Genomic DNA, 106,730 nt, shown 5'->3' with positions numbered 1-106,730 from the left:
AACCTAACCCCACCGATTTAAACCTAACCCCACCGATTTAAACCTAACCCCACCGATTTAAACCTAACCCCACCGATTTAAACCTAACCCCACCGATTTAAACCTAACCCCACCGATTTAAACCTAACCCCACCGATTTAAACCTAACCCCACCGATTTAAACCTAACCCCACCGATTTAAACCTAACCCCACCGATTTAAACCTAACCCCACCGATTTAAACCTAACCCCACCGATTTAAACCTAACCCCACCGATTTAAACCTAACCCCACCGATTTAAACCTAACCCCACCGATTTAAACCTAACCCCACCGATTTAAACCTAACCCCACCGATTTAAACCTAACCCCACCGATTTAAACCTAACCCCACCGATTTAAACCTAACCCCACCGATTTAAACCTAACCCCACCGATTTAAACCTAACCCCACCGATTTAAACCTAACCCCACCGATTTAAACCTAACCCCACCGATTTAAACCTAACCCCACCGATTTAAACCTAACCCCACCGATTTAAACCTAACCCCACCGATTTAAACCTAACCCCACCGATTTAAACCTAACCCCACCGATTTAAACCTAACCCCACCGATTTAAACCTAACCCCACCGATTTAAACCTAACCCCACCGATTTAAACCTAACCCCACCGATTTAAACCTAACCCCACCGATTTAAACCTAACCCCACCGATTTAAACCTAACCCCACCGATTTAAACCTAACCCCACCGATTTAAACCTAACCCCACCGATTTAAACCTAACCCCACCGATTTAAACCTAACCCCACCGATTTAAACCTAACCCCACCGATTTAAACCTAACCCCACCGATTTAAACCTAACCCCACCGATTTAAACCTAACCCCACCGATTTAAACCTAACCCCACCGATTTAAACCTAACCCCACCGATTTAAACCTAACCCCACCGATTTAAACCTAACCCCACCGATTTAAACCTAACCCCACCGATTTAAACCTAACCCCACCGATTTAAACCTAACCCCACCGATTTAAACCTAACCCCACCGATTTAAACCTAACCCCACCGATTTAAACCTAACCCCACCGATTTAAACCTAACCCCACCGATTTAAACCTAACCCCACCGATTTAAACCTAACCCCACCGATTTAAACCTAACCCCACCGATTTAAACCTAACCCCACCGATTTAAACCTAACCCCACCGATTTAAACCTAACCCCACCGATTTAAACCTAACCCCACCGATTTAAACCTAACCCCACCGATTTAAACCTAACCCCACCGATTTAAACCTAACCCCACCGATTTAAACCTAACCCCACCGATTTAAACCTAACCCCACCGATTTAAACCTAACCCCACCGATTTAAACCTAACCCCACCGATTTAAACCTAACCCCACCGATTTAAACCTAACCCCACCGATTTAAACCTAACCCCACCGATTTAAACCTAACCCCACCGATTTAAACCTAACCCCACCGATTTAAACCTAACCCCACCGATTTAAACCTAACCCCACCGATTTAAACCTAACCCCACCGATTTAAACCTAACCCCACCGATTTAAACCTAACCCCACCGATTTAAACCTAACCCCACCGATTTAAACCTAACCCCACCGATTTAAACCTAACCCCACCGATTTAAACCTAACCCCACCGATTTAAACCTAACCCCACCGATTTAAACCTAACCCCACCGATTTAAACCTAACCCCACCGATTTAAACCTAACCCCACCGATTTAAACCTAACCCCACCGATTTAAACCTAACCCCACCGATTTAAACCTAACCCCACCGATTTAAACCTAACCCCACCGATTTAAACCTAACCCCACCGATTTAAACCTAACCCCACCGATTTAAACCTAACCCCACCGATTTAAACCTAACCCCACCGATTTAAACCTAACCCCACCGATTTAAACCTAACCCCACCGATTTAAACCTAACCCCACCGATTTAAACCTAACCCCACCGATTTAAACCTAACCCCACCGATTTAAACCTAACCCCACCGATTTAAACCTAACCCCACCGATTTAAACCTAACCCCACCGATTTAAACCTAACCCCACCGATTTAAACCTAACCCCACCGATTTAAACCTAACCCCACCGATTTAAACCTAACCCCACCGATTTAAACCTAACCCCACCGATTTAAACCTAACCCCACCGATTTAAACCTAACCCCACCGATTTAAACCTAACCCCACCGATTTAAACCTAACCCCACCGATTTAAACCTAACCCCACCGATTTAAACCTAACCCCACCGATTTAAACCTAACCCCACCGATTTAAACCTAACCCCACCGATTTAAACCTAACCCCACCGATTTAAACCTAACCCCACCGATTTAAACCTAACCCCACCGATTTAAACCTAACCCCACCGATTTAAACCTAACCCCACCGATTTAAACCTAACCCCACCGATTTAAACCTAACCCCACCGATTTAAACCTAACCCCACCGATTTAAACCTAACCCCACCGATTTAAACCTAACCCCACCGATTTAAACCTAACCCCACCGATTTAAACCTAACCCCACCGATTTAAACCTAACCCCACCGATTTAAACCTAACCCCACCGATTTAAACCTAACCCCACCGATTTAAACCTAACCCCACCGATTTAAACCTAACCCCACCGATTTAAACCTAACCCCACCGATTTAAACCTAACCCCACCGATTTAAACCTAACCCCACCGATTTAAACCTAACCCCACCGATTTAAACCTAACCCCACCGATTTAAACCTAACCCCACCGATTTAAACCTAACCCCACCGATTTAAACCTAACCCCACCGATTTAAACCTAACCCCACCGATTTAAACCTAACCCCACCGATTTAAACCTAACCCCACCGATTTAAACCTAACCCCACCGATTTAAACCTAACCCCACCGATTTAAACCTAACCCCACCGATTTAAACCTAACCCCACCGATTTAAACCTAACCCCACCGATTTAAACCTAACCCCACCGATTTAAACCTAACCCCACCGATTTAAACCTAACCCCACCGATTTAAACCTAACCCCACCGATTTAAACCTAACCCCACCGATTTAAACCTAACCCCACCGATTTAAACCTAACCCCACCGATTTAAACCTAACCCCACCGATTTAAACCTAACCCCACCGATTTAAACCTAACCCCACCGATTTAAACCTAACCCCACCGATTTAAACCTAACCCCACCGATTTAAACCTAACCCCACCGATTTAAACCTAACCCCACCGATTTAAACCTAACCCCACCGATTTAAACCTAACCCCACCGATTTAAACCTAACCCCACCGATTTAAACCTAACCCCACCGATTTAAACCTAACCCCACCGATTTAAACCTAACCCCACCGATTTAAACCTAACCCCACCGATTTAAACCTAACCCCACCGATTTAAACCTAACCCCACCGATTTAAACCTAACCCCACCGATTTAAACCTAACCCCACCGATTTAAACCTAACCCCACCGATTTAAACCTAACCCCACCGATTTAAACCTAACCCCACCGATTTAAACCTAACCCCACCGATTTAAACCTAACCCCACCGATTTAAACCTAACCCCACCGATTTAAACCTAACCCCACCGATTTAAACCTAACCCCACCGATTTAAACCTAACCCCACCGATTTAAACCTAACCCCACCGATTTAAACCTAACCCCACCGATTTAAACCTAACCCCACCGATTTAAACCTAACCCCACCGATTTAAACCTAACCCCACCGATTTAAACCTAACCCCACCGATTTAAACCTAACCCCACCGATTTAAACCTAACCCCACCGATTTAAACCTAACCCCACCGATTTAAACCTAACCCCACCGATTTAAACCTAACCCCACCGATTTAAACCTAACCCCACCGATTTAAACCTAACCCCACCGATTTAAACCTAACCCCACCGATTTAAACCTAACCCCACCGATTTAAACCTAACCCCACCGATTTAAACCTAACCCCACCGATTTAAACCTAACCCCACCGATTTAAACCTAACCCCACCGATTTAAACCTAACCCCACCGATTTAAACCTAACCCCACCGATTTAAACCTAACCCCACCGATTTAAACCTAACCCCACCGATTTAAACCTAACCCCACCGATTTAAACCTAACCCCACCGATTTAAACCTAACCCCACCGATTTAAACCTAACCCCACCGATTTAAACCTAACCCCACCGATTTAAACCTAACCCCACCGATTTAAACCTAACCCCACCGATTTAAACCTAACCCCACCGATTTAAACCTAACCCCACCGATTTAAACCTAACCCCACCGATTTAAACCTAACCCCACCGATTTAAACCTAACCCCACCGATTTAAACCTAACCCCACCGATTTAAACCTAACCCCACCGATTTAAACCTAACCCCACCGATTTAAACCTAACCCCACCGATTTAAACCTAACCCCACCGATTTAAACCTAACCCCACCGATTTAAACCTAACCCCACCGATTTAAACCTAACCCCACCGATTTAAACCTAACCCCACCGATTTAAACCTAACCCCACCGATTTAAACCTAACCCCACCGATTTAAACCTAACCCCACCGATTTAAACCTAACCCCACCGATTTAAACCTAACCCCACCGATTTAAACCTAACCCCACCGATTTAAACCTAACCCCACCGATTTAAACCTAACCCCACCGATTTAAACCTAACCCCACCGATTTAAACCTAACCCCACCGATTTAAACCTAACCCCACCGATTTAAACCTAACCCCACCGATTTAAACCTAACCCCACCGATTTAAACCTAACCCCACCGATTTAAACCTAACCCCACCGATTTAAACCTAACCCCACCGATTTAAACCTAACCCCACCGATTTAAACCTAACCCCACCGATTTAAACCTAACCCCACCGATTTAAACCTAACCCCACCGATTTAAACCTAACCCCACCGATTTAAACCTAACCCCACCGATTTAAACCTAACCCCACCGATTTAAACCTAACCCCACCGATTTAAACCTAACCCCACCGATTTAAACCTAACCCCACCGATTTAAACCTAACCCCACCGATTTAAACCTAACCCCACCGATTTAAACCTAACCCCACCGATTTAAACCTAACCCCACCGATTTAAACCTAACCCCACCGATTTAAACCTAACCCCACCGATTTAAACCTAACCCCACCGATTTAAACCTAACCCCACCGATTTAAACCTAACCCCACCGATTTAAACCTAACCCCACCGATTTAAACCTAACCCCACCGATTTAAACCTAACCCCACCGATTTAAACCTAACCCCACCGATTTAAACCTAACCCCACCGATTTAAACCTAACCCCACCGATTTAAACCTAACCCCACCGATTTAAACCTAACCCCACCGATTTAAACCTAACCCCACCGATTTAAACCTAACCCCACCGATTTAAACCTAACCCCACCGATTTAAACCTAACCCCACCGATTTAAACCTAACCCCACCGATTTAAACCTAACCCCACCGATTTAAACCTAACCCCACCGATTTAAACCTAACCCCACCGATTTAAACCTAACCCCACCGATTTAAACCTAACCCCACCGATTTAAACCTAACCCCACCGATTTAAACCTAACCCCACCGATTTAAACCTAACCCCACCGATTTAAACCTAACCCCACCGATTTAAACCTAACCCCACCGATTTAAACCTAACCCCACCGATTTAAACCTAACCCCACCGATTTAAACCTAACCCCACCGATTTAAACCTAACCCCACCGATTTAAACCTAACCCCACCGATTTAAACCTAACCCCACCGATTTAAACCTAACCCCACCGATTTAAACCTAACCCCACCGATTTAAACCTAACCCCACCGATTTAAACCTAACCCCACCGATTTAAACCTAACCCCACCGATTTAAACCTAACCCCACCGATTTAAACCTAACCCCACCGATTTAAACCTAACCCCACCGATTTAAACCTAACCCCACCGATTTAAACCTAACCCCACCGATTTAAACCTAACCCCACCGATTTAAACCTAACCCCACCGATTTAAACCTAACCCCACCGATTTAAACCTAACCCCACCGATTTAAACCTAACCCCACCGATTTAAACCTAACCCCACCGATTTAAACCTAACCCCACCGATTTAAACCTAACCCCACCGATTTAAACCTAACCCCACCGATTTAAACCTAACCCCACCGATTTAAACCTAACCCCACCGATTTAAACCTAACCCCACCGATTTAAACCTAACCCCACCGATTTAAACCTAACCCCACCGATTTAAACCTAACCCCACCGATTTAAACCTAACCCCACCGATTTAAACCTAACCCCACCGATTTAAACCTAACCCCACCGATTTAAACCTAACCCCACCGATTTAAACCTAACCCCACCGATTTAAACCTAACCCCACCGATTTAAACCTAACCCCACCGATTTAAACCTAACCCCACCGATTTAAACCTAACCCCACCGATTTAAACCTAACCCCACCGATTTAAACCTAACCCCACCGATTTAAACCTAACCCCACCGATTTAAACCTAACCCCACCGATTTAAACCTAACCCCACCGATTTAAACCTAACCCCACCGATTTAAACCTAACCCCACCGATTTAAACCTAACCCCACCGATTTAAACCTAACCCCACCGATTTAAACCTAACCCCACCGATTTAAACCTAACCCCACCGATTTAAACCTAACCCCACCGATTTAAACCTAACCCCACCGATTTAAACCTAACCCCACCGATTTAAACCTAACCCCACCGATTTAAACCTAACCCCACCGATTTAAACCTAACCCCACCGATTTAAACCTAACCCCACCGATTTAAACCTAACCCCACCGATTTAAACCTAACCCCACCGATTTAAACCTAACCCCACCGATTTAAACCTAACCCCACCGATTTAAACCTAACCCCACCGATTTAAACCTAACCCCACCGATTTAAACCTAACCCCACCGATTTAAACCTAACCCCACCGATTTAAACCTAACCCCACCGATTTAAACCTAACCCCACCGATTTAAACCTAACCCCACCGATTTAAACCTAACCCCACCGATTTAAACCTAACCCCACCGATTTAAACCTAACCCCACCGATTTAAACCTAACCCCACCGATTTAAACCTAACCCCACCGATTTAAACCTAACCCCACCGATTTAAACCTAACCCCACCGATTTAAACCTAACCCCACCGATTTAAACCTAACCCCACCGATTTAAACCTAACCCCACCGATTTAAACCTAACCCCACCGATTTAAACCTAACCCCACCGATTTAAACCTAACCCCACCGATTTAAACCTAACCCCACCGATTTAAACCTAACCCCACCGATTTAAACCTAACCCCACCGATTTAAACCTAACCCCACCGATTTAAACCTAACCCCACCGATTTAAACCTAACCCCACCGATTTAAACCTAACCCCACCGATTTAAACCTAACCCCACCGATTTAAACCTAACCCCACCGATTTAAACCTAACCCCACCGATTTAAACCTAACCCCACCGATTTAAACCTAACCCCACCGATTTAAACCTAACCCCACCGATTTAAACCTAACCCCACCGATTTAAACCTAACCCCACCGATTTAAACCTAACCCCACCGATTTAAACCTAACCCCACCGATTTAAACCTAACCCCACCGATTTAAACCTAACCCCACCGATTTAAACCTAACCCCACCGATTTAAACCTAACCCCACCGATTTAAACCTAACCCCACCGATTTAAACCTAACCCCACCGATTTAAACCTAACCCCACCGATTTAAACCTAACCCCACCGATTTAAACCTAACCCCACCGATTTAAACCTAACCCCACCGATTTAAACCTAACCCCACCGATTTAAACCTAACCCCACCGATTTAAACCTAACCCCACCGATTTAAACCTAACCCCACCGATTTAAACCTAACCCCACCGATTTAAACCTAACCCCACCGATTTAAACCTAACCCCACCGATTTAAACCTAACCCCACCGATTTAAACCTAACCCCACCGATTTAAACCTAACCCCACCGATTTAAACCTAACCCCACCGATTTAAACCTAACCCCACCGATTTAAACCTAACCCCACCGATTTAAACCTAACCCCACCGATTTAAACCTAACCCCACCGATTTAAACCTAACCCCACCGATTTAAACCTAACCCCACCGATTTAAACCTAACCCCACCGATTTAAACCTAACCCCACCGATTTAAACCTAACCCCACCGATTTAAACCTAACCCCACCGATTTAAACCTAACCCCACCGATTTAAACCTAACCCCACCGATTTAAACCTAACCCCACCGATTTAAACCTAACCCCACCGATTTAAACCTAACCCCACCGATTTAAACCTAACCCCACCGATTTAAACCTAACCCCACCGATTTAAACCTAACCCCACCGATTTAAACCTAACCCCACCGATTTAAACCTAACCCCACCGATTTAAACCTAACCCCACCGATTTAAACCTAACCCCACCGATTTAAACCTAACCCCACCGATTTAAACCTAACCCCACCGATTTAAACCTAACCCCACCGATTTAAACCTAACCCCACCGATTTAAACCTAACCCCACCGATTTAAACCTAACCCCACCGATTTAAACCTAACCCCACCGATTTAAACCTAACCCCACCGATTTAAACCTAACCCCACCGATTTAAACCTAACCCCACCGATTTAAACCTAACCCCACCGATTTAAACCTAACCCCACCGATTTAAACCTAACCCCACCGATTTAAACCTAACCCCACCGATTTAAACCTAACCCCACCGATTTAAACCTAACCCCACCGATTTAAACCTAACCCCACCGATTTAAACCTAACCCCACCGATTTAAACCTAACCCCACCGATTTAAACCTAACCCCACCGATTTAAACCTAACCCCACCGATTTAAACCTAACCCCACCGATTTAAACCTAACCCCACCGATTTAAACCTAACCCCACCGATTTAAACCTAACCCCACCGATTTAAACCTAACCCCACCGATTTAAACCTAACCCCACCGATTTAAACCTAACCCCACCGATTTAAACCTAACCCCACCGATTTAAACCTAACCCCACCGATTTAAACCTAACCCCACCGATTTAAACCTAACCCCACCGATTTAAACCTAACCCCACCGATTTAAACCTAACCCCACCGATTTAAACCTAACCCCACCGATTTAAACCTAACCCCACCGATTTAAACCTAACCCCACCGATTTAAACCTAACCCCACCGATTTAAACCTAACCCCACCGATTTAAACCTAACCCCACCGATTTAAACCTAACCCCACCGATTTAAACCTAACCCCACCGATTTAAACCTAACCCCACCGATTTAAACCTAACCCCACCGATTTAAACCTAACCCCACCGATTTAAACCTAACCCCACCGATTTAAACCTAACCCCACCGATTTAAACCTAACCCCACCGATTTAAACCTAACCCCACCGATTTAAACCTAACCCCACCGATTTAAACCTAACCCCACCGATTTAAACCTAACCCCACCGATTTAAACCTAACCCCACCGATTTAAACCTAACCCCACCGATTTAAACCTAACCCCACCGATTTAAACCTAACCCCACCGATTTAAACCTAACCCCACCGATTTAAACCTAACCCCACCGATTTAAACCTAACCCCACCGATTTAAACCTAACCCCACCGATTTAAACCTAACCCCACCGATTTAAACCTAACCCCACCGATTTAAACCTAACCCCACCGATTTAAACCTAACCCCACCGATTTAAACCTAACCCCACCGATTTAAACCTAACCCCACCGATTTAAACCTAACCCCACCGATTTAAACCTAACCCCACCGATTTAAACCTAACCCCACCGATTTAAACCTAACCCCACCGATTTAAACCTAACCCCACCGATTTAAACCTAACCCCACCGATTTAAACCTAACCCCACCGATTTAAACCTAACCCCACCGATTTAAACCTAACCCCACCGATTTAAACCTAACCCCACCGATTTAAACCTAACCCCACCGATTTAAACCTAACCCCACCGATTTAAACCTAACCCCACCGATTTAAACCTAACCCCACCGATTTAAACCTAACCCCACCGATTTAAACCTAACCCCACCGATTTAAACCTAACCCCACCGATTTAAACCTAACCCCACCGATTTAAACCTAACCCCACCGATTTAAACCTAACCCCACCGATTTAAACCTAACCCCACCGATTTAAACCTAACCCCACCGATTTAAACCTAACCCCACCGATTTAAACCTAACCCCACCGATTTAAACCTAACCCCACCGATTTAAACCTAACCCCACCGATTTAAACCTAACCCCACCGATTTAAACCTAACCCCACCGATTTAAACCTAACCCCACCGATTTAAACCTAACCCCACCGATTTAAACCTAACCCCACCGATTTAAACCTAACCCCACCGATTTAAACCTAACCCCACCGATTTAAACCTAACCCCACCGATTTAAACCTAACCCCACCGATTTAAACCTAACCCCACCGATTTAAACCTAACCCCACCGATTTAAACCTAACCCCACCGATTTAAACCTAACCCCACCGATTTAAACCTAACCCCACCGATTTAAACCTAACCCCACCGATTTAAACCTAACCCCACCGATTTAAACCTAACCCCACCGATTTAAACCTAACCCCACCGATTTAAACCTAACCCCACCGATTTAAACCTAACCCCACCGATTTAAACCTAACCCCACCGATTTAAACCTAACCCCACCGATTTAAACCTAACCCCACCGATTTAAACCTAACCCCACCGATTTAAACCTAACCCCACCGATTTAAACCTAACCCCACCGATTTAAACCTAACCCCACCGATTTAAACCTAACCCCACCGATTTAAACCTAACCCCACCGATTTAAACCTAACCCCACCGATTTAAACCTAACCCCACCGATTTAAACCTAACCCCACCGATTTAAACCTAACCCCACCGATTTAAACCTAACCCCACCGATTTAAACCTAACCCCACCGATTTAAACCTAACCCCACCGATTTAAACCTAACCCCACCGATTTAAACCTAACCCCACCGATTTAAACCTAACCCCACCGATTTAAACCTAACCCCACCGATTTAAACCTAACCCCACCGATTTAAACCTAACCCCACCGATTTAAACCTAACCCCACCGATTTAAACCTAACCCCACCGATTTAAACCTAACCCCACCGATTTAAACCTAACCCCACCGATTTAAACCTAACCCCACCGATTTAAACCTAACCCCACCGATTTAAACCTAACCCCACCGATTTAAACCTAACCCCACCGATTTAAACCTAACCCCACCGATTTAAACCTAACCCCACCGATTTAAACCTAACCCCACCGATTTAAACCTAACCCCACCGATTTAAACCTAACCCCACCGATTTAAACCTAACCCCACCGATTTAAACCTAACCCCACCGATTTAAACCTAACCCCACCGATTTAAACCTAACCCCACCGATTTAAACCTAACCCCACCGATTTAAACCTAACCCCACCGATTTAAACCTAACCCCACCGATTTAAACCTAACCCCACCGATTTAAACCTAACCCCACCGATTTAAACCTAACCCCACCGATTTAAACCTAACCCCACCGATTTAAACCTAACCCCACCGATTTAAACCTAACCCCACCGATTTAAACCTAACCCCACCGATTTAAACCTAACCCCACCGCCCGGGCAATATTCGTCTACTTGTATATTTTGTATTGCGAGTCAATATCGCGTTTTATTTAGTGTTCAGCGCCATCTTGTGACATTTTGTAAAATTGAATATGAGAAGTGATAGTAGTAAATGCGCGCTAGTTTAACATTTAAAATATTTAATTAAAAGTGTTTCTTCTACCTTGGCATGTTTCTATCCTAGTTGCACTTTCCGGACTTGGCCGGGAGTCCGCTTTTCTGCTTTAAATGACATTATTGAAAAAATGGTATCCGTGTGGTCACATAGTTAGTTTAAGGTCTGGTCATAAATTAAGAAGATATTCCAGGGAACATCTCAAAAATCAACGGAACAAAATCTGCAGTTATGGTAATATGTAAATAATGGTGTATATGGCAAAGGCCCCTATAAAGAGCATTATGCACATTTATCTATATCTGTGACTAGTTAAAACTAGAAGGTACAGTCAGCAGCGTTTTAAGCTTACTTGAAAAGAGCTAATAGAGAGAAAAGGAGCTGATGTTAAGCAATCACGTAATTTACGTAAACTAAAAAGCATCTAATAAAAAAAAATATGAAAGATTAAAACCGACCAAGGACTTAATTTTTTTATTATGGCTATTTCGTAAAATGCAACTAAGTAGGTATGGTTAAAGTAAATTATACCCAGTGTAACACACACGATCGAAGCTTGCTTACGTTTCTTTGTTTACAGAATGTCGATCGACGTGAGTAGAGCGAGAGTACTCGGGCATAGGGTATACAGATAGACTTTGAATCCAGTTAGCTTAATTCAAGGAAATTATTCAATAAGGTAAATAAAAAATACATGTTCTTAAAATACCCCGAAAATCGGAGACACAGCTTCGCGGAATAATCAGCTGCGCGTAAACTAGACAGGTAGGTACTTACATACTACGGCCGGGCGGCGAAGTTCGTTGACCGCTTCAGTCTTACCATAACTAATTACGAAAATTGTCAGTAATAAAGCTAGATCCATAAGTTGCAATATCCCTTATCGTTCACCGTATCCTTCGCATTACTCAAAGATTTCATCTTCTCTTCGACGATCAAGCGACGAGCAGCTGGTCCACTTCCAAAATTGTCCCGAGGATAAGGGAATCGTGGGATTTGATATTCCCTGAGCACGACAGCGGGAAATACTCTTAGTCTCTACGCGCTTCGTGTTATTTTCTCCACTTAAAATGACAATCGAACACATAGTAAATACATACTCTTTAATTCGAACCATTTCGTAGTACCTACTTTCGCGAAGAATAACTACGACATGACGTATGTTCCCGGTTCGCGGCAATTACAAGAAAAATTGCCCCTGCGCACAATGGTCTCGTGACAGATGCGTGTGGGCGACTAATTGAATTGATTGGCCGGGGGCGGGCGGGCTGCGAGCGGGGCGTGCATTGTGCTCGGCGGGAAGGGTTGAGATGCGGCGCGGTAGAGCAAAGCTATGTAATATCTGTGCTGTGCTGTGCCATGTTTCGGCACAGAGCGGCGCGTACCTACGAAGATACCTAGCGACAAAACTAGGTCATTGAATATATTGCTAACCATTTGTTTTGCGAATTAGGGAATTTAATAATACAAAAATTTAAAAAAATACAAAACAATTGTTCAAAATTCATATCTAGGTAGTGCCGATTCGTGTATCGGCCTCGTGGGTTACTCGGTCGCGGCATGTTTACTAACACTGCAATCGAAAACTTCGCGGATTCGGAAACAAAAGCAAGTGATATTTTTTCGGGAGCGTCAAACGCGTGTGCGCAATTCGATTGTTATCGGGTCACTAGTAGGAATGTGAAAAAAAAATCGATTATGGAAAAAATCGATTAAAAATCGATTTTTTAAAAGTAAAAATCGATTTTTATGAGTGATTTTTTTTAAATTAATAATCGATTAAAAATTGATTTTTATAATTATGCAATAAATGCACTCCGACATTACGTTTTTGTCTTCTGGCTTGGAGCCCGGAACGCCAACTGACAAAGAATACTATCATAGCTCCATAATATTACAATTACGCCATCTGTGCATTCTTTCTGTGCTTTTGCAGTTTAGATGATTCATTTAATTAAAAAAATCTCTAGATGGAGTTAGTTGATGAACAGTATTTTACCGACATTCGGTTGATATGTTATTCATTATTCGTTGCTGAAACTTCATTTTTCAAACTTGATTGGTAAAAACTTTTATTTGTGTTGATTATATAAGAACTTACTGTTTCTGTTTCATGAATATCTTTTTTAATGAATAAATCTATTGATATTATGTATACAGGGTGACATTTAAAACAACTGCATCCTTTTAAACATAGACTATACCATGCTTCTGAGCCGTTTGAGCCTATTTTTTATTTAAATTAAACGTCATCTTTTTCACATTTAAAAAACCCTTTAAAACTACGTCACACGCTTTATTAATACTACAAAAAAAAAACTAAACATGTAAATAAATGTCTGAAAAATAAATTATTTTTCTAGTATCAAGATCAAGTCAAGATTCACAGTGCGAAATGGTTACTAACCCTTTACGCTATCTACTGAACTCCGCATGGCCATAGCGTATTGCGACATTCAACCTAAATTCCATTACATTGAGATTAAAATCCTATCAAATTGCACGATAGCAATTATTTTTTTTTTCGTAGTTTATATATTTAATTATGAACCGATATTTTTCTTTAAACGTTTTTAAATATCCTTTAGATGAGTACACTTAACAGTTAAATTTATGCAGTTGAATTTAAAGTCACCCTGTATAGCGTTTATTTTGACATTAATTGAAAAATTAGGAAAAAATCTATTAATATAATAAAATCGATTATTTTCTTAAGAAAAATCGATTATTTATTAATCGATTTTTCATACTTAAAAAATAAATCGATTAGATAAAAATCGATTTTTTGTCAGCAATGTCACATCCCTAGTCACTAGGCCAACTCGTGTCAGGTGCCGGCGGGATCGCGGTTGCGGTCGGGGATCGGGGTGGGACTTTCCGTGCAATTTGATAGGATTTTAATCTCAATGTAATGAAATTTAGGTTGAATATCGCAATGCACTATGGCCATGCGGAGTTCAGGTAGATAGCGTAAACGGTTAGTAACCATTTCGCACTGTAAATCTTGACTTGATCTTGATACTAGAAAAATAATTTATTTTTCAGACATTTATTTACATGTTTAGTTTTAATTTCTTTTTGTAGTATTAGTCTTTAATAAAGCGTGTAACGTAGTTTTTGAGGGTTTTTTAAATGTGAAAATGATGACGTTTAATTTAAATAAAAATAGGCTCGAACGGCTCAGAAGCATGGGTATAGTCTATGTTTAAAAGGATGCAGTTGTTTTAAATCACCTGTATAATACATTTTTCTTTTATTAAAAAATAAATTAAAAGCTTGGTTGTTAAATAATGTTTTTTTTATAATTTGATTGAATATTTTGATCACTGCACAAATTAAGCATAAAAACTTAGATTAGATTATAAACAATATTTCATGTAAGTAATGTTATGTTTTGAAAGAACTTTTAAATCTGTATAATTTTTTATATAAGTAGGCACGTTAGTATTTTTAATACTTAAAATTACTGCATGCCTGAAGGGGTAAACTGTGCAAACTGTTAAATGTTTTTCCATCTACATGTCTTCCAAGTTATACAATAAACATTTTGAGTTTGAGTTTACGAATTTGCGGGCAAAGTATCCAAGGTCTTTGGGAGTACTGAGAAGAACAAGAATATAGTAGGTACCTTTCACCTAGGGTTGCCAACTTTTTTTTACAAAAAAAAAAATAAAAATTGTTTGAATGGGAAAGAAATAAAGTATTTGGAAAATAAAAAAGTATTTTTCAAATTTAATGGTTTATTGCCTTAAAAAAAGTATTTTTGTGTGCTTTTAGCCTATGCTAACAATTTCTTGCCTTTAAATGTTTCGAAGGTTGTTTGACAATCAAAATTTAAATAAATAAATAATTAGTTTTTTATTAAATTTAATAACGCCCTATTTCTCTCTTCTCGCCACTTCTGATTCATTACAGAAAAACTCTCTCAATGAAAGCTGAATTGGAGGGAACGGACAGTAAATAAGAATTTTTTTTTTACATTTGGTGAGTTATCAGATGAATTTTTAAGTAATTATAAATAGTTTCCATCATCTGGTTTAACTTATATGTACAGTTAAATAGTTGTACTTATAAATACTTACCCATAATGAGTGTTTTGTTTTACGCACCACAGTAAAAGTTGGAAATAAAGTATTTTCGCATACTTTATTTGTATGCTAAAGTATAATGTATTATTACCAAAAATAAAGTAGGATACGTTATTGTAAAGTATGGTTGGCAACCCTACTTTCTTCCAGCAAAAATACTGTTTAGGTAGGTACATAGGATTTGCGCAAAACAACAATATCCGTGAGCGAAGCCGCGGGCAACAACTAGTACCTAAATAAATTGACTGCAAACCATACCACATATCAAAGTTTAAAAACAAATTATAATTGTTATTGAGATGTCAATGTCACAGACATCGGGTTATTCGTACACTTGTCTTGTCATTGTCAAAATATCAATTGTCATGTCATTGCTACGTCACGGGTGCGATGCAGACGTAGATAAAATTAAATACTAAAAAATAGCTGTATCAATTTTCCTTCAGATAAATCGCAGTGACGGAGTCGCTTCTCTGCGGCTGTTGCGTTATTCTCAGTCATCTATAATGTAATCGAAATGACGAATAGCAAAGAGCGTATAGGGCGGTGAGCGACATGTCTATTGAGTACGTGCCGGTGAGTGAGGGCGAGCAAGATGAGCCCATCGAGCTGCCGACAGAAGAGGACGGTTCGCTATTGCTGAGCACGGTGGCGGCGCAGTTCTCGGGCGCCAGCGGCCTCAAGTACCGCGCGGGCGGTCGACTGCGCGGCGTGCGGTTGGTTGACGAGCGCCTGTCTCCACCGGCCGAGGGCTGGGCCGCTCACCGCTACTGGTGCGCCTTTCCGCGGTCCTCACCCGCGCCTGAACCTCGGCCGCGCTGCTCGGACCTCATTGTACTCGGCTTACCCTGGAAGACAGCCGAGGATGCCGTTCGTGACTATTTCTCTACGTTCGGAGAATTACTCATGGTGCAGGTGAAACGAGACGCCAAGACCGGGCTGTCCAAAGGTTTCGGGTTCATCAAGTTCGCGGAATACGAGGCGCAAACGCGCGCGTTAGGCCGGCGCCACATGATAGACGGACGGTGGTGCGACGTGCGCATCCCTAACGGCAAAGACGGCGGGGCGGCGGCGCACCGCAAGGTGTTTGTGGGCCGCTGCACCGAGAGCCTGACAGCAGACGATCTGCGCGAGTATTTTGGTGCGTTTGGACAGGTAACTGACGTATTCGTTCCACGGCCATTCCGCGCGTTTAGCTTCGTGACTTTCCTAGATGCTGAGGTGGCACAGTCGCTGTGCGGACAGGACCACATCATCAAGGGCGTGTCAGTGAACATCTCGACAGCGTCACCGAAGCGCGAGCGCGGTCGCGGCTCGTTGCTGGGCTGGGGGTTGCTGGAAGGTGCGCCTCGCGTGCTGTGGCCGCCTGCGGACTGGCCGCCGCCTGCGCAGCCGCCACCGCCGCCCCTCGATACCAAGCTCTACCTCAAGTACGAGTGAACTCGCTCATACCTGTCTTGTTGATCACTATCAAATTTTATAAGAAGCTAAATGTGTAAATAATATAATATAGTATGAAGTTATCTAACCGCATTTTGGTTCCAAAGCCTCATTGTGCCTATGAAGTGTTATTATGATTAAAGACATTTAGTGTAGTGCTGCCCATTTTAGTAATAATGCCCACTCACTGTTTTAGTTCCCTGGTGAGTAAAGCAATGAGATAATTCTAGTTCATCCACTTTGACCCGGTAGACACATTGACTAAACAGTGTCATTTGTACCAGTGGTACAGTGGTCCAGTCCATGTCTTGTCTAAGTCTCTCTCAGTCATGTCTAAAGTCAACTTATACATTAAGAGTAATCAACACTGATATTAGTTAATATCTAAGGGTTATATTGTGAGGTGGGCTATTCATAGAAACAAATGACACAGCAATCAGCTAGTCATTAATCAGATTTATAAAGAAAATTTAAAAATGCAAGAAAATTCTGAATTATATATAATATATTTTTATTAACAAATAAATTATATCTACATACTACTTTTTTACCTTATTTTAAACAACAACAACTAAATAAGCTACAAAATCCTTCACTCAGACAATTGAAACTAGTAAAAAGTTAAAAATATTACAATGGAACCATACATAATTATCTTAACAGGCTGAAGAGGACTAACTGCTGCTTTTAAAGCATTATTTTTATTTCATAACTCACTTTGTGTGACATTGCAGATAGACAAGTAATATTATTTCTATTTAGATGTCAGCCCCTACTTTCCAACTTACATTATGGAATTAAAAGTATGTACTTCCCTTTCCAATATTTGAACTTGGAGAAACCAAGGGCGCTCTAAAAAAAGGCCTAGTTTGTGATGTATATATGTTTTTGATTTTATTTTGAAACTATTTAGATATTTCCATCAGAAAGTAGGTATACATATTAAATTGAAAAGAAAATAAAAAGTATATTTTTGAATCTTATTTTTATTCCTTTCCAAGTCAATTTCAAGAAGCTGTTGATAATTGTTAAGTACCTACCAATTTATGTGGTTCTTTTTTATCCGACCTTGAAAGCTGACCGTTAGGTCACATACAAATTTTGGCCTAGTAGTTTTGATACTTAGACAATATAATTTTGTGTGTAAGATAGAGAGAAAGGTAAAATGTATGTCTTAGGAATTTACGTGAATAAGCCCACAAACCGCCCAAACAGGGTTCTTATCACGAACCTTGACATGTCGTATAATCTTTCTTTGTCTGACTTCGGTTAATCTCAAAGGAAGACGAGACATTGCTTCTTCAACATTTGTGAATATCCCGCAGGAGCGACGACTTTGTTACGGAGCCCTGCGAACCTTTGAGAAGTGAAACCCTAAATACACATTATTACGCTTTCTTATGTCATCGATAGCCCGGGGTGTACGCGGCTTAACCCTACTAATTTTCTATCGTCTAAACGGCCATTGATAATGTAGGTACCTACATATATATAAACAAAACATCTAGTAATCGTACTTAACATGAAATAAAAAAATATGCGAACCAAAATTTATTTTGGCCTAGCGGCAGTTATGGATTACGATTTCCATAAATTTTTGCATTAAATAGAAAAGTTGTATGGAAAGAACGCCATTTTGCAGTTATTTTTCAAAGAACTGCCACGTATTTACATATGTACTCTTTGGAACAGGGAACATGGCAATAAACCTTTTCTAATGGGTCACTTTTTGTGCAAAACAACGATGTCAAAGTGATGTTATTTTTTAATAAATTATAGATAGACCTTAATTAAACCAAGAAGACAAATTAATACCTAAACTAGGTGTATTAATACAAAATCCGTCATAATGTACAGTTTCTACCGTTTATTTTAGTAAAACATCGCATCTTAAGAGGCTACAGAAGTATAACTAATATATGAACGTCTCTTTATCGTAAATACTTGGCCGCCCAGTCCACGCGCGAGGCGCCACTTCCCACCGTAGTAGCTTCTGAAACAATAAATAATTTAATTTTTTTCAAATATTTTAACGTAGGTAACTAGGTATCACTATTTTACCTATTTAAGTGTTCGTCCTAATGTTGGTTTCTATTAAACGCTTCGCCATCAGGGTCATAAGGCCTTTTCTTCTCGTTCGTTTCTAGGTACTTGCCTGGTTAATACTGCAATACTCAATTGAATGATGCGATTAATAATCTCTCTAACAATCTTCCGACATTTTCGCTAAAGCCGGGAACACACCAGTCAACAAACGTTGCATGGTTGGGACGCACGTTTGTTCTTTGTCCAAACAGGAACGGTCGAACAATTTGTTATAAGGTTTATTTTCATAATGCTTTAATCATGCGGCCAATAATTTATTTTATGGTGCGCTAACTTATGATTGTGTAAGTAATCTCATCGTACCATGGTGCGATCGTATAGGAAGCGGGCGAAATAACGAAGTGTCGATGCGAGCGCCCGCCACGTACCGCGCCGCGCCGAGGTAGGCGGCGGCAGCAGGCGGCGGCGCCCCGGGCACGCGCACCCCGGCGCCCCCGACCCGCGCGGCCAACACGCTGCGCCCGCCCGCTGCCGTCACCTGCCGTAGCGGCTCCGGCCGTGCGCCCGGCTCGTGGGTCACCTCACCCCTGACATTACAACTTTTAAATTAGTGCTAATATTATTTTTTTTTCAGGAGAAACGTTTTAAGGTTTTTATAGATTTATATTATGTTTTTCTACCCATACTAATATTAATTTCACATTAGTATGGGTAGTAAACAAAGTGACAAAATATGTGACGTTTATTATACAACTACCCGAACGACTTTGTTCCGTCAAATATGTACTTTCACATTAGGCATAAGTACCAAAATGTGACCATGTCATTCCAAAATATGAAACAAAAAAGGTCATATTTACCTCAATGACCTTGACGCTCCAGTACACAACCATTACTCACGCGATACTTACGCGGGCGATGCCGCAACTGACCAATGAGATTTGGTCGCGCCAATATATTAAAAAAACCAACGAATGGTACAAAGGCACTACTGCCCTCTGGCGAAAATAAACTGAATTTAGTGAATGACTTTGTTCCTACAGGTAGAAATTAGTATTTTAGGCACGTTGGCATATTTAATTCATTTTCGGAAATTTTAGCACTTCGGCCCTTGTCTTACCAGCGATCAGTTTTCAGTCACATTCAAGTCACCACACGCTTCAGGATAGTCAGTTACCACTAATTTATTACAACTGATGCTCGACCTTGTGGAGCAGTAATATATAGAACCACATTCTTCTAGGTCTACCTCCCCCTTTTAGTTCTACCCTCTGCGCGGGAATTGTTAATGGGCATATCCTTATATCTTATGATCGGGAAAGAAAACATTTTCTTTATTATAACATACTTAAAATGTTGAAATGTGTAGGTAAAATACAGGTTTCTAGAAATTCAATTCAGATACGTGTTCATATTTTAAAAATTTTTGTACGTTTGACTTACAACCAAATGGACTTAATGCCAACATTCTTTAACACGTTATAGGTATGTGAATCGTGGCTCCTAGAAGGAAAGATGATTACATAAGTATAGTTACATATACCGGAAAACCTCACAAACCCCAAAATATCAGCAAAGCGATCCCTAAGCGGCAGCGCAGCGGCAGCTGGCGGGGCGGCCGGCGGTGGCAAGAAGGAGGCAGCCGGTGGAACTACCGACACAGTTTCAGAATCTTCTCGCTCGCGGCCGCTTCTTAAAAAATGATATAAAATCTATATAAAAAAGATATTTACGTAACATAAAATAAATTCTCCCTATATGCGATGCACTAGCTAGCCACATGTCCGTTAAAGGCAATAATATTACAATTCCTATGGATGTGTTTGTAAACATATATATATACATGATTGTATCAATCAGCATACCTTCTAGCTCGAGAAGCTGGTGGTGGCAAGATTAAAGCAGCTCCCACGGCAAAATAAGGAAATCTGAAATAGAAACAAATTGAAATTAAGTACACTAGATGTGCGTGCTATTTCAGCCAAGTCAAGGCATATGTCTTCCCCTCTCTAAGTCATTATTTGACCAAAAGTGTGTTATGGATGAGATAAAACGATAAAAATTAGGATTAAAAATCAGCATAATAATTTAGTGGCGGAATTGACAATACGACAATAAAAACAAAATGGGCTCAAGAGTTCCCAATATTTAATCAGGTAAAAGATAACATGAAAATAAGATTGTAGTAAGTATAGATTGATTTTACGTGGGGGAGTGGTAGCCAGAAAGTATTCTCTAGTTCTACTTCACGACAACGATTAGGTACCTAACATTTCGGATGAAAGTGTTTCGATCTCCTCCTCATTTCCTTTCAAATAACATTCCTTGTTACTTTGACTTGATACACATCTCTAAAAAAGGAGCTACCTATAAAATTCAAAAAATTCAAAAATTCAAAATTTTTTATTCATTATTATAGGATATTATTATATCGCTTAATAATTGTCGTATGGTTTAACAACTTGGTTGACGTCAAATAAATTACTTAAAAACTAAGTTTACTGCCGCTTCCAAGGCGTCAGTGCAGAAGAAGCGGTAACAAACTGCACTGCAGCATTTTCTTCAACAACGTCAACTTCACAATATTAAATTATACTTAGAATATTATATGTTAATTAATAGTAAATAAAACTTTAGTTATGAACCTTAGAGCCTGCGGTGCAGTCGGGCGGTCTCTGGGCGGATAGCGGAGCAGCGCCGTAAGCAGCGCAAGCGCGGGCGGCGAGGCGCTCGGGACCACGCGCGCCAGCGGCACGCCGGCCGTCACCGGAAAGCGGAAGCGGAGCGCCTCAGCCAACGCGTAACCCTCGGGCCACTCCTCGCGATCCGGGGTGCCCAGCACAGCGCACACTTTATGTAGCTGGTCGATCTCCGAGTTTCCGGGAAACAAGGGCCTACACGTGTACAGCTCGGCGGCGATACACCCCAGAGCCCACAGATCTATGGGCGCTCCATAGCGGGTGTCATGCAGGAGCACTTCGGGCGCGCGGTACCAACGGGTCGACACGTAGTCCGTGTACGGTGGCCGCGAGCGCACCTCGCGTGCGAGTCCCAGATCCGCAATCTTCACTAACTCTGGTCCAGCACATAATAAATTTTCAGGTTTAAGATCACGATGGAAGAAACCATGACGGTGCATGTGTGTCAGTCCTTGAAGAACTTGATACAGAATGTTACGCAGCACAGGTTCAGGAAACGGGCGTTCTGCGTCACGTATAAGTTGATATAGATTGCCCCTCATATATTCAAACACGAAATATAATGTATCGTTTTCGCGAATGACCTCACGGAGCTTAACTATATTAGCATGATTGAGTTTTTTCAGTGATTTAACTTCTCGCAAATTCATGGCCTCGTCCCACGAATAGTATTTGCGCTTCATACGTTTGATGGCGACCTTCTCGCCAGTGTCGCGGCGCTGCGCCAGCACCACCGAGCCGTAGGTCCCGTCTCCCAGCTGCTGCAGCACTACGTACCGATTCATGGCAGCTCCACTACCTTTTATTATTTTTAACTTCTATGACATAAGGGACTTTCTTTTTAGGAATAAATAAAAATCATAGAGCACTTATACAACACCTCGATAAAACCCTGCCTTGTGATATATCCCTTCCTAACTATGTAACATTCATAGTGTTTGTAATTTTATTTCGCGACAAAACAATAAATAATTCAAATAATTTATACATATTTGTTTCTATTTTGAGGACAATCCAGAAATCGAAGTCATCTAGAGCAAGTATTATTATTTAGTTCATTATTTTATATTGACACCAGGAAAAAGATTTTATATATTAATACTATTTCGTCACAGATAAAATAATGATGATGATAACGTTATCTCTCTATGTAGGAATTACTTTATGAATTAACATAAACAAAGACTGCAACAACCAACAAAACAATATTTTTGTGAGTATTAACGGTTGCTATGGTTTCTGTTTCCATGGAATCCAGCTCATTATTTAGTAATCATTGAATATCTCTTTCTATTTAGCCTTTGTAGGTAATATGCATGACTAAGAAAGAGACAGAATTATTTCAATCAATGTCATTTTTAATCTCAATACCATCAATAAGCCAGAACAGTCGAATGTGGTAATAGCCTTTTCAAAAACTGTTGGCTCTGTCTACTCCATGGGATAAATACGTAATTAATTTGAGCGCTGTGGTTCCCGGCACTTCAGAATAGGACCGCTCCATATGTTTTAGGAATGTGAAAAAAAAATCGATGATGTAAAAAATCGATTTTTTTAAGTAAAAATCGATTTTTTTACGTGATTTTTTTAAAATTAATAATCGATTAAAAATCGATTTTTATAATCATACAGTAAATGCACTCCGACATTACGTTTTTGTCTTCTGGCTTGGAGCCCGGAACGCGAACTGCCAAAGAATACTATCATAGCTACATAATATTACATTAACGCCATCTGTGAATTCTTTCTGTGCTCTTAAAACAGTTTAGATGATTAATTTACTTCATAGACGGCCTCTGTGGCGCAGCGGTAGTACGCTTGTCTGTGACACCTGAGGTCCCGGGTTCGAATCCCGGTCAGGGCATGATGAGAAAAGAACTTTTACTGATTGGCTTGGGTCTTGGATGTTTATCTGTATAAGTATTTATTAAAAAAATATAGTATCGTTGAGTTAGCATCTCGTAACACAAGTCTCGAACTTACTTCGTAGCAAACTCAATCTGTGTAATTTGTCTCGGATACATTTATATTTATTTATTTATTTAATCAAATATTCTCTAGATGGAATTAGTCGATGAACAGTATTTTACCGACATTCGGTTGATATTTTATTCATTATTCGTCAGCAACTTCATTTTTCAAACTTGATTGTTAAAAACTTTAATTTGTGTTGATTATGTAAGAACTTACTGTTTCTATTGTTTATTTTTAATGAATAAATCTATTTATTCATTAAAAATAAACAATCTATCTATTCTAATTTAATCTTCTTTTAATTTATCTATTCTAATAATTTTGACTTAAATTGAAAAATTAGGAAAAATCTATCAATATAATAAAATCGATTATTTGTTTATCGATTTTTCATACTTAAAAAATAAATCGATTATATAAAAATCGATTTTTTATCAGCAATGTCACATCCCTAAATTATGTTTCCTATAGTTGTCACAAAAGGAGACTTAGTATATATAGAGGTGTAAAAGTAACGAGAAAAAGCAAACCCGTATGTATTCGTTACTATAAAAATGAGTACTCGTTACTATCGTATTGTTACGTTACTCGTTACTTTTAATACCTCAGTGTAACCCAACGAAACGAATTGATTCGTATGTTGGTGCTTGTCAAGCATCCACTTACCTGCGTGAAATGAACCCATTATACAATAAATGCGAGGAACGAAATCGTGCGATTAACGAAATACATTCGAGAGTAACGTTTCGTTACTCGGTACCAGCGCGCACACCCGTTACTCAGTACCGAATACATACAGTTTGTTACAGCTCTAGCGTTGTTTGAGTATTATTTTTACTTACTTTAAGTTCTTAAAATGTAATAATTATTAAAAGTGAAGTGTATAAAATCAGTATTTGCAATAGTTAAATTCCACCACATTTCTCTCCCGGCTATGTATCTGCGAGATGAGCGGAGTTTTCAACCGCTGTAGAGTGAGCACGGAGCAGCTGGACATACTGCTAAATTTTATGGAAGAACACCCCGAGTTTGCGGCGGGCAAGCAGTCGATCTACTCGCGGTTCAGCTCATCCAAGCTGTGGCGGTTGTTGGCCGAGCGTCTCAACGCGGCTGCGCCCGACTCCGGCGGCGCTCGCAAGAGTCCTGACAAGTGGTGCCGGGTCAGTCATAGATTCTCGTTTCAATAGCTGGACCCTAACCGATTGATTTTAAACTTCCACATTGCGTTTTACTATTTATAAATAATACAGGTATTATTAATTAGGGTCGCTTGGTGCCCACATTTTAATATACATTTTAATATGATTTGATATGTCCAAGATAAAATAAAGGTATGTTATACCTTTATTTTATCTTGGACATAATACCTAACCTAACCTAATACCTGTATTATTTATGAATTTCAATGATTACTGAAAATTAATCTTAATGAAGAGGAAGAATGTTCTATTGATAAATATTATCACAAAGCAGTATTGCCAATCTGTTTTTTTATGGAGTGCTGGATATCTTACTTTACTCTAAGGTACCTAATGATAACATTTACACTTATAATATATTGGCTTTAACAGGCAATTTTAGCATGGACAGTATTTTAGATGATGTATAGTTTCAGCCTGGTATACTATTCAAATTGTAAACTTGTTAGATTGTGTTGTTGTGATTACCTGATATAACAACCAGCATACTACTCTGTCAAGAAAGTAGCGGGAAAAGATCAATAATACACAAACTGTTTGTTATTCATCCAAATTTATTTTATCACCTTCAAAATATACTCCTTTAGAAACGATACACTTACGCCAACGAATAATCCAATCATCAAAACATTTTTTAAACGCTGTTTCCGGAATTGAGGTCAGTTCTCGCCGCGAATTCTCTTTTATGTCTTCTACCGATTGAAAACGGGTGCCACGAAGTGGTAATTTGAGTTTAGGAAAAAGAAAAAAGTCGGCTGGAGCCATATCTGGTGAATATGGTGGTTGCTCGATGGTATTTGTTGAGTGTTTGGTTAAAAATTCGTTCACAATGATGGCCTTGTGCGAAGGTGCATTATCATGGTGCAAAATCCAAGAATTTTCTTTCCACAAATCTGGCCTTTTTCGTCGGATTTGCTCTCTTAAACGCCGCATAACACTCAAATAATATTCCTTATTTACCGTTTGACCTTCCGGCAAGAATTCCGAGTGCACAACACCGCGATAGTCAAAGAAAACAGTCAACATGACTTTGACTTTTGAACGACTTTGGCGTGGTTTTTTCGGTTTCGGTTCAGTTGGAAGGCGCCACTCCGAAGCTTGTTGACTAGTTTGCATGTCAAACTCGTAAACCCACGTCTCGTCACCAGTAACAATGCGTTTCATGAATGTTGGGTCGGAATTGACTCGTTCTAGCATGTCCTCAGCGACTCTCATGCGATTTAGTTTTTGAAAAAAATTCAGGTCTTTTGGGACTAGCCGAGCGGCAACATGTTTCATACCCAAATTATTAGTTAAAATGGTACGGATCGACTCGTAAGATACAGAAAGTTCGGTGGCTATCTCTCTCAAAGTTGAATGAGGATTTTCAGTCACTATTTCCTTCACTTTTGCGATGTTAACTTCAGTTGCAGACGTTGATGGCCTACCAGAGCGAGGCAAATCTTCCATCACATCTCGACCGCTTTTGAACGCTTTGTACCACTCATAAGCACGAGTTTTTGATAAAGTCGATTCACCGTAAGCCTTCTGTAACATTTTCAGTGACTCCGAACACGATATTCCATTGGCAATGCAAAATTTAAGACAAACTCTTTGTTCGATGTTTTTATCCATTATGAAATTAGCAATACATACTAGATATGATATAACTAAAAATAGCACTGTATTTAATGTAAACAACAGATGCAACTCAAACTCCGCGCCAAAATGGAAAACAGTTGTGCCAATCTAACAACAACAAAAAAAAACAAAAATTTGAATTTGGAACCATAAATAAATAATCCATTCCCGATACTTTTCTGACTGAATGTATATCATCAATTACCATATTATCAAGAACAATCACAGAATAAATAAATAATTAAAAGAACGTAATAGTAAGAAACAAAATTTGTTTTTAGTTCTGATTTTTTCGCATGAATACTGTGAATTATGTCAAATACTTGCTACTATACTATTATTCACAAATTATTCTCCTCCTTTCTTCTTCCTGGCTTTAGTCACGGTTGCATCCTCACCACTCTGGAGAGGAGCCCGTGGTATACCTTTGACCATGGATCCTAGATTGGGTGAGTCAGGTTTATACACAACCAGTTGCCTGAATGTGCAGGTTTCCTCATGATGTTTTCGGTTATTGGTTAATATTCAAACTAATGTACATAACTTTGAAAATAGTCATTAGTACATGGCCAAGGTGGGATTTGAACCTGTGCCTTCCTGTGTGCATCAGGAATTTAAACTGGGCACCTTACTGATTTCACTACAGATGCTGTAGTGATATTATTGTAATTGTATTTAATTGTTGTTAACAGTATTGGGCAGATATAAAGTACAAGGCAAGAAAGAAGTCAGCTGCTGGAGGTGCACTGGGAGATCTGTCTTCTGCGGAGGAGCGGCTGCGGAACATACTCAACAGTGGACTTAGAGAATGTAAGCTGAAAAATGGTTCTAAATCATATAATTAACCTCTTGGTTCTTTATTTATAAACAAGTAGCCGAAGCATTTCACGGAAGACAAAAAAGAAACTTGTCCACACTCTGGTCTTCTCCATATTTAGCTACGGCGCCGAGACATGGGTCCTGAAAAAGGCTGATAGAGACCGCATAGATGCCTTCGAAATGTGGTGCTGGAGGAAGATGCTACAGATACCCTGGACTGCCTTCCGTACCAATGCATCTATCCTGCGTGAACTCCAAATCAAAACGAGACTGTCCACCACCTGTCTCCGCAGGATACTGGAACTTTTCGGCCACATTGCACGGAAAGACGGTCACAACATGGAGCAGCTAATGGTGACAGGCAAGGTTGACGGAAAAAGACCTAGAGGTCGCAGCCCTACAAGATGGTCGGATCAAATCCGATCGTCACTAAACACCGATCTCCATAAGGCCCTCCACGACGCAAAGGATCGCAACAGGTGGAAGGAAGAGATCAAAGAGAAAGTGATTCGGCGGGGGAGTCACGACCCTCAGCAATGAGGTATACGACGCGAGGAGGGAGGACATGATGACCAATTGGGTGATCCGGCAATTGGCGACACGTTACCCGAGCAGATTATTGGATTTCGCCGGAGTCTTGCGATAAAACAATTTTATACACTAAAGTGAAAATTTCTGAAACTATGGAATGCACATTTTCAAAACTTTTGTCGCATTTACTAATTATCCAGTAACATCGCGTTTTGATATTCAGCACTTTTTTGCTGGCGTAATGCACACATGTTGCGTGGGCAACGTTTTTATTCTAAGGTTCAAGAGGTAGTCCACTTCAGACTGAAATTACTGTTAACAATTAGTTCAATCGAGTACAATAATGAATCGTCAGGGAGAGTACTTCGAAAAACAATGAAAATAAAGAATATTGTTCAATCTTTGTACTTTTTGTGAGTGAGTGGCTCTCGAAAAATATCTTTGCTTAATAATTTCATGCCATGTTAGTGGTCATAAGCGTATTTAAAATTTTAAGGATTGCTACAGTGAATGCATTAAACATCCCAACAAGTCGTGTTCATTGATATTGTGTTGTCGTTGTGACGCAGCGGGCGCGGGCCAGTCGGACGAGGAGCGCAAGCCGCTGGAGGAGGACATGTGCTCGGAGGGCTCGGAGCCGGCGCCGCGCCTCGGCGGCGAGGAGCTGCTGGCGGAGGCGGCCATGCGGCAGGCGCTCGCCGCCGAGAAGCAGGCCGAGGCTGTCACACAGGTATGTACACACGGACTTACAACTTTACTTCTTATCACTTTCGTAGGCTGCTTTTTTTTTTTGGAAAAAATAATAATATAGTATTTTCGAAATCAGGTTTTTTTTCAAGTGGTTGGTGTGATGAAAATGTATGTTTAAGTTAAATTAAAATATTTGTCAATGTCTAATAATGTCCATGGTGTTTGTCGTCAGGCGGTGGAGCTGCTGCGCGAGCTGGTGTCGGTGGTGAAGGAGCGCGTGCTGCCGCCCGACCACCTCGCCCTGCACCACCACCGGCTCTAACGGCGCTGTTCCTCGTCAGCAGATCCTAATCAAAATTTGATCGAATCGGGGACTTTGTTGGTGAAAGGCAAATAATCAGGGTATCCCAAAATAACACCTGCATGAAAGATGAAAGTGATGGACGAAGCAAAAAACGTCCCTAAAAAATATCTCAAATTTGCCTTATAGGGGATCAGGTGGTGGTTCAAAGTCGTCGTAAAGTAACAGTGGGTGCGAGGTATTGTGAAATAAAAGAAGCAAGAACGATGTTAAATATTTAATTTTTGAGAAGTACTTTGGTGTGTTTGTCGGGCGCGGTGGCGGCGAGCCCCAGCGCCTCGCGCACCAGCCCGAAGGTGTCGTCGGCGCGCAGGCGCGCGGTGGCGGCGCCGGCGCGCAGCACGTCGCGCAGCATGTCGGGGCGCGCGCGCAGCTCGAGGAAGCGCTCGCGCACGGGGCGCAGCTTGTCGCACAGCGCGCGCGCCACCTCCAGCTTGAACTGCGCCGTGGAGAGCCCGGCCGCCTCCTCCACGGCCTCCTCGGGCAGGCGCGCGGCCGCCAGGCAGTACAGCTGCACCAGGTTGGACACGCCGGGCCGCTCCTCCGGCGCGTACGTCACCTGCCGCACGGACTCCAATGTTACACTGTTGGTCACCATAGCAATCATAATGCTGGACACGCACGCCTGCGACTCTGAATGGAATGTAGTTTAGGATACGTTTTGGAAATAAACTTGAATATTTTTTTTTTCAAATACAATAGTATCAGCCCAATCAATTTATACAAATACATCATAGAATATAAGAATGAGTATTGCATTTTAACAATAAACGTTAATGTAAAATAAGTGTGTTTAATTTCAGTTAACTACCAATACTCTTTGGACGACCTGACTTAGTAAATATACAAACATACATTTATCAATCCAGTCTCCCACTTTTGTTGAGATTTATTTTATTGGAAAGCAAAATGTACATTACCTATATTTAGAACTCAACTTATAAATAAATAAACATATAGCATAATATCACGATTAACATATGTGTCTTATAATGATGACGAGCAAAAATAGTAGTCTGAATAACTAGAGTGAAGTTCTTTGTTTTCTTAGTAAATTGACACTAGTGATAAATGAGCATAATAAAACTTATCTCAATCTTATCGAATATAAATCGAGTGTAACCTGAGGATTGCAATCGGTGACTGCCTTCCTGATTTTAAGGGTGATGACGTCATCGGGGTCTGTGAGCAGTATCCGCGACTTGGGGTCCGGATCTGACTTGGACATCTTCTTTGTGGGGTCTCGCAAACTTCTCAACCGCTGGCTGCCATCGTCTGAAATCACAGTCATTACTATTCATTTTCAATAAATACACGAGAAACCATATAAAATTAAGTTGTCATTATGTTATCTGGAAGATAATTTCAAAACGGTAGCCCGATCCGTTTAATGTATAACGAAAACCATGGAAAGGAACACGCGGCGGTAGCGGTGGTGGAAGGTGCGCACGAGTGCTGCAGCAGCAACAAGCAGAGAGTCACTGACCGGGCAGCAGCGCGCGCGGCACGGGGAACACGCGGCGGTAGCGGTGGTGGAAGGTGCGCACGAGTGCTGCAGCAGCAACAAGCAGAGAGTCACTGACCGGGCAGCAGCGCGCGCGGCACGGGGAACACGCGGCGGTAGCGGTGGTGGAAGGTGCGCACGAGTGCTGCAGCAGCAACAAGCAGAGAGTCACTGACCGGGCAGCAGCGCGCGCGGCACGGGGAACACGCGGCGGTAGCGGTGGTGGAAGGTGCGCACGAGTGCTGCAGCAGCAACAAGCAGAGAGTCACTGACCGGGCAGCAGCGCGCGCGGCACGGGGAACACGCGGCGGTAGCGGTGGTGGAAGGTGCGCACGAGTGCTGCAGCAGCAACAAGCAGAGAGTCACTGACCGGGCAGCAGCGCGCGCGGCACGGGGAACACGCGGCGGTAGCGGTGGTGGAAGGTGCGCACGAGTGCTGCAGCAGCAACAAGCAGAGAGTCACTGACCGGGCAGCAGCGCGCGCGGCACGGGGAACACGCGGCGGTAGCGGTGGTGGAAGGTGCGCACGAGTGCTGCAGCAGCAACAAGCAGAGAGTCACTGACCGGGCAGCAGCGCGCGCGGCACGGGGAACACGCGGCGGTAGCGGTGGTGGAAGGTGCGCACGAGTGCTGCAGCAGCAACAAGCAGAGAGTCACTGACCGGGCAGCAGCGCGCGCGGCACGGGGAACACGCGGCGGTAGCGGTGGTGGAAGGTGCGCACGAGTGCTGCAGCAGCAACAAGCAGAGAGTCACTGACCGGGCAGCAGCGCGCGCGGCACGGGGAACACGCGGCGGTAGCGGTGGTGGAAGGTGCGCACGAGTGCTGCAGCAGCAACAAGCAGAGAGTCACTGACCGGGCAGCAGCGCGCGCGGCACGGGGAACACGCGGCGGTAGCGGTGGTGGAAGGTGCGCACGAGTGCTGCAGCAGCAACAAGCAGAGAGTCACTGACCGGGCAGCAGCGCGCGCGGCACGGGGAACACGCGGCGGTAGCGGTGGTGGAAGGTGCGCACGAGTGCTGCAGCAGCAACAAGCAGAGAGTCACTGACCGGGCAGCAGCGCGCGCGGCACGGGGAACACGCGGCGGTAGCGGTGGTGGAAGGTGCGCACGAGCTGCGCCGCCACCTGCAGGTGCTGCAGCTGGTCGGCGCCGACGCACACGCGGCGCGCGCGGTACAGCAGCACGTCCGCCGCCTGCAGCACGGGGTACAGCAGCAGGCCCATCCCTACCTGCCACCACCCAACCGTTTATACTTATTCAATTCACGTCAGATTGTAGCAATCGTCAAAATATAATTGAAGATAAGAACATTTATCTAGTGCAGGCTCCCGTGCTGATCTGATAGCAATGAAAAAAGCATAGTATGTACCAGTTGTTCTGCCTATCGCACCATTAGAAATCAAGAAAAATCAAGCATTTATCGGTATTTCTGGCTCTACCTACTTCGCAAGGGAATTACATGTGGGATGCTACCTGCTTCCTTTCTGTCCATGATGACTTTGCGGAGCAGCAGAGCCATAATGTGTAATAGTATGTCGCATGCCATCATTCCATGCCGCACGGTATAAAAAGATTAAAGTGAAGGCTCACTGCGAACATTACCTCTTTGTGCGCTTCCACGCGTTCCTTGTACTGCGGCAGATGCGCGAGGCGGGCGTGCGTGGCGAGGCACGCCAGCAGCCAGCACAGCTCGGCGTGGCGCGGCACGGCCGACTGCGCCCACAGCACGCTGCGCGCCGGCTGCACGCCCGCCGCCAGCATGCTCGCCGTCAGGTCGAGGATGTTCTCTTGCAGGGCCGCCGGCTCCTGTAAAGGGGTACAAACACCTACAATAAACAAGTGGCGTTTTAATCGACGACGAAGAGTTTCAGCCGTTAAACAGATTTCCAGGTGGTTTAAAGTAGCATGTGTTAGGCAGAGTATACACGTACATCTTAGTCAATCTGAAAGCTTGTATAGTATAAAGCGTAAGTGGGGTTTTATAATAAAATCTTTCACGCAGGTAGGACGGGTAAGAGGGGTTATGGAGAATGTTGTAAAAGAGATTAAGAATTCTAGTGTTACGTCAGTAGTGGATAAGAATCCATTTCAGTTGTTTTCGGAATTCAGACATGTGATCAAACTTTTTAAGGCCAAATATGAAGCAGATGCACAAATTTTGCAAATTTTCAAGTTGGTTCAACAAATCCTCGGTCACATCCAGAAAACAGACGTCAACATAGTCCAGAAGAGGCAAAATAAAGGAGTGCCAAAGCAAAATTTTGGTCTGAATTGGTAAAAAATTTTGAAGTGAAGTTGCACTTGTCAATCCAATAGTCTCTTTAATCTTTTATTCATAACAAAATGTATTTTTTGATTTTAAAACAATCTTATTTATTGAGATTTTATTAACTTGTGTTGAGATTAATTAGAAGAGTACCCTTCACTATGTATTTTTACCTGATAGGTAGTAAGTGCATGCAAGTCTGCAATGAAGATCATGAGGTCATCGCCTTTGTCCTGCAGTTCCACACAGCGTTGCAGCGCCCCAAAGTAGTTCCCAATGTGCAGCGCGCCCGTGGGCTGCAGCCCGGCCACCACACGCCTCGGGAATGGACCATCATCATCCAGTTCTTTCTATCAAGACATTTCTAGAAGTTATCACAAGTATCAGGGTATTAGGGCCGATAGAGTGAGAATTCAAAAGTTTGTAGCGGGAGATTAACAAGGTACCCCTGAAGGTCTAGTTTTTTGTTCAATTCTACTATTGATGATATTTATATATGTAAACAGCTTTTTTTTCAATTCTAATATCGATGATATTTATATATGTTAACAGCCTTTGAATCTTTATTCTCTAAGATTTTTGTCAGAATAACTGACAATCAGCTGAGTATCAGAACTGAGGTTATCAAATTATAGATGAAAAAGGTATCAGATAATAATGAATAAAGATATAACATGACTGAAATTACTGTCACAGGTACATTTAATTTACAATACTTGAAATTTATTCAAACCTTTACACTATATTTGCACCGCAGACCAATAGAACCTACACTGTGTGAACATCGTCTACAATTATATAAACTACGCCTTATTATCTCCATATCGGCTAATTTCAGGTAAAAGGAGTATGTAAAGATTGTCTGTTGAACGATCTTAACTTAAAACATTTTTAAATTTACTATTTTCTATTATTAAATATATTGATCTATAATGATTGAATAATAACAAAGAAGTACTAGTTACTGTACTGAACTGACTGACCACGGATCACGTACTATTTGGTAGGTTAGGCAGGCACGAGTAAAATTGACATTGACAAATGTCAAACATACCTTACGGATACAGGGAAACAACAGTCAGGCCAAACCCTTTAAGAAAATACGCCATGGATACAAGTTTTCTGAAATGATTTTATGACTATAGTATGAAGTGATGATAATAAATATATACGGGACATATTACACAGATTGAGTTAGCCTCGAAGTAAGTGCGAGACTTGTGTTACGAGATACTAACTAAACGATACTAGGTATATTTTGTAATAAATACTTATATAGATACGTATTCAAGACCCAGGCCAATCAGAAAAGTTCTTTTCTCATCACGCCTTGGTCGGGATTCGAACCCGCGACCTCCGGTGTCACAGACAAGCGTACTACCGCTGCGCCATAGAGGCCTTTACGGCCTTTGTGGATTAATATCCGATTGACTTCAATGCAAGTAATAAAAGTTTGGCGAACCGCAAAATGAGCCGGGTGGGTATGTTGAACACTTGGAGTGGAATTGCTACCCATGCCGTACCTATTATGAACCGTATTGTTATTAATGACTAGCTTTTAATCGCAGCTTCGCCCACCCGAATTTATCGCCACCTAAATATGCGAATTAAGCGCCCCAAAAAAATATTATAGGATTTTCGCAAATTCCACGGGAACTGTAGTTTTTACGGGAAAGTCATATATATACATACATATAATCACATCTTTAATCATAAGGATTAATATCCTGGTGTAGTAATAAAGCTCAAAAGGTTTATCAACTCGAGATTCCACTTAAAGGCGATGGGCTAGCAACCTATTGCTATTTAAATTTCAATTCCAACGTAGCCGTTCAGTCTTTTCAAGACTGTTGGCTCTGTCTACCTCGCAAGGGATATAGACCTGACTTTATGTTTGTATGTATAAACTATCTCATAAAATCATTTAAGACAAATTACGGTTGTAATTTTCTATTAAAATCACTCATATTTTATTTTCTATCTGGGTTATGCATATCTCCACCAAGCGACCTTTCGAGTGACGGTGACGGAGCCCGCGCTGACACGAGATGACGTCTCCGGCCATCCTTGACATTGGGTTACGCCTGTAGGTATGTAAGGCAACAATGAAGCAGTTTTTTTAGCTATTCATTTTTTTTAATATTATGATTATGAGCGCGTGCGCGTCATGTATTTTTTATTCTAAATATAATCACCTATGTACAAGAGCACCTAACTAATTATGTACACACTTGTATTTACCGAATTTAATTAACAAAACTACATATTTGTTTACCGCCCGTGTTGTGTTGGTCGCAGCTTCGGCAGCGTGAATCTTTTTTCTCGTACGAATTCCGTTGCTCCTAATCTATACTAATATTATAAAGCTGAAGAGTTTGTTTGTTTGTTTGAACGCGCTAATCTCAAGAGCTACTGGTTCAAATTGAAAAATTCTTTTTGCGTTAAATAGACCATTTATCGAGGACGGCTTTAGGCTATAACATCACGCTGCAACTATTAGAAGCGAAGAAATAATGGAAAATGTGGAAAAAAAAACGGTGAAAATTATCCATCTTTGAGGGCCTTAATGATGTCCAAAATAACTGTTCCACGCGGACGAAGTCACGGGCACAGCTAGTCTTATGATATTTGTAGTTGTAAAACTTACATCCTTTAAAATTGTCTTTCATAAAATTTCAGGGCAACCTAGCAAACCAGTTCTCTACGCTAACCTCTGGATCCAGAATATGTATAATAGTACTAACTTAGTGCTATGGTGTAGCGGAAGAGATTTCTATTGAAATTAGTAGCACCTTTGTACTAGAATTACTGTATTTAATGCTCCTGTATATAATTTTGTGTTCCTACTTGAATAAATAAATAATAGTATCTAATCAGTACCACACCATCCCTCCAATGGGGCAATAAAGGGTCAACAATACACATCAATAAAAGGTTATTTTATATTTCGGAAAGTGAGCCCTAAATTGTAAATGTGGCAAATAAATCACGTTTCCACTTAGGAATCCGTTAATTTGTCTAAGTTTAAAATATATAAATGAGGACATTGACTAAAATATAAACGCACATCCCAAGATTTGAAACAGAAAAATAACAAAACACTATTTTCAGGAGATAGATTAGATAGTTGTAGAGAATTTCTCTGAATCGCCGCGGGAATAGAAATTAACGAGATTTTTTATTTACTTATTTATGTACCTATACTACACAAGAAACAAAAAAAAAATATAATTGTTTGTATTTTTGACCGGGAAATCGTAAGTGTATTTACTTACTCTAGTCAATGAACAAATGAAGATGATTGTATGCAAGTTATAAGATCATGCCTTATTATTATCCACGAGGAGAGTCGACAAGTCTTTAACCTAAAACTGTAATCCATATTTTCATTACTGATATTTAAACTGATATAAGAAAAATATTGTATGTATAATTGTCTGAAACGAATAAATTCAATAACTAGCCATCCAGGGGCCCTCCCTACCCGCGGTACACCAGTATGACTAGTCCCGTAAAAACGGAAAATTTCTAGTACACAAAAAATAAAGACACGACATACTAGACAGAATGTCATGGCGAAGAAAAATGAGAAGAGCAGACTCCACGTGACGGGATAAGGCAAAGAGGAAGAAGAACTTCTCATACAGCTGAACGTGGCCCTTTAGTCTTTTTAAGACTTTTGGCTCTATCTACCCCGCAAGAGCTATAGACATGATTATATGTTTGTATGTCACAAGATACCTACATACAGAACAGACTTAAACCTTCAGGAGCAAATAGAATAACTACTTTGGCTACCTAAACAATGCCGTACTGGGTCCAAAAATGAAACTCGGAATACGAAGAAACCTGTATTAAAGACTGTACATATATAAATTGTCAAACACTATACAAACAACCATGAAAATAACTAAAGCGCGTTCTAATACGGCAGCACGCCATCTGTTGTGAAAAATAGGAAAACTAATCGGACATCCCGCCCGCCAAGAACTCTGTTCTTCTCTTCTACCTTTCCTTTTGGTTAGGTTCACCATCTTGGTGTGTATTCTATACTTGAGGTAACATTATTAATTTTGATGTAGGGCGTTTCAGAACTGAAGTTTTAGTCTTTAATGTTACCACTCTAACTCCTCCGTCTGGTCCTGGATGTACTGCAGTTATTCTACCCAACAACCATTTTGCTGGCGGCATGTCGTCTTCTCTAATTATTACTAAGTCACCTAATCTGGGTGCTTCTGACTTAGTTTGCCATTTGCTTCGTTGTTGCATATTGTGGAGATAATCCTTCGACCATCTGTTCCAGAAGCTACTTGTCATCTTTTGGGTAAGCTTCCAGCGTTGTAAAGGACTAATTATTTCATTGACATTAATTAATTTTTCAGGTAATAGGATCAACGGTTCTCCTACTAAAAAGTGTGCTGGGGTTAATGGTGTCAAGTCATCCGGATGATCACTGAGCGGGCAAATGGGTCTGGAATTGAGGCACGCCTCTATCTGACAAAGAACGGTCGACATCTCTTCATATGTTAGTGTTGAGTCGCCGATTGTTTTTAACAAGTGCGTCTTCACTGACTTCACACCTGATTCCCATAACCCCCCGAAATTGGGACTTTTTGGTGGTATAAAATGCCATCTCGTGCCATCGTTCTCTAACAATTCCGCTATCTCTTTGACTACACCAGACATACTTTGACCAAACATTTGTGTCAGTTCGTTGGCCGCACCAACGAAGTTCAAGCCATTGTCGCTCCACATATCTAAACAGTATCCTCGACGTGACACAAATCGGCGAAATGCCGCGATAAATCCTGGTGTAGTGAGGTCGCTCACTGCTTCCAAGTGAATCGCCTTTGTTTTCATGCATACAAATAATGAAATATATCCCTTAGAAGACCTTTGTCCTCTACCCTTTGAGACTCTCATTTGAATAGGACCTGCAAAGTCAACACCACAAGCTTCAAATACTCTCCCTGGGTTGACTCGTACACTTGGGAGTTCGCCCATAAGTGGCTGTTTTGGTTTAGAATTGTATCTTATACATCGTATGCAATTACTGATGTGTCTTTTCACTGATGGTTTCAAGCCTATTATCCAATACCGGGATCGAAGCAAATTCATGGTAGAGGCTGTTCCGCCGTGCATCAAACGTTCGTGAGCGTCCTGGATCAACAGCTCTCCGAGGTGAGTATTCTTTGGTATTATTATTTGATGTTTTTTATCATGTGTTATTTTAGCTGCTTGCAACCTGCCACCTACGCGTAACAATCCATTTTCGTCTATGTATGGGGTGAGTGATATTAATTTACTTCGCTTTTTAATCTTTCCTTTTTCTTTCAGATCTACAAGTTCTTCAGCAAATTCTGTTTCCTGAATCATTCTTATGCAAGAGTCAAGAGTTGTCTTCATTTCATCAGCGGTAAGGTAAGTAGGATATTTTTCTTGTAGTTCTTTTTTTGTTTTCAGATTGAGAAATCTTCGGCAAAAGGTAAGTACTCTAAGCATTCTTTTTAGCGTAGAAAAACTTTCTAAAATTGTGTGTTCTTCTTTTTTGTTAAAAAATGCCTTTGTAGTTTGTTTTCTTTCTTCTAATTTTGTTTCTGGTATGTGTTTCTTATTTGTGTTAATTGTCTTTCTTTTCATCCACTGAGGTCCCTTCCACCACAGCTGATTGTCTTTTAATTCTGAGGGTTCAATACCACGGGATGCAATGTCAGCAGGATTTTCTTCAGATGCTACATGGTTCCATCTATCATTATCTAGTCGAGTTTGAATTTCTGTGATTCGGTTGGCTACAAATGTTTGCCAACGTATAGGTTGTGATTGTATCCAGGCTAAAGCAACAGTCGAATCAGTGTATGCATAGACGTTGTGTTTTGGAATATTCAATATATTTGTTGCTTCAGCCAGAAGTTTCGCTAGAAGTACTGCCGCGCACAACTCTAAACGAGCGACAGAGATTTGTTTCAGAGGTGCCACTTTTGTTTTACTTTCCAATATTGTTACATGGACTTCATCTCCTTGAATTACTCGCACGTATAAAACTGCGGCATATGCTAAAGTTGATGCATCTGCGAATCCGACAAGCTCAACTTTATCATTGTCAGGGTGAGTATGAATCCACCTGTCTAGTTGTATGTTTTGTAGGGTGAGTAGTTGTTTTCGAAACTCTAACCATTCTTCTCGAAGATTGTCTGGTATCTGGGCATCCCAGTCAGCATTGGAAAGCCATAGTTTTTGAATTAACACCTTTGCGCGTATTATAACTGGAGCAAGCCATCCGAAGGGGTCGAAAAGGCGTGCTACATCTGATAGTATACTTCTTTTAGTGATTGGTAAAGTTGGTTCAGGTAAGTTAACGGAAATTTTAAACTTATCATCGTTTCGGTCCCATGATATCCCTAGAATCTTTATGATTTTGTCAAATTTGATTTCATATGGTTGTAGTTGATCTTTTGTTTGTTGTATCGTATTAAGTAAATTGTCAGAGTTACTAGACCATTTTTGCAATATAAATCCTGCACTTTGAAGTAGTTCATTTACTTGTTTGTATATTTCTATAGCTAGAATATCATCATGTGCACCGGTCATTAAATCATCCATATAGAAATAGGACTTTACAATTTCAGCTCCTAATGGATATTTGTGTTTTTCGTCTTCAGCTACTTGAAATAAGGTGCGAACAGCAAGAAATGGGGCGCATGCAGTACCGAATGTGACGGTAACTAAGTTGTAGGATCTACAGTCTTCGTGAGGATTGTCTCTCCATATGATACGCTGATAATTTGAGTGATTTTCGGAAATCAAGACTTGACGGTACATTTTTATTATGTCACTTACTAGAGCTATTTTGTGTTGTCTCCAAAGTATTATTAATGAACGTAAATCTTTTTGTATTACAGGTCCAGTAAGTAGTGTATCATTCAGTGACTGTCCTTTAGAACCCTTTGAAGATGCGTCAAAAACGACTCTTAATTTACTAGTATCTTTATCGTTACGGATCACTGCATGATGAGGTAAGTATATTACATCCCTTTCTTCTGTTTTAGCTAAAGTCATATGACCTAAATCTTCATACTCTTTGATGACCTTTGTATATTCTTCTTTTAGTTTACTGTTTTGTTCTAACTTTCGCTCTAGTTGTAAGAATCTTGAAGTAGCTATGTCTTTTGTCATCCCACATTTGTCTACCGGTGTATTTATCCCTTCTTTAAACGGTAATTGTACTTTGTATCTTCCAGATTCTGTTCTAGTTGTAGTTTCTTTGTAAATCTCTTCACATCTTTTCTCATCTTTAGTTAATTTTCTTTCACAGGTAAGTATTTCATTCTCTACTTCCCAGAACTTTCTTAGTATTTCATTTTCACATACACATAGATGTAAACTAATAATTTGTTTTTGTTTTATGGGTTTTGTGTTATTAGTATCGCCCGAAAGAATCCAACCCAGTTGTGTTTTTTGCGCTATAATCCCGGATGGACTCTTCATCAATCCAGCTTCTATGATTTCACTATATACTTCAGCTCCTAGCAGAAGGTGTATTTTATTCGGAACATGGAATGTGGGATCTGCTAGTGTTATTTCCTCCAGCTCAGGCCAGTTAGAAACTGTGATTGATTGTGTAGGTAAGTAATTTGTAATTGTTTTCAGAATGTATGCTTTAACCAGGATAGTGTTGTTCGGGTTGTATCTTGACTGTAGTTGTACTTCAACCATGTATTTAGTATGAAGTTGTTTTCCCTCACTCAATCCTGAGACCACGCCGCTGATTTTTGTTTTCTTCAAACCCATCGTTTGAACTAGATCTTCTGTGACGAACGAGGCCTGTGAGCCTTGGTCAATGAGCGCGCGGTAAACGTGTTTCTGACCATGACGTGACGTCACGTCTACCAGCGCTGTGGCTAGAAGTATTTGACCAGGTTGATTTACAAAATGTGATACTATGTTTGTGCTTGAGTCTTTATGTTTTTCTTCCCTTACAGATTCTTCTTTCTTCTCCGGGTGCAACAAAGAGTGGTGTTTTTTATAGCATATCCGACATGACGTTCTTCTCATACATTTGTTTGCAGAATGATTGGGTATTAGACAATTGAAGCATAAATTATTATTTTGTACAAAGTCATGTTTCTCTTTGTATTGTAGTTTTACAAATTGTTTACATTGGTAAATGTAATGATCTTCTTTACAGAATGCGCACGAACCAGATTCTACAGTAGCATGAAATGTTTTACTCTTATTTGTCTTAGTTGCAGGTTCTATCATTTCAAGAGATCTAAATCTGCTTTCCATAAATTGTTTTAGTGTATCAAATGAAGGAAAATCCTCTCTTTCAGCCGAGATTCCTTGCTCCCACAAGCGATGACTTTCAGGGTCTAATTTTGAAACTGTCAAATAAATTATGATAGCATCCCACTGGTCTGCAGGCAAACCCAAGTTCTTCAACGAGGTTAAGCATTCGACAGTAGTATCCAGTAGTTGTTTGATATGAAAAGCTGATTCTGACGTTATGTTTCTAATATTAAATAATCTCTTGAAAATGCAGTTGGATATGAATCTTTTATTATTGTATCGGTTTTTCAGAATTTCCCATGCTTGACTGTAATTTTGGTTTGTTATTGGTATAGATCTCAACAGCTGTTCAGCTTCACCGGTCAGACTAGATTTAAGGTAATGTAACTTCTGTACATTGTCTAAGGATTGATTTGTATGAATGATGGAATTGAAGAGGTCATGAAACGATGTCCACTCAGTATATTTGCCAGAGAATTGTGGAAGTTTGATATGTGGCAGCTTGATTTCGGTAGTTGCTTTCTTGGGTTCTTGTAAGGCAGGTGTATGTGTAGTAGCAGTCAAGTCACTTAGTTTTGTTTTTAAATCGCTTTTGTACATAATGTATAATTCTTCACAAGTGTCGTAAGTATCGCTTAAGAAGTAACTCAATGTCTTTCTAGTTTCCTTAGAAATGTTTGAAATTAGGTACTCATGAGATGATTTGAATGAATTCCATGTCGCCTCTAAGTTTTCCAAGCGAGTGTCTAAATAGCTCGGTGTAATTCTTGCCTTTGGAGTTTTACCATAATTAACCTGAGCTTTTTTAATAGACTCCATTCGTTCATCTTGAAGACTGAGTAATTGGTTAATTTTCTCCATTGTTAATTGTATTTATGTTGCAGATAAACAAGAAATTTCTATAGAAATTAACACAAGTCGAAGTTCTTGACAAAGTTAAATAGTTCATACACAACTGTTATAACATATGTAAATTTTTCAAAGTTCTTATTATAAATGACCAATGAATTTTTCAAAGTCTTTTGCACTAGTAAAATTTCAAAGTTAATCAGAGTTCAGTATGGAATTTTTCTAAGTCTTTAGCACTTGCAAAATTTTAAAGTTAATAATAAGATCACTATGAAAATTTTCTAAGTCTTTTTTTTAAACACTTGTAAAATTTATAAAGTTCAATCACTACGGAAATATTCTAAGTCCTAAAACACTTGTATTTTTTTCAGAGTCTACTCACGGTTACCAAGTCCATTCCACACTGTAATCCGTTAAGTCCAGAGTTCATTCACTTAACACTTCACTACACTGCACGCGAAAGTCTACCTTACACACCCGACTCAAAGGACCAAATGGCTACCTAAACAATGCCGTACTGGGTCCAAAAATGAAACTCGGAATACGAAGAAACCTGTATTAAAGACTGTACATATATAAATTGTCAAACACTATACAAACAACCATGAAAATAACTAAAGCGCGTTCTAATACGGCAGCACGCCATCTGTTGTGAAAAATAGGAAAACTAATCGGACAACTTTTTGAAAATTATTAGGAAAAAAAGCTTTTAAAATTAATCTGTGTAAATTTAGGCGAATCATTCAACACGCACATTTTGTTATGACGGATGCATCCAGAGCATTATTATGAATACCTACCTAGGTAATCAGGTATCAATTTAAGTATAAATTATAGAATGTCGGTGGTCGAATCGGTAAGGTGCCCGTTTTAAAATGCGTGTGGCCCAAAAAGGTACAGGTTATGTACATTAGTTTGAATATTAACCGATGCTATTACGGTGAGGGACAACATCGTGGGAAAATTAGCACATTCAGGCAACAAACCATGGTCGATCAGACGGGAGTCGCTTCGTGTAAAAACCTGACTCACCCAATCCAGGATCCGTGGTCAAAGGCATACCCCGGTCTCTCTACAGAGTGGTGAGGATGCAACCGGGACTAAAGCCAGGAGGAAGAAGAATGTAAGTATAAATTATGTACTTACGTTAAGAAATAAAGAATAATAAATATAGGCTAATAAACTTGGGATTCTTCTTGTAGGCTAGCAACCTGCCACTATTTGAATCTCAATTCCATCATTAACAGCAGAACGTCGCTTTTCAATATTTTCGGCTCTTTCTACCTCGCAAAGGATGTAGACGTGATAAGATACTGTTGTTTTTGTTGTTGAAATATAGTGTGGCGACATATCTACGCCACTCGTCACAACATCCAATCACACAACAACTGTCAATCATCGCGAAGAAATTGACGCGCTCAGCCAATAGCAGCGAAGAATCCAAATCGCGATTTCAAAGATTTCATGGATTGGAGCTTATATATGCAACCTCCGACACAAAATCGTCGGAGCCGCGGTTCCCCAGGCATAACACCTAGCCTGGCGGAAGATCTTTCCTTTGGTGGCGGTCGAGCCGAATCATCGCTCCCGCTTCAATAGAAATGAAGCCTTGATAAAAATCGTTCAGCAAGCGAAAGAAGTTGTGGGTATCAGCTAGTATTCTATGAAATAGTGCTGAAGAAATTTCTTCAAAAACCTCCGTGCATTTCAGCAACTAACTTTACAAACATCATTAAATCTGTATTCGTGGTCACGAATATAGACGACACGTGGTATCGTAGTGAAAGAATGGACCATTTATGTTAGATAGACGGAACCATCGAAACAATTAAAATAGTCGCATTTTTTTTCATAAGAGAAATGCAAATGACATAGGTTAAATATCTTTGGGAGTAGGTAGGTTGCGTCATTTCTTAGAATCGGAGGACGAGGCACCGCCTCGCGCCTGCAGACCGCAGCACTCGCTCAGCACTCGCTGCTCGCTCGCTCGGCCACCGCGACGCTCATCATCATACACTTGATCGCGCGTACCTTAATGTGACTACTTTCCAAGTGTAGCGACTAAACATTTTTGTCCTGAGTCGAGGTGAGCAATAGAAACCACCTCCAACTATAGAGTATAACATAGCAGTGATATTTTTCAAACTATTGGTGTGAAGAATTAAATTGCAGGTAAATAAAGTGACAGCATGCCAGTGAGCGGATTAACTGACGCGAGGCCGGAGGATGACATCGTGATGACGGGGCTGTCGGGCCGGCTGCCGGAGTCCGACAGCATCGAGGAGTTCGCCGCCAACCTGTTCGGGGGCGTCGACATGGTCACCGCCGACGACCGCCGCTGGCCAAAAGGTAGATCCTTTTTAAATAAAGTTTATATAATGTAAGTAAGGCAAATCTTTATGATTAGCCAGTTGCTCTACTTGTAGCTTGTTGATGATTATTTAAATTTGCACTACCTACTTAAGCGCTTACACCTGTTCTGCCAATGCAATTGTTTCTTTCTGAAATGATGGTACTATAAAAGTGTATAGAATAGAATGAACTTCATTGCCTAATTAAATACTATAACAGACGCTATTAAATAATTGGATAAATTTTCCAAATTTAAAACATAAATAACTGAAGCAAAAGTTTTATTTTTTACAAATTAACCGGGCTCACCTACCCATTCAATTCAATTCAAAATCTTTATTGCAAATCATAAAGTACATCAGTTGGCAATTGGCCTATATTTGATATTCACATCTTTTGGAATCACTCCAGCCTCGTGGTCATAGACCGACCTCCAGTTCCTCTTCAGAGAGGTTAGGACGCGACCGGGACAAGCACCAGGACGATGCATACATTATTGGCACTAAAAAGTCAATGAAGTAAATCATACTTTTATTACAGGAGAAACGGCTAAAAACGAATCGAACTAACGGTAAAATAGTAACGATACAAATTAATTTAGTTCCAAAAAACGTTTAATCACATGTTCTGGATTAGTATACCGAAACTACTTGGATCTCCGAGCATTTTTAGAGATTTGTAGACTGTTTTATAGACAATGCAAATAGTAAATTTGTAGATATAAAGTTTCAAAATTCAAAAAATTCAAAATTTTTATTCGTTATTATAGGATACTTCATATCGTTTAATAATTGTCAAAACGTATGGTTTAACAACATTGGTTGACGTCAAATAAATTACTTAAAACTAAGTTTACTGCCGCTTCCAAGGCGTCTGTGCAGAAGAAGCGGTAACAAACTGCACTGCAGCATTTTCTTCAACAACGTCAACTTCACAATATCAATTAAACTTAAAATAGAATGTGGACGAGAGAATACATTGTTCAGATTAATATATTTAAGTATATGAGATTTTAATATTAAAAAAAGAGGTAAAAAAAAGGTTTCCTCCGCTTGATCACAGTTTTCGCCGTGAGACCTATAATTACTAAGTCATTATGACTTAATTCTTTACCTATGAGTATTATAATATTTTCATGAACTGTAGCATGCATACCAGTAGCATGATCTTTCTCTATGCGAGTTTTGGACTACAACATGAAATTCATAGTAAGTAGTACCATCGAAATGAACCCATGTTGAGTCTCCGCCGGCGAGGTTGCACGTCACGTGTAATTAATAATGGAAAGACCTTGTTAGATGTAAAAGCATTCCATAATATTTATGTAGTATGTTTGAGTGCTTCTCGTATGCAGGATACTCGACCCATGTTAAAAATAAAATACGTGAATTTCCATAATATGTGACCGAATTACTTCATGTTTTGGGCAACCGTGTACCTCACAACAGGCAGTAGACTTAGTCATACGCACGAAAAATATTGTTTTTTCCTCCAGTGTATGTAATTTTAATTATATTCAGAAACGTGTGCTTTTTTAAACACAATTTTAACATTACATACGAGGAGTTCAACACGAGTAAGCTCCTAATAGGTACCTATTTCTTTCTCCCATATTACTTTTCTGTTATTATCCTCAGCAAAGCTTAAATCAACTAAAGCTTGTATGTGATACCTACTTTACAAAAGATTTAGCTAACTTTTTACTGTTAGCCTTACCTATTAACGGTAACAACCCAATTTCTGACACACTAGTCGTAGTATAAGCTTTTGTCTTTCAATGACTTGCATAGGATAAGGTGGAATGCAGCTATGAGGTTGGTGGCATACTTGTGTTTTAATGATTGTAATATGTTTTATGTAACTATTAAATAAAATAAAAATAAAAAAGTACTATTTCAGTCGCGTAATAGTATCGCTGTCCTGTCTCACGTCATACTCGTAATAATAACACGCTAAGTTCCAATATTAATAACACAATTACAATCAGGTCTTCACGGACTGCCAGAACGCAATGGAAAACTCAAAGATCTGGCGCACTTCGACGCTACATTCTTTGGCGTACACGCCAAGCAAGCGCATCTCATGGACCCGCAACAGCGCATACTATTGGAGCTTACACACGAGGCCATTGTCGATGCTGGTTTCAATCCTGTAGAACTGCGCGGCTCGCGAACAGGCGTTTTCGTGGGCGTGTCCAACTCCGAGACGGACGAGATGTGGACTCAAGATCCCGACAAGATCAACGGTTACTCACTGACTGGTTGCTGCCGCGCCATGTTCCCGAACCGCATCTCGTACACGTTCGACCTGAAGGGGCCGTCGTACGCCATCGACACGGCGTGCTCCAGCTCCATGTTCGCGCTGTCGCAGGCGGTGGCCGCCATGCGCGCGGGGCACTGTGACGCCGCCGTGGTCGCCGGCGCCAACCTGTGTCTCAAGCCCGGCAACTCCCTCAACTTCCACCGGTTGAGCATGCTGTCCCCGGAGGGTCGCTGCGCGGCGTTCGATGCGGAAGGACGAGGTTACGTGCGTTCGGAAGCAGTCGTAGTGGTGCTCCTTCAAAAGCGTATGAATGCAAGGAGAGTGTACGCTACAATTCGCGGTGCACGAACAAACACAGATGGTTTCAAAGAACAAGGAATAACGTACCCAACAGGTGCCATGCAGAAGCGACTCGCAGCAGAAACATTCGCGGAAGCTCGTCTGCAACCGCAGGACGTTACCTACGTCGAAGCCCATGGCACCGGTACTAAGGTAATTTATACATTTCAAAAGAATGTAGTAGGTACCTACAATTTTATTTTCTACTTCTTAAACTTAAGAGCTAACTCTTGTCAGTAGTGTATATACTGAAGATATACATAAATGCGATAGAATTACAACGCGCTGACTTTGAAAGAAAAATTATTAAAAAATCAAAATAAGAAACCAAAGAAGTATCCGCATAATTGCATCCACAACTTGTTTCGTCATCAAAAGTATTAACTGATTTTTATATTCTTCTCCATAATAATTCTCAGGTAGGAGACCCACAAGAAGTAAACGCCATCGCCGACCTGTTCTGCAAGGACCGCAAGACGCCGCTGCTGCTGGGCTCGGTGAAGTCCAACATGGGCCACTCGGAGCCCGCCTCGGGGCTGTCCGCGATCGCAAAGGTTCTCATCGCAATGGAACGGGGCGTCATTCCTGCAAACCTTCATTTCCAGAGTCCCAATCGGGAAATTCCCGCTTTAAATGATGGAAGAATCAAGGTGCGATCCAATGAATAAAAAAAAAACAAATGAATAGCAAATGAATATTTTTTTTAAATTACGTTTTTCTTTTTTATAATAAGGTGGTAGATACACACACAAAATGGGATGGCGGGCTCGTGGCAGTGAACTCGTTCGGTTTCGGTGGAGCCAACGCTCACATCATCCTGGAATCAGAACGCAGCAAGCGGCCGAGAGTGACGCACAGCGGGGCGTTGCCGCGCGTCGTGGTCGCGTCGGGCCGCACGGAGGAGGCCGTGACGGCCTTGTTGCGGCAGGCTGCGGCTCACCGCGACGACGCCGAGCTCCACGCCCTGATGGACGCCGTACACGCGCAAAATATTCCCGGGCACTCTTTCAGGGGATACTCCATCCTTACTGATACTCCGGTCGAAGAGATCGTGGTGAGTTACCTTGATGATGAGTTTTTCCCATCTTCCCACAATGTTACAATGTATCGCTCTTTTTATTAACATATTTTTTCTTGTGAAATTAATTAATGACAAGACTTCCCCAAAAATAAATGAATAAAGTCGCCATGCCTGCGAACAGGAGACAGAGGGCAGCGGCGAGAGGCGCCCGCTGTGGTTCGTGTTCTCCGGCATGGGGTCGCAGTGGGCGGGCATGGCGCGCGACCTCATGCGCCTGCCCGCGTTCGCGGCCACCATCGCGCGCGCGGCCGCCGCTCTGCGTCCTCATGATGTAGACCTCGTCCACATCTTGACAGAGGCGCCCGAAAAGGCCTTCGAGGAAGTCATCAACTCCTTCGTTTCCATTGCCGCCGTGCAGGTGGCGCTTGTAGATGTATTGCGTGCGGTCGGACTGCGGCCAGATGGCATTGTTGGACACTCCGTCGGAGAATTAGGTTAGTCACTAATAACTTTATGTAAATATTATCTAATGGAACTAGGAATAGTTAAATTAAGGTATAATGAAAGAATTTTCAACAACTTATTTATAATGGATTTGAGTGCGTTTGACCTCAATCTGCCTGGCGGTAAGCAAGATAAGGCCTAAGGTGGTACAAGCAAGCTCAAATAGTGCCTATTCACTAGGCATTTCCTTGGAAATCGCCAAGTTATATCTATATCTATGTATGTATATCCCTAACAACATTGTTTAGTACATGACAGGTTCAGAGGTCGCCTGGTGCTTTGATAAGCATTGCATTTATTTTTGGATTGCGATTTGTTTGGATTGTAATCAACTCATTCCACTAACGTACGTTGTTTACAGGTTGCGCTTACGCTGACGAAACTCTAACAGTTGAACAAACTGTGCTGGCGGCTTACTGGCGTGGCCATAGTATTGTAAACGCCAAGCTGGCGCCGGGCGCCATGGCCGCCGTCGGCCTCACGTGGGAGCAGTGCGAGGAGCGCTGTCCTCCGGAGATCATACCGGCCTGCCACAACGCGAACGACAGCGTTACAGTTTCGGGTCCAGTCGCTTCTATAGAAAAATTTGTTGCGGCTTTATCTTCAGAAGGGGTTTTCGCTCGTCGTGTTAACAGCAGTGGTGTTGCGTTTCATAGCAAGTACATTGCAGCTGCGGCGCCACTGCTGCGCAAGCGACTTGAGACAGTTATTTCCAACCCCAAACCACGATCTAAGAAATGGATCTCCTCCTCGTTGCCTCAAGATAAATGGGAATCTGAAATAGGTGAGTAATAGGTAGTATACAGAAAATTTACGATTTGTTCAGTCATCATTACAATCAGCAAGCCTTATTGCCATTATGATTCCGCTGGAGCACACTATTAATAAAGAGAACAGATTTGTATTTTTGTATGTTTGTAACGAATAAACTCAAATACTACTGAATCGATTTAAAAAATTCTCTCACCATCCGAAATAAGAAAATATTTTTATGAAGTAAATTACATTTCAGACAGATTAAATTAAAATTAAAGATTTTTGTTTAACCTGACATTTGTCATCCCTCGAAACAAATTAAAATTTAATTCTCTTCCTTAACAGGTTCACACCTTAAGTTAATATCAAATACAGTTATTATATTATGTAATTAACTATTGGTGGCAACTGAGCTTTTAATATTCATCTTGAGATTTGTTTCGATCCGGGTATCACCTATGACCAGGATCCAAATAACAATCATATTGAAGGAATAATTTCCGAGTAATGTTGATATTTGAATCATTCTAAATTTTTTTTCTATAAAACAATTCGCAGCGAAGCTGAGCAACGCGGAGTACCACGTGAACAACCTGCTGTCGCCGGTGCGGTTCGCGACGGCGCTGCGGGCGCTGCCGGAGCGCGCGCTGCTGCTGGAGGTGGCGCCGCACGCGCTGCTGCAGGCCGTGCTGAAGCGCGCGCTGCCGGCGCCGGCCGCGCACGTGGCGCTCGTGCGCAAGGACGCGCCCGACGCCGCGCTGCATCTGCTCGCCAGCATCGGCAAGTGAGTGCCGCTCCGCCGGCTCGTCGGTCTGCGTCTCGTGCCCGCGGCTCACCCGTGCTGTCGTTCTGTGCAGGATCTACGCGGCCGGCGGGCAGCCTCGCGTGGGGCAGCTGTACGAGCGCGTGGAGTTCCCCGTCTCCCGCGGCACGCCGGGGCTGGCCTCCAGCGTCCTGTGGGACCACTCCACCGAGTGGAGCGTGGCGCACTTCGGCAACAACCAGCGCACGGGGGAGAGCGTGTTCGAGTTCGACCTGAACCGTGCCGATGACGCTTTTCTGGCCGGACATCAGATTGATGGCCGCGTGCTTTTCCCCGCCACCGGCTACATTGTAAGTATTTCATAAATGATCAAACCAAAAACAATTTTTTAAAGCAACAGTGTTTGTAATGTTTTTTATTCTCTCTATCAGATGCTTGTCTGGAGAACGGTTGCGAAATTACACAATAAAAACATCGAAGATACCCCGATAGTCATCGAAGATTTGAATTTGATTCGTCCCACTATAATCAACCGGGAGACACCAGTACGTTTTTCAGTTAACATCCTAGATGGCACCGGCCAGTTCGACATCTGCGAGGGCGGCAGTGTTGCTGTCACCGGAAGGGTACGGTTCACTGACGAACCGAAGAAGGAGTGGTTAAATTTAGAGATGCCCAAAGCGGCGAACGAGCCGAACCTATTGCCTCTCACATCTCAAGATGTTTACAAAGAATTGCGTTTACGTGGCTATGATTATAAAGATATTTTTCGTGGTATTAAAACGGCTAACGCACGCGGTACGGATGGCGAGTTATTCTGGCATAATAACTGGATTTCTTTCACGGATACATTACTGCAGTTTCATATAATCACTAAGGAAACACACGAGCTGCCAACGCGCATCCAACGGGTGCTTATTGACCCAGAGGCACAGAAGGCGGCAGTCAATGCTGCAGTGAATCAAGGAGCCCCCTCACTCGTGGTGCGCCGCTGTTTGGACACTGATATCACTGTGTGCGGAGGCGTTGAGTTGCGTGGAGTTAAGACTAGTATTGCACCTCGCCGTCTCAACCCGCAGGCACCACCAAAACTGGAGAAGTACGTGTTTTTGCCATACGATAACGCAAACGTTACTACAGAGGATACTTCGCGTTCAAAGCGAGATGCATTGACTGTGAGTCTTCAGCTGCTGCTTGAGAATGCGGGCACTTTACGGCTGAAGCTATGTGAAGCAGCATTGGAGCGGCCGGTGGAAGCGCTGCTGATGCCGCTGACGATACAAACACTGGAGGCTGAGCCGCAAGTACGCGTGGAGGCGAGCGTGGCCGCCGGGGCAAATACGGCACCATACAATGCAGTGTTGCAGGAATATGGAGTTAAGGTAAAGAAAAATGGCCAGTGACACTAACATTCAGTTTTTTTCAGGCTACTAACCCGATGAGTTAAACTTGACTTATGTTACCAAAAACTGCACATTTCGTAGTATCTCATTTAAATGAGAAAGTTGAAATCCAATTTACAATTGAGTCTATCTCTTAAGAGAATATACTTTAAATACTGAACGTTTTTATGCAGGTGACATCCAAAAACGGTACGGATGTAGCTCCTGATAGCGAATGCCACTTGGTATTGGCAACCGATGTGATATCTCGACATAAAGCTGGCGTGCTCGGCAACCTGGTGGCCGCGCTCGGCGCCGGCGGCATGCTGCTGCTGGAGGAGCCGCACGGCGCCCTGGACGACCGCGCCGCCGCCGACATGCTGGCGCGCGCCGGCCTCGTGCTCGTCTCCCGTCAGGTCACCGCCACCTGCGACTATATCATGTTGCGCCGCAAAGTCACGCTTCCTAAGGAACAGGTCGTCATCGAGATCGGAGAAGACGACGAGTACAATTGGGTAGGTACTCGAAACAGATTTGGAATGAGTCAACTCAGTAATCATCAACTCAGGTTTTGATGGCCCAACATTTTTTGTTGTAACTGAAGGTGGAGCCCCTGCGCGAGGCGATGAAGCGCGCTGAGAGCGAAGACATGCGCATCTACGTGGTGTCGCGCGCGGCCAGCAGCGGCGTGCTGGGGCTGAGCACGTGCCTGCGCGGCGAGCCCGGCGGCGGCGCCGTGCGCGCGTTCCTGTTGCCGGGCGCCGCCCACGCCGTCACCGCGCCCGCTTACAGCGCGCAGCGGGACAAGGACCTCGTGTCCAATGTGCTGCGCGCTAATGTCTGGGGCAGCTACCGACATCTGCTACTCAATGACTCCGCTGAAGCTAAATTGCAGGTATGTTAAAACCACAAGTCAAGTAAAGGCAAAACCATCCACTTACACCTCCGCCAAGAAAAATGGCAAGATAATTAAAACTGTTAAAAAACCAGGCACCTTTAATTGCCATCTCAATGTTTGTAGGTAGAGCACGCCTACGTTAATGCCCTTGTTCGCGGCGACTTGTCCTCGCTGCGCTGGATAGAGAGCCCGCTGCGGTTCGCGGGCGAGCAGCAGCGGGGGCCGGGCTCCGAGCTGTGCCACGTGTACTACGCGCCGCTCAACTTCCGCGACGTCATGCTGGCCACCGGCAAGCTGCCGCCCGACGCGCTGCCCGGCAACCTCGCCGGACAGGTAACTGTCATGTGCCAACATACATACACATAATCACATCTATATCCCTTGCGGGGTAGACAGCGCCAGAGCCAGTTTTGAATAGACTGATAAGCCACGTTCAGCTGTTGTTTGGCTTAATGATAGAATTAAGATTCAAAGTAGCCCATCGCCTAAAAGAAGAATCCCAACTTTACAAACCTATCTTTTAGTCGCCTTTTACGACATTCATGGGACAGAGATAGTGGTCTTATTTTTTTTTCTATTGGTGGTGGGAACCAGGGCATATTATAATTAAAAACCCGTTGTTATTGTTATACGACAGGAATGCATACTGGGCCTGGAATTCAGCGGCCGCTCCTCGTCAGGCAAGCGCGTGATGGGCATGGTGGCGGCCCGCGGGCTGGCCACTACTGTCGCCGCGGACAAGGGCTTCCTGTGGGAGGTGCCCGCCAAGTGGACGCTGGAAGAAGCCGCCACGGTCCCCGTCGCCTACGCTACGGCCTACTACGCGCTGACAGTCCGCGGGCGCATGCGCAGCGGAGAGTCCGTGCTGATCCATGCGGGCACGGGCGGCGTCGGGCAGGCGGCCATCGCCATCGCTCTGCACGCGGGCTGCGAGGTGTTCACCACCGTGGGCACGCCCGACAAGAGGGCCTTCCTCCGCCAGCGCTTCCCGCAGCTGGAAGACGCCAACATCGGCAACTCCCGCGACATCTCGTTCGAGCAGCTCGTGCTGCGACGCACTCGCGGCCGCGGAGTGGACCTCGTGCTCAACTCGCTGGCGGGAGACAAACTGCTGGCCTCGGTGCGCTGTCTGGCGGAGGGCGGACGGTTCCTCGAGATCGGGAAACTCGACCTCTCAGAAAACACGCCCCTGGTGAGTCGGCGATCGACATGACATACGAGGCAGGGGGCGAACAGTATCGTATTGTGAGTGAGAGTGGTTGTTGCGTTCCGCAGGGCATGTCCATCTTCCTGAAGAACACGACGTTCCACGGCATCCTGCTGGACGCGCTGTTCGAGGCGGGCGGCGAGCACCCCGAGAAGGCGGCCGTGTGCCGCTGCCTGAGCGAGGGGCTCGCGAGCGGCGCCGTGCGGCCGCTGCCGGCCACCGTGTACGGCGACCAGCAGCTCGAGGCGGCCTTCAGGTACTGCTGCCGCGTCTCGTCCGCGCGGGGCACAGTCTGCCGACACGACGAGCACGATAATACAAGGTTGCGACGTGTGCAGGTACATGGCGACGGGCAAGCACATCGGCAAGGTGGTGCTGCGCGTGCGCGACGAGGAGCCCGGCGCCGCGCCCGCGCGCCCCTCCGCCAAGCTGCTCTCTGCCATTCCCCGCACATACTTCCATCCTGCCAAGAGTTATGTCTTAGTCGGTACGTACCTCACAACTTTTTGTACTTCATACTCGTATAAGTACTTCTTCTTCTTCCTGTCTATAGTGCCGGTTGCATTCTCACCACTCTAGAGAGAAGCCCGGTGTAAGCTTTTGACCTTGGATCCTGGATTGGGTGAGTCAGGTTTTTTCACGAAGCGACTCTCATCGGTCCTCCATAAACTTACAGGGGAACCTAACCCGTATTGGATCATATGATTACACATCCAGTTGCCTGAATGAGCAGGTTTCCTCACGATGTTTTTCCTCACTGTAAGAGCATCGGTTAGTTATCTAACTAATGTACATAACTTCGAAAATAGTCATAGGTACATGGCCACGGTGAGATTCGAATCGGTGTCTTTATGCGCAATCGCGTTTTGACCTTACCGCTTCGACCACCAACGCTCTCTACTACCATAGACATATACCTAGCTAGGTTAATTATTATGCCAACTCCTCGGTTATATAGAACAAAATGAATATTCTTTGCTTTACGTCGTCTCGATCGAGCTTTATTTATTTTCAATTCACTTAACCTATTATAACAGTTTAACCCAGTTATAATAAAGATACTCGTATTATACGCGATCGAGACGAAGTGGAAGGTGTAATAATTAGCGAATATTATGATAAAACTAATATAAAATTTGATGTGAACTAGGTGGTCTGGGCGGGTTTGGCTTGGAGCTGGGGTCGTGGCTGGTGAAGCGCGGCGCCACCAAGCTCGTGCTGAACTCCCGCAGCGGCGTGCGCACCGGGTACCAGGCCTGGTGCATCAACAGGTTACAGAACCTTTACACTTATACACTTTTTCGCTCTCTGATTGTTACTTTAATTATATTTTTTTTTTTTACATGCTTAAGCATTCTGTTGGCTATGTTTTTCTAAGATTCGGTATTCTCAATTTATTATAAACACAAGTCGCGCCGATGGGCACCTGCTATTTGATACAGGTACTTTAATTATATTATATTTAGGGTTTCGTTCCAATACAAAAAAGAATAGGACCACTCCATCTCTTTCCATGGATATCTTAAAAGGCGACTAAGGGATAGGCTTACAAACTTGGGATTCTTTTTTAGGCGATGGGCTAGCTACCTGACTCTATTTGAATCTCAATTCTATCATTAAGCCAAATAGCTGAACGTGGCTATTCAGTCTTTTCAAGACTATTGGCTGACGGATGACGTGACCATTTGTATATATGTATGTATGTTTCGTAAACAGTAAAGAAGTCCTTAGTAGGTTCGCCGTGTTTATTTTACTGGCCGAAGGTATCCGTACTTGTATACAGGGTGACTTTTAATTTAACTGCATAAATTTAACTGTTAAGTGTACTCATCTTAAAAACGTTAAAAGAAAAATATCGGTTCATATTTCAGAAAGTACGAAATAAAATAAAAGTATTAAAATCCACGATCCTAAATACGTCATATCACCCCGGCCGGCGGAAAAGCGACGCGTAAGATTCAGAGGTCAACGACACAATTCATTCAGCTGAGCGATCTCGACAACTCTGTACTTTACTTGATCTTGATACTAGAAAAATTATTTATTTTTCAGACATTTATTTACATGTTTAGTTTTAATTTATTTTTGTAGTATTGGTCTTTAATAAAGCGTGTGACGTAGTTTTTGAGGGGGTTTTAAATGTGAAAATGATGACGTTTAATTTAAATAAAAATAGGCTCAAACAGCTCAGAAGTATGGGTATAGTCTATGTTTAAAAGGATGCAGTTGTTTTAAATGTCACCCTGTATACTAATGACTTGCTCATTCGATCAAGTATAAATTTTATACTTCGAAGACTTGCTCAGATAAATCTTATCGAATTACTTAAATTTAAATAATAATATAATAATATTTATTTATTTGCATAAAAATACTTTCTCTTTACAGATGGCGTGAAAAGGGTGTTACTGTAGCAGTGTCAAATATAGATGCTACCACTTTGGAGGGGGCAAAACAGCTTCTTCGGGAAGCTGCTCGACTGGGCCCAGTCGACGGCGTGTTCAACTTGGCCGCCGTGCTGCGGGACGCCTATCTCGAGAATCTCACTCCCGCCGACTTCAAAGTCGTTGCTAAGCCTAAAGTGGACGGTGAGTATTTTGAAGGCATTATCAATAGGCCACACTTGTTCCGGCGAAGCCGATTTTCAAAGTTAAATCCATATCATTGACATGACAAAATTTTAATTAAATTTGTTTAACTTGAGAAAATATTCATGACACCCCACGAGTTTAGTTTCGTTTGCAATCTCAATTTTAAATAGAATATTTTTACAGGCACGAAAGCCCTCGACCAGGCGACCCGCGAGCTGGCGCCCGAGCTGGACTACTTCGTGGCGTTCTCGTCGGTGTCGTGCGGGCGCGGCAACCCCGGGCAGACCAACTACGGGTTCGCGAACTCCGTCATGGAGCGCGTCTGCGAGCAGCGCCAGGCGGACGGGCTGCCGGCGCTCGCCGTGCAGTGGGGCGCCATCGGTAATCTCCATGCCATGTCTCTTGATCAACCGCCTTCCCCAACTCTATAATGTCAGACGTTTGTGAACAAAGTGTGCATTGGCAGGCGAGGTGGGGCTGATCGTGGAGACCATGAACGACGACGCGGTGGTGGGCGGCACGGTGCCGCAGCGCATCGCGTCGTGCATGGAGGCGCTGGGCGCGCTGCTGGCGCGGCCGCACGCGGTGGCGGCCTCCATGGTGCTGGCCGACAAGAGGCCTGCTGGGCAACAGCAACAACAAGATGTGGTGCATGCTGTTGCCAACATCCTGGGTAAGAATATATTTATTGTTTAATCGTGGTGTGTGTGTGAATTACATGATTTCCTACCTATACTTCATCTCGGACGTTTTGAATCATGTTACAATGAACCGTGGACATCGATAGATTATTATAGATTTAGAAAATCAATTTGTATCTTAGAGAAATAAAAGAAAGATGTAACACATCTACTAATAATGATAAGCTTAATAGCTATAGTAAAGGAGGCGGTATCTCACAAGAATCAATCATGTAATAATTATTCAACATGTTACAGGTATCAAAAATCCGAAAAAAACTTCCGACTCGGCAAGCTTGGCCGAGCTGGGCATGGACTCGCTGATGGGCGCGGAGATCAAGCAGACGCTGGAGCGCAGCTACGACCTGGTGCTGGGCGTGCAGGAGATCCGCACGCTCACGTTCGCCAAGCTGCGCGAGCTCACCGGCGGCGAGCCGGGCGCGGCGCCGGCGCCGGCCGCGAAGGAAGATATACCGGAGCAAAAGGTGGAGGATCTGGTGCAGTTGGCCGACATGGCCGAGCTTATGCCCAAGGAAGTTTTGGTGAAAATGCCAAGCGCACCCACGCTTGGAAATTCACAACCAGTATTCATGGTGAGTTTTTTGGTCTGGAGGAGAGGAAAGGATATATAAACGGAAAACGAAACTGAATACTTCATTCTGACCGACAACAACAGGAAGAACAATCTTTCGGGTATAAATTCTTAGAATACCCGCATATATAATCGCCAGTGTTTTACAGATCCACCCAGCAGAAGGCGTGGTGGACCTGCTGCGGCCGGTGGCGGCGGCGGTGCGCGCGCCCGTGTACGGGCTGCAGTGCACGGCGGGCGCGCCGCTGGCCGACATGGCGGCGCTCGCCAACTTCTACATAGCGCACATCCGCTCCGTGCAACCGAACCCACCATATCTGCTGCTCGGATACTCGTTCGGAGCGGTCGTCGCCTTTGAGATGGCGTTCCAGCTTGAAAAGGTTTCTCTTCTTTATTTTGATCCATGTCCATCATATTTATATGTAGTCTTATCACTCTGATTAAATATACATCATCCTCTTACTCTTATTTTTCTTGTTTGGGAACTAAGGCAGTTTGACAAATGTTAATCAATCCATTCGTGCTACACCACCACTTACCTTACTATTAATTCCAGGAGGGCTGCGAATCAAGCGTGGTCATGGTAGATGGCTCCCCCGCCTACGTGGCCATGCACACTGCCGTTGGTACGAGTAAAACAGCAGTGCGAACCCAAGCCAGCGACGAATCCGACGCCCTGGTCGCGTTCTTGAGACTTTTCAAAGAAGGAGATTTCACGAAGGTTAATCTTAATGTATTACTCATTAAATTGTCCTTGTACCATTAGTCTTAGATTTTTTTGTTAATGTGTCTCCAGTTCTCACATTATTTCTGTTCACAGAACAGAGATTTCTACCGTTGTGTGTTCACCTAAGTTTTCCTCCTTTTTGATTCGTTCGTTTCAATTACTGAGTTATGTACATCAGCTTAATTGCTAATCGGTGTCCTTACGGCAACGGAAACCTTGTGTAGAAACTTGCACATTCAGGAAATTGAATGTGTAACCATGATCCAATACTGGTTAGGTTCCCCTGCAAATGTTGCGAATATCCAATGGAAGTCTCTTCTTATAAAAATCTGACACCCCAATCTTGGATCATGGTCAATAAGGCGTACCTCGGGCTCCGCTCTAGAGAGGTGAGGATGTACCGGTACTAAAGCCAGGAAACCACAGTTGAGTTTGGTTATGAGCTAGGTTAGCCTTTATGATTCCGGTTTTAGTACTTTTAATTTTTATTCGACTAAATGTTACAGATGTCCATGGAGTTAGAGAAACTTCCAAATTGGGAAGCGCGTATGGCGCGCGTGCAGGCTGAGCTGGAGGGGCTCACGCCACATTCTCCCGTCGAGCTCGGCGCGGCCGCCTTGTCGTTCTACCGCAAATTAGCTCTCGCCGACACCTACAAGCCGAGCGGGCGCATCTCCGCGCCGGTGACGCTGTTCCGCGCTCGCGACAACTACGTGCTGACGGTGGGGGAGGACTACGGCCTGCGGGCCCTGTGCGCGGGCCCGCTGTCGCTGCAGCAGCTGCCGGGCACGCACCGCTCCGTGGTGACGGGCGCGCCGGCGCTCACCATCGCGCAGCACCTCAACGACACGCTCGCCGCGCGCTAACGACTGATCCAGTGAACGGAGAGACACGTCTCTCATGCTATATTTAGCTAGAATATACAGTGTACATATCTCTGTACACTTAGGAAATGAAACAGGCTGTTAAAGTAACAATGTTTTCTGATGGGTTCATTTGAACAAGTAATGTATGTACATGTTTTTTGACAGATTACTACGGTTATACTTGCTTTCAACGCGTGATGTTGCTCGGTACAACGGTGCAACGTTGCAACGCAACGCATATTTTCATTTGAGTATGTAGATAGCAGGTAGTTAGGTAGAAAAATAAATTAATATCATATACTCTTTATGATGACTAGTATTAACATTTAATTTACTTGTCCCACGGGTTATATTGTTAGTTGTGTAATAAAGCTAGAAAATGGGCTGAATACTTAACTGTATATATAAATGAAGTACTATTAGTAAATTATTTATTAAAGTACTTAATTGTTTGCAACTAACGAGTAATCTTAGTCGATGAATGGTTGTTGTAATAATTTATTGCTATTGATCGAGGCGCGGCGCGCTGTGGTGTGATCATGTGATTAAACTAAAATAACAAGTTTTAGCAATATAAAGGGCTGCTTTATTTTTACCAATCAAAATAACGACAACTTTATCTCACAGGTACAGACTTTGCATTTACAATACTACGTCCACTTGCATCATTTTTAGTCAAAATATATTTTTTTTCATAAATCATGTGAAGTTACATGACAAGTCGCCAGTTTTGAACCTATAATCGGTGTTAACAAATTTGGGCTGGTAACTAGGGCATCATTATATTTAACAGTATCGATTCCACAGCGACTTCATAGACCATGTTAGGAACTAATCATAATCATTTATTCCTTGAATAGGGTAACTATTCAAGAAGTTTCAAAAGAGGTCTAGAAGCAAAATCTATAGGACATCAAAAACAAAATTAGTATTGCTCCCAACAAGGAATAGAATAGAATAGATTTATTTTCAAAATTGGATACAGGGTATAACTTATTGACATCACATAACTTAAATCTAATTATAACCACTACCGCAGCAACGCACAGCAGCAAACTCAGCAACAAACTACACTGCAGCATTTTCATCGGACGTCAATTTACAAATATAGATCTCTTAAATCTAAATCGTAGACGAATGCACATTGTTTACATTTAAAAACATGAATGAATGTAGAACTAATTATGTCAATACGAATTTTTGAAAGAGTCTAAGTTTTTCCTAACATGCATAATGTTATCGAATATGTATTGGGAGGGCAATTGCAAAAAGAAACTGGAATATTATGAACAAGGACAGGTAAAAGTAATTTGAAAGAAAATATTAAGAAAATTAAATTTGGTAACAGGGAAATTACCTCAACAAAAAAATAATCCATTTTTTTTTAAATTATAGCTTTAGATTGAATTTCAAATATTGACTCTTGCCCTTATGAAGCTGAACCACTTCTTAAAAACAATGTCAGCACCTGTAGTACCAAATTTCAATTTCCATAAATTTACCCTAGTGACATTATGAATACTTTTTAACAGCTTTACTTAAAACGTCGGAGGAACATCGGGGTATGTCGGTTATTGCGATATATTATATTATTAAAGAGAAATATTATAGCTGGGGACTTAGCATATATATTCTAAGACTGTGTTGACCAAGGGATTTTTTCAAATGTAATAAAATAGTATATGTACCTACTTCATGGTACATTTTAAAGAGGCTGAGATTCAAATAGTGACAGGTTGCTAGCCCATCGCCTACAAGCGGAATCTTGAGTTGTTAAGCCCTTTGCCACCTCTTACGACATCCGTAAAAAAAAGGGATGGAGTGAGCCTATTTTTTCTACTGGTGCCGGAAACCACGCGGCACTTTAATTAAGTACCTACACTGTTCAAGAAAGGTGAAACATCGGAGCTTGGTAAATATAGACCCGTCTCAATTTTATTCAAATATCAATCAAATGCTCCACTTTAAGTCTAATAAAATATTTAATAGTCAGCAAAACGTCTTTCCTGAGAGGAAATGTACAACAGATGCAGGTGCAGGTTGTCACTTATGTTCTCAATGCATGGGAAGATCCACATGATGCAATTGAAGTGTTTTGCGATCTAACTAAAGCATTTGAGTGCGTAGATCATGGACCTCTTCCGCTTAAGCTTTCGCTCATTACGAGTTCGACACTAATGGCATTGAACTACTTAATTAAATCATACCTTAGGGACAGATAAACATATGGTAGTGATGGATGGATTTAAATAATGTAAAATCGACAGGAGCTGACATAAAAATAGGCGTACCACAAGGTTCCGTTTTGGGACCATTTTCTGGTATATTAACGACGATTGCATGATTCAAGAAACAGACTGGCATCGTGTTGGTTGCAGATGACACGTCAACAGTACAAGACTTGAATAGCACTTTAGCCGTTATTTCAAACTAATTTTCAGTCAGCAACTATTATTAAATTCAAATACGACCCGATGCATTAGATTTACACTTCCCAATGTGCGGCAGGCAAATGTTAACATTAGTAAAAGTGGTAAAATATTATATTACTATGTAGTTCTATCCACAATAATGTTCTTAGGAATAACATTAGATTCAAATTTGAAATGGCATGCTCATATTTCGAAACTCTCTTAAGAACCACACAACCACTCTACTCTTTTGAAAACAAAAATATTTATTCAAATCGTATTAAAAATGCTGGAGCTATGCGGTTACATACTGCAAAAAACGTCGAATCAAAGTCACTTTTTTTTAAAGATGATCTATACTAATATTATAAAGCTGAAGAGTTTGTTTTGTTTGTTTGTTTGTTTGTTTGTTTAAACGCGCTAATCTCAGAAACTACTGAACCGATTTGAATAATTCTTTCACTGTTAGATAGTCTATTTATCGAGGAAGGCTATAGGCTACATTTTATCCCGGATTTCCTACGGGAAACGTCAACAATGCAGGTGAAAGTTGAATGAGTCGGCCATCTGCGAGCTTTCCACGCGAACGCTGCGCAAACCAACAAAGATATAGTAAAACAATGTACTAAAGATGTGAAGTACTCATTTTTTGCCACAAAAAAGTCCACGAGAGCATATATCTATCTCTTAAGGTTTACTTACAATAACCACTTTTATGTTCATTTTTTAAGATTATATTTTCATTATAAACATAAGTTATTTTGAAACCAATTTTCTTTAATTCAGTATTAATCCTTATCCAAATAAATATGTTTATTACTTTCGGCTTTTCATGTAGACTAAAATTGCCATTTAGAGTATATAAATCAGACGAATAGGTTTTGAGATATAGTCGTTATAAGCAATTTGCAGCGAAACATTTAATACGGCGAACCAGCGTTCTTTCTAATACGCGTGACCGCCTGAATATGATGCCCAAAATAACTATTCCACGCGGACGAAGTCGCGGGCACAGCTAGTTAAAAATAAACAAAAGTACCTTCCCAATATCTTTCAAGTTTCGATTTGAAACTGACAACACAACTGTGAAATGACATTGACAGATACGTAATTATATGTAATTGAGGTTATGTTATTATTTTGCTTTCTCCGGGTAAAACAAATTTGAAAATTAAAGCCCTGGTTCCTTTAATTCCGCTAGGAGTATTATTTTTCCGTGCTCTAAAAATATTTAAAAAGGAACTATCAAATGATATTCAAATTTCCATTTATAGAAACAGACACTTTTGAGTTGGAACAAAATTGGGGCATATGAAAAAGAAACAGCTTACAGAAGATCTACTTTATTAAAATACATACATAAGTAAGTCCGTTAAGTTTATTTTATAATTCAATTTATACCTAACAATTTAGTGTAAAAAATGTGGAAGGGTAGTAAACGGTCTTTCAGTCTGTACACATTCTATGATCAATGTAGTTGGTTGTGTTTCCATTATTGCACACTCGAGTTTTTACACATAACATGTAACAGGAGTTAATAAAGTAAGCCTTCTGGCGAGTAGGCAACCAATACTGGAAGAGTTTCTTCAGCTGGTGCATTTTCTCTTACCAGTGGTTGGTTGTTTTGGTGCTTGTGTCCATTATGAAGTGATCGCTTATGAAACTTGTGTCCATTTTGAATAATGTTCAATTCTATTATTTTAAAAGAATGCTAGCCTCAAGGGAGATAATGGTAATTTGTAACTTTTTCACAAATATTAATATTTATTAGATACAACTTAAACTTAATTTATTGAAATTAAATATGAAATGATAAAGTGTTTGCAAATGTCTATTATTTTAATAAAATATTGTTTTTGATTCTGTTGCATTATTTCAGTTTGAATTACACAACCAGATGATAACATATTATTATACCAACTATTAATAGGGAATGAATTCAATTCAATTTCATATAAGTACTTCTCAGACATATGAATGTAATTTTTATAAGTACCTACTATGCATACAATAAGATGTCTGTACTTGAAAGATATTGCAAAACCAAAAAATGTATATGGGGGATCTATGTAAGACCAGCAGAATTATTTCATTTTTAGAATTTCTGTCTGTCTGTTTGTACTTATATAACGCTACCACTTTTTCTCTGATTCATCACAGATATGTAAGGCTTGGTCCAGCTTAAAACTGATATGCAAAAGTTTTTCCCAGACCCTCCAAGGAGGAATATAGGAGGTCAGCTTTTCAGTAAACTTTATGCTAGAAGCATTATCTACCAGTCAATCTTTGGGTCTGAGAGAAGATTTAATGTGAACATACCATTTTTTTCTGACATTGCAACCGGGTTACACTGACAATGAGATTGAGACTAGCTTAGAGATTTTTTCAAAAACCTTAATATTTAAACATTGCCCTCCCAATACATATTCGATAATATTATGCATGTTAGGAAAAACTTAGACTCTTTCAAAAAAGTAGGTGAATGTACTAATAGATCACTGCGGAACAATTATAAGTTGTCAATCCCAGCACATCGGCTGGCTAAGGTAGGGAAATCGTTTCTGATTAATTGTATAAGATTTTATAATAAATTACCAAAACGTGTTCTTGAAATTAATGATAGATTTTATAATTCTTATTCTTGTTGTGTTATGTTTTTTAATGTAGACAATGTGCATTCGTCCACGATTTTGATTTAAGAGATCTATATTTGTAAATTGACGTCCTATGAAAATGCTGCAGTGTAGTTTGTTCCGCCGCTTCTTCTACACATGCGCTTTGGAAGCGGTAGTAGTTATAATTAGATTTAAGTTATGTGACGTCAATAAGTGATACCTTGTATCCAATTTTGAAAATAAATCTATTCTATTCTATTCTATTCTGTTGTGTGTACTGACAGTTTCAATTTTATTAAAATTTTTATGTAAACTTTATTTTATATAAATGTATGTAATTAATTATTGTATGTCTGTAAAGACAGGACTCAGTGGTACTCTATACAATTATATTCTTTTTACCTGTGCTCCACAATAAATAGATTTGATTTGATTAGATTAGAAAATTCAAAAAGTATATTAAAGATGAGCTTTGTAGGAAAGCCTATTATAGCACGGAGGATTATATTAATGATAAACATGTGTGGCCCGAGCTGGACATAATGGCCTCTTAAATGCTTGTGCATTTTTGACATGGTGTTGACATAATTTGTACAATGGTCAATTTTCGTCTATTTTCTTGAATAACTTGGAAACTATTTAAAATTACAAAAAAATACATTTAAGATCTTCACAACAAGACCTTTCATTTGATATGCCACACGATGCAGTTTTCAGATTTTTTTTTTTAATTTTCCCCTTCCCCCCCAAAAATTACCCTATATATACAGATTTCATCTGCTCACGTCACACCTCTGTGTTTGGGTCACAGGAATTGATATATGTACCAAATTTCAACTTCATCAGTCTAATAGATTCGGAGATAATTGACTGTAAGCGACGGACGGTCAGACACACGAGTGATCCTATAAGGGTTCCGTTTTTGTATTCAGACGTACGGAACCCTAAAAACAGAGAATCGACAATTAAATGTTCATGCTTTACTATTTTTATTACTACACTTGAATTGTCTTTGCACTGAAAGTAAATTCACATGTACACATCTGATCTGAGATTCCCTGAATTATTGTATCGGTTATTATTCAAAATGATGATTAATCGGTAGACCGTATTCAATTCTGTTTATTTGACACTTTTTGACGTTCTCTTCATTAGAGGCTCCCGCTTTAGGCTGAACTAGAAAATGCTGAAATGTCACTGTCAAGTGACAACACAAAGCTTACATTGTATTTCAGGTAGTAAGTAGGATGGAACAGCCGAGCGCGCGGGCGGCGGTGCGGGCGGCGGGGCGCATGGCGGCGTGGCGGCTGCACGCGTACGGCGCGCCGCCCGAGCTGCGCCTGGACGCCGCCCGCGTGCCGCCGCTGCGCGCGCCCGCCGACGTGCGCGTGCGCGTGCACCACGCCTCCGTCAACCCGCTCGACGTCGCCATGACGAGTGAGCTTACTAATAATAATTTGCGGCGACAACTAACTAAATCGATTCAAATACATAATCTTCATATAATCATCAATCAAGACAGTTTAGTTAATTGTTTCTCGTACTAGATCATACTTTTCTTATTTGTTGATCTGGGGGCACGGAAGTGCCGGGGGCCTATTTGATGTCAAAAATCAAAGAACTGAAGAAGAATTTACCAGATGATTGATGGATTTCATTATTTTTTAGAACTAAACAAGCAGCTCTATCAAGACTTGGCTGGTTTTTTACAGAATATTTTTGGTGGTGAAATGTTCGTCTAGTGCTAAAAAAACCTTACGATTTTAAGGCCACTGATGTGAAAGACCGCATTAATTCCAGCGGGTTACGGGTCACGCGTACTGAACACGCTGCGCGCGCTGACCGGGCAAGAGGGCGGGGAGTTCCCGCTGGTGCCGGGGCGCGACTTCGTGGGCGAGGTGGCGGCGGCCGGGCCCGGGGCGCGGTTGCGGCGGGGCGCCCGCGTGTGGGGCGTGGTGCCGCCGCACCGCCCCGGCGCGCACGCCGATTACGTCGTGCTCGACCAACGATGGGTAAAAACAGACATGCATAAAAATCTCACAGAGAGGGCAAATAATCTTAGAATGTTAAAAACCACGTACCTATAGCGGGATGGCTATATAATAGAATTGAGATTCGGGAATATTGACAAGATCTTGTAAAATAGTGGCATCCAGAGGATATAAATTCGGTCGTCGTATTTTTAAGCGCCCGGAATCACGCGACAATGTTTCAGTTCTAGATTTTTTTTCGCCGTAAATAAAATTATAAGTGTGTTTTTTTCCTTCTCTGTCTATTCCAGGTAGGGCCGGCGCCTCGCACGCTGGGCGCGGAGGCGGGCGGCGCGCTGTATGCGGCCCTGTCGGCGAGCGCGGCGCTGCGCGCGGCGGGCGTGTGGGCACACGGCGCCCGCGCGCGCCGCGTGCTGCTGCTGGGCGCGGGCGGCGTGGGGCTCGCCGCGCTGCAGCTGCTCGTCGCGCACGGCGCCGAGGTCACTGTCTGAAAGCGTTATTTCACTGGCGGCGACAGTTGTCTGCGTAGATGCCATGGCCTTTTATACCTCTTCAGCAATTTTTGCCAAAGAACGCATTTCGCAAAAGGCAAAAGTACTTTCACACAATATGCTTTATCCTGAATTTACAATTTCTTCGAAACCCTAATAAGCCGTCACTTGTACTTAATAGGTGGTGGTGGGGTGCTCCGGCGAGCAGCGCGCGGCGGCGCTGTCGCGCGGCGCGGCGGCCGTTCTGGACCGCCACGGGCCCGACTACGGCCAGCAGCTCGTCAGCGCCGGACCGTGAGTGCAATAACCTACGCTCATGCTGCACGAATGTTTCAGCCACAATTTTTTGATGACAACAAGAAGAAAGAATGCAAGATTTCGGTCTTACCGAATAAAGAGGGAATGAGATGGAAGGCGAAATTGAAATGTACAAAATTGTGGATGCACTTTTTCGTGCATAAAATTTCGTGTATGAAAGCGGGTGTTAAAAGCAGGAAAAAGCATAGTAGCTAGTCAGTTGTACTGCCTTTTCAATTTGTGTTACTTTATATGAGGATTCGAGTGTGTTAGGATAAACGGAGCGCACACTGAGTGATTTAAGATTGAGAAAGGCATTAGGCAAGGATGTGTTGCGTTACCGTGGCTGTTCAACCGATTAATGGATAGTTGTTTGTCAGATTGTAAGAGTCTGAAAGTGGATTAAGGATGAATGAGTTTTGCATACGAAATGAATAAAGGTGAAAGTAAGTAAAACTAATACGTGTTTGAAATTGAGAATGAAATGACAGCATGTAACATTTTAATTGGAGGAGAAAAAGTTGAGCAAGGAAAAAGTTTTTATATCTAGGTTCAAAGTTTACATCAGATGGCAAGTGTGATAGTGATATTAAAAGGAGAGTGACAGCGGGGAACATGGTGAATGGAGCGTTGCATGCTTAGAGAGCAGTCAGAAGTAGTCCAAAAATCGCTTGGCGGTGCATAAGGGCGTGTTGGTTCCCACATTAATGTATGGACGCGAAAGTTGGGTGCGGCAAAAGAAGCACGAAAGCAGAATAAATGCGGTGAATGAGAGCGTTAAGGAGTATCGGTGTGAAATTGAATGACCGGATCAGAAACATCGTGATAAGGGAATGCTGTGATGTGAAAGAAGCTGTAGTTACAGAAATGAGAGAGTGATTGAGTCGCTCGGCAAGATCGTTAACCGCCATCGTGTCGCCGCAGCTACTACGCGATCATAGACTGCGCCGGGCTGGGCGGCTGGGAGGCCGCGTCCCGCCCCTGGCAGTACTCGCGCTTCGTGACGCTGTCCACCCCGCTGCTGAGCGAGACGGACGCGCGCGGCGTGGCGTGCGGCGCGGCGGTGGCGGCGGCCACGCTCGCGGCGCAGTGCGGCGCGGCGGCTCGCACGGCGCCGCGGGCGGCCCACACGGCGCCGCGGGCGGGCCACACGGCGCCGCGGGCGGCCCACACGGCGCCGCGGGCGGGCCACACGGCGCCGTGGCCGCCGCACGTGCGCTGGGCGTACTTCGTGCCGCGCGCCGACGACATCGAGCTGCTGCGGCGCATGGCCGAGAGGGGACAGGTGCGGTATTGTTCTTCTTAATGGCGTTAATCCAGGTGACGCTTGTGGATGTAACCGAAATTTGCACCAACAGGCATATTTGAGGTCGTTTCGAGGCTTTGTGACGATCAGCTAATGATCGTGCCTATCGACGAGGTATTATCCATTCGCACTATTAATAAAGAGGAAAACTTGTATTTTTATAACGAATCAACTTAACAACAACGAATTAGATTTCAGACAGATTAATCAATATTTATAAAGTAATCCGGCGGAAAAAGTGCTTCTGAAAAGCTTTTCTTGCGTGCGCTGGGCACCTGGTTGATTCATACACTGTACTACAAAAATATAGGTTATCTATAAAAGGTACGCAATATATCTAACTTCTATTATTAAGTAACTTTATGTTATTTTATATGTAAAAAAAATATGTAAATATATAGGTACATTTTAAGCATTATCACTACTACACAATGATATTAATTCTTATTATTAAAAGTTATTTCATTATCGAGATAATTTTACGGAGATAAATTTCGCCCTTTACAGCACATTAATAAGATTTATGGATTTTTAAAATAACGTGAAATTAAAATGCGCGCTTCGAGTTATTTGATGTACATAGGTCATCACTGCAGGTCGGTCGTGAAGAGAGTTGGCGCGGCGTGCCCATGGATTGAGTGCGAACAGTGCGTGTGGAGGCACGAGTTCAATCCTACCTGGGCTAGGTACTCTTTTCAAAGTTACCTATGTCATTCATTTTAGAGTAAACAGATGGTCTAACGGTCATTTTTAATGGAAGAAATTTTTAATTTTGATTAGTAAATTATATTACTTAAAGGTAAAAATTACAGTGATAAATTTAATATCTCCGCGGATTCTTCTGCGAAAAAATGCCTCGGAAAAAAGTACTTTATACTCTGAAGCGCTATGTATTGAATTTTATCCTAAAATGTTACGCGTTTAGAATAATTCCTAACTAACTATTGCTATTTAGATAATTGTGTATATTACATGTTTATTAACCTTGGTCGTGTAGTGAACACTCATAGGATTTCGAGGGATCGGTAAAACGGGTCATTGTGCGTACTAATTCGCGGGCAAGTTATGCAAAGCCCACTGGAAGCCGTCAGGAGTACTGAGAGAAATAAGAGGACCTTATTACCTTTCATCCAGCAAAAATACTGCTTACGTTGAAATTGCGTAATACAACAATGTCCGTGAGCGAAGCCGCGGGCAACAGCTAGTATTCTGGATTTGTTGGTTGGGATTGGAATTTCAAAATTGTATTCCATAAAAAAAATATGAAATATTTTATTTTTGGAATACCATTTAGAAATTCATCAACATCCATTGGTTCTTTTAAAAAAGTTTTAGTTTTGTCTGAAAATATGAAATAAGTAAAAGGAACTCTTAAAAATATTGGACACAACACGTAGACCGTATCAGTAAATAATTCCCACTATTTTGTTTGGACTGTTGAAAAATAGAAATAAAATTGCAAATAAGTTTATCATCTGGCAGATAACTGATATGTGTTATTAAACAATAAGCATGTAAATAGATAAACGTACCTGATATAGGAGTGATATTAGAGAGGTCAATCCGAATTTGCGGAGGGTATCTCGCGCGACCCATGAAATTGTGATCCCGACAGCGGCGAGTGATCGCGCTCAAGCGAGAGCGGAGGCGGACACTAGGTGCAGGGGATCATAACGCGTCAGGAAGCTAGTCGCCAGCGCCAGTAAAAGTAAAACGTAAACAAGCCGAGCTTTCAACAAGCTTCGTCTTGGTTACGTTTTTTTAGCTTTTATTACTTTCGCATGTAACGCTGTCCTTTTCTTATCATTTATCTCTTTAAATATGGTCATTGAATGTAACAAAAAAGAAATCCAGTACAGTGGACAACTACTACAACTACTACAACTACAGGTCCCATATGATAGATAACCAATGATGAACCACGTAAAAAAGAACATAACATGCGAGCTCTATTTGTAATCTCAACTAATCTGCATTAAATTTATAAGTGCGAGTGATCAGCACTCGGTAGTCGCGTGACAGCGGCGTTGTTGTATCGACAGCGTCAGGCACGGGGTCACGCTTCTGACCTCACTGTACTGTTTACATTATTTTCATAAGTTCAAATAAAGAACTTTCAATTTTACGATTCGCCTAGTTTACGTACTTCTAGGTAGTGGAGGTTGAAGGGCTATGAAGCATTATTCTTCCTCCTTGCTTTAGTCCCGGTTGCATCCTCATCACTCTGGAGAGCAGCCCAGGGTAAGCCTTTTACCATGGATACTGGATTGGGCGAGTCAGGTTCTTACACGGCGCGACTCCTATCTGACCTCCGCAACCCTTGCAGGTAAACCCAACCCGCATTAGATCGTTCATGGTTACACATCCAGATGCCTGAATGTGCAGGTTTTCTCACCATATGTTCCCTCACCGTAAACATCGGCTAGTATTTTAACTAATGAAGGGGTTTGAAGCATTAATTCCCTGTAAGTAATAAAATTTATTGGCGATATTTGTTCTTAGAAATTAAACTTACATTTAAACATTATGCAGATACAGAACAGTACAGGACAACGGATAAAAAATGTTGTAAATGATAAATTGGAAGCTTCTTACACTTCATTCAAATTGAAGTAAACCCAACCATAAGATTTAATGTTTGGTAGAGTTGAAATCATCACTTTCTTTGTATAATCATATCGTCGAGAAAGCCTAAAGACGTTTGTGTGGAGATAAACATAAATTGAGACCGCACTTTGGACAGCTGAAGTTTGCACCGCTTAATTAACTGAACTTTACAATAATATTTAAATAACTTTATTTTTAGATAGAGATTTAATGTCGCTATATTTGAAACTGATAACTGCGCAGTTTGTTTGTTTGTTTGCGCACACATTGTTCTATGGAATGTTTTTTTTAAAGTGTGAAGAGGTTCATATATTATAGTTTATCTAGTTGTATTATATTGTATTTGTTCTATTTTTAAGACCTTTAATATGTACGCGTTTCGATACGTTCTTTTAAACCTCCAAGAATTGACATAACATAAGTATAGCTACAATTGTTCGTTGTTACTGGATTGACGACGTTAGAGCTTGGATCATGTAGAGCTTATGCGAATTAATTATTGATGAATTTACAAATTGTATGAAATTCTATCCAGCAGTTTTGAATTTCTAATGAACAGAAATACATGGCCGAGAAACTTGTGCTTTATTTAATAGGGACTTTTTTGTGTTTTGTCAAGCATATAGGATAATAAGGTAGTCGACGACGTCAATAGACGATAGTTTGCCTACATCCTGGTGTTCAAAGCCGTCGGTTTCCAACACGTGTACCGTATTGAACGTCGTGATTGCTGTCGGCAGTTTTCCGTGGCGGTGGAGCGCGTGTACCCGTGGAAGCGAGCGAAGGAAGCGTACGAGCGAGCGGCGCGCGGCGCGGCGCGCGGCAAGCTGCTCATCGACTTCACGGACGACGCGGAGTAGCGCGCTATCTGTTAGTGTCGACGCAGGGAAGGAAAATATATGGTGCTATAAGCTGACGTTATAATTGTTCCAAAAACAAGTTTAGTGCTCTGTTTTATTCCAAAAATGCAAAGTAGTGTTTAAACTGAGGGATGAAATATTTTACACAGAAATAGAGCAAGAAATTAATACACATCCTTATTGCCGAACAACATATTGTGCAATGAAATGTCATTACGAGCAGTATAATTATTAGAGGGCATGACGAGGCTAAGCTAATGCCGCACCTAGTGTCACTGAGTTCAAAACCCTATCTTAATATAACATTTGTTTGATCTTATGCAAAACTTACTTTTATTTTGTAAACATTCATGTAGACTGGTTATTCATGTACGTCGTCGATTAAGTTTAGGACACTTTTTTATTGTAAACTTATAATCAAAACTAATGAATTGCGATAGTCGCTATCGCAATTCACCGTAAAATGTGTAAATTGGACTAACGTTAGTTACATTATCTAGTTATTATTCTTAACTGAAAAATAACATTGATATATGCTGCAAAAACATTTAATAGGTACTAAAAAGAAGTGAAGTTACTTAACTGAGGATTTCAGAAAACAAGAGTTTCCATAAGTACGAATAAACATGTTCTTAATATAAAAAGGAAAAGAGGCGAAGAAAATGTATGACTCACCTCAAACAAGCATTACCTTAGCCATTAATTGAAATGTGAAAGTAAATACAGTCATTGTTGTAACTTAATTCTATTCTTAAAATACAATGGAGTTGACGTCTGTGATATCATTATGTATTTTTGAGCTGAAATTTTTCTTGTTTAAGAAATAACAATGCGGAAAATGTGTACATCTTGTCTGCTTGACGCGTGAGGCCGAGCCACGAGTCGAGCGCGTAATCGAGACATAGTAGCAGCTTACCCAATGTTTGCAATATCATTTTTAAATATTCGCGGTTATGTTTTTTTGCTAACAATGTTCAAACAAAAATATTTTGTGTTTTTCTGTAGTCTGCAAATATTTAGTTATTATTTAAATACAGATTTTTACATAATGTTAATTTGTTTATGTGTATTGAAACGTGTTTTCCCGCCCTAAGTAACTTGCCACGCGCACAGACGTCATAGAAAATTTTAAATTTCTCTGTATAAATAAATACAATAAGATAGTAAAAAAGTGTAGTGCCGTGTGGTTCCCGGCAAAAATACAAGAAAGAATAGGACCACTCCATCTCTTTCCCATGGATGTCGCAAAAGGCGACTAAGCGATAGGCTTATAAACTTAGGATTAATTTTTAGGCGATGGGCTAGCAACCTGCCTCTATTTGAATCTCAATTCTATCATTAAGCCAAAAAGCTGAATTTCCATTCAGTCTTTTCAAGACTGTTGGTTCTGTCTACCCCGCAAGGGATATAGGCGTGACCATATGTATATATGTAAAATAGTTTACATTAAATATTTTACCAAAAAATAAAAAAGTGGCGATTAAAATACACGGTTTTTACAGATGGATTGCATATAATACATAGCGTTGTCAAAACTTTGTTACATCAAATCAGTTAAGGGAAAAAGAAGGAAATCACAAACAATTATTGAACTGAGAGCTGACTAGGATCAGATGCCAGGATGGTAGCGTTGTGAAAGGAGAAGAATGTGTACTAAAGATATGGAAGGACTATTATGAAAGTTTATTTGAAAAAAAGGAAGGAAATAAGAAAGATTTCTGCTATAGCGAAGAAAAAGAGAATGAGATGGAAGGCGAAATTGAAATGTTCGAAATTGTGGAAGCACTTAAGAGTATGAAAGCGGGTAAGGCTGCTGGGTATGATAGAGTGTCGGTCGGGATGCTAAAAGCAGGAAAAGGCGTAGCTAGACAGTTGTACTGCCTTTTCAATTTGTGTTGGAGAAGCGGCCGAGTACCAAAAGATTGGTGTAAGGCTGTTATCGTGCCACTTTACAAAGGAAAACGGTCACAGCTGGACTGCAAAAATTATCGTGGTATAAGCCTACTTAGCGTCGTCGGCAAATTGTATGCTAAGGTATTGATTAATAGAGTCAGGAATGAAACTGATGACAAAATATGGGATGCTCAAGCGGGATTTCGAAAGGGAATGGGATGTACTGATCAGGTCTTTTCCTTGCGGTGCATAGCCGAAAAGTTTTTGGCCAAGAGTCAAAAAGTCTATTGCACATTCGTAGATCTGGAAAAGGCCAGTGACAGAGTTGAGAGGAATGAATTGTGGTCAGCACTTTCTATGCATGGGGTAAGCAGTCTCTTAATACGAGCACTGAAATCCTTATATGAGGATTCTAGTGCTTGTGTCAGGATAAACGGAGCGCACACTGAGTGGTTTAAGATTGAGAAAGGCGTTAGGCAAGGATGTGTTGCGTCACCGTGGCTGTTCAACCTATTTATGGATAGTTGTTTGACAACTTTGAAAGAGTCTGAAAGTGGATTAAGGATGAATGAGTTACTCGTCAAATGTCTGCTCTATGCCGACGATCAGGTTATACTGGCGTCATCAGCGGAGGAGTTACAGGAGATGGTAAACTGTATGCATGAAGCTTTAAAAGAGAAAGGAATGAAAGTGAACGTAAGTAACACTAAAACACTGGTTTTTGAAATGGAGAAAGAAATGACAGCATATAATATTTTGATTGGAGGAGAAAAAATTGAGCAAGTGAAAGAGTTTGTATATCTAGGATCAAAGTTTACATGGCAAGTGTGATAGTGATATTGAAAGGAGAGTGAACGCGGGGAACATGGTGAATGGAGCTTTGCATGCCTTTATGAGCAGGCAGAAACTATCCAAAAGCGCTCGACTGGCTGTGCACAGGGGCGTGTTGGTACCGACATTAATGTATGGGAGTGAAAGTTGGGTATGGCAAAATAAGCATGAAAGCAGAATAAATGCAGTGGAAATTAGAGCGTTAAGGAGTATGTTGGGTGTGAAATTGAGTGACAGGATAAGGAACAGCGTGATAAGGGAATGTTGTGATGTGAATGAAGATGTAGTTACAGGAATAGAAAAGGGTATGTTAAGATGGTTCGGTCATGTGGAGAGGATGAATGAAAGCAGGTTGACTAAGCAGATATACAAGGAGAGTGTGGAGGGAAAGGTCGGAGTGGGAAGACCTAGACGAACGTATCTTGATCAAATTAAGGAAGTCCTGGTAAAGGGTCAGGTCAAAAGTACCCGAAACCGCCGAGCTTGTATGAAGAGAGTTATGAATGTGGATGAAGCGAAGGAAGTATGCAGAGATCGTGACAAGTGGAAAGAGGTAGTCTCTGCCTACCCTTCCGGGAAAGAGGCGTGATTTTATGTATGTGTATGTATGTAATTATTGAACTCATTATATAATAATCCACTCTATATGATAAATCCACGGCGTTATCAACAAATTGCAATTTCTTTCTAACGAAAGCGTCGGTTAAAGCGAACGCTTGTTCGCAAACTCGTTCGTTGTATTGACGCGCCGACGTCACCGGCACACGCCGGTAGACAGTGATACTTATTTTGTCTTAGAACGTATTTTTTTTAAAAAAACATATCTATTACATTCTATTGAATAAGACAAGTTTTCTTTGACGTGGTTGATAGTACAAGTGACGTACGTTGTATGTCTCTATTCTGAGGGTTAAACAATCAAAAACAATATTGGCAATACTGAGTCAAGGTGAGCCATGCGCAGTAAATCTATTTTCTAAGGGATTCATACGACAGAACGGGGTAATACACCCCTGGGAATTACCGGCCTGTTATGAATACTTATGAAGTAGCAAAAGGACGTAACACTAAAATAAAAACCGCTAAAACTTTTAGTATTTATGATTTTATTTGTAAACTCTTTATCGCAAAAAAAAACATAAACAGTTCCTGGAATAAAAAAAGGTACAATGGAATTGCGGTTTCACTAAAGAATAACGCCACTCCATCTCTTTCCCTTGGATGTCGTAAAGGGCTGCTGAAGGATAGGATAAACTAAGAATTCTTCTTATAGGCGATGTCAGCTTTAATATAGGTAAGTAAACAACAAAGGTAAACACGATATCTACGTTGTAGCTTTCGTCACTTAGCACACTAGTGTATTAGTGGAAACTTGCAGATGACGCGGGCGCTGACGCGTGCGCCGGCGCACCGGTGGGGATGGGACAGGTTTCCGTGTTTGCTCTGTCGGCGGCCAAGGTCGCGCTGCGGGGGCGCCGGTGCAGACATCGAGAACCGTTCCGGTGCTGTGCACCACATATTGTCAATTTCTGCAACATGGATCTTCTCAGTGTCACAGGGTCCGATCCTCGGAAGTACGAGAAATTAATCAGTCCTTTTGTACTTCTCACTAGCAACAGAGAATTTGATTAGGGACCGCATCTATTTCAAAATGTTTACAAATTGTTTGTAATTTCCCAAGTAGGGGTATGTTGATCCTAAGAGTCCCAATCGCTTACGAGTCTTCGAACCACAGCTACGCTGCAAGTGTTTACAGCCCCAGGACATAAGAGGCAGAAACGCAGAATAGCTATCCAACTGTGTTGAATTGAGCATCATATATTACTATAATTAGAAACCATATCACTCACTGACTTACTTTACCAACTAAAAACTAACTAAAATATGCGATGGAGTTCGGCGAAGGACAAAGGGTGTAGTTGCGGGCGAAAGTTAGTGACAAGTTTGTTTACAAGTCAGCCGTAAGTTATAAGAATTTTATTATCAATCAGTAATTTAGATATCATGATCACTGAAAATTTCATAAGGTTACTTTTCCGGTTTAGTTAAGTTTAAAGTCGTAAGTCGTCGAAAGTACACGACTTGTTGTTTGAGATAATTTAATTTTCTTATAAATTAGCACGATTGTTTATGTCGCATGTGATTGTATGCAGCCGGCCAACGCCGCGACCAGCCAGCGAGCACGCCACTACTCCACATTACTACCTACGCCACACTAACATTGTGTCATATTCATGAAGGAAATACAGATGTACTCTGTGGCCCATGTGCTCGTCTTGTGAGATAACAGTAAACTGCGTGCGCTGATAACCCGCTGCGTGCGAGGTACATGGCAATCCGCAATTAGAAACGAATAAAAACAAAGAGTTTGATGTTTCGTTAGCATGTTTTGAAGTCTTTACTTAAATACAATGTTCCCGGGCGACCGAAACAGGGGGCACTATTCGTTACAAATTTTAAACAAAACCGAGAACTGGAACAAAACATATGTATGTAGAGTTGTGACGAAAGATGCAAAAGTAGGATAAACCTTTTTCTAACGATCAAAGAGAAAGTCAGTAACTATGTGAGATGTATTAAAATTATGAATATTTCAGATCCGATCAGAATAACTGGGCGGAATAGTCGATACGCTAAACAGATTTAGGAAAAGCAACCTGTCACTATTTTCTTTTGAATTGAATTTCATTATATCATTAAGCCAAACAGCTGAACGTAGCCCTTTAACCCTTTTCACGACTGTTGGTTCTGTCTACCCAGCAAGGGATATACCTAGACATGATTACATATATGTATCTATGTTAGTTTTATAAACTGTGGACAAATTGTAAATTAGACGGTTTACACCAAGGCAAATAATGATTAAGTAAACGCTTACAACATCGGGATATTCATTTGGTAAGTGCAAGTAAGGTATGATTGTGGTATGGAGTATCGAAAGACAACTTTTTTGTTTTTTGCGTTACGAAGTCAATGCACGCTGGGTCTAGGTTCTAATCTGAGAAGCTCACGAAAAACGGTACCTTCGAATAGTCAATCGATTGCGATGTGATAGTATGCACTAGATTTGCAAGTGCAAGACGAGCTTTGTCCGAGCCGCGGCCGGCGGGCGGCGGCCGGAGCGGCGGCGCACGGCGGCGCGGCGTGCGCCCGCTGCCATTGGCCGCGTGCACGTGGCCTGATCTCGCACCATGGCAACGCCGCGCCCCGCGCCACGGACAAACCCCGAGCTAGATATCGCGACAGGATCGACGGCCGGCCGCAGTCGCGACACTCACCAGCCCGCGGCTCCACGCTCGCAGCTTATACATTTCGCCGGTCGATATCGCGAACCCATACTATTACGACGTTCTATGTTACGATTCCATCATCACTATTAGACCACTGAGAGTGCTTAACTACTTCGTATTTGGGTCAAAAAACTTGTCCGATACTTTTCGCGAACAAATCTGATTCCCGGCTGGACACCAGCTGCAGTGCATCAACGGTTATTACATTGACTTGCGGATTGCATTTTATATTGACGTAAGTTTATTATTTTATTTTAACGACTAATGTCAGCAATTTATTTCATTTTCTAATTTTTAAGTTCCACGAGCAGTATGAAATTTTTGCGTAAGTAGGTACCTATCAACCGTACCAAAGTTTTACAAAGTTTATGCAAACTATATTATAATATAGTTCATACGCTTATGCAGCTTTGTGATACCTGCCATTATATCAGTAAGAATCGAATAATTATCAGTTAGGTAGGTACCTACTAATATTCTTTATTTTTATAAAATAAATTTTCTTGTCTTAAAGGACGTTAATATAAGGCAAAGCTTGTAGTTTAAGAAGAGTAATATAGGCGCAAGATATAGGTACAAACATTAACGAGCAAATTTTATATAAATGAATATTATTAAAATGATTATACATATTTGAAACATTAGAAAACGGATGCAAATTTACTGCGGTCCGTCAATACCTGCGACGAATAGCGTCGCGGCGGTCGGCGGCGGCGGTCGGTGGTCGGAGCCCGCCGGCCGCAAGACGTTGTTCCTGACACAACAGATCATGTCACGCGAGCGTGCTACACAAATACCGCGCTACATTATGTACTTATGCGCTACTTCCTATTGTCACCTCATCAATCAACAGACCTAACATTGTCCAATTCAACGGACAAATATCGGAAAAAGTATTTAAAAAAAAATATCTTTTTTTTTGTTGGGGCTTGAACTTGGACCGCCAACTTCACAGTCTCACGCGCCAACCATAGTACCATCGAGGCCGTTGCGGTGGTGTCAAAATAAAAGTAGACTACATACATACATATGGTCACGTAAATATCCCTTGCGGTGTAGACAGAGCCAACAGGCATGACAAAACTGAATGGCCACGTTCAGCTATTTGGCTTAATGATAGAATTGAGATTCAAACAGTGATAGGTTGCTCGCCCATCCCCTAAAAAAAATTCCAAGTTTTTAAGCCTATCCCTTAGTCGCCTTTTACGACATCTATGGGAAAGAGATGGATTGGTCCAGTTGGTCCTATTCTTTTTTGTATTGGAGCCGGGAACCATACGGTAGTAAAGTAGACTAACAAACCAAAAATCTTTTACGTGAGAATTACGCATGTTGTGTGCGGCAAAATCAGAATACTTTATTATCAAACTGATTTTCACTTATATTTATATATTATAGGTATTATGCTGTCGTGCAATGATAAATGACTTTGAATTTTAAATTTCGTAACTTATTTGCAGGCAAACTCATGCCTTGAGTTCATTCAAATGTCGATAACTTTTTTTTTTGCGAACCGATTTTGATGAAACAAATTTTAAATGTTTTTCTGAGTTAATCGGTGAAAATTGGTGAAAGTTTTAAGTAAATCGGTTCCGCACTTTCGGAGATAATCGTGATCATATATACAGACAGACAGACAAGAAATTCAAGAAAATATTTTTGCTTTTAAGTGTGTTTTATTATATGTATAGATATGTACATTCTATCGCCAAAAAAATCTTTTAATTGCATTGTTGGCTAAAGTTGAGTAGCCTGTGCAATGACGATAAAAGGCACGAGGTATCACCCTGTCAATATTAATTTGAATAGGCGCGAAAGAGTTAAATTAAATTCGCGTACTTACCAAAGCATGGCGAATCCTGGTACGAAAACCATTATTGTTTCATATTACGTGTTTTAAGTCACTACAAGAAAGCAAACATTGGAATCTTATTACTAAACAAACTCTTTATATGACGTAAATTAACTCTACACAAAGTACCTACATATTGTGCTAGTATTTATACTACGAAACGCGAAAGAACGCTTTTCATTTCAATATTCTTTAAAACATTAATACAAATACTAGAAGAGATCATTACCATCCTACCTTGTACTGATTATGTCCTCATGTCTCTACGGAGGAGGAATCGATATAAAGATTATATGTTAAAACTCTTGACCCATTTTATTTGGATGGTCACAATTTGATCTAGCTAAAAGAATTTTGTCAAGAAGATAAATGACCTAGTTGTTTCAGAAACATTTTAAAGTCTGATACGAATTTTATGAATCTGATGCAATTAACACGTATTTCAAAAAAGAGACCCAAAGTTCCTTAGAGACAACGACAACAACACAACTTTCCCAATATCTGGCTGTTAGAGGGTAGTTTCTTATTGCAGGGGCATAGCGTGCTCTGGGACCCCTGCAATAGGACTCGTTGCTGAGATGAGTAGACATTTCTGTGTAGCATATGTTGATGTAGTTATCCCTTAAGATCGAAGATAATTTTTTTATTGTTGCGAACCAAGTATTAATTCATACAAAATATTCTGCAACAAGGCCTTCAGGAGGCACGTTTTTAACTTACATATCACGTGTGACAGCCATTCGCCCTACTCCACGTTTTCCATGTTTTTACCATGTTTAAATTGTTAAACCAGTAACATTTGCATATGTTTCGCGTTAATTTCTACATTTTACGCAAAAAAGTGTAGGAGACTGCGCACTTCGAGTGGAGACAATGTTGTTGCAACTATTGTAAGGCTTCCCGTTTGATAGGGACTGTGGCGGCGGCACATTTTATTTGTTGTGTAGATATTTTGATCTAACAACTCGCACACATTCATACTCCCTTAGTCGTAAGCGTGTAGGTGTGTATATTTACATTTATTTCCAATCTTCTGGCGTTACGGCCATTATTTAGTCAGTATTGGACTTTTAACGTTAGATTGATCTATGGATTCATTTACAGAAACTATAGACCTGTGAGAATTGTATGCCGATGATAAGACAAGACACCAAGCCTCATTTAGGGTTGCCGTGAAATCTTGTTATCCATAGACAGGATCGACAAAGGCATCTGATTTTAAATGTTACGGTTTTGGATGTATTGTATTATGAATGAGACCCGCAGGAATGATGTGCAGTAGCCGACCCAGTTACGCGTTGTCGTGGCTCAGTAACTGTAACAGAACTTTAAGTTAGACTAAAATACACGAACATTCCACCTGTGGAGACTTAATTAGATTTTTGTTGTTTTTTCTAATTTCTATCCTTTTTTGTAACTTATCTGTAAGTCTCCCGAAAATTATGAATAAATAATAAATGTACAAGTAAAAATTTAACTGAAATGAAAACAGTAGTTGCGGACTTTCGAGTCGGAATCGGTTTTCATCGTGACAACAGTATCAGTACCTACTACAAAGCACCATAGCGTCGACAAACCAGTTAACTGCGTACCAAATTGCTGGTAAAGAGCAAGTACTTACCGAGTACTTGGTACTACAAATACATAATTCGCTTAGACCGGAAGATGGCAGACTAGTGCAAAATGATCTCTCGGTCAATCGCTCTAATTGGCGCACAAAGACGCCATTGTGCGGCACAGAGCGGCTCGCGGCGGCCTCTCGCAAGAATGGCGAGAGATGCGCAGATTATAGGTATTCTTGCGTTATTCATTATGAGGTCACTGAATCGATTTCACACCGATAATCGTGGAGGTCAAATCGGACGCAGCTTACTACGTATTCCTCCTGCGATAAGCTGATGGTGGTGAGCGACTTCGGCGCACTTTCCGCGGCCCGTGTCCGGACGTTCGTTCGGAACCAGAAGGAAGACAACTCGACCTTGTTCGTCCTTGTGGCATGATAAGCCGTGGCCGGGGTCTCGTGGAAACGTGTCGTCCGGGCCGGGCCGCGACCCTGCTATCGCTTCTCACCCTTTTAACCGCTGTCGCGCTTACCGCTGCAGCACTCGCGTCCCGCGCTCGTCCGCGAACACCTCGCCATCACACATCACTCGCGGTCGCGCGACTCTCCTCTATTGTGCGAACTTAGCGTGTCAAACAAAACTTTTGCAGATTTTAACCTCAATTAATAATCAATCGAGGTAAGCTAGAAAACGATACACTGTTAACAAGACTAAAAAAATCTAGAAATACAGGCGAGATTTAAATTACAGACACTGAAGTGACAACATGCCGGCCCCCACTGTGAACGGATTGAACGGCGCGAGGCCGGAGGATGACATCGTGATGACGGGGCTGTCGGGCCGGCTGCCGGAGTCCGACAGCATCGAGGAGTTCGCCGCCAACCTGTTCGGGGGCGTCGACATGGTCACCGCCGACGACCGCCGCTGGCCAAAAGGTACCTACAAAATCTAAGTGACCCTTTAGCATACAAAAGTGACATGACGACTAAGGAAAGGACAAATAAACATGAGACTTTTCTTATTGGCTGTGATGGGCTACCAACCTGTCACTATTTGAATCTCGATTCTATCGTTAAGCCATACACCTGCACGTGGCCTTTCAGCCTTTTCAAGGCTGTTGGCTCTGTCTACCCCAACAAAGAATAAAGACGTGAGTATATGTAAATATCCCAAAATAAAATATATTTTTATGGATTCATGAAACAATTACAGAATTTTTAAAAACAATAGATAGGTGGCCAAAATTACTTTGAAATTAAATCAACATTTTTCCTATAAACAAATATAGGAAAATTATCGTTACGTGATTACGAAGTCATTGGGCGCGTGCATCTACGCAGCAATTGCGGGCATTCGCGGGAAACTCGGAAGCGATGCGTCGCGTGCAGTAGCCGTGTTTGCGGTCGGTACTCCAGCACGGCGACGCGCGCGGCCGCAACTGCTGCGGCACTGTGATCGCGTGCGCATGTTCTCGAAGCTCATACAGGTGGCGTGTACAGTTCTTATGCGACAATCACCACACCTGGACGGCTAGAGCGGCGGTAGACTAAGATGCCCGAATCAAAGTACAATAATTTGATCGCTAGCCCATGCTCTTACGGTGTGGGCAAAAGTCGTGAGGGAATCTAAACGTCGTGAAGCAAGTGGATATGTATCCATAATCCAATATGGATTAAGTTCCCCTCCAACGGTTGCGGAGGTCAGTCAGATGATGTTTTGATTATAAAATTAATCGTTGAGTTAGTATCCCATAACACAAGTCTCGAACTTTGGGGCTGCCCCAATCTGTGTAATATGTCTAGTATATTTATCTATTGTCTATTCGTTATCCTTTTATGCATACAACTTGGAAGTAATTTTATATTTAATCAGATTTTATTGACACTTCGCAAAAAGATCATCCCTTTGCGAAGTGTCAATAAAAATCGGGTTATAAAATGATAATCATATAAAAAATACAAAGTAATTAGCAAAGTAAGCATAGAGTTAATAGCTTCACCTTCACCTCATCGTTTTTTTTTACATCGGGTTAAGTACCAATTTGTTTCAAGACCAAGAATATTGTCTGATGCGTTTTGTCAGGGTAAGTTATATTGTTGTCTATACGTAAGTTTATCTAACTATGGCGGACCATACTAGGTAAATGGCATTGAACCTAGTATCGATTTTACGCAGTCTTTCAAAGGTCGCTCGGGTTGGGACGTAGGTGTGTCTACTAGCCAAGTAATGATTTTATCATAGAAGTATAAATACGCGTAGTTTATAATTAGAATTGCGAAACGAGAGGGGCCCTGAACCATAAGAAAAGACCAACCAACTAACTAACAGGTGTCAGGCTAAAAATGCCTGGCTTGACATCGTTAAAGATAATATGCCTGCTAAAGGTCTTGAAGACGTTGCAGACCAGTCAAAGTAGACTGAAGGCATATAAATGAAGGCGAGCGGACCCCAGGCCACAAAGCAGAATGGAGGGTGTAATGCAACTGGAAACACGCAACGATGAGAGAGAGATGTTGCAAGTTAAACGTTGCGAACCCGTGCCAAACAATTTCGCAAGACGAGAAACAACGAAGCGACTTTATATATTTTCCCAGCGAGGTTCGTGTGATGATCAAATTGATCAAACGCTGAATGCGTACAGTGATTCACAATGACGATCAATGGACGGCGAGCACCGTTACAGGAGTGGCGCGAGGTGGCGCGATGTCGGCGACCACTCCCCGCGCGGCGCCGGCGCGTCTGTAAAGACGTGCGCGTACGCACAATCACAAACCTACAGCTTTCCTTATCTCAACTACCTGGAACTTATCATAGCAAATGTTTTAATACAGAAATTAGAACCAATGAAAGTATAAGCAGCATTAAAAAGAATTTTGGGCAATATTTATAACTAGCCGCCCAGTATATATAAACCTTACTCTTAAGTAATCACTCTATCTATTAAAAAAATAAATCAATATCCATTTTGTAGTTATAAAGATCCATGCAAAGATGCATATATACAGACGACATCGGGACAGACCGGAAGCGATTTTGTTATGATTATATGGACCAATCATTATTAAGATTTTCCCACTTTATTGCTTGGTACCGATGGTTCGGATCTTATCTTAATATTCGCCAAAAGCATGAATACTACAAGTCAATTATTTAATAATTGACTTGTAGTATTCATGCTTTTGTGTCACATTATCAATATGTAACAGGATAAAATATTCTTCCAAAACAAGAATTCACGAAGCAGTAAATAGATTTTTACGTCATACAATTTGAGCACCGGCTTGCATCATGTTCAATGTTTATGAGCTCGGAGTAATTTCGTCTCGCGCCGGCATTGACCGTGATAATGGCGAAGGTTACGTCACTTCAGCCGCAAGATAATCAATCTATTGCTTTTTATGTTTGGTGATGTTTTAATAAATACGAATAAAAAACAATAACATCATCCAATACACTATTCTGATTACCAATATTATTTTCCGTTTATATAATTGTGATACGTATGTAGCCTATAAATAAATAATGTTTGTGCCCCCAAACAGGTCTCCATGGGCTACCAGAGCGCAATGGGAAGCTCAAAGATTTGGCGCATTTCGATGCCACATTCTTCGGCGTCCACGCCAAACAGGCGCATCTGATGGACCCTCAGCTGAGGCTGCTGCTGGAGCTGACGCACGAGGCCATCGTCGACGCCGGCCTCAACCCCGCGGAACTGCGAGGATCGCGCACCGGGGTTTACGTCGGCGTGTCCAACTCCGAGACCGACGAGATGTGGACGCTCGACCCTGACAAGATCAATGGCTACGCGCTCACCGGGTGCTGCCGCGCCATGTTCCCGAACCGCATCTCGTACACGTTCGACCTGAAGGGGCCGTCGTACGCCATCGACACGGCGTGCTCCAGCTCCATGTTCGCGCTGTCGCAGGCGGTGGCCGCCATGCGCGCGGGGCACTGTGACGCCGCCGTGGTCGCCGGCGCCAACTTGTGTCTCAAGCCCGGCAACTCCCTCAACTTCCACCGGTTGAGCATGCTGTCCCCGGAGGGTCGCTGCGCGGCGTTCGATGCGGAAGGACGAGGTTACGTCAGGTCAGAAGCGACGGTAGTGGTGCTTCTACAAAAACGAGCTGACGCTAGGAGAATATACGCCACAGTCCGTGGCGCTCGAATGAACACAGACGGCTACAAGGAGCAAGGCATTACGTTCCCCACGGGCGCCATGCAGAAGCGGCTTGCGGAGGAAACTTTCGCGGAGGCTCGCTTGCGACCACAAGACGTTGCATATGTGGAGGCTCATGGCACCGGAACTAAGGTAAAGCTCATGGACATTTTCGTTTATTAATTCCGCTCGTGGTGTTTTTTTAGCAACTTTTCTTTTTTTGTTACACTTTAAGTCTAAAATAAAAATAAAAAATCTTCTAGGTGGGCGATCCCCAGGAAGTAAACGCCATAGCAGACCTTTTCTGCAAGGACCGCAAAACGCCTCTACTGCTGGGATCGGTGAAGTCCAACATGGGCCACTCGGAGCCCGCCTCGGGGCTGTGCTCTATCGCTAAAGTTCTTATCGCGATGGAGCGTGGAGTCATCCCCGGAAATTTGCACTTCAAGTCTCCCAACCGTGACATTCCTGCTTTAAATGACGGAAGAATAAAGGTATAAACTAATATTATCTATAATCGTTTTAATATCAAGCGTAAGAGCAACTGAGAAGAATATTTACTAATAAATTGTTTATTTGTATTCAGGTGGTAGACACTAACACACCATGGGATGGCGGGCTCGTGGCAGTGAACTCGTTCGGTTTCGGTGGAGCCAACGCGCACATCATCCTGGAATCAGAACGCAGCAAGCGGCCGAGAGTGACGCACAGCGGGGCGTTGCCGCGCGTCGTGGTCGCGTCGGGCCGCACGGAGGAGGCCGTGACGGCCTTGTTGCGGCAGGCTGCGGCTCACCGCGACGACGCCGAGCTCCACGCCCTGATGGACGCCGTGCACGCGCAAAATATTCCCGGGCACTCGTTCAGGGGATACTCCATTCTTACTGATACTCCGGTCGAAGAGATCGTGGTGAGTTACCTTGATGATGAGTTTTTCCCATCTTCCCACAATGTTACAATATATCGCTCTTTTTATTAACATAATTTTTCTTGTGAAATTAATTAATGACAAGACTTCCCAAAAAGTAAATAAATAAAGTGGTCATGCCTGCGAACAGGAGACAGAGGGCAGCGGCGAGAGGCGCCCGCTGTGGTTCGTGTTCTCCGGCATGGGGTCGCAGTGGGCGGGCATGGCGCGCGACCTCATGCGCCTGCCCGCGTTCGCGGCCACCATCGCGCGCGCGGCCGCCGCTCTGCGTCCTCATGATGTAGACCTCGTCCACATCTTGACAGAGGCGCCCGAAAAGGCCTTCGAGGAAGTCATCAACTCCTTCGTTTCCATTGCCGCCGTGCAGGTGGCGCTTGTAGATGTATTGCGCGCGGTCGGGCTGCGGCCAGATGGCATTGTTGGACACTCCGTCGGAGAATTAGGTTTGTGAGGAGTTTTATCTGTTTAAGGTTAAAATCTTGTGAAGTGAACGGTTGATATTATTCTGATAACATTCATAGTCACGTCTATCCCTTGCGTGGTAGACAGAGCCAGCAGTCTTGAAAATACTGATAGGCCACTCAGATCAGCTGTTTGGCTTACTGATAGAATTGAGATTCATATTAAGAATATTGAACAGGCATGGTGACGCAAAACATTCCTGTCTAACACCTTTGTAGACAGCCAGTCAGTGTATGTGTGTGATATATACATATTCTTGTGTAATTTCAGGTTGTGCATATGCGGACGAGACTTTAACAGCAGAACAAGCGGTGCTCGCAGCCTACTGGAGAGGACGAAGTATCGTAGACGCCAAGCTAGCTCCGGGCGCCATGGCAGCCGTGGGGCTCACGTGGGAGCAGTGCGAGGAGCGCTGCCCGCCGGAAATCGTTCCAGCTTGTCACAACGCCAACGACAGTGTTACAGTATCCGGTCCTGTCGAATCCATTGAGAAATTCGTTGCGTCATTATCATCTGAGGGAGTGTTCGCTCGTCGCGTCAATAGCAGCGGCGTGGCCTTCCACAGTAAATACATCGCGGCCGCGGCACCGCTCCTTCGGAAACGTCTCGAAACGGTCATTCCCAACCCGAAACCGAGGTCGGCGAAGTGGATCTCGTCATCGTTGCCGCAAGACAAATGGGACTCGGAAATTGGTAAGTGTTGAAACATCTAATCTAATTTTTTTTCCAAAATACAATTCCGACTAAAGATTTCATAAGAAACGTGAAACATTTTCTGAGTGCGAATTATTCTATTTGACGTTATGAATTCCGCAGCGAAGCTGAGCAACGCGGAGTACCACGTGAACAACCTGCTGTCGCCGGTGCGGTTCGCGACGGCGCTGCGGGCGCTGCCGGAGCGCGCGCTGCTGCTGGAGGTGGCGCCGCACGCGCTGCTGCAGGCCGTGCTGAAGCGCGCGCTGCCGGCGCCGGCCGCGCACGTGGCGCTCGTGCGCAAGGACGCGCCCGACGCCGCGCTGCATCTGCTCGCCAGCATCGGCAAGTGAGTGCCGCTCCGCCGGCTCGTCGGTCTGCGTCTCGTGCCCGCGGCTCACCCGTGCTGTCGTTCTGTGCAGGATCTACGCGGCCGGCGGGCAGCCTCGCGTGGGGCAGCTGTACGAGCGCGTGGAGTTCCCCGTCTCCCGCGGCACGCCGGGGCTGGCCTCCAGCGTCCTGTGGGACCACTCCACCGAGTGGAGCGTGGCGCACTTCGGCAACAACCAGCGCACGGGGGAGAGCGTGTTCGAGTTCGACCTGAACCGCGCCGAGGACGCCTACCTCGCCGGACACGAAATTGACGGGCGCGTGCTGTTCCCTGCCACCGGCTACATCGTGAGTGTCGCCTTTTTAATAGGAAATGATGCTTACAAAATAATGCTTTACATCTTTTTATATTAATACATAATCTTATTTTGCAGAACCTTGTTTGGAGAACGGTAGCTAAATTACATAACAAAAAAATCGAAGAAACCGCAATAGTTATCGAAGACATGAGCTTAAAGCGCGCCACTATCATCAACAGAGAGACGCCAGTGCGCTTCCTCGTCAACATCCTGGACGGCACCGGCGAGTTCGACGTGTGCGAGGGCGGCAGCGTCGCCGTCACCGGGAGAGTGCGGCTCGCAAATGAACCGGCGAAAGAGTGGCTGAATTCAGATATCCCAAAGGCGGCCGACGAGCCCGACCTGCTCCCGCTTACGCCGCAAGACGTTTACAAAGAATTGAGACTGCGCGGATATAACTACAAAGATCTCTTCCGGGGTATTAAAATCTCTGACGCACGAGGCACAGACGGCGAGTTATTCTGGAAAGGCAACTGGATCCCCTTTATGGATACCCTTCTTCAGTTCGGCATCATTAGTAAGCAGACTCGCGAGCTCTGCTTGCCGACACGCATCCAGCGCGTGCTGATAGACCCGGCGGCGCAGCAGGCGGCGCTGGCCGCGGCCGACCCCGCCGCGCCGGCGCTGGCGGTGCGCCGCTGCAAGGACACCGACATCACCGTCTGCGGCGGCATCGAGTTGCGCGGCGTCAAGACGAGCCTCGCCCCGCGCCGCATCAACCCGCAGGCGCCACCCAAACTGGAGAAGTACGTGTTCCTGCCGTACGACAACGCGAACATCGGCACGGAAGACACCTCGCGCTCGAAACGGGACGCACTGACTGTGAGCCTTCAAATTTTGCTCGAGAACGCGGGCACGTTACGACTGAAGCTAACCGAGGCAGCCTTGGAGCGGCCGGCGGAGGGGTTGTTGACCCCGCTGGCCGTGCAAGCGCTGGAGGCCGAGCCGCAGGTGCGCGTGGAGGCGAGCGTGGCCGCTGGAACCAATACGGCAGCGTACAACGCAGCATTGCAGGAATATGGGGTTAAGGTATGTAGTGAATGCGGCGGCTCTTATACCTCCATTTATTTCAATAAATTTTTGGAATGTACAAGTAAAAGCTTATTTTACCAATTTCCGAATAGGTGACATCGAAAAATAGTTTAGAAGCGGCTCCAGACAGCGACTGCCACCTGGTGCTGGCGACGGACGTGTTATCGCGGCACGGCGCCGCCGTGCTCGGTAACCTGGTGGCCGCGCTCGGCGCTGGCGGCATGCTGCTGCTGGAGGAGCCGCACGGCGCCCTGGACGACCGCGCCGCCGCCGACATGCTGGCGCGCGCCGGCCTCGTGCTCGTCTCCCGTCAGGTCACCGCCACCTGCGACTATATCATGTTGCGCCGCAAAGTCACGCTTCCTAAGGAACAGGTCGTCATCGAGATCGGAGAAGACGACGAGTACAATTGGGTAGGTACTCGAAACAGATTTGGAATGAGTCAACTCAGTAATCATCAACTCAGGTTTTGATGGCCCAACATTTTTTGTTGTAACTGAAGGTGGAGCCCCTGCGCGAGGCGATGAAGCGCGCTGAGAGCGAAGACATGCGCATCTACGTGGTGTCGCGCGCGGCCAGCAGCGGCGTGCTGGGGCTGAGCACGTGCCTGCGCGGCGAGCCCGGCGGCGGCGCCGTGCGCGCGTTCCTGTTGCCGGGCGCCGCCCACGCCGTCACCGCGCCCGCTTACAGCGCGCAGCGGGACAAGGACCTCGTGTCCAATGTGCTGCGCGCTAATGTCTGGGGCAGCTACCGACATCTGCTACTCAATGACTCCACCGAACCTCAGCTACAGGTAGCCCAAATTTAGAGTTAAATAATTTTATAGATTTCTAGAGCATAAGTATCCCAATTCCAACTAATATTAAAATGCGTAAAAGTAACGTTGAAATTTGGCGTATATCTCTGGAGAAGAACACACGGTAGAGGTACATTTACTGCTTTAATTATATTATGTGCAGTAAAGGGATACTATCTATCTTATTATCTTTTATCCCGGTTAAAACTATAATACCGAGGAATTTGCGAAAAACAAGTACTCTTTTGTAGATGACTTTAAATTCCCGGGTAAAAGCCAGTAAAGTTTACTATAAGTTATGTGATTGGCAGGTGGAGCACGCCTACGTCAACACGTTAGCTCGCGGCGACTTGTCCTCGCTGCGCTGGATAGAGAGCCCGCTGCGGTTCGCGGGCGAGCAGCAGCGGGGGCCGGGCTCCGAGCTGTGCCACGTGTACTACGCGCCGCTCAACTTCCGCGACGTCATGCTGGCCACCGGCAAGCTGCCGCCCGACGCGCTGCCCGGCAACCTCGCCGGACAGGTAACTATCATGTGCCAACATACATACACATAATCACATCTATATCCCTTGGGGGTAGACAGCGCAAGAGCCAGTTTTGAATAGACTGATAAGCCACGTTCAGCTGTTGTTTGGCTTCATAATAGAATTGAGATTCAAAGTAGCCCATCGCCTAAAAGAAGAATCCCAACTTTACAAGCCTATCCTTTAGTCGCCTTTTACGACATTCATGGGACAGAGATAGTGGTCTTATTTTTTTTTCTATTGGTGGTGGGAACCAGGGCATATTATAATTAAAAACCCGTTGTTATTGTTATACGACAGGAATGCATACTGGGCCTGGAATTCAGCGGCCGCTCCTCGTCAGGCAAGCGCGTGATGGGCATGGTGGCGGCCCGCGGGCTGGCCACTACTGTCGCCGCGGACAAGGGCTTCCTGTGGGAGGTGCCCGCCAAGTGGACGCTGGAAGAAGCCGCCACGGTCCCCGTCGCCTACGCTACGGCCTACTACGCGCTGACAGTCCGCGGGCGCATGCGCAGCGGAGAGTCCGTGCTGATCCATGCGGGCACGGGCGGCGTCGGGCAGGCGGCCATCGCCATCGCTCTGCACGCGGGCTGCGAGGTGTTCACCACCGTGGGCACGCCCGACAAGAGGGCCTTCCTCCGCCAGCGCTTCCCGCAGCTGGAAGACGCCAACATCGGCAACTCCCGCGACATCTCGTTCGAGCAGCTCGTGCTGCGACGCACTCGCGGCCGCGGAGTGGACCTCGTGCTCAACTCGCTGGCGGGAGACAAACTGCTGGCCTCGGTGCGCTGTCTGGCGGAGGGCGGACGGTTCCTCGAGATCGGGAAACTCGACCTCTCAGAAAACACGCCCCTGGTGAGTCGGCGATCGACATGACATACGAGGCAGGGGGCGAACAGTATCGTATTGTGAGTGAGAGTGGTTGTTGCGTTCCGCAGGGCATGTCCATCTTCCTGAAGAACACGACGTTCCACGGCATCCTGCTGGACGCGCTGTTCGAGGCGGGCGGCGAGCACCCCGAGAAGGCGGCCGTGTGCCGCTGCCTGAGCGAGGGGCTCGCGAGCGGCGCCGTGCGGCCGCTGCCGGCCACCGTGTACGGCGACCAGCAGCTCGAGGCGGCCTTCAGGTACTGCTGCCGCGTCTCGTCCGCGCGGGGCACAGTCTGCCGACACGACGAGCACGATAATACAAGGTTGCGACGTGTGCAGGTACATGGCGACGGGCAAGCACATCGGCAAGGTGGTGCTGCGCGTGCGCGACGAGGAGCCCGGCGCCGCGCCCGCGCGCCCCTCCGCCAAGCTGCTCTCTGCCATTCCCCGCACATACTTCCATCCTGCCAAGAGTTATGTCTTAGTGGGTGAGTAGTTTCTTGCTTACGTAAGTATACTGAAAATGTGAAACGACGAACAGTATGCAAGTACCGTACCGACTAACAAATTGAAGACGATAAAAAATAAGTATTTGTTTTGTGTCAATTCAGGTGGCTTGGGCGGGTTCGGGCTGGAACTGGGCACGTGGCTGATAAAGCGCGGAGCCACCAAGCTGCTGTTCAACTCGCGCGGCGGCGTGCGCACCGGCTACCAGGCCTGGTGCATCAAGAGGTAAACTTATCTTTGTCATTTCTATCATGTAATTTTGCATTGCATTTGCACTGTTTGATATTAAAATGTTCGTCACATTCCATCAGTAGTTCCAAACTATGGTTAATTTCGCCTTATGTAATTACTTATAGTAAGGAAACCTTTATCTTTATAGGTTTTAAAAATATTTCTTGAATGTGGCATTTAAAGATGGCGCGAAGAGGGCGTATCTGTGGCGGTGTCAAAGACTGACGCGACGACGGTGGCGGGGGCGAAGCAACTGCTGCGAGAGGCGGGCGCGCTGGGGCCCGTCGGCGGCGTTTTCAACTTGGCCGCCGTACTGCGAGACGCCTACCTCGAGAACCAGACGCCCGCTGATTTCAAGATCGTCGCCAAGCCTAAAGTTGACGGTAAAGTTTTAAGGACATTAGTTTTAATGTAAAACGATGTCCTATCAACATCGTGAGGAAACCTGCACATTCAGGCAACTAGATGTGAAACTAAAATACAATATGGGTAAGGTTCTCTTTGCAAGACGGATAAAGTTACGGGGCACAACGGGTTTTCTCCAAAGAGGAGGTGAGCATGTTATCAGGACTAACGACAGGAAGAAGAAGTATGAATTGCCTGTTGTTTAATTTGGAATTGTGCTGTTTTGTCTATACGGAAACAAGAAATTGATGTTTGTTTATGATTACAGGCACGAAAGCCCTCGACCAGGCGACCCGCGAGCTGGCGCCCGAGCTGGACTACTTCGTGGCGTTCTCGTCGGTGTCGTGCGGGCGCGGCAACCCCGGGCAGACCAACTACGGGTTCGCGAACTCCGTCATGGAGCGCGTCTGCGAGCAGCGCCAGGCGGACGGGCTGCCGGCGCTCGCCGTGCAGTGGGGCGCCATCGGTAATCTCCATGCCATGTCTCTTGATCAACCGCCTTCCCCAACTCTATAATGTCAGACGTTTGTGAACACAGTGTGCATTGGCAGGCGAGGTGGGGCTGATCGTGGAGACCATGAACGACGACGCGGTGGTGGGCGGCACGGTGCCGCAGCGCATCGCGTCGTGCATGGAGGCGCTGGGCGCGCTGCTGGCGCGGCCGCACGCGGTGGCGGCCTCCATGGTGCTGGCCGACAAGAGGCGCGCCGGCCAACAGCCGCAGCAGGACGTCGTGCACGCCGTCGCTAACATTCTCGGTAAGAGACTGCCTCGATATTGATTCTTGAAGGTCGGCCTCATACCTCTTGCGTACTGCTCCGTATTTCTTACTAGATAAAACAGTTTGGCTGCACTCGTCCTGTCCTCTTGGATATTGTGACCATGAGTTTCCTCCCGTCAACTTCGTCTTTATATCAAAAAACTGAACATGTTATTGCATCAAAGCTAACATAAAAATATAAAAAAATTTCACTCAGGCATCAAGAACCCTAACAAGACTTCCGACTCGGCAAGCTTGGCCGAGCTGGGCATGGACTCGCTGATGGGCGCGGAGATCAAGCAGACGCTGGAGCGCAGCTACGACCTGGTGCTGGGCGTGCAGGAGATCCGCACGCTCACGTTCGCCAAGCTGCGCGAGCTCACCGGCGGCGAGCCGGGCGCGGCGCCGGCGCCGGCCGTCCGGGAAGAAGTCCCAGAACCCGGACCGGGGGATCTGGTGCAGCTCGCCACGCTGGGAGAGCTGATGCCCAAACAAGTGCTAGTCAAGCTGCCCAGCGCGCCCGCCAAGAGCAATCTGCACCCAGTATTCATGGTATGATTTATTGTTTAATTGAACACCTCTGCTTACGTATTTTTCGTCAATTTCAATTATTTACAACAAATATAGGACAAGCTACAGTCCATGTTGGGAGTTACAAGAGTCTACAATTTCACCACCATCATCATCTTCCTCCCAGCGATGACAAAGAAATAAAGTCGTCCTAAAAGTGCCAGGAACCACACGACTATCGACATTCACTTCTTTTGTTTCAGTCCTTTATTCTATATTACTATATTATACGTATCAGTTCTCGCCTGAAATATCCTTATAATAGTGCAATATTCCAATGTACGTAGCAACGTACCGTGCCACGCTTACTCAGTTCAACAATAAATGTAACCAGATTCACCCGCTGGAGGGCGTGGTGGACCTGCTGCGGCCGGTGGCGGCGGCGGTGCGCGGCACGGTGTACGGGCTGCAGTGCACGGCGGGCGCGCCGCTGGCCGACATGGCGGCGCTGGCGCGCTTCTACCTGGCGCACGTGCGCTCCGTGCAGCCCGCGCCGCCCTACACGCTGCTCGGCTACTCCTTCGGCGCCGGCGTCGCCTTCGAGATGGCGCTGCAGCTCGAGAAGGTAAAAACCTTCTTGACTTAGATTTATATACGGTACCTATTTCGATCAGAGAGTCATATCATTTCTTCTGTATCTTTTCGGTTAATCTCAGTGATAGAATGAAGAAAGATTGAACGTATGATAAATCACGGGACCCTATTACTAAGCCAGTCTACTGCTCACTGTCTGTCTGTCACAAGGCAGTATCTCGTAAACCGTGATAGCTACAAAGCTAAAATTATCACAAATGCTAAAAATTAAATATTAAGGGTTTCCAATACGTAACGAGGAAACAATCAACGTGTTTTTTCTTTTTTTTTTTATACAAGTATACGCCTAAACTTTTTATAATTCAATTTAATAAAAACATGTGTAACTATACAGCTTCTTATAAAGACGTAATTATTAAACAATTTTTTGGTCAGGTTTTAGGACAAACGTGATGATGGCACGGAGCCCTTCATGCGCGAGTCAGACTCGCACATGGCCGATTTTTATTCACTCTCCTGTTTACCAGATCTTTTATCAGAACGCCCTGCATTGTTCATTGTGCAGAATTTAATTAATCAATCGAGTCCTTAACCGAACTGTACGTGTTCCATTGTTTCTCATTCAGGAGGGCTGCGAGTCCCGCGTGTTCATGGTGGACGGGTCTCCAGCGTACGTGGCCATGCACACCAACCTCGGCAAGAGCAAGACGTCCGTCCGCACCAAGGCCAGCGACGAGGCGGACGCCCTGGCCGTGTTCGTGCAGCTGTTCAAGGAGGGCGACCTCACCAAGGTAACGAAGCTGTGGCTGTCTCAGACCGGATGGAAATATAGCATCGGCATTCTTCTTCCTCCTGGCGTCAGCTCTGGATGAACAACTAACACGTCTCTCTCACACGAAGTGTCTCTCATTTGAATCATCCAGTTGCCTAAATGTACAGGTTTTCTCACAATGTTTTTGCTCGTCGTAAAATCATCAGTAAGGACACGAAACTATCGAACAATAACGGATTTAAATCTGTGCGTCCATTCACATCACGCAGTTTAATTTGGCACCTTATCGTGTTTCGACCACCGACGTTCAATACAGGTACAACTATATTAATTTCAATCCCTCATGTCTGTTGTGATGTTTCAGCTGTCAGCGGAGCTAGAAAAACTCCCGAACTGGGAAGCACGAGTGAGCCGAGTGCAATCGGAGCTGGAAGGCGTAACGCCGCACACGGCCTCCGCCATCGCCGCCGCGGCCGCCTCGTTCTACCGCAAGCTGGCCGTCGCCGACACCTACAAGCCGAGCGGGCGCATCTCCGCGCCGGTGACGCTGTTCCGCGCTCGCGACAACTACGTGCTGACGGTGGGGGAGGACTACGGCCTGCGGGCCCTGTGCGCGGGCCCGCTGTCGCTGCAGCAGCTGCCGGGCACGCACCGCTCCGTGGTGACGGGCGCGCCGGCGCTCACCATCGCGCAGCACCTCAACGACACGCTCGCCGCGCGCTAACGACTGATCCAGTGCAATACTAGAGACGCCCATGCCATATAGAATATATAGTGACCAAACAAAAGACTCGGTAAACTTAGAAAACGAAACTCGAAGTTAAAATATCTGAAGTGCATGTGAAAAGATTCCAGTAGCTAGATTTTTACGAGTTTCGTATTCTAACATTTCTATTAGTAATGTAAGTAAATAATAATGAGTATACTAGTGACATGATATCATATACACAAATAGTACGCAGTGTAGCCCGTACACGTGAGGTGAGACTCTGGCGCGACGAGCCCGGTGCGGGGCGCGACTTGCAACGCGCGGCAAGTCGCGTCGCGTCGCGTCGCATACATAGCGCTATGTAGCAACGACGCGGGCGCGCCTTTCTTACTTAGTGTCTTCATATTTTGTACTTTTATTACCTGTAGATATTTTTTTACTTATATACTCTTTTAGATAGTACTAAAGGCCTCTCTATTAAGTACCGCGGGTATATTATATGTAACTTAGTTATAAAAAAGGGTCGAATACTGTACATATACGATATATTTATTAGCGAGCAGAGCTCGCGCTGTGATACCGACATTCCACATCACGAGGTAGTGTAGCAGGAAGTAGTGTAGTCGATGTGTGGTTGTTGTGGTAATTTATTTGTTACTGACGGAACGTCAGCGCGCTGTGATTAAAAGTGCATTATTTTTACAAAAAGGTTTTTTTTCTCTTCCTAAGAGTACACCCTGCATGAAGGATCTCCTCCACGGACTATCCGATTTTTAGTTACCTTTACAGTTTCTGCATAATATCAAATTTTGGGAGTCTGCGGAATGTCAGTATAAAGGTCACGTGAAACTATTAACGAAACAGTAACGGTCGTCTGTTTGCCTGAAAACAGCCTCTGCCTGCAACATCCACAGAATATTTCTAATATTCTCTGGTGGAAACATAGCAACCAGGGCACTTCATATAAGTATAAAAGTTAACATACAGCATACGTACATACATAAAATCACGCGTGTTGCCCGGAGGGGACAGAGACTACATCTTTCCACTTGCTACGATCTCTGCATACTTCTCTCGCTGATTCCATATTCATAACTCTCTTCATGCAAGTTCAGCGGTTTCGGGTACTCCTGACGTGACCTTTTGCCAGAACGTCCTTAATTTGATCAAGGTACCTCTCCGACCTTTCCCTCCACACTCTCCTTGTATATTTGCTTAGTCAACGTGCTTTCATTCTTTCTCTCCACATGACCAAACCTTCTTATCATACCTACCCTTTTCTATTCCTGTTACTATATTTTCTTTCACAACATAATATTCCCTTATCCCTGACGCTGTTTCTTATCCGGCCACTCAATTTCACACCGATCATAATTTTTGACTCTCTCATTTCCACCGCATTAATACATAAAATCACGTCTTTATCACCTAAGGGGTAAACAGAGTCCAAAGTCTCGAGAAGACAGAAAGGACACGTTCAGCTGAAGTATTGCTTCAAAATGGGATTGAGATTAAAATGATGACAGGTTGCTAGCCTATCGCAAAAAAAAGGAATCCCAAGTTTATTATCCTAAGTTGCCCCTTGGGGAAAAGATGGAGTGTTCCTATTCTAAAAATTATTCGAGACAAAAAAAATCATGAAATATGATAGGGTCTACCATGAAGAGATTCAAATCGGAGACGTTATAGCAAAAGTTTTGGTCAAGAGTACCTACCGAAACCGACGAGCTTGCATAAAGAGAGTTATGAATGTGGATGAAGCGAAAGATGTGTCGGGGAAACGATGTCATGACATAATTTTCAGTTTTTATCGGTAGAACTTCCCAGGGGAAAGATCATACTTGACTTGACTTGACATTCAGTCAATAGTAATGAGACATGATAGACTGGACTTACTTCAGTTTTGGGTATGTTACAAATCTTTACATTAGCAAAATAGCTGCTGCTAAATCAGGTATATCGTGCAGCAGCTCTGGCAGTAAAGTCCTGAAAGTGCATTTGCATCGCGCACCGGTCCGGAGAGCCGCGGATGTAGTGCGGCGCGGCAAAGCATACAGCAGTCCTCCGCCGGCCTCGCGCCCCGTCGCGCGTCTCACACTCCGCCGCCGAGCACAGTAGCGGGCTCACGTTGCGAACTCGACTTCAGAATCAACAAGTGTGTAGACAAATTTTTCAATTCCATGAGCCAGTGGATATTTAATGAAAAATTAGTGCAACGTTACCGAAATGCCTATAGTGAAGTTCTGAATAACAAAATGCGCAGATAATTAAAAACGGTAAAATATTTTTATCAAATTATTGTAATTACTAATTTTTTACCAGCATCACACATAAAAATAATCCAAATAGAAAGGACCTCGGAGATCAGTAAATGCATCCTCTATAGCTAAATTGCAACACATCACACACACCCATTGATAAGTTATCGTGATTATGATGAAAATAGTGAATTCGATTAAAATGATGAAAAACATTAATGCGGAAATCTTCAAAACAACCGAAACAATTGGTCGTTCGTGTGATTTTTCAATATCAATGTTGTCTCACACTATATAGGTGTAAACAAAGGTTACTCCGATTTGAAATTGCAGTGTATGCATGGGCACCGCGCAGGCGCAGCCTAGTGTTATCACGCCGCACGCACGCGATTTATTGTCGTCCTCAGTTCGTGTGCCGCCCGCGCCGATATCATTATCAATTCCTTTCAAATGCTCCGCGTAAACTCTCCGCAGACTCTCTCACTTAATTGGCTTAGAGCCTTCGTAATTGGTGAAACCGAGACGCTATATTTTGTAAGAGATTTATTCGATCCTTTAGCAAAAAATAAGACTCAAATTGAGTAGGCGGAAATTGAGTACCTACCTAGTAAAGTTTTATTAATTTATCAAACAATTCCAACGTTAAGATGACAAGTGATTTGTTCGGAAGATTATTATAACGCTGTAGGTGCCCAAGAGAGTGCTCTCAAACTTGAGAAGCAGGCAGACTAGACCTGCGCCGACCACCGCAACCGCCGCGAGAATGTAACGTGATACACTGGCCACTCACTAGTTCGCTGTCAATCATACTGGCACAGACGTTGCCACGAACCATTTTATATTTAGCCGTAATTACTTGATCCCTCTCATGATGATCTCTTTGAATCGTCACGATCGATGTGATTTTATGTTCTCAGCAACCTGAAAGAACATCGTATAATCAATTTAATACGCATCCCTCTTTTATGAAATAATTAAAAAAATTATCGATACGTAACTAGCTCCTTCATATTTCTCGGTCATATTATAAATGGCCCATGGATTCGAAGTTCGAAGTTTCTAGTAGGACGCCGATAGCGGGCGGCGGGTTGAAATGGCCGTAATCGTGAACAGGATTAACATGATTCCTAGTCCTGAGCCGCAAGTAATGACCCCGCGACCTTCGCACCCGCGGGAGCACACGAGCGTGGGAACGCCGCTCGCGAACCCTCGCCAGCGCCGCCATTAAACGCCAGTATATAATTCTGCGTGGGCGCATGCGTGCGCGCGTGCTCGGCGCCGCCCCATTAATTGTCGCCTGTCGCTGAGAGCGGCATCCCACAGGATTCATGGCCAATATGGGTGTGCGAGATCTTGATCACAAGTGATGCGGAACTATTTATAAATTAACCTTTGGTAATATAATTTACCTTGAAACGTTTAAAAAACAAGCGTTTACTTGAACCTGTGCATAATAAAAACGTGTCAGCCAAGCTCAGCTTCCTTTTTCATAACATCTCTAATTAAGCCTGATCTGATATTGCTGATCGTATTCTATGCCACAGATCACTCTAACAAATGTAAGACAATGATGGCACTCAAAGTAAATACACAGAGTAAAAGCGCTGTATTATATTGGAAAAGCTCATACAAGTATAAGACATTAATCCGTCTTTTTTTAAATGAACTTGTTTGAGTGACAGGCCTGACTAGGAGGCCTCCCGGGCGCCGAGCCGGGCTGTTCCGACGCATCTAGTCAGTGGGTCATCCACACGGAAACGTATTTACGTTATTTACACGCGGGGCTAAGGCCGCCCTGCCTGCCTGCATCTTTCGCAATTCGGTGTTTACACCTACTAACAACCATAAGCCGAAAGGGACATTTTTAGGAATTTGTAGCTAACGGATGATAAAAGAAACCTATTGTATACGAAACAATACAAATCGTAGTCGAACTTACAATTGAATTGCCAGTTTTAGGAGTGAAACCATATAGCATCTGATAATTTTTTCGACCAATAAATACCTAGTATGTCGATGTTGACGAGCCGAAATTTCACCACAATGATTTGTTGATTGTGTGATCCATGCCTTAAGTGGACATGTTAGTTTGGCAGCGCGGATGTCGCGCGGCCCTCGTCGCGATTCCAGGAACAGCCGCATTTGGCGATCTCCGACGGCCGGCGGGCCGGCTCGGACGGCGGCTCATGCAACGTAATGACGACGTGACGCGACCGGGGACCAGACGGAGGTTGCAAGCAGGTCGTGTGATCGCCTGGGAGTAAAACTATATCTAATCCACTAAGTAGGCTCTTTAATCTTTGAACCATATAACCTAATGGGTTCGCCTCATTAAAACCAGCAAGCTGCTCATGTTAGCAGTGGGGACGACTTAAGTCGGACAAGCGAACAGTTTATATAAATACATTTAAGAGATTGGGCTCCCAAAAGATTAACCTGACTGACGTGCCCCACAAAAAGCTTTGCGACATTCCGGGTCGCCCGCGCGGCGCTCCCCCTCCACCGACCACGTCCAGTCTTCCATACCTTCTTTTAAATTTTGTTTGAACATGTCCACCTGTAGAAAATGTAACGCTTACTAGGGACAATGACCTGTCTCATAGTAGAGTATCTCCGTGCAAAGGAAAATACCTACCTCCTTTTAGTTGTAGATAACATTTGATATATAAAATAGTTTATCACAACATCAGTATGTATATTTGTATTTGCAAATTTTTAGGTGATAAATTTTTTCGTATCTTTAAAATGTCTAAAGCAAAATTTCCTATAACAGAGCATAACAAAAATATTTATATAGTTAAGTAAAAAGCCTAAGAAAATATTTGTGTTTGGAATATGTAGTCTCTAGTATTTTTATTATACTTTCAAGTATAAACATTGTGATGAGCTTTATAACAGGTAACTTACAGAGAAAGATATAAATTTTACAAATAATATTGTTTAACGACTTGTACAGAAATCAAGCCTCTGTCCCAAATTCAACAAGCCGACAAACGACTGTTCCTATAAGGGTCACGTTATTGTCATTGAGTTTCGAAAAGCTAAAAACGGTTCCGTTGTCCGTATGACTGCCGAGAACGACCCTGCCACAAACTGTCCAGTGTGTGCAATTAAACTTTGTTCGTTCTGCTTTCATGGCTTCATTACAGAGTCATAATTGTTATCTTTGTCCGCCAAATTACTTCTACCTCTTTCGTGCACCATCGATGGTCACTTTATAATTATAGTTACAAATTGTCTTGTGCCTGACTCGGCAGCGCTCCGAGCCTAAAAACTTCACCGTTCGGCGCGATAGGTGTGGATTTTTTCAGCTGATTACTGCGTCAAGCAGCCGCGCCGCGTGTCGCGCTTTTTGCCCGTCACGGAGTGTAATGGCGACGCCGTTTGTTTACAGTTCTCTCGGTGAAAAGCGAATATTTCCAACCATGTTCGGATACAATCAGTCACTGTTTGATTGTATGATTTGTTAGTAAACGATCGAATTTAATTACGGGGATGGACTATGTCGAAACAAAAAGGAGGGTTATGATTTTGATCTGTATGTATGTTATGACGTTCATCTGTCGTTAGAAGCCTCTTGATCGTCCGCCTAGGTTATAGGCTACATGTCATCACGTTAAATTGATTACAACGAGGTTCATTGTATGAATAGTTCGGATTGAAGTATTTCCGGTCGAAAAGCAGCAGCATTTACTATTATTATTTCTAATTAAGTACCTACATCATTTTTTTTACAGAGTACAGCCACGGTCTCGCGTGCAGCGGGCATTTAGCGACGGCGGCGCGATGCGCGCGCCATGTTGCTGCCGGACCAGACATACGAGGCCGCGCCGGCGCCGCCGCCCGCGCCGCCGCCCGCGCCGCCGGCCCAGCACCCGCTCCACACGCTGCTGCGCGCGCACCGCGTGCGGCCAGACTTTTTCTGCGCTAATCGTCCAAGGCGATATCGCGAAACGCGCAGGTAAGTGTGATAATTAATAAAAATATCATAGAAAAATTTAAGTGCATCTAGGATCGCTAGAGATGGGGATGTGGTTCTAGTAATTAATCATATTATGTAAGTACAAAGCGTACCTATTCGGGAAAAGTTTCCATGAAAATATTGTCAATTTTTACTCTATCGAAGAAACCTCTTCTTAGGTACCTACTGGCCAATTGGCTTAAAGGTCTTCTAAGAGACGTTATCAACATTATGGTTACACTGTCATAGGATGAAACAAATTTTGGTTTCCTCCATATTACATTGATAGGCTAATATACTTGAGATTCTTCTTTTAGGCGATGGGCTAGCATCCTGTCACTATTTGAATCTCAATTCTATCATCAAGACAAAAAGCTGAACGTAGCCTATCAGTCTTTTCAAGACTGTTGGCTCTGTCTGCCCCGTAAGGGATATAGACGTGGCTATAAGTATGTATGTATGTAGCATTGTTTGTTGTATTGCGCTGCATCGTAGCCATCCCGACTAGGTCTATCTCTAGTTTACTAATTGCCGGCTTGATCCGGGGTACTCGAGTAATGTGTTGTGGATACGTCACATGGTATGTGTTGCCAATACACGCATGTGTTGTGTGGTGATTCACTAAATCTTTATATTGATTGGTGAAACACAAAAACTGCTGAAACAATTTTGTACACATGGCAGGATCCACTGAAGCCTAGTTTTATATCTAGATACATATATTCAATGCTTGATATTAAAAATGAATGCTTTGGATTCTAAAGATCATCAGGAATCAACCGTGATAGTAGATGTGTACTGTCAGCAGGTGCTCGCAGGCCGGCTCGGAGCGGGGCCGCGCTCGCCTGCCCCGGCCCGCCACACGGAGCGGTGAGTGACAACAACTAAAGCTTTCTTTGTATCACTATAACAAATAAGGTACAAAAGGTGAAGAACACATTATATGATGTACGGAAATCTCCCGCCAAATACCAGTTTAAATAAGAATTTTTTATCCCTCGTACGAACATTTCTATTTGCTTGACATTAAGTGGAAATTATATTTACCGTGTAATCAATTTTCCAACTGTTTAGCAATTTTTAAAGGACAGGTAGAGCATGCATTTTGACTTTCTTACTTCATTTATTGTACAATATTTTAGTTTTAACGAACACAACGACAAATACAACAATAATAAGGTTTCACAAACGCATTTCCATAAACAAAATGAGATAAATGTATGAGGATGGCAGAGGCGCGAACGCGCGGGTGAGCGGCGGGCGACTGCTCGCGCGCCGCGTTAGCAGTCGCGACCGATGCTGATACTAACACTGTACTCCCCCTTATTTACGAACGTTCAAAGGTAATATGTCTTACGAGGACCATCTCCCTTTTACCATTGCAGTTATTCCCAAAACTATAAAGAGAGACATGATAAGGCAATTGCCTTTTATCGTTCGTGAATAACTCCTTTGAACTAGCATTGAAAGATGAGTTTACGATGATTTCGGGATAATGAGTAAGGTGTGACCGTGTGGTTCCCGGCACCAATAGAAGAATTATAGGACCACTCCATCTCTTTCTCATGGATGTCGTAAAAGGCGAGTAAGGGACAGGCTAATAAATTTTGGATTCCTATTTAGGCGATGGGCTAGCAACCTGTCACTATTTAAATCTCAATCTATCAGGCCTTAAAGTTTTTTCAAAACTATCGGCTCTGTCTATCCCGCAAGGGATATAGTCGTGATTATATGTATGTACATATATTACACCAAATAGACTACAGCGATAAATATCATCTGTCTCTCTCATCTAAGCGTGTTCTCTCCGACAATAGGGTTGGAGCTGGGGCCGCTTTTTATTTTTTCTGCAGCGATAAATATCGATCTCTTTCTGTCATTTCCCGCATTCCCATTATCTTTAAGGACGTCCCGATTATATGAGGTGAAAAACATTCAATCAATATTTCATGAAACTTCGTTTTTGGACAACAACGATGGAAGCTAATGTGTGAGAGGTAATTGAGAGCGGTCGACATAGATCATTCAGACGAATTTGTTACAGTCGTGTTACATGATACGTGCCGAGCCCGTCGCGTGCTCACGACACTCGCCATAACTGTGCTGTTTCCAAAAAGACATACTCTCTGAAAGATAGTTGCAGTTGGTATCGAGTCACACACGCACGCGTAACGTCTCAAATAACACTAAACTTTTTAACTCCCTTCGAAAATCAAACTGCGTGTCTGTGTCATTCCGAACGGAAGCCGATTTCGATTGTTTTGCACATCAACTGTTACGTACAAAAGATATCAACGAGCCAGCCGGCGCGTGCGCAATCAATCATAGATATTATAATGACGATCTGTATGTGACAATTTAATTTTGCATGTCTTCGACAAAATAAGTATTACACTACTTATTTGGTGTTGATCTGTAAATTATTACAAACTGTGTTAATGACGAGTGTTCCAGTAGATAAAGGTACGTTCATGTCTATATTCTTAAAACATTCCCAGACTTACGTACTCTGTTTGGGACAATCACATGAAATTATTTGGGTAGTTATTATATTTATCGCTCTTATAGTGATGACACACGAGACTTAATTACATAATTTCTTTCGAAATATTGCACTAACTTCAACAGTTTGTGTTATCGTTTCCAACGCAAACTGCTGCGTGTACCGCGGCCGCCGAGTTGATCGACGAATGTCATGTCTCACACAATAATGCGTGTGTTTTTGCTGCTCCGGCTTTCCTCGCGCTCTCCCACACTCTCTGATCTGTTTACATCTCATCTCAACGCGCTCTAACTTTTATATACAAGTGAAAACAAACCAAATACATAAAATGTAGACACAAATCGCACAGGTCCATGCCCAATTACCTAGATTTAGTTTCGGAACATACGGTTAATTTATTATTTCGACAAGGTCTGAATTTCGGAAAACTTATTTAATGTTAATATTCTATATCTAAACAAAATTTTTTCAATCTTAACTTGACCAGGGATTAAATCAGATGCTGAGTAGTCAATATTGAGATTAAAGAACAAATTGGTTTTCAAGTACGCTAGCAGACTAACACACTTTTTATTCCTTCTTAACCTAGGGCCAAGTATAAATTCTTGACATAGGAACAAATTATTCTTGACTTTTGGTAAGTAATAATTTGTATCTCTTGGTATCTACGTCTTCACCACAGAAATCTGAATTGCAAAATGTCTCTGGTGTTCATACATCCTCGTTACGCACTGCGTATGGTATCAAACGCGAGCTTTCCTCGATTCGCGTCGTGATAACGCTGCGCATGGGCAGACCAGTCGCCGCGGAAGCTCGGAAGCGCGCACGCGCGCCGTAAATGAAAGTTTTCACGACACCATTCTGTTGATGTCCTCAAAATTAAATCATCTTATTATTCGTTCCGAGAATATGAAATAAAAAGTTAAATGGGCCAGCAGGTTATTCTATACTTGTGGGGCCAACCGTGTAGGGAGTCGGTAGCCAAGGAATTGCTTGAAAATGAAAGCAACGGTTGGCTGTACTTACACCATCGCAGTAGTTCATCATTCTATTAAATCATCTTCTTATTTAATCCAAAAATTTGAAACCAAATGTTAAATGTGTCAGCTGTTTAGGACAGTTTGTAACCATAGCTTAAACATGATTCCGATTCATCAAAATTATTACTTTTAGGTATAATACGGTTGTGCTAACTTAGATCATCTTAGGGGTCATCCCCGCCTTGCTTCGTTTTCGTTTCGCTTACGTTATTTTACGTAAAGTTTGTTTCTATATGCAAACTTTCGCATTCCTCCTCCTCCATATTGATCATCGTTTTAAGCATATCCTACTTGCCTAAGAGGATGATTAATATGGTTTGTTTAAAGTATGATAGTGCATTAAACAAATTTCATCGCTCTCTGCATAACTCAACCTGTATCAAATAACAGGTACAAAATGAGTACTATTGAACTTTAAAAATTAATAATGAACACTTATATGTTGTACTTAATTTATAATGTTTTTCATGCACAATAAACTACTCTCCAGAAAGTACCCGCAGGATAAGCAAAACGAAATTTATGAGGCATAACAACTCACAGCCTGAGCTAGACTCCAATAAATAGCAAAATACTGTTGAAAACTGAACATTATACTATTAATAAATAATGCAAGTATTATACGCGCACGTAATGTACCTTTTTTTATTTCGGACTTTTATCAAATGTTACAATGATCCGTGGTCACCAAGCGACTGAAAATATCTGCGAACGAAACTGAAAGTTCTCCAAAGTGACATTCCTCCTAGCGCCGCCTGGTGGCGGTCGACGGCGTTCTCATGACTAAACAAAACTACTATGGATTGCAAGCTTGAGGCCGCAAAACTTTCAGCGAGTGCTATTGACAGCTCCATCACGTTCTATAGTCTAACGCTAGGTGGCGCTACTATCAACACTTCCATGTTTACGCTTGTAGAGCAGTTTGTTCCGAAGTATGCTCTTAAGGAAAACAATTCATTTGTTGTCGAAGTTGGTCTACTGCTGCTCAAGTTAAAATAGACGCTGAAAATCGGTTGATATCATAATATTTGCTAATGAAGCGCCTGCTAGCGTCTTTAAATGAAGGCTCACAAGAAGTTCGTGTGTTGAAACACATGCATTAGAGGCCTGAGTAATG

At 43.1% G+C, this 106,730-nt stretch overlaps 7 protein-coding genes across 10 annotated transcripts; 5 read left to right on the top strand and 2 right to left on the bottom strand.

The window, feature by feature from the left end:
- Positions 1-16,349: 16,349 nt before the first annotated feature.
- On the top strand, positions 16,350-18,404 carry LOC106133307 (TAR DNA-binding protein 43-like). The gene has a single exon (XM_013332995.2). The coding sequence runs from the start codon at positions 16,542-16,544 to the stop codon at positions 17,424-17,426; it is 885 nt and encodes a 294-aa protein (XP_013188449.1). The 5' UTR covers positions 16,350-16,541; the 3' UTR covers positions 17,427-18,404.
- LOC106133306 (serine/threonine-protein kinase ICK) lies at positions 17,949-23,365 on the bottom strand. 2 transcript variants are annotated; one of them, XM_013332993.2, is made up of 5 exons: positions 22,118-23,362; positions 21,338-21,400; positions 21,033-21,164; positions 19,836-20,059; positions 17,949-19,419 (listed from the first exon to the last, which is right to left on the bottom strand). In XM_013332993.2, the coding sequence occupies exons 1-5, from the start codon at positions 22,954-22,956 to the stop codon at positions 19,358-19,360; spliced, it is 1,320 nt and encodes a 439-aa protein (XP_013188447.1). In that variant the 5' UTR covers positions 22,957-23,362; the 3' UTR covers positions 17,949-19,357. The 2 variants fall into 2 exon arrangements, with proteins under 2 accessions (XP_013188447.1, XP_013188448.1); XM_013332994.2 differs by lacking the exon at positions 19,836-20,059 and having other exon boundaries at positions 22,118-23,365.
- A 1,559-nt stretch (positions 23,366-24,924) lies between these two features.
- LOC106133304 (uncharacterized) lies at positions 24,925-30,152 on the top strand. Its single transcript, XM_013332991.2, has 4 exons — positions 24,925-25,305; positions 27,657-27,774; positions 28,884-29,044; positions 29,237-30,152. Exons 1-4 carry the CDS (start codon positions 25,093-25,095, stop codon positions 29,324-29,326), a joined length of 582 nt encoding a protein of 193 aa, XP_013188445.1. The 5' UTR covers positions 24,925-25,092; the 3' UTR covers positions 29,327-30,152.
- Positions 29,568-34,139, bottom strand: LOC106133303 (tryptophan--tRNA ligase, mitochondrial). Its single transcript, XM_060946526.1, has 6 exons — positions 33,870-34,139; positions 33,310-33,486; positions 32,473-32,676; positions 31,919-32,099; positions 30,489-30,640; positions 29,568-29,924 (listed from the first exon to the last, which is right to left on the bottom strand). The coding sequence occupies exons 1-6, from the start codon at positions 33,957-33,959 to the stop codon at positions 29,583-29,585; spliced, it is 1,146 nt and encodes a 381-aa protein (XP_060802509.1). The 5' UTR covers positions 33,960-34,139; the 3' UTR covers positions 29,568-29,582.
- A 10,026-nt stretch (positions 34,140-44,165) lies between these two features.
- Positions 44,166-59,789, top strand: LOC106133287 (fatty acid synthase-like). The gene is made up of 24 exons (XM_060946530.1): positions 44,166-44,357; positions 44,431-44,620; positions 46,611-47,377; positions 47,644-47,874; positions 47,958-48,278; positions 48,427-48,739; positions 49,111-49,533; positions 50,064-50,289; positions 50,363-50,618; positions 50,700-51,650; positions 51,845-52,165; positions 52,255-52,545; positions 52,672-52,881; positions 53,186-53,740; positions 53,824-54,011; positions 54,094-54,242; positions 54,906-55,026; positions 56,144-56,343; positions 56,530-56,727; positions 56,813-57,019; positions 57,285-57,619; positions 57,768-57,998; positions 58,175-58,339; positions 58,852-59,789. The coding sequence occupies exons 2-24, from the start codon at positions 44,461-44,463 to the stop codon at positions 59,209-59,211; spliced, it is 7,179 nt and encodes a 2,392-aa protein (XP_060802513.1). The 5' UTR covers positions 44,166-44,357; positions 44,431-44,460; the 3' UTR covers positions 59,212-59,789.
- A 2,916-nt stretch (positions 59,790-62,705) lies between these two features.
- On the top strand, positions 62,706-72,832 carry LOC132902247 (reticulon-4-interacting protein 1 homolog, mitochondrial). Of its 2 annotated transcripts, XM_060946549.1 has the most exons (8): positions 62,706-62,985; positions 65,473-65,674; positions 66,038-66,249; positions 66,519-66,707; positions 66,901-67,013; positions 67,941-68,154; positions 68,218-68,301; positions 71,670-72,832. In XM_060946549.1, exons 2-8 carry the CDS (start codon positions 65,485-65,487, stop codon positions 71,787-71,789), a joined length of 1,122 nt encoding a protein of 373 aa, XP_060802532.1. In that variant the 5' UTR covers positions 62,706-62,985; positions 65,473-65,484; the 3' UTR covers positions 71,790-72,832. The 2 variants fall into 2 exon arrangements, with proteins under 2 accessions (XP_060802532.1, XP_060802531.1); XM_060946548.1 differs by having other exon boundaries at positions 67,941-68,301.
- Positions 72,833-77,758: 4,926 nt separating this feature from the next.
- LOC132902241 (fatty acid synthase-like) lies at positions 77,759-96,553 on the top strand. Of its 2 annotated transcripts, none has more exons than XM_060946528.1 (24): positions 77,759-78,038; positions 81,968-82,152; positions 84,760-85,526; positions 85,637-85,867; positions 85,960-86,280; positions 86,429-86,741; positions 87,031-87,453; positions 87,577-87,802; positions 87,876-88,131; positions 88,218-89,171; positions 89,267-89,587; positions 89,677-89,967; positions 90,282-90,491; positions 90,795-91,349; positions 91,433-91,620; positions 91,703-91,851; positions 91,975-92,095; positions 92,285-92,484; positions 92,775-92,972; positions 93,058-93,264; positions 93,484-93,818; positions 94,171-94,401; positions 94,997-95,161; positions 95,507-96,553. In XM_060946528.1, exons 2-24 carry the CDS (start codon positions 81,984-81,986, stop codon positions 95,864-95,866), a joined length of 7,191 nt encoding a protein of 2,396 aa, XP_060802511.1. In that variant the 5' UTR covers positions 77,759-78,038; positions 81,968-81,983; the 3' UTR covers positions 95,867-96,553. The 2 variants fall into 2 exon arrangements, with proteins under 2 accessions (XP_060802511.1, XP_060802512.1); XM_060946529.1 differs by lacking the exon at positions 77,759-78,038 and adding an exon at positions 81,764-81,895.
- The last annotated feature ends 10,177 nt before the right edge of the window (positions 96,554-106,730 follow it).

This window comes from Amyelois transitella, chromosome 11 (genome assembly GCF_032362555.1).
Source record: "Amyelois transitella isolate CPQ chromosome 11, ilAmyTran1.1, whole genome shotgun sequence".
NCBI classification, from domain to species: domain Eukaryota; kingdom Metazoa; phylum Arthropoda; class Insecta; order Lepidoptera; family Pyralidae; genus Amyelois; species Amyelois transitella.
This window is presented reverse-complemented; position numbering and strand designations above follow the sequence as displayed.

What these genes read in the sequence shown, in the direction of transcription:
- LOC106133304 (XM_013332991.2), top strand. Translation starts at nt 25,093, where the DNA reads ATGAGCGGAGTTTTCAACCGCTGTAGAGTGAGCACGGAGCAGCTGGAC. An exon ending in GTCCTGACAAGTGGTGCCGG is followed by an intron (nt 25,306 to 27,656) that starts GTCAGTCATAGA and finishes TGTTGTTAACAG; the next exon opens with TATTGGGCAGATATAAAGTA. An exon ending in AGGCCGAGGCTGTCACACAG is followed by an intron (nt 29,045 to 29,236) that starts GTATGTACACAC and finishes GTTTGTCGTCAG; the next exon opens with GCGGTGGAGCTGCTGCGCGA.
- LOC106133307 (XM_013332995.2), top strand. Translation starts at nt 16,542, where the DNA reads ATGTCTATTGAGTACGTGCCGGTGAGTGAGGGCGAGCAAGATGAGCCC.
- LOC132902241 (XM_060946528.1), top strand. Translation starts at nt 81,984, where the DNA reads ATGCCGGCCCCCACTGTGAACGGATTGAACGGCGCGAGGCCGGAGGAT. An exon ending in CAGCTCGAGGCGGCCTTCAG is followed by an intron (nt 91,621 to 91,702) that starts GTACTGCTGCCG and finishes CGACGTGTGCAG; the next exon opens with GTACATGGCGACGGGCAAGC. An exon ending in CGCCAAGCCTAAAGTTGACG is followed by an intron (nt 92,485 to 92,774) that starts GTAAAGTTTTAA and finishes TTATGATTACAG; the next exon opens with GCACGAAAGCCCTCGACCAG.
- LOC106133306 (XM_013332993.2), bottom strand. Translation starts at nt 22,956, where the DNA reads ATGAATCGGTACGTAGTGCTGCAGCAGCTGGGAGACGGGACCTACGGC. An exon ending in ACTGCACCGCAGGCTCTAAG is followed by an intron (nt 21,401 to 22,117) that starts GTTCATAACTAA and finishes TTTCTATTTCAG; the next exon opens with ATTTCCTTATTTTGCCGTGG. An exon ending in TCCTATACGATCGCACCATG is followed by an intron (nt 19,420 to 19,835) that starts GTACGATGAGAT and finishes TTATTGTTTCAG; the next exon opens with AAGCTACTACGGTGGGAAGT.
- LOC106133287 (XM_060946530.1), top strand. Translation starts at nt 44,461, where the DNA reads ATGCCAGTGAGCGGATTAACTGACGCGAGGCCGGAGGATGACATCGTG. An exon ending in TGCAGGAATATGGAGTTAAG is followed by an intron (nt 51,651 to 51,844) that starts GTAAAGAAAAAT and finishes GTTTTTATGCAG; the next exon opens with GTGACATCCAAAAACGGTAC. An exon ending in TGCTAAGCCTAAAGTGGACG is followed by an intron (nt 56,344 to 56,529) that starts GTGAGTATTTTG and finishes ATATTTTTACAG; the next exon opens with GCACGAAAGCCCTCGACCAG.
- LOC106133303 (XM_060946526.1), bottom strand. Translation starts at nt 33,959, where the DNA reads ATGGAGATAATAAGGCGTAGTTTATATAATTGTAGACGATGTTCACAC. An exon ending in GCCGCGCGCGCTGCTGCCCG is followed by an intron (nt 30,641 to 31,918) that starts GTCAGTGACTCT and finishes CTGTGATTTCAG; the next exon opens with ACGATGGCAGCCAGCGGTTG. An exon ending in TCACCGATTGCAATCCTCAG is followed by an intron (nt 29,925 to 30,488) that starts GTTACACTCGAT and finishes TCCGTGCGGCAG; the next exon opens with GTGACGTACGCGCCGGAGGA.
- LOC132902247 (XM_060946548.1), top strand. Translation starts at nt 65,485, where the DNA reads ATGGAACAGCCGAGCGCGCGGGCGGCGGTGCGGGCGGCGGGGCGCATG. An exon ending in TCGTGCTCGACCAACGATGG is followed by an intron (nt 66,250 to 66,518) that starts GTAAAAACAGAC and finishes TGTCTATTCCAG; the next exon opens with GTAGGGCCGGCGCCTCGCAC. An exon ending in CAGCTCGTCAGCGCCGGACC is followed by an intron (nt 67,014 to 67,940) that starts GTGAGTGCAATA and finishes GTGTCGCCGCAG; the next exon opens with CTACTACGCGATCATAGACT.